This window comes from Lithobates pipiens, unplaced genomic scaffold (genome assembly GCF_037356315.1).
Source record: "Lithobates pipiens isolate NorthernLeopardFrog02 unplaced genomic scaffold, aLitPip1_a1.2 Scaffold_17, whole genome shotgun sequence".
Lineage (NCBI taxonomy): Eukaryota > Metazoa > Chordata > Amphibia > Anura > Ranidae > Lithobates > Lithobates pipiens.
In genome coordinates, this window is record NW_027507755.1 from 9,016,632 (window position 1) to 9,132,532 (window position 115,901).

The 115,901-nt window shown below is 44.7% G+C and overlaps 1 protein-coding gene and 1 long non-coding RNA gene across 2 annotated transcripts; both read left to right on the forward strand.

Annotated features, from left to right (window-relative positions):
* Positions 1 to 8,950: 8,950 nt before the first annotated feature.
* Positions 8,951 to 27,473, forward strand: LOC143986583 (uncharacterized). The gene is made up of 3 exons (XM_077484988.1): positions 8,951 to 12,355; positions 13,065 to 13,166; positions 15,932 to 27,473. The coding sequence occupies exons 1-3, from the start codon at positions 9,050 to 9,052 to the stop codon at positions 16,628 to 16,630; spliced, it is 4,107 nt and encodes a 1,368-aa protein (XP_077341114.1). The 5' UTR covers positions 8,951 to 9,049; the 3' UTR covers positions 16,631 to 27,473.
* A 17,678-nt stretch (positions 27,474 to 45,151) lies between these two features.
* Positions 45,152 to 110,793, forward strand: LOC143986584 (uncharacterized). Its single transcript, XR_013276547.1, has 3 exons — positions 45,152 to 45,330; positions 92,786 to 92,843; positions 110,693 to 110,793. It is a non-coding gene; the product is annotated as an uncharacterized LOC143986584 (long non-coding RNA).
* The last annotated feature ends 5,108 nt before the right edge of the window (positions 110,794 to 115,901 follow it).

Sequence of the window (115,901 nt, forward strand, 5' to 3'; positions counted from 1 at the left end):
TATGTTCTAGAGGAAGTTCCTGGTAAATGATGAGCCAATGCCAACTGGCCCTGAAGAGGGATCTGTGAGGGTCGCTTTTTACCAGAAGAGTTTGGAAAGTGCCCCACACAGAACCCGCCCTGAAGGTCACTTCCAGCCTATCCCTGCCATGGACTCACTCTTGTGCCCGCCCCCTGCTGGAGGTCGGTAACTGGAGCTCCTCCCCATGGCTGTGATTGGCTGAGGTCAGAGCGTACCTTAACCCCTTCCTGACAGACGGACGTCTATAAACGTTCCCTATTGGGGAGCCGATATTACAGCCAGAATCTCCCTCTCATTATCTCAGCCGGAGATCACAGAAACATATAGAAGTGATCCCAGATAGGAAGAGGATGGAGGAGAACCCCAGGAAAAAAACTTCTCTTCTCATCCAGGGTTGTCACCCCTGGCAGGGGTTTTCTGTCATCTGTGTCCCTGTTGGGGAGATTTCCCTTCACTTCCTGTCCCATAGCCACAACAGGAAGTGAGAGCAAATCCCTCCACAGTGAGGGAATCCAGAATTAGTGACCCTATTGGAGAGATTTCTCATCTGTGTCCCCATCCGGGAGATTTCCCTCCACTTCTTGTCCCATAACCACAACAGGAAGTGAGAGAAAATCTTTCCAAAGTGAGGGAAATTCAAAACTTCTGTCTTCATTGTAAGTGTTTTCTTCCATTCCTTTTTCTGGTAACTTTCTTTATGTCATCTGTGTCCCCATTGGAGAGATTTCCCTACACTTCCTGTCATGTAGCCAAAACAGGAAGTGAAAAGAAATCCCTCCAAAGTGAGAAAAACCCGGAATTAATGTCCCCATTAGAAGATCTCACCTCTAATCCTGTTCTGGTAACTTTTTTCCATGTGTGTCCCCCATTGGGGGAGATTTCCCTTCACTTCGTCAGGACAGGAAGTGAGAGGGAGTCCCCGGTTGTCATACATATAAATGGTGCAGTGCTGGTAGTCAGACTCCTCTAATGTGACCGTCACTGACATCTCTTCATCCTCGGTGTCCTAAAGGAGAACTAGAGGCAAAACGTTTTCTTCTCATCTTAGATGGAGTAAGGGGAGGTGCTATCACCCCTGGCAGGTGTTTTCTGTTATCGTGTGTCCCCGATGGGGAGATTACTTCACTTCCTGTCCCATAGAGGAAGTGAGAGGAAATACCTGCAAAGTGGGAGAAACCCACAACTAGTGTCCCCATTAAACGTTTTCCCCTCTATTACTGTTACGTTAAGATTTTTTTTTTTGCCATCTGTGTCCCCATTGGAGATATTTACCTTCACTTCCTGTCCCATAACCACACCAGGAAGTGAGAGGAAATCCTTCAGAACCAGTGTCCCCATTGGAAGATTTCTCCTCTATTCCTATTTTGATGACAACCCAACATTTGGGACTTTATGTCACTCTCTGTGATAACGATACTCAGGAGACAGAGAGGGAGAATCTCCCTAATGGGGACACAGACAGAAATGATAATCTGACACCCCTATCATATCCACCCCCTACACACACCATACAATCAGATTGTACAATCATATCCACCCCTCACACACCATACAATCAGATTGTACAATCATATCCACCCCCTACACACACCATACAATCAGATTGTACAATCCTATCCACCCCCCACACACCATGCAATCAGATTTTACAATCCTACCCACCCCCCACACAACATACAATCAGATTATATAATCCTATCCACTCCACACACCATACAATTAGATTGTACAATCCTATCCATCCCCACACATCGTACAATCAGATTGTACAATCATATCCACACCCCACACACCATACAATCAAATTGTACAATCATATCCACTCCCCCACACACATACAATCAGATTGTAAAATCTCCTATAGCTCGCCATACGCCATACAATCATATTTTACAATACTCTATATATGTAATATGAATGTGAGAGATCCGTATGAAATCCGTCCGATTCTTCTACTACATAGCTGACGGCAGATCTATAGATTGTACAACCAGATTGTATTGTGTATAGGAGATCCTACAATGAGATTGTATGCTCTATAGAGCATACAATCAGATTGCATGGTGTATAGTATATCATACAATCAGATTGTATGGTGTATAGGAGATCATACAATCAGATTGCATGGTGTATAGGAGAATACAATCAGATTGCATGGTGTATAGTATATCATACAATCAGATTGCATGGTGTATAGTATATCATACAATCAGATTGTATGGTGTATAGGAGATCATACAATCAGATTGTATGGTGTATAGTAGATCATACAATCAGATTATATGGTGTATAGGAGAATACAATCAGATTGCATGGTGTATAGTATATCATACAATCAGATTGTATGGTGTATAGGAGATCATACAATCGTCTATGGCGGTCCAGGATACCCCCTTATTATACGCATTAGGAGGGAAGATATGATTGGACGATCATCTATAACAGCTGGAATGGATGTACAGTAGTAAGATGGAGGGGGAGATATGATCGCTATAGTGTATATTAGTTACGACTCTCCATAAAAAGCCTCAGATCCATCATCCAATAAGAGGAGAAGCTATTTCACTAACTCCTCCCCCTCCCGGCTAAGACCCCTCCCCTCCCTCCTATCATGAATGACAAGGGGGAGGGCTGTATTTAGGGTGGGCGGGGACAGAGAGGCGATATGTGAATATATTGTTTGTGGGCGGTGTTTAAGGATGGACCCGCCCCCTCCCCTCCACGCTGACAGGTCCCATGGCCAAGGATTGGAAGGAGAGGGTGGAGCCTGATGGTGGTAAACAGAGACTAGTTCCCAAACAGGTCCGCTCCGCATGGTCACGTGACTAACGGTCGCTCTAAAAATAGCATGCCCATATATGGGAGATCCCTGGCGGTTGATTTCTATGGTGACGTCACAGTGGCGTTAGCCGTTTATAAGCAGTGCAGAGCTGTGCCCGTGTCATTATTGTTTGGAGAGTGGTAGTGAGAGGTACGGGTTTATGTTACTCTGTGTTACACAGACAATCATCCATAGAATGTTCTTCACTCATGGAGAATCATTCACTGACATGACATACATATAGAAATACATAGAAGATAATATAGAGAGCGGAGGTGTAGTAAGTGGTGGAACCATATGGGTCGCTGCAGTCGCACTTTCGATTGGACCCTGCCGTTCTGCCACTGTAGAGGGGGGGGGCCAAGACTAGGCATCTCCCCCCTGCACCTCTGGCTGTCCATTTAGAATGCAGTGGGGGGAGGTGATCGGCAGCCCTGTTGCCCATGGGTGGTGGGATCTCCCTGGGGCTTGTAGTTCTCTTCCCCAGTGTACACAGTGGAGAGGGGAGGAGCCTCTGACCCGGGTATCTATCAGTTTCACTCTTCAGTGTACAAGTGAGTCGGCTCTGTACTCTGTTACTGATAGGTGCCCGGATCAGAGGCTCCTCCCCTCTCCACTCAACTGATTAAAAACCCCACAAAATGCATTTTATTTTTTTAAGGTCATGTTATCATGTGACCTTAGAAAAGTGCACCACTAGCGCCTAACAAAACGACCGGCGTTTTATTGGCAGTTTTTGCAGCACACCGTCAGTGTGAAAGGGGTCTAAAAAGCTTGTTTTTTTGGTCTCAGGAAAAAAAAAAGGCAAGTATATTTGGCTACAGTGTGGCATGACTGAGGGGTTGCCATTCAAATTATAGTGACTCTTAACGCTTAAAAACCGCCTGGGCAGGAAGGGGTTAGGAGTTGGCTGTTTGCCAAATAGCTTGTGTGACGTCACAGTTCAGTCACAGTACAATAAATAGGGCCAGGCAGGCAGGTGCCGGTCATTCGTTCTCGGAGCTTTGAAGAGTGAGCAGGGTAAGTTAGAAGCTCTGTATATAAAACATATATACACTCCAGATGTATTGAAAAGAAAGGTCTCTTGCTGTTAGCACAGTAAGCTCCGCCTACAGACGTCATGATAGGTTTTTACTTAGCGAAAATAACACTTGGGGGCTGACTCCTCCTCTTCCTGTCCAACCGGGACTGCTGATTGGAGATCCGACCGGGTCTCCTGCTCTAATAACCCGGAAGTAATGGTGTACAGATCATACAATCAGATTGTATGGTGTATAGGAGATCGTATAATCAGATTGTATAGTGTATAGGAGAATACAATCAGATTGCATGGTGTATAGTATATCATACAATCAGATTGTATGGTGTATAGGAGATCATACAATCAGATTGCATGGTGTATAGTATATCATACAAAAAGATTGTATGGTGTATAGGAGATCATACAATCGTCTATGGCGGTCCAGGATACCCCCTTATTATACGCATTAGGAGGGAAGATATGATTGGACGATCATCTATAACAGCTGGAATGGATGTACAGTAGTAAGAGGGAGGGGGAGATATGATCGCTATAGTGTATATTGGTTACGAATCTCCATAAAAAGCCTCAGATCCATCATCCAATAAGAGGAGAAGCTATTTCGCTAACTCCTCCCCCTCCCGGCTAAGACACCTCCCCTCCTCCCTCCTATCATGAATGACAAGGGGGAGGGCTGTAGGGTGGGCGGGGACAGAGAGGCGATATGTGAATATATTGTTTGTGGGCGGTGTTAAAGGATGGACCCGCCCCCTCCCCTCCACGCTGACAGGTCCCATGGCTAAGGATTGGAAGGAGAGGGCGGAGCCTGATGGTGGTAAACAGAGACTAGTTCCCAAACAGGTCCGCTCCGCATGGTCACGTGACTAACGGTCGCTCACAAAATAGCATGCCCATATATGGGAGATCCCTGGCGGTTGATTTCTATGGTGACGTCACAGTGCCGTTAGCCGTTTATAAGCAGTGCAGAGCTGTGCCCGTGTCATTATTGTTTGGAGAGTGGTAGTGAGAGGTACGGGTTTATGTTACTCTGTGTTACACAGACAATCATCCATAGAATGTTCTTCACTGATGGAGAATCATTCACTGACATGACATACATATAGAAATACATAGAAGATAATATAGAGAGCGGAGGTGTAGTAAGTGGTGGAACCATATGGGTCGCTGCAGTCGCACTTTCGATTGGACCCTGCCGTTCTGCCACTGTAGAGGGGGGGGGGGGGCCCAAGACTAGGCATCTCCCCCCTGCACCTCTGGCTGTCCATTTAGAATGCAGTGGGGGGAGGTGATCGGCAGCTCTGTTGCCCATGGGTGGTGGGATCTCCCTGGGGCTTGTAGTTCTCTTCCCCAGTGTACACAGTGGAGAGGGGAGGAGCCTCTGACCCGGGTATCTATTAGTTTCACTCTTCAGTGTACAAGTGAGTCGGCTCTGTACTCTGTTACTGATAGGTGCCCGGATCAGAGGCTCCTCCCCTCTCCACTCAACTGATTAAAAACCCCACAAAATGCATTTTATTTTTTTAAGGTCATGTTATCATGTGACCCGCGTTTTATTGGCAGTTTTTGCAGCACGCCGTCAGTGTGAAAGGGGTCTAAAAAGCTTGTTTTTTTGGTCTCAGGAAAAAAAAAAGTAAAAAAAAAAAGTAAATTGCGCTACAGTGTGGCATGACTGAGGGGTTGCCATTCAAATTATAGCGACTCTTAACACTTAAAAAAACGCCTGGGCAGGAAGGGGTTAAGAGTTGGCTGTTTGCCAAGTAGCTTGTGTGACATCACAGTGCAGTCACAGTACAGTAAATAGGGCCAGGCAGGCAGGTGCTGTTTATTCGTTCTCAGAGCTTTGAAGAGTGAGCAGGGTAAGTTAGAAGCTCTGTATATAAAACAGGCATGTCCAAAGTCCGGCCTGCGGCCCGGTTTTGAACGGCCCCTCTTGTTATTTGGACATACATATCTTTTGCGGCCCCCGACGATTTCCCAGCGTCAGGGCCACAAAAGATATATATGCTTCGGAAGGTACAGGGAGGACAGGACCGAGCGCCGTACACAGGAGAATTTCCTGTTTACGGACGGCCTCTGTAATAGGAAGTCCTTCTCCTGCACTGCCATTGGACGACTGTTCTGTCCATCAAAGGAGGCGGACTTTCTATTAAAGAAGCCGCCGTGTAAACAGGAGATTATCCTTTGGAGCTCGTCAGTGCATTCCTGGCAATGGTGCTGTGTTCCTGGCAATGGTGCTGCATTCCTGGCAATGGTGGTGCTGCATTCCTGGCAATGGTGGTGCTGCATTCCTGGCAATGGTGGTGCTGCATTCCTGGCAATGGTGGTGCTGCATTCCTGGCAATGGTGGTGCTGCATTCCTGGCAATGGTGGTGCTGCATTTCTGGCAATGGTGGTGCTGCATTCCTGGCAATGGTGGTGCTGCATTCCTGGCAATGGTGGTGCTGCATTCCTGGCAATGGTGGTGCTGCATTCCTGGCAATGGTGGGTGTGTTCCTGGCAATGGTGGGTCTGCAGATGTGCACTGATTAGGCTGCATTGGTGGGCACTGACCATTATTTTGCTTCACAGTTCTTTATTTAAACATTTTTTTTTCCCCTGAAACTTCCCTCTTAAAGTGAAGGTGCGTGTTATACGCCAATTAATACAGTATGTACAAATACGCCCAAGCTCATCTCTTCCCACACACAGCCACAAAGGCAAGAGAATTCTTGTTGGGCAGTGTATTAGCGCTTGAACGAACACACTTAGACCGAATTTTAACGGTTCAAAGAATGTCAGGCAAAATGGTCGGCCCTCGCGCATGTTCACTTCATCAAATCCGGCCCTCTTTGAAAAAATTTTGGACACCCCTGCCCTAGAGAATGAAATGGCGGTCATTGAATTACTTTTTTTCACACCATATTTGCGCAGCGGTCTTACAAGCGCACTTTTTTTTGGAAAAAATTCACATTTTGAATACAAAATTAAGACAACAGTAAAATTAGCCCAATTTTTTTTTTATATTGTGAAAGAAAATGGTACGCCGAGTAAATTGATACCAATATGTCACGCTTCAAAATTGCGCCCGCTCGTGGAATGGCGTCAAACTTTTAGCCTCAAAAATCTCCATAAGCGACATTTAAAAAATTCTACAGGTTGCATTTTTTGCGTTACAGAGGAGGTCTAGGGCTAGAATTATTGCTCTCGCTCTACTGATCGCAGCAATACCTCACATGTGTGGTTTGACCACAGTTTTAATATGCGGGCGCTACTCACGTATGCGCTCGCTTCTGTGCGCAAGCTCGTCATGACGAGGTGTTTTTAAATACTTTTTTTTTCTTATTTATTTTAATTGATTTTATTTATTTTTACACTGTTTTTTTCTTTTTTTTTTTTTTTTTTTTTTTTTTTAAATGGATCACTTTTATTCCTATTACAAGGAATTTAAACATCCCTTGTAATAGAAAAAAACATGACAGGTCCTCTTAAATATGAGATCCGGGGTCAAAAAGACCTCTGATCTCATATTTGGACTAAAATGCAAAAAAAAAAAAAAAAGAAAAAAATAGAAAAAATGACATTTAAAAAAAATATACCTTTAAGAGGTATGGGCGGAAGTGATGTTTTGACGTCGCTTCCGCCCTCCTATGGTATAGAGACGAGTGGGGGCCATCTTAGCCTCACTCGTCTCCATACCCAGCTAGGAAAAGGACCCGATCGCCTCCGCCGCTACCGCTACAGAGCAGTTTATTTAGTGTATGCCGGGAATCACAGCAAGGTTTGTGGTGAACCCTTTACCCTTGGACCCCATCATAAGGCTCCAGGGGCTGCTATTTTAGTTGTCCTATACCTCTGTAAACCCAATCCAGCAGTAGACAAAGTCACCAAAAGGCCCCATTTTCCCAATTCCCAAACACAAACCTTTCTAGGCAAGGTCTTGCTATAAACAAAAAAAGAAAAAACGACAATTAAAAAAAAATGTATCGTTTTACGTTCTGCTATAAAAAAATGTAAAATATCACATTTCTGCATCAATTTAGACCAAAATGTATTCTGCTACATATTTTGCTAAAAAAAAAATCAGAATAAGCGTATATTGATTGGTTTGCAGAAAAGTCATAGCGTCTACAAACTATAGGATATATTTATGGATTTTTTTTTTTACTAGTAGTGGCGTAGATCAGCGACTTAGCGGGATTGTAGCGAACAAATTGGACATTTTTGACACTTTTTTTGTGAACCGGTGACACTAATAAAATAATCAGTGCTAAAAACATTCACTGTCACTGTACTAATGACACTGGCTGAGAAGGGGTTAACGTTAGGGGTGATCAAGGGGTTAACTGTTTGCCTAGCTGGTGTCTCAGTGTACTGCGGGAGATGCTTTTACTAGGGGAAGGCATGGATCCATGTCTCTGCTTTGCAGGGACACAGGATCCTTGCCTTCCTTCCTGACAGAAAGGTGATCTGCCTTGTTTACATAGGCAGATCGCTGTTCTGCCTGTGTATCAAACGATCAGCGGGTGCCGGTGGACATCGAGTCCACTGGACCAGTTGATCAGCTCCCACTGTGTACAATCACAGCAGAAGTGAGTCGCCGGCGGCCCACACTCACGCCTGACACCAGGAAGTGTAGAATCTCATATATTTACGTGATCTTGTGCAGAGCAGCTGCAGGAAAACTGCTATAGGGCGGTCGGGAACCGGTTAAATAACACCAAACATTAAAACATGATAAAAATGTCATGAGTACAGTGTTGTGTGACCGCACAATTGTCATTCAAAGTGCAACAGCGCTGAAAGCTGAAATTTGGCCTGGGCAGGAAAGGGGTAAAAGTGCCTGGAGTTGAAGAACTGATTATAAAATGCTTTTAAAGGAGTTTAATATAATTAATAAAGCTGAATTTCAACCACGACAGTTTTAATTGGAAAGGGTTAGCACCTCAGTTGGGTTTTTGCTGCCTGTGACCCAACTGGAAAGATTTTGCTCACTTCCTCTCCTGCTGAGATGACAGGAAGTGAGGAGAAACATTCCTAGTCAGGACATAAAAAAAAACATTGATACCTTGGAAACATTTGAATCCTCTCCCCACTCCATCCAAATCTAAAAGAAAACATTTTGAACAGAGTTCCACTTAAAAATGTGTACTTAAACTTACCATCTTTATTTTTATTTATAGGTTAAAATGGACAAGAAGCCACAAAATAACAAGAAAATTAATCTTAAACTGTGGAAAGCCGAGCAGGCCACAGTTTTAGAACAAAAAAAAATGGCCATCATAAAAGCAAGAGAGAAAGCTCTTGCAAAGAAGACCGAGATTGAGAGGGCAAAAGAAATCAAGCGACAAAATATCATAGCAGGGAGCCAATGGCAAAAATCAGTTGGCCAAAAACTGAAAGCCCTGCATTATGGAGAAGAGGAGGAGAGGCGATTAAAAGAAGAGAGATACCGACAGGAAATAGCAAGGGTAGGGGCAGAGAACAGAGCTATTCTCAGGGAAAAAGAGAAGAGGGAGGCAGAGAAGAGACGAGAGAAAGAGGAGCAGATTTTGAGAGAATTTAAGATCAAAGAAAAGAAAAGACACGAAGAATGTAGAAAGAAAATCGCTGAATTCAGATCTCATAAAAAAGGAAAGCGACAAATGTCTATCGCTTCTGCTAAAGAAATGCTGATTTGCATCAAAGCATTAACAGAGAGCAAGACAACGGCAGAGATGGAATTGGAGCAGGAGCTTGAGAAGAGGGTTAGAGAAGAGAGTACATCAGGGGAACAAGATGGTGAAGAGGTCTCTGCTATGAAGACAGAGACAAGTACTCCACCATCAGTCCCTGATGACTTGGCAGAAGAGAGTGTCATGGAGGAAGCAGAAGAGCAGGAGCTTGAGAAGAGGGTTAGAGAAGAGAGTACATCAGGGGAACAAGATGGTGAAGAGGTCTCTGCTATGAAGACAGAGACAAGTACTCCACCATCAGTCCCTGATGACTTGGGAGAAGAGAGTGTCATGGAGGAAGCAGAAGAGCAGGAGCTTGAGAAGAGGGTTAGAGAAGAGAGTACATCAGGGAAACAAGATGGGGAAGAGGTCTCTGCTATGAAGACAGAGACAAGTACTCCACCATCAGTCCCTGATGACTTGGGAGAAGAGAGTGTCATGGAGGAAGCAGGAGAGCAGGAGCTTGAGAAGAGGGTTAGAGAAGAGAGTACATCAAGAGAACAAGATGGTGAAGAGGTCTCTGCTATGAAGACAGAGACAAGTACTCCACCATCAGTCCCTGATGACTTGGGAGAAGAGAGTGTCATGGAGGAAGCAGAAGAGCAGGAGCTTGAGAAGAGGGTTAGAGAAGAGAGAGAAGAGAGTACATCAGGGGAACAAGATGGTGAAGAGGTCTCTGCTATGAAGACAGAGACAAGTACCCCACCATCAGTCCCTGATGACTTGGCAGAAGTGAGTGTCATGGAGGAAGCAGGAGAGCAGGAGCTTGAGAAGAGGGTTAGGGAAGAGAGAGAAGAGAGTACATCAGGGGAACAAGATGGTGAAGAGGTCTCTGCTATGAAGACAGAGACAACTACTCCACCATCAGTCCCTGATGGCTTGGGAGAAGAGAGTGTCATGGAGGAAGCAGGAGAGCAGGAGCTTGAGAAGAGGGTTAGAGAAGAGAGAGAAGAGAGTACATCAGGGGAACAAGATGGTGAAGAGGTCTCTGCTATGAAGACAGAGACAAGTACTCCACCATCAGTCCCTGGTGACTTGGCAGAAGTGAGTGTCATGGAGGAAGCAGGAGAGCAGGAGCTTGAGAAGAGGGTTAGGGAAGAGAGAGAAGAGAGTACATCAGGGGAACAAGATGGTGAAGAGGTCTCTGCTATGAAGACAGAGACAAGTACTCCACCATCAGTCCCTGATGACTTGGGAGAAGAGAGTGTCATGGAGGAAGCAGGAGAGCAGGAGCTTGAGAAGAGGGTTAGAGAAGAGAGAGAAGAGAGTACATCAGGGGAACAAGATGGTGAAGAGGTCTCTGCTATGAAGACAGAGACAAGTACTCCACCATCAGTCCCTGATGACTTGGGAGAAGAGAGTGTCATGGAGGAAGCAGGAGAGCAGGAGCTTGAGAAGAGGGTTAGAGAAGAGAGTACATCAGGGGAACAAGATGGTGAAGAGGTCTCTGCTATGAAGACAGAGACAAGTACTCCACCATCAGTCCCTGATGACTTGGGAGAAGAGAGTGTCATGGAGGAAGCAGGAGAGCAGGAGCTTGAGAAGAGGGTTAGAGAAGAGAGTACATCAGGGGAACAAGATGGTGAAGAGGTCTCTGCTATGAAGACAGAGACAAGTACTCCACCATCAGTCCCTGATGACTTGGGAGAAGAGAGTGTCATGGAGGAAGCAGGAGAGCAGGAGCTTGAGAAGAGGGTTAGAGAAGAGAGTACATCAGGGGAACAAGATGGTGAAGAGGTCTCTGCTATGAAGACAGAGACAAGTACTCCACCATCAGTCCCTGATGACTTGGGAGAAGAGAGTGTCATGGAGGAAGCAGGAGAGCAGGAGCTTGAGAAGAGGGTTAGAGAAGAGAGTACATCAGGGGAACAAGATGGTGAAGAGGTCTCTGCTATGAAGACAGAGACAAGTACTCCACCATCAGTCCCTGATGACTTGGGAGAAGAGAGTGTCATGGAGGAAGCAGGAGAGCAGGAGCTTGAGAAGAGGGTTAGAGAAGAGAGAGAAGAGAGTACATCAGGGGAACAAGATGGTGAAGAGGTCTCTGCTATGAAGACAGAGACAAGTACTCCACCATCAGTCCCAGATGACTTGGGAGAAGAGAGTGTCATGGAGGAAGAAGGAGAGCAGGAGCTTGAGAAGAGGGTTAGAGAAGAGAGAGAAGAGAGTACATCAGGGGAACAAGATGGTGAAGAGGTCTCTGCTATGAAGACAGAGACCAGTACTCCACCATCAGTCCCAGATGACTTGGGAGAAGAGAGTGTCATGGAGGAAGCAGGAGAGCAGGAGCTTGAGAAGAGGGTTAGAGAAGAGAGAGAAGAGAGTACATCAGGGGAACAAGATGGTGAAGAGGTCTCTGCTATGAAGACAGAGACAAGTACTCCACCATCAGTCCCTGATGACTTGGGAGAAGAGAGTGTCATGGAGGAAGCAGGAGAGCAGGAGCTTGAGAAGAGGGTTAGAGAAGAGAGTACATCAGGGGAACAAGATGGTGAAGAGGTCTCTGCTATGAAGACAGAGACAAGTACTCCACCATCAGTCCCTGATGGCTTGGGAGAAGAGAGTGTCATGGAGGAAGCAGGAGAGCAGGAGCTTGAGAAGAGGGTTAGAGAAGAGAGTACATCAGGGGAACAAGATGGTGAAGAGGTCTCTGCTATGAAGACAGAGACAAGTACTCCACCATCAGTCCCTGATGACTTGGGAGAAGAGAGTGTCATGGAGGAAGCAGTAGAAGACATGGCAAGGGAAGAAAAGACCAAGCCCCTCATGGTAGCCAACGTGGTAAGTATCCTGTAATGTTATATTGATTAGTTAGTTATAGTTAAATAGGTTGAAGAAAACCCCATGTCTATAAAGTACAGGCTTTCGCAAACTACAGCAGAGGAAGGAAGAATAAAACCCTCTGAATAGCTGGAAGCCATGTTTCCTCATTGTGGGGTGATTACATTTAACACAAAATTGCCCATTGCCTACCGTTCTTTAATAATTGTTCCTTTCTTGGAGAACTGGGGATGAGCGGTGATGGCAGAATCTGATTCTAGCACTTATTCCGGGGGATGAGGATATATGTATAGATAGTATAGATGAGCCTCTAAGCCCCAGGGGGGTCTTATGCAGCTGCATATTTGGGACCTTCAGATCTTTACTTTTCCAAATACTGTCTGATTAGTAACTCTTTGTAAACATGCTTTAAAAATCTAAGGATATTAAAGCAGAAGACCAAGCAAGACACGGATTTCAGATAGAATGGGGGCAGGGTTACAACCTCAGTTGGATTTTTATTGCTGTCTGCAATCCCTATGGGAGGATTCCACTTCTCTTCCTAGGATAATGTAAAGGGAAGCTTTCCAAGTCAGAGCACAGACAACAATATAAATCATGAACAAGGTTGAACCCTTTCCCCACTTCATTCACATCTAAAATAAAATGTAGAGTTCCATTTTAGAACCTGTCCTAATATTTTCCTTCTTGTTTTGTTTCTTTCTTATAGTGGTGTGGCGAAACCATGCTTGTTATCAAGATGCAGGTACTAGGGCGGGAACCAATGATAACAACGTTTCAGTGCTTAACAACGGGCCCAGAAAAGAAAACAGTAAGTATCTTATAAAATTATACTGCTTAGGTAGTTCCATAGATAAGTAGCAGTTTCTCACAAACAAGCAGTTTAGTAATAGAGGAAGAACAAAGCCCTCTGATTAGCTGGAGAACATTCTTTCTCATGGTGGGGGGGCCACAATTCTAATTGAATAAGAAATCACCCAGTGTTAAGTTACAGATCTTTAATGAATGTTCCTTTCCTAGTGAATTGGTGATGGCGGGGTTTGGATTGTCGATGGCAGAATCTGCTTTTATCACTTATTCCAGAGGGAAGAATAGTCATTAGGAAATATTTTCTAGCTTTCTCAATAGTGGTCATTCAGCCTGGTCAGGCCATTAGGGGCCCTCCAAGTTCCCTTGTGGATTCCTAGTAAAGTAATATCCGCTTCTTTGGCATTTATTTTCCTAAAAGTACTTAAAGCAGAGTTCCACCCAAAAGTGGAAGCTCTGCTTATCTGCTTCCTTTGCTGCCACATTTGGCACCTTTCGGGGGAGGGGGGAGCCGGTACCTGTAAGTAGGGTGACCACATTTCCAAACTGCCATTCGGGGACATCCCCCACCCCCCTCCCAGCATGCATCAGTCGGTGATGTCACAAGGGGGTGGTGACATCACCTGGTGGCCCTGCTCCTTACTTATTTAAGAAATGTCACTCGCAGTCGGCGGGTAACCGCGCCTGAGAGTGGAGCAGGGTTTATGTGCTACTTAGTGCCTTAGATAGAACAAGTTGCATATAAAAAAAAAACTGTACTTTACACTACAAAAGGAATATACATGACCTGAGGGATCTGGAGTTAACATTGGACATACACCAACCCACCTGTCCACTACACTGCCCCCGCCTGTCCACTACACTGCCCCCGCCTGTCCACTACACTGCCCCCCGCCTGTCCACTACACTGCCCCCGCCTGTCCACTACACTGCCCCCGCCTGTCCACTACACTGCCCCCCGCCTGTCCACTACACTGCCCCCCGCCTGTCCACTACACTGCCCCCCGCCTGTCCACTACACTGCCCCCCGCCTGTCCACTACACTGCCCCCCGCCTGTCCACTACACTGCCCCCCGCCTGTCCACTACACTGCCCAACCTGAGCCCTACACTGACATACATGTCCACTACACTGCCCTACCTACCTTTCTAAACTGCCCCACCTGTCCACTACACCAACCTACCTGACCACTACACTGACATATATGTCAACTACACTGACCTTCCTACCTGACCCACTACACTCCTTCCTGCACTACTCCCCCACACATGTACAATCCAGGTAGATTGGTGGATTTTGCTTACCTGTCTCCAGGGCCTCCCTCCACGATGATCACGCATCAGATGAGTGCACTCCCCCAGCTGTTCGTCTGTATCCCACGCTGCACACTCATCTGCACTAAGCACAGCACAGCACCGCTCCCTCACGCACACACCGGCCGCCTGAGTTCCGCACCTGAGGAATCATGGGGAACAGGCTGTACCACAGGAGTGCCTTGCCCGGGATATGCCTAATTGAATGAAATTGTAAGGTGGTGGGTGGGGCTGGAGGAAACACTTTCACAGTTGGGTCACTCTTGGGACAGCAGTAATCATGGCAGCACAGAAATGATGTTGCACTCCGGAGAGAGCAATGCCCCCACGCTACACCACTGGGGCTCCCTGGGCCAGATGACATCATCGGCGGATGCAGAATAGCTGATGGGCTGCATCAGTTTCATTGCGGGACACTGTATTGTCCTGGAATGAAGGTGCCCGGGACCCGGTACAGACCTGCTAATTGCGGGAATGTCCCGGGCAATCCAGGACGCGTGGGCACCCTACCTGTAAGGGCCCCGCAGCGACCTACATTATTTGCAGCCCCTCCTCCTCTCCCCCCTCGCTGCCTTCTAGAAGACACACTTTACTTCCTGTTTCCCTTAGGCCCCTTTCACACTGGGGCGGTGCGGGCGTCGGCGGTAAAGCAGCGATATTTTTAGCGCCGCTTTACCATCATTTTAGCGGAGGTATTCGGTTGCATAGTGGGGCGGTTTTAACCCCCGCTAGTGGCTTAAAAAGGATTCAAAGCGCCGCAGCAGTGCTTTGCCGGCGGTATAGCCACGCTGCCCCATTGATTTCCATGGGTAGGAGGGGTTTAGGAGCGGTGAATACTCCTTCACCGCTCCAAAGATGCTGCTAGCTGGACTTTTTACTCCAGCTTTCACACTGAAAGTGCTCCGGCTTTCACACTGGAGTGAAAGGAGCCGCTTTTTTCAGGAGCTATACAGTCACTATTTTTTGTCATTTGCTGGCTTCTTCCTTTCCTGAATGAACACAGTGAGAGATCAGTACCAGTCACTCCTGTGTCCATTCATCACTGCAGCATAGTAAACTATGTTTACTATGCTTCAGTTTGTAAATGAACAGGAAGCCTCGAAGCACTTCCTATTCATTCATCTGTGCAGCTGAGGCTACAGAGAAAAGTACTGATACATCTATGATCTCAGTCACTTTCAGCAGGGGACCGTGTCAGGTAGGCTGTATGGGGCCCAGTGATTCTAACAGCAGCCCTGCCTATACTGTACCCCAAATTCTCAGCCACCTATGAGGCTGACCTCTTCTATGGAAACAACTAACTGATGATAAAAATTGGCTTTTTTGGGGAAACACATAAATCATATATGACAAAGTCCTAAACTGATAACTATTGTAGAAGTGACAGGCTGTCTGATGTAGCCGAAGGTGAAACGCCTGTGTTCTATTCACTAATAAATCCTTTTCTTTTCCACAGTGCCCTGTCCTATGCAAATGCCATGGCTTCTACTGTAAAAACGAAAAGGAGAAGGAAGACAGTCTGAGGGAGAAAATGAAAGAAAAGAGGGAAGAGGAAAAAAAGGAAGAGATAGAGAAGCAGGCAAGAGAAGATAAAGAGAAAGAAATGGTGAAACAAGACCAAGTGAGAGAGAAGAGAAAGGAGAAAGAGGAGCAAATGAGAGAGAGGGAAAGACAGGAGAGAGGAAGAGAAAAAAGAGAAAGAGAAGAGGAAGAGATAGAGAAGCGGGCAAGAGAAGATAAAGAGAAAGAAGACCAAGTGAGAGAGGAGAAGAGAAAGGAGAAAGAGGAGCGAATGAGAGAGAGGGAAAGACAGGAGAGAGAAAGAGAAAAAAGAGGAAGAGAAGAGGAAAAGGCCAGGGAAGAGCGGGTTAGGGCATGGAGGGTGAGACAAGAGCGGGCAAAAGACCGTATACGAGAGAGGGAAGAAAAGGAGAGAAAGAGAGAAAAAAGGGCAAGAGAAGAGGAAAAGGCCAGGGAAGAGAGAGTGAGAGCAAAGAGAGCAAGAGAGAGAGAGTTAGAGATAGCAAAGGCAGAGAGAGCAGTGAAAGTACTAGTACAAAAATTGAATTATAAGGAATATGAATATGGCATATGGAATAGAGTAGGGGCAGATGGGGTTTTTCTAGAAGGAGCAATTTGGCCAGTTTCTGTCTAAAAGGGGGTTATGGGGAGGTTGTGCTAGGAGTGGGGCTTATACATATAAATGTATAATAATAGTGTGTGACTGTGGGGGGGGGGGGGGGCATTAGAGTGTAAGCTCCTTTGGTATAGACAGGCATGTACTGGCCATCGGGACTACAGGGAGTTTCCCGGTGGGCCGATGGCTCAGTGGGCCACTCTGATGTAAGGGGGCTGGTGATGGGACACTGATGTAAGGGGGCTGCTGATGGGACACTCTGATGTAAGGGGGCTGCTGATGGGACACTCTGATGTAAGGGGGGGCTGGTAATGGGACACTCTGATGTAAGGGGGGGCTGGTAATGGGACACTCTGATGTAAGGGGGCTGGTAATGGGACACTCTGATGTAAGGAGGCTGCTGATGGGACACTCTGATGTAAGGGGGCTGCTGAATATTGTTCTGCTCTTTTTTACGGAGGTGATTTCACCACCACAGTTAAAAAAAAAAAAAAAACCATGGGGGCAGGGGCGGAGGAGCAATTTGCTCCTAACATTAGGGGTGGATGCCCCCATGCTTTGGCATATACTTTTTAGGCACATATTGTGTTAAAGAATGTTTCAGTTTTACTATGTTTTATTGTATTCTTTTCAGGTGTGTTAAGTCTTACTGTAACAGCCTTTGTTCCCATGATATGTAAAGCTGTGACTCCAGCACTGTTGGAGGTGATTTCACCACCACAGTTAAAAAAAAAAAAAAGATAATATATGTCGAAGCACTGGGGCAGGGGTGGAGGAGCAATTTGCTCCTAACAGGGGTGGATGCCCCCATGCTTCGGCATTTATTTTTTAGGCACATATTGCAGTAATTCTTACTGTTATACTGTAATGTTACTTTGTTTTTGTTGTTAACCATTATTTGCTTAGCAGGTACGCCATTCAGGTGCAGCACCGATTAGAATGTAAGCTCCTTTGGTATAGAGACTGTTGCGACTGGCTCAGTGATCTCTGTACAGCACTGCAGTATATACGTCAGAGTTATAAAAATATATAATAATAGTGTGTGACTGTGGGGGGGAGCCCTGCTTAGGGAGACACAGAGTGGACCCCTCTGTGTATAAAGGACCATATAAGAGAGGGGAAAAAAAAAAAAATTGTTGTTGTTTTTTTGTCCTCTCTCTTTCTCTCTCGCTCTATTGTTCTGCTCTTTTTTACGGAGGTGATTTCACCACCACAGTTAAAAAAAAGCATGGGGGCAGGGGCGGAGGAGCAATTTGCTCCTATTAGGGGTGGATGCCCCCATGCTTTGGTATATATTTTTTAGGCACATATTGTGTTAAAAAATGTTTCAGTTTTACTATGTTTTATTGTATTTGCTTTGCAGGTGCAGTAATTCTTACTGTTATACTGTAATGTTAAGCAAGTTGGTGGGTGGGGGCAGTGGGGGGTGAAGTAAGGAATTAAGGGTAGAAAGAGTTGACGAGGTTTGGATGAGAGGGTTTTGATGAGAGTGTTGTAATAGTTTTTTTTTTTAGCAGTGTGGAGGCAGGAGTTGTATTTGAGAAGGGCAGATTTGTATGAGGGTAAAGTCTTGCAGGGACTTAGATTTACGCCACGCTCGCTCAAGAGCACGGTCGTGTCTCTTAAGACTTCTGGTGTCGTCTGTTTGCCAGGGTTGTGGCAGACAGGGCCTTGTTCTGCATGTAGAAAGAGGAGCAAGTATGTCTAGGGAGGATGACAGCATGTTGTTGTAGATGGAAATGGTTAGGTCTGGGCAGGACAGGGGTGCGATTTTGTCATAAAGGCCATCAGTAGCAGAATGAAAAAGGGAAGGGTTGAGGTTGCGAAGGTTTCTGCGGGTAGTGGTTTGTAGGTTGGCAGCATGGGATGTAGGAGACAAGGAGAGTGAAAAGGATAAGGTTGTGATCAGAGAGAGAAAAGGGTGTGTTAGAGAAATTGCAGCGATGTGTTACCGTTGGAGTGAGGGGTGGTTTGTGTCCATTGTGTTAGGTCAAAAGAGGAGGTTAGGTTGAGTAGTTTAGAATAGAAGTGGTAGCAGTATTAACATTGATTGGAATGTTGAAGTCACCTAGGATGATAGCAGGTACTTCAGATGAGAGAAAATAGGGTAGCCATGCAGAGAAGTCATCCAGAAAGCGTGACACTGGTCCAGGAGGTCGATAAATAACTGCGACCCTCAGACAAACTGGACAGAAAAGACGAATGCAGTGCATTTGAAAAGAGCAGGGGGAAAGGGAGGGAGGTGTAGGAAGTACCTGAAAGGTGCATTGTGGGGAGAGGAGAAGTCCAACGCCACCTCCTTTTTGTCCACTGGGTCTGGTGGATTGAGTCCAAAGGAGGCCATTGTGGGACAGGGCAGCTGGAGAGGTAGTGTCAGATTCCTGGAGCCAGGTTTCAGTTATAGCAAATAGATTAAGGGACTTAGAGAGGAAAAGGTCATTGATAGAGGCTAGTTTGTTGAAGGCTGAGCGGGCATTCCAGAGGGCACATGAAAGAGGGGGGCCGACTTGTGGAATTTGGGGAATTGGGATAAGGAGGGGGTTACGACTGTTGGAGGTAGACAGCATATTTTTGGGGTGGGAATTGGGTGTGGGGGGGGCCGGGGTTTGGTGCAATGTCACCAAACATTAGGAGTAGTAGGAGGGTGAGGGTGGTAAGGCGGGAGTGGGATTTATAGGGGGGCAGATGCTGTGGTGGAATGGACGTGGTGATACTGCGTGGGCTTAGAATGAGCAGGAGGTGGTAAGTGGAGTGATATTGAATGGGAAGAGAGGGAGATATGTAAAGGTTGGGGGCTGGAGAGGGGGATAAAGAAATGAGAGTTTGAGGAGAGAGGACGTTATAACAAAGATTAGTGTGAGCATGTTGGAGGGTGGGGAGAAGAGAATAGAAGGAAGGCTGAGGTTAGTTAGAGTGTTAAAGCGGAGGTCCACCCTAAAGTGGACCTTCCGCTCATCGGAACCCTCCCCCCCCTCCGGCGCCACAATTGGCACCTTTCAGGGGGAGGGGGGGTGCAGATACCTGTACAGTACAGGTATCTGCACCCACTTCCGGGATAGCTCTCTGCGGAAAGGGGCGTAGATTACGCCCCTTTCCGCAAGTGCCCCGCTGCCTGCTGGGAAACACACAGATCCCAGAGGCAGCGGGGACCGTCCTTATTGCGCAGCGGGACTCGCGCATGCGCAGTAGGGAACCGGGAAATTAAGCCGAAAGGCTCCATTTCCTGATTCCCATACCCAAGATGGCGGCGGCAGCACCCGAGAGACGATCTAGAGATCGGCTTCGGGTGCCGACATCGCGGGCGCGCTGGACAGGTAAGTGTCACTATTTTAAGTCAGCAGCTGCAGTATTTGTAGCTGCTGGCTTTTAAAAAAAAAAAAAAAACGTGGAGTCCCGGCGGACTCCCGCTTTAAGAGGAACTTCCTGCCAAATAGCAGTGGATCAATGTCTGTACTTACTTTTTGTAATAGTGCCTTAGTCAAAGTGCCCATGTATTGTTATATGTTATATTGTTATATTATATATATGTATTATTGTTAACCATCATTTGCTTATCAGGTACTCCATTCAGCTGCAGCACGGGTTTATCTTGACAGCAACAGCCTTTGTTCCCACGATATGTCGTGACTCCAGCACTGTCGGAGGTGATTTTCACCACCACAGTTAAAAAAAAAAAAGAGAATATATGCTGAAGCATGGGGGCAGGGGTGGAGGAGCGATTTGCTCCTAACATTAGGGGCGGATGCCCCCATGCTTCGGCATATATTTTTTGGGCACAGATTGTGTTAAAAAATGTTTTATTTTTACTATGTTTTTATTGTATTTGCTTTGCAGGTGCAGTAATTCTTACTGTTATACTGTAATGTTACTTTGTTTTTGTTGTTAACCATTATTTGCTTAGCAGGTACGCCATTCAGGTGCAGCACTGATTTATTTATCTTGACAGCAACAGCGTTTGCTCCCACGATTTGTAAATCTGTGACTCCAGCGCTGTCAGAGGGGATTTCACCACCACAGTTAAAAAAAAAAAGAGAATATATGCTGAAGCATGGGGGCAGGGGTGGAGGAGCGATTTGCTCCTAACATTAGGGGCGGATGCCCCCATGCTTCGGCATATATTTTTTAGGCACAGATTGCATTAAAAAATGTTTAATTTTTACTATGTTTTATTGTATTTTCTTTGCAGGTGTGGTAAGTCTTAGCCCTTGTACACACGGTCGGAGATTCCGACGGAATGTGTACTATCGGACAATTTTGTCAGATATTCCGACTGTGTGTGCTCTGCATCGGACTGTTTCCGTCGGAATATCCGACGGACCAACTTTTACCTTGCCGGTAAAATTTTCGGACAAAATGCTCCGATTGGACTTACTCCAATCGTGTGTAGCCTACTCCGACGGACAAAGTGCCACGCGTGCTTAGATCAAATTCCTAGACCAAAGCTATTGGCTACTAGCCTGAACGTAGTCCTGTCGTAACTAAATAACGTCATCACGTTATGTACAATCAGATTTTCCGACAACTTAGTCTGCCCGTGTGTATGCAACATCACTTCTGGACCTCTTCCGGAATTTATCTGTTGGAATAACTCCGATGGATTTGGTTGTCGGAATCTCCGACCGTGTGTATGGGGGCTTAGTGTTACATTGTAATCTTACTTTGTTTTATTATTAACCATCATTTGCTTAGCAGGTACGCCATTCAGCTGCAGCAGGGGTTTATCTTGACAGAAACAGCTTTTATTCCCATGATATGTAAAGCAGTGACTCTAGCGCTGTCGGAGGTGATTTCACCACCACAGTTAAAAAAAGAGAATATATGCCGAAACATGGGGGCAGGGGTGGAGGAGCGATTTGATCCTAACATTAGGGTAGGATGCCCCCATGCTTTGGCATATATTTTTTAGGCACATATTGAGTTTAAAAAAAATCATTTTTACAATGTTTTATTGTATTTTATTTGCAGGTGTGGTAAGTCTTACTGTTATACTGTAATGTTACTTTGTTTTATTGTTAACCATCATTTGCTTAGCAGGTATGCCATTCAGCTGTAGCACTGATTTATTTATCTTGACAGCAACAGCATTTGCACTCACGATATGTTAAGCCGTGACTCCAGCGCTGTCGGAGGTGATTTCACCACTACAGTTAAAAGAAAATGGTGCATGTATGACCATCATTAGAAGTGGGTGGATGAAGGGCGGTATTCTAATGGTGGGCATACCCACTGATCTCTTTTTCGTTCAGCCCACAGGCTACTTGAAGGAAAGCATATTACAATGTATGCCCAACAATGACCAGCAACGTACTGGTATGTTGCTGGACTTTGAGTGGTTATACCAGAATGATGCCTGCAGGTTTAGGTAACATCTTGGTATCATTCCTTTCAGCCAGCGGTCGGCTTTCATGTAAAAGCAATCCTAGGGGCTAATTAGCCTCTAGACTGCTTTTATAAGCAGTGGGAGGGAACTCCCCCCCCCCCCCCTCCATCTTCCATGGTTTTCTCAGGCTCTGCTGTCCCAACAGGGGACACGAGAATGCAGCCAGTGGTTCCGCCAGCTGACCATAGAGCTGATCAGAGACTAGAATGGCTCCAATCATCTCTATGGCCTAAGAAACCGGAAGCTACGAGCATTTCGTGACTTTTTTGCCGGATATAAACAACACCATTGGGAAATTGGCAAAGCATTTTATCACACCGATCTTGGTCACTACCTATTGCTATCATAAGGGATGCCAATAGACACAGCAGTAAGACACAGTGGAGTGTCCGCACGGGTGTCCTGAAGGAGAGCGCTTCTCCGACGGGGCACTCGTGAAGAGGAGGCCACGAGAGCCACTTAGGGACCCCAGAAGAGGAGGATTGGGGTCACCCTGTGCAAAAACAACTGAACAATGGAGGTAAGTATGACATATTTGTTTTGTTTTTTAAAACTAGGGTTTGATAACCCTTTAAAGTAGAACTATAGGCAAAGGGCGGCACAGTGGTAAAGGGCAGCACAGTGGTATAGTGGTTAGCACTCTCACCTAGCAGTAAAAAGGGTCACTGGTTTGAATCCTAACTACGACACTACCTGCCTGGAGTTTGCATGTTCTCCCTGTGCCTGCGTGGGTTTCCTCCGGGTACTCCGGTTTCCTCCCACACTCCAAAGACATGCAGGTAGGTTAATTGGCTTCTGTCCCAAATTGGCCCTAGTATATGAATGGGGACCTTAGATTGTGGGCTCCTTGAGGGTAGGGACCAATGTGAGTGTGCAATGTACAGGGATAGGGACAATTGTAGACATTCACTCAGGTTGAACTGGATGGACTGGTGTCTTTATTCAACCTTACTAACTATGTAACTATGTAAAACGTTTTGTTTTTCTTTTTGGACAGGTGTTCTAATCCCTTTCCATTGTATCCAACATTTTTAAAAAAGTTATGCCTTTAGCTATACTTTAATCCTTGACCTTAACCCAATACAAAAAAAAAAAAAAAAAAAAAAAAAAATGAATACCTAAAGAATAAAAGTGAATGAAAAATATACCCAATAATGATGAAACAGATGATAGTCTTCTCTATTGGCTAATTAAAAAATGGCAATGTTGAAAAACGCTTTAACCATTTACTTACTGGGCACTCAAGAAGTTTTCATAGTTTGTAATAAAATTTAGCAAACCGGTAATTTTTATCCTTCATTGATGTGCACTGATGGGCACTGATAGTTGGCACTGATAGCTGCCACTGAGGGTCACTGATAGGTGACACTAATGGGCACGGATAGGCGGCATTGATGATGAGGCACTGATGGGCTTGGATAGTTGGCACTGATTGGCAGCACTGAGCATTGATAGGTGGCACTGGTGGGCACTGCTTAATAGTGCTAATATGCACTGATAGGGAGGCACTGCTTAGCAGTGCTGATATGCACCGGTGGGCATTTGGAGGCACTGGTGGGCACTGCTTAGCAGTGCTGATATGCACTGGTAGGTTGCACTGGTGGGCAATTGTAGGTGGCACTGTTGGACACTACTTAGCAGCAGTGGGTCTGGATTGTGCGGGACCGTGGTCCCGTTTACACCAACGGTAATCAGCTTTTTATTTTCTCACCAGGCTGTCAGTGTGAGGGGAGAAAAAAAAGCAGATTATCAGCTCTGTTTACATTACATGATCAGCTGTCATTGGCTTATAGCTGATTACGAGGTAAGGGGCCAGAATCGGCCTCTTACCCTGATCTGTGATCAGCTGAGTCTCATGGACTCGCTAATCACAGAGTGAGCTGCAGGGGGTACGCAGGCATCACATGCATGGGAGGACGTACATGGACACCCTCCCGCCAGTTTAGACAGCAAGAGATTAAAAAATCTGTACCTAAATGCTCAAAACAAAGTGACACTCGGGTGTGAATGCAGCCTAAGTAGCTGCATAGGACTCCATTCACACCTGCTTTTTGTGGAACACACAACACAGTGCACAGAAATCATGTACTTTGCTGCACATTTCTGAAACGAGCTGCCAATGTGCTTCAAACACGCACCGTGCTCTATGGTGCCATTAATTGCCAATGGCAAGGCAGCAGACGAGTGCTTAAGCCGCGCATTCTAAATCATGTGGCAATTGCTGCACAAAGCAATTGAACCACTTTCTGACCGCCTCCATAGCACATTTACTGCTACAGGATGACAGGATCCGGTACCTGATACATCAGGATCAGGATACATGATCCCGTACGTCTGGGTATTGGGTGCCGCTGGTGCCTTGCTCCTGCTGTGATTCTACACAGCAGGTCCCACTGACCCGATGTCCACCTGCACCCGCTGATTATTCGGTACACAGGCAGAACGGCAATCTACCTATGTAAAAAAGGCAGATTTCTGTTCTGTCAGTAAGGAAGGCATGGATCCTGTGTTCCTGCCAAGCAGAGACATGGATCCATGCATTCCCCCAGTAAAAGCATCTCCCACATTACACTGAAACACCGGATAGGCACACAGTTAACCCTTTGATCGCCCCTGATGTTACCTCTTTCCCAGCCAGTTACATTAGTACAGTGACAGTGCATACTTTTAGTAATAATCACTGTATTAGTGTCACTGGTCCCAAAAAAATTGTCAGTGTCTGCTGCAATATCGCAGTCCCACTATATGTCGCTGATCACTACCATTACTAGTAAAAGGAAAATAAATACAATTTCCATAAATATATCAAGGGCTTTTTTCCCCTCAGAGAGTAGGTGCAGATACTCCCCCCCTTCTGAGTCATCCCTTGTCTCCCTCCCCTACCCACCTCTGAGCAACGTCCCTTGGTCCCACCCCGTACCCAACTCCCAGTATCACCCCTTTAAAAACCCTCTTACAGTGAAGTGGTTTTCAGACATTTTAGCACTAGAAATAGTCTCTAAATAGCTCCTGAAAACCGCATCCCATTCATTTTAGTGTGTCTTTTCAGACTTGGGAGGTGCGCTTGAGGAACATTAGGAAAAGTTCTGCAAGCATCTTTGGGGCGGTTTGGGAGCACTGTATACATCACTCCCAAAATGCTCTGTCCATTAAAATGAATGAGCAGCGCTTCCAAAGTGCCTGAAAAGCGCTTCAGAGGTACCAGAACATGGGCACTCTTAACACAGACAGGAGGAATTGATGTCCTCTCTCCTTGTGGGGTCTTTTCCGTTCCAGACCAAGGTGGACTGAAACCCGGACACATGATTCAAAATCCAAACTGTCCGGGTGAATCCTGGAAAGGTGGCAACCCTACGTATAGAGCAGAGAGCCAGTACTAGTGCCGCTCATCCTTCTGGTGAACTGGCAAGCACCAGCGGCCTAGTACATCCTGGTCATAGTCAAACCAGCACTGCAGTATTACATGGTGACGTGGCGAGTCCCATAAGTGCAGATCAAGCTGGTGAGGTGGCTAGCACAACTAGTGTCCTGCAGCCACCAAGAAGAAGACAAACACAGGCCCGTCGAGCCCATAGTGCCCTTCCTGCTGCATTTGATAGTCCTAATTGGGAGCCCACCACTTCTGCAGCACCCATAGTCCCCATTAACTAGCCAACCCAGAATTCAGGTGGAAACAGTTGATTTCACGTCACTTGATTTTTATTTCCTGTTTTTCACAGAAGAGCTCTATAGATCCATTGTGGACTAAAGCAATTTGTATGCTGGTCAATTCATCACCGTTAATCCCCATTTGACCTTGCCAGAGAATGGAAACCTATTACGGTTTCTGAATTTAAGACCTTTCTGGGCCTATCCCTCCTCATGGGCATAACTAAAAAGTGAGTTGCGGTCATATTGGTCCACTAACCCAATTCACCATATGCCCGTTTTCTCTGCCTCCGTGACCAGGGAACGATACAAGCAGATCTTGCAGTTCATGCACTTTCATGACAATGTCGTCCTCGGGGTTACCCTGGATACGATCGGCTCTACAAAATTCGGCCCCTCGTAAACCACTTCAACCAACATTTTGCAGACTTGTTTACTCCCGATCAAGTTGTCTGTATTGATGGGTCCCTGATTACGTTTTCTGGCCGCTTGTCTTTCAAACAGTATCTTCCCAGCAAGAGTCCCAGATATAGGGTCAAGCTGTATAAGCTCTGTGACAGGGCAACAGGCTATACATATCGTTTTATGGTTTACGAGGGAAGAGATAGTCACGTAGAGCCGGATAACTGTCCAGATTACATAGGAAGCGCTGGTAAGATTGTGTGGGGCTTGGGGTCACCCTTATTCAGGAAAGGGGTACCACTTGTATGTGGACAATTATTACATATGCGTGCCACTTTTTAGTCACTTGTTTGATCATAGAATTGGCGTATGTGGCACTGTGCGATCTAATCGCCGGGGCTAGCCCTGGCGCCTAGTAGGTTCCTGTCTTAGGCTGGGTTCACACCGGAGTGATGCGGGAACGGCGCGAATCCGCAGCGTTTTCCCGCATCGCATGCCTCCCGCCGGCAGTTCACACTGCCCTATGCGGACTGCTGGGAGTGTCAGTGAAACGTTAATGACACCCCCAGATCAGTCCGCATATCGCAGTGCGATCTGCAAACTCGGACAGGAATCGGATCGCATGGTGTGAACACCCATGCGATCCGATTCTGCTGCGGACCAAAAAAAAAGGTCCCGTGCGAGTTTGCGGCGGGTGCGATGTGAATTCAGCCATACTATCTGTATGGCTGAACTCGCATCGCACAGAGATCGGATGTGATTTGCAGTGCGGTGTGAATCACATCCGGTTCTCGCTGCCGCAGCGGTGTGAACCCAGCCTTAGATTGGGGGAGAGAGCCTGCTTGAAGTGTAATAATTTGCTCGCTGTGGAGGGATAATCAGAATGTTTTAGTTCTGTCCTCCATTCACCCAGACACGCCGGTCCAAATTCCTACAGCGACTGGTGTTGTGGCGAAAAATAACATATTTGGGGGGGCACACCATAATACGTTTAAATTCAAGATGGTGCTGCTATAAGACCAACAACAATAGTGAACATATTACAGCGCACACATTCAAGAATGACATTTCCAGTAGGCTAGTTAAAAACACCTGAACATATTAAAAAAATACAGGGGTTTGGTCACACTATATGGTTATATCGTGCTAAGCCCACTTATTGCGTCAAAGTACCCCGAATTAGTGGGTCCCATCCTAGTAATAGAATGAAATATCCTGCGTCTCAACCATGGGAGCCACACTCTTCTATGTGGGAGAACTGAAGGCATTCCTCCTATGCACTGGTGGCCACTAAATAAGAGGTAATGGAGAGGGGGGGGGGGGGGTGCTCCATCCCCAAAAAACCTGGTCGGGGTCTATTACAATATACAGATAACATATTTGGGGGGCAGTACATGGGCCTAGCACTATATAACCATATAGTGTGACCAAACCCCCGTATTTTTCTAATATGTTCAGGTGTTTTTAACTAGCCTGCTGGAAATGTCATTCTTGAATGTGTGTGCTCTAATATGTTGTCCACAAATATAACCTTAATCTGGGAGGGGTGGACCTCAAGTTGTTGGCGCCTTATATAGTTGCCCGTAAGGTCAGACAATGGTACAAAAAAGTGTCTGTATACTTATTTCAATTGGCTCTGTTGAATGCTTATGTGCTATATAAAGCTTCGGGATGAACTGGATCCTTCCTTAAATTCCAGGAAGAGATCATCACAGCCCTTCTGTTTCCAGACGGTGCTGTAGCCCAACTTCTCAATCCAAATGCAGTAAGCCGGCTGCATGAGGCATTTTCTGTATGTCCTCCCTTGTACCCCTACTCAACGAGCCCCCCAAACAAAATGTGTCTGTAGAAAGCGGATATAGGCATGACATCCGCTAATATTGTCCCTCCTGTCCTGACCATCCTGGTCTTTGCATTGGTGGATGTTTTGAACGCTACCACACACTAGCGGAGTATTAGCACTTTCACAGGGTCTCCAAAGCACACTCAGCACACTTTCACAGGGTCTCCAAAGATGCCATCGCATTTTGGGAGACCCAAACCTGGAACAGAACGTTTACAATTACTCAATTGACCTTCAACCTGGTGCCATACCCCCTCATGGCCGGGTTTACCCTTTGTCGGTCTTGGAGGATAAGGCCATGGAGGAGTATGTTGCAGACTAATTTTCTTGAGGTTTCATCCGCAAATCCTCATCTCCTGCTGCTGCTGGTTTCTTCTTTGTGAAGAACAAGAGTGGGGAACTGAGACCCTGTGTTGATTATAGGGGTCTCAGTTGTTTCACGATTAAGAATGCCTATCCGATTCCGTTGATTTGACCTCCTTAAGGGAGCAATGGTTTTCATGAAGCTTGATTTGATAGGGGCATACAATCTCATCAGGATTAAGGAGGACGACGAGTGGAAAACTGCGTTTAATACCAGAACAGGCCATTATGAGTACCTCGTAATGCCTTTTGGCTTTTTAACGCCCCGGCAGGTTTCCAGGAATTTATCAACGATGTCCTCCGAGATTTGTTGCAGTTTTGCGTGGTGGTTTATCTCAATGATATCCTCATATTTTCCAAGTCCCCGGAGAGCCACCACACAGATGTCTGCTGTGTGCTTTAAAAACGAAGAAAGCACAATCTCTATTGTAAACTGGAGAAGTGTGAATTCCAAGTGTGAATTCCATCGTGAACAGGTTAAATTCCTGGGTTATGTCATTTCCACTGCTGGTTTTTTGATGGACCCAGAGAAAATTTCGCCAGTTCTACAGTGTCCCGACCCGTGGGTTTATGTCCTCTGCAGTGTTTTCTGGGCTTTGCCAACTATTATCGGAAGTTTATTCGTAACTTTTCGTCTCTGGTCAAGCCTCTGACTGATATGACCAGAAAGGATGGTAACCTACAGAGTTGGTCTCCGGGGGCCATTAAGGCCTTTAAGAGTCTCAAGGCTGCCTTTGTTTCTGCTCCTGTGTTGACACATCCTGATCCTATGTTACCTTTTATCCTTGAGGTTGATGCTTCTGTTGGCACCCTTCTGTCTCAACATCCTACCTCTGAGAGTGCTATGCATCCTTGTGGCTACTTTTTCAAGAAATTGTCACATGCAGTGTGCAATTACGAGATTGGTGACAGAGACCTGTTGGCGATCATTTTATCCCTGAAAGAATGGAGATATCTCCTTGAAAGTACCACTGAGCCGGTTCTCATTCTTACTGACCATAAGAATCTCACATTCTTATCTGAGGCTAAACGCTTCTCGCCGGGAAGGGAGCGATCGGCTCTTTTCTTAAATTTCAATTACATTGTCTCATTCTTACCCGGTACTAAAAATGTAAAGGCTGACGCCCTGTCACAAAAATTTTCCTCCACTTCCAAGTTGGAGTCGGTTACGGATCCTGTGATTACTCCTGATTGTATTCTGGCTACACGTCATACCAGTCTCCCTTCTCCTTTGGGTTAAAAAAATCTTGCTGCACAGGTCCATGCTCCTCCTGAGAAACCTTGTCACTGCTGCTTTGTCCCAGAGAGTCTCCATACTGCCGTGCTCCAGACTTACCATTCTCCCAAGACTGCTGGTCACCCTGGGAAGAATCAATTATTTTGGGCCATTCCCCAACAATTCTGGTGGCCTAGTCTACGTGCTGATGTAAGACTCCACGACACCTTCCAGTGGGCCTCCTACAACCCATACCCAATGGAGAGAGGCCATGGACCCACCTGTCTATGGATTTCATTGTGGAGTTACCCAACTCCCAGGGCAACACAGTTATCCTTATGGGGGTTGACCGGTTCTGGAAAATGTCTCAATGTATTCCACTTAAGAAGTTGCCCACTTCCAAGGAACTGGCTTCCATTTTGCTCAGGAGATCTTTTGTTACATGGGCTACCCAAGGTGGTTGTCTCAGATAGGGGTAGTCAGTTTGTGTCCCAATTCTGTCGAGCTTTTTGTGCACAGTTGGGAATTCAGCTTGCTTTCTCCTCTGCGTATCACTCGTAGTCTAATGGGGACGCAGAACGAGGCAATCAGTTCCTGGAGCAATTTCTACCTTGCTATATTTCTGACCATTATAACTGGTCAGACCTATTACCGTGGGCAGAGTTTGCTCACAACAATGTCTTGAATTCTGCTTCCCGATTGTCCACGTTTATTGCGAATTATGGTTTCCGACCTTCCATGTTGCCTGACTCGTTTGTTCCGCAGAGAATTCCTGCGTTAGAGGAGCATCTCCGTGGTCTTCGTTCCACTTGGGCACAAGTCTAGGAGGCTTTGCGACATGTTAATGATAGGTACAGGCTCCATGCTGACTGCAGACGCCTGCCTGTGCCTTCCTACCAGGTTGGGGATAGGGTATGGCTGTCATCTCGCAACCTCTGACTTCGTGTTCCCTCACTGAAGTTCACACCTTGGTTTATTGGGTATTTCCATATTCTTTGCAGGATTAACCCAGTGGCTTACGCATTAGGCTTTCCTTCTAATATGTCTATTTCGGATGTATTTCATGTCTCCATATTAAAACCTTTGGTCTGCAACTGCTTTACCACCTCGGTGCCATGTCCTCACCCTGTACAGGTTGAGAACCATGAGGAATATGAACTACAGTCCATTGTTGACTCCTATAGGTTCCGTGGGTGCATATACAGTACCTGGTGCATTGGAAAGGGCACGGTCCGGAGCAACGCTCTTGGGTCTCATCCCCGGATGTACATGCCCATGTCCCCTGTGATTACCATAGACATATACCCCTTAAGCCTGGTGGTCCACCAAGGGGGAGAGATCGTTGAGGAGGGGGTACTGTCAGGGCTGGGCTCAGCCCTTCCTTCTCTGAGCTGGCCGCTCAACTGTCAGCTATTTCCCAGCTCCTATCTCTCCACGGTTACTCAGCTGTTGATAGCCTGCTCGTCAGTCCTGCCTACTTAAGCCGTCCAGTCCAGATGATCTCTGCCTCGCCTTTGTCGACATCACAGAAACTCCTGCGATCCTGTTCAAGACTTGCTTTGCTGACATTCCTTCTGGCTCCAGATCCTGCTGGCTGTTCCACTACATTGATCCCTGATTTCTGGCTTGTCTGACTATCAGTTCTGGTTACTGAACTTTGACTATGTTTTGACTATGTTTGTTCTTTTTACTTTTATTATTAAACAAGTGTGATTTAACTGTACTTCTGTCTTGACCTGATTTCATAGTTTCTGACAATTATTTAGTCTTTAGGAAAGTCCTAGAATCCACAAACTATGGGATATATCTGAAAATTGATTACCGTATTTATAGTTGTATAACACACACTTAAATCAGGGGGAAATCGGGGGTGCGTGTTATACGTCGATCCCCCTCCTAACCTTCTGTGCCTCTCTCGGCGGCATTCGGGTATTTTCGGCCGTTCTCTGCTATTTTTGGCCGCATTCGGCCGTTCTCGGCAGCTTTCGGAAAGCCGTTCTCGGCGGCTTTCCGAAAGCTGCCGAGAACGGCCGAGTGCGGCCAACAATAGGCGAGAAGAGCCGAGAATGGCCGAGTGCGGCCGACAATACCCGAAAGCCGCCGAGAACGAGCGCCACCGAGATACACAGGACATCCGCTCTGTATCTCGGCGGCGTCATTTTTAAAATGACACTGACAAGCCTGCAAACGACTGACAAGGTTTGCAATGCAAGGCTGCAATGGAAGGCTGCAAATGTCTGACAAGGCTGCAATAAATGTAAGTTTTTTTCCTTAAACTTCCCTCCTAAAAGTTTTTTTTCCTTTTAAATTCCCTACTAAACTTGGGGTGAGCGTTATACACCGATAAATACGGTAATCCTGATGTACTGATGGCTTATCTCATTTCTTGAGGCTCAAAAATGCCAGGACAGATGAAATGCTCCCAAATGACCCTTTTTTTTAAAGTAGACTGTCCAAGGTATTTAGCAAGGGGCAGTTTTTTTGAAGTTCTAAATTTTTGTCTCACATTTTTTGGAAGATGATGAGATGATAAAAAAATTCCACCTTTTTAAAAATATTTTATTACATACTGTCACCAGTGCAGTACAGTGTCCTCATATCATGTGTGTGGTGACCAGGGACACCGATTGGTGACGGTATGTAAAATATAAAAATGTATGTTCCTTTTTTTTTTAACACACTGTGACCAGAACAATAAAATGTTACCATAGTAACATTGTACAACTCTGGGCAAGTGGTCATGATTTTTATTTATTTTTTCTAACATTATTATTGCTTGTAGCAGTAAATTTCACTGCTATAGGCAACTTTCCTGATGCCAAACATGGCAGCATACTTATCATACATATTGTATAGCTCTGCCCCTATATCCCCCCACAGGACCTGTTTAGCTCTATAAAATTCTGAGAGCAACCTCCCCCAGTCTCCGTATAAGTTTGCAGCATTAAACCCTCCCTCTCAAAAGCTCATTATGTATCTTTTGTATGCTGGCATGTTTGGCATCAGGAAAATGGAAAATTGTATAAAATACTATACCGTAATATTGTAATTTTCCTTTCCTAACGCCAAGACATGTCAGCATACGAACCCTCCCTTTGATCTTTGTGCTTTATATGGAGACTGGGGGAGGTAGCTCTCAGTCAGATTTTTATAGAGCTAATCAGGTCCTGTGGGTGGATATAGGGGCGGAGCTATATCATATGTATGCTGCCAGTTATTGTTGTCAGGAAAGGAAAATTACGTTATGTATTTGATACAATTTTCCATTATTTTTACTGAAGGAAGCTGATTCCTTCAGTGAGTATTGCTGTAAGTGGCCACATCTAATCCCATAGTACAGAAGGGCTGTGATTGGCCCTGTCTGCACCAAATGACTACAGCTAGAAACACAATTGTACACAACAAATGGCATGGAAGGAAGCCATCCATGCGTCTTCTGTATGGGGTGGTATAAGTGAACCCTGGTTTCAGCGTTTCTAATTTGCGGGGAGCAGGTTGCTGTTTCCATAATTGCCTCTGATCCAGCAATGCTAGAAGCTGGCCGAATGCTGATCACTGTTTTTTTTATTTTACTTCCACTGCACATAAAAACCCCACCGGCTGTCAAGATACCTGAACCAAGGCTGCAACTGATTGGCCAACAATTTTCTGGTAGCCTCCTTTCAACATCAGTCAGTTCAGTGTCTTTGGTAATGAATAGGTGCACCTGTTACACTTGGAATGTTCGTTATTAACCACTTAAGGACCAGGCCTCTTTTTCAGACTTGGTGTTTACATGTTTAAAACAGTTTTTTTTGCTAGAAAATTACTTAGAACCCCCAAACATTTTATATTGTTTTTTTTCTAACACCCTAGAGAATAAAATGGTGGTCATTGAAATACTTTTTTTCACACCGTATTTGCGCAGCGGTCTTACAAGCGCACTTTTTTTGGAAAAAATTCACTTTTTTGAATAAAAAAATAAGACAAAAGTAAAATTAGCCAATTTTTTTTTTATATTGTGAAAGAAAATGGTACGCCGAGTAAATTGATACCAATATGTCACGCTTCAAAATTGCGCCCGCTCGTGGAATGGCGTCAAACTTTTAGCCTCAAAAATCTCCATAAGCGACATTTAAAAAATTCTACAGGTTGCATTTTTTGCGTTACAGAGGAGGTCTAGGGCTAGAATTATTGCTTTGGCTCTACCGATCGCGGCGATACCTCACATGTGTGGTTTGACCACCGTTTTCATATGCGGGCGCTACTCAGGTATGCGCTCGCTTCTGTGCGCAAGCTCGTCGTGACGGGGTGTTTTTAAAAAAAAAAAAAAATTTTTCTTATTTATTTTAATTGATTTTATTTATTTTTACACTGTTTTTAACCACTTTCAGACCGGACCAATTTGCTGGTCAAAGACCAGACCACTTTTTGCGATTCGGCACTGCGTCTCTTTAACTGACAATTGCGCGGTCGTGCGACGTGGCTCCCAAACAAAATTGACGTCCTTTTTTTTCCCACTAATAGAGCTTTCTTTTGGTGGTATTTGATCACCTCTGCGGTTTTTATTTTTTGCGCTATAAACAAAAATAGAGCGACAATTTTGAAAAAAAACGCATTATTTTTTACTTTTTGTGTTATAATAAATATCCCCCAAAAATATATAAAAAAAAACATTTTTTTCCCTCAGTTTAGGCTGATACGTATTCTTCTACATATTTTTGGTAAAAAAAAAAAATCGCAATAAGCGATTATTGATTGGTTTGCGCAAAAGTTATAGCGTTTACAAAATAGGGGATAGTTTTATGGCATTTTTATTAATCATTTTTTATTTTATTTTTTTACTAGTAATGACGGCGATCAGCGATTTTTATTGTGACTGCGACATTAAGGCGGACACATCGGACATTTTTGACACATTTTTGGGACCATTGTCATTTATACAGTAATCACTGCTATATAAATGCAGTGATTCCTGTGTAAATGACACTGGCAGTGAAGGGGTTAACCAGTGGGTGGCAGTGTAGGGGTTAAGTGTTCCTAGGGGTGTGTTACTAACTGTGGGGGGGGCTGGGCTTTCATTTAGTGAACACTGATCTCTGCTCCAATCACATGGAGCAGAGATCAGCGTCACTAGTTGCTAGGCAGAATGGAGAAATGTTGTTTACAACGGCACTTCTCCATTCGGCCGCTCCGTGAGACGATCGCGGGCGGCGCGCTTCCGATGGCAGGGCGGCAAATTTAAAGGGACGTATATGTATGCCCATGTAAACATCCCTTGTAATAGAAAAAAGCATGACAGGTCCTCTTAAATATGAGATCTGGGGTCAAAAAGTCCTCAGATCTCATATTTGGGCTAAAATGCAAAAAAAAAATGCAAAAAAAAAAAAGAAAAGAAAATCTGACATTTAAAAAATATATACCTTTAAGAGGTATGGGCGGAAGTGACGTTTTGACGTCGCTTCTGCCCTCCTATGGTATAGAGACGAGTGGGGGCCATCTTAGCCTCACTTGTCTCTATGCCCAGCAGATGAAAGGACCCGATCGCCTCCGCCGCTAGCGACGGCTCCGGTAAGCGGCGGACGGTGCGCGAGGGCGGCGGGAGGGGGGGTGGCACCTCTCCCGCCGCCGATAGCGGAGACCACCGTTATCGTACAGCCGACCGCCACCTGAAGAGATGGATATCTCGGTTGTGGCAGCAGCTGCTGCCGTTACCGAGATATCCCTCTTCAAAAATAGGACGTACATCGTCGTGCGGCGGTCGGCAAGTGGTTAAATAAGAATTTTGATGGATCTTGGAGTGCAGACATTTCTTCAGTGTTGACCGTATGTGGAGGCGAGCCGAGGCGGGCACCTGAGATATCATTAGGCTTCCTGTCTCACCTGGAGCAGCGAGTTCTTTTGTTTGGAAGTTCAATGTCTTTACCAGGCATTTGTAATAGAATGACACACCTAATCAATCCAATTTGTATCCAATCAGGCAAGAGCGGGGGGCTGACAGGACCACCCACTCAGTGGACAATTCTATTCATGTATGTATTTCTTACTCCTAAAACCTTCTATTTCTCCCATGGCTACGTTCGTTCTCTATGGTCCTACTGTATGTAGGAATGTAGCCACCCTCTTTGTTCACTCCCAAGATGGACTCATGTCAAACACCTCTGAAAGACAATCCACAGAGGAGGATCACTTTTCCATGGGTCTGCAGTGTAGCTGCACATGTGAATGAGCCCTTATAGCTCAGATGGAGGAATCACAACCTGTTGGCTCTTGTATTCTACCAGTCAGTTGCTGCCACTGTCAGAATACCCCAACAGTTACTGCATCTGATTGGATAGTTGCTGGTTGATGATTTACCACCAAGTGCCTTCAAAAAAGTCAACTGAGCAATCTATTTTTGCCGACCTGGGTGGCGCTTAGGGCTACCTGTTGCTCAGATTTCACCTGGTTTGGTGTGGATGGGTCGACATTGGAGAAGTGTATGGCAGCCTTTAGAAGATCTTGGGCTTCTGCTGTCATTATTATTATTATTATTATTATTATTATTATTATAATACAGTATTTATATAGTTCCAACAGTTTACGTAGCGCTTTACAACTTGAGAGTAGACAGTAGGGATGAGCCGAACACCCCCCGGTTCGGTTCGCACCAGAACTTTCGATTGGACCCCAAATTCGTACGAACGTTAGAACCTCATTGAAGTCTATGGGACTCGAACGTTCGAAATTAAAAAAGTGCTAATTTTAACGGCTAATATGCAAGATACTGCCTAAAAAGGGTTTGGGGACCTGGCTCCTGCCCCAGGGGACATGGGTCAATGCAAAAAAAAGTTTTAAAAACGGCTGTTTTGACGGGAGCACTGATTTTAATGACGATTAAAGTGAAAAAAAAAAGTTAAATATTCCTTTAAATATGGTGCCTGGGGGGTGTCTGTAGTATGCCTGTGAAGTGCCACGTGTTTCCCGTGTTTAGAACAGTCCCTGCACAAAATGACATTTAACGGAAATAACGTCATTTAAAACTGCTTGCGGTTTTAATGTTATATCTGGTTCCTGCAATATGGTTGAATTACCAGCCCCTTTGGGTCTTGTACGCATATTAAGGGGAACCCCGTACCCATATTAAAAAAAGGAAATACATGTGGCCCCCAGGCCCTATATGCTCAGAACAGCAGTATACAGGCAATGCAAACAAGACAGGACTATGTAGATTTGTTGTGTTAAGTTGAATCTGTTTGTAATTTTCAACTGGTACATTTTTAAAGTGTAGCTCCATTCCAAAAAACTATTTTTAAGCTTTTTGGAAAACATAGGGAAGGGTTATCACCCCTGTATAATTTGTTTTGTCGTCCATCTTTTTTCTTCTCACTTGCTGTTGTCTCCTTCCGTTTGCAAGTAGGAGATGTTTGTAAATTGGATGTTTGAAAGTAGGGGCCTGCCCTATATGCTCTGCAGAAATGGCGGAACAAGGTGTTGGTTTTGCCACAACATTATAAGCCCTCAAAGTGACTCTTGGTGGGCGCTGGAGCGCCCTGCTGTGAACGATTATATCAAGAATTGTAATTACATGCCATTGTTGAACAGTGGTAGAAAAATTGACCTTTGGTGGTTGTGGTGCTGGTGCCCAAACACTATAAGTCCTCACAGTTACTCTGGGTGGGCACAGGAACGGGCCCTCCTGTGAAATATTATATCAAGAATTGTAATTACATGTCCCTGTTAAACAGGGGCAGATAAATTGGGCCTTAGGCACTGGTGCTGGTGCCACGACACTGCAACCTCTCCCATATACTCTAGTTTTATAGAAAGGGGGCGGTCTGGATACTGCCTCCTAAGGTGATACAACTCCATCCTGAATTATATATAGAAAAAAAGGGAAAAATGGCCCATGGGACTTTAAATGAGTAGATCACTGAGGTCAAAATGATTGAGTAGAGTAAATTTAATTAGAATTTATTACAGTTCCAAAGACATAATCATAAAGGAGCGTAAAATCATCATCAGTCATAATACATCTTGATACAATTTGAAAAGTACATTAATATACATAAACATCTTTTGTACTCGACTCGCGTTTCACGAGCTCTGCTCGCTTCCTCAGGAGTAGATGTATGCATGGTTATCTAAAAAATAGTAGAAATCAGTAAGTATAAGATTCAGTGATTGCTAGAGGTTGGAGAAGAAGCATGTGACCTCAAAAGAGGTACCCCATGCTTACATTATGGTTGGTTAGTCCAAAAAAGCTGATCCCAAATGGAGACCATGGAGACTGATCTGTCCGGGAGCTGAAGAGGCGTAACCCACACACCCCAATCAGACAGATCAGTCTCCATGGTCTCCATTTGGGATCAGCTTTTTTGGACTAACCAACCATAATGTAAGTATGGGGTACCTCTTTTGAGGTCACATGCTTCTTATCCAACCTCTAGCAATCACTGAATCTTATACTTACTGATTTCTACTATTTTTTACATAACCATGCATACATCTACTCCTGAGGAAGCGAGCAGAGCTTGCGAAACGCGTTGAGTGCAAAAGATGTTTATGTATATTAATGTACTTTTCAAATTGTATCAATATGTATTATGACTGATGATGATTTTACGCTCCTTTATGATTATGTCTTTGGAACTGTAATAAATTCTAATTAAATTTACTCTACTCAATCATTTTGACCTCAGTGATCTACTCATTTAAAGTCCCATGGGCCATTTTTCCCTTTTTTCTATATATATTCTAGTTTTAGTGCAGGAATTAGCCCTGCTGCAAAGCATTGCATCAAAAATTGTAATTAAACGCCCCTGTTAAACAGGGGCAGAAAAATTGGGCTGATGGCATCACCCAGAACCAAAAATGTTCTTCCAACATATCAGCGGAGGAGGAAGAGGATAGACAATCAACATAACAGGACAGTCACTCAGCATCAGCATAGGCAGTCTTGAAGTGATGTGATATTTCAAAAACAATTATTCGGTTACATCAGCTTCAGGTGCTTGGTAGCTGTGGGTGATCCAAGACTGATTCATCTTGATGAAGGTCAGTCGATCAACTGATTCGGTGGACAGGCGCACCCTATGATCGGTAACAAAGCCACCAGCAGCACTGAAGGTGCGTTCCGAAAGAACGCTGAATGCAGGACAGGCCAGTAGCTCAATTGCATACTGTGCAAGCTCTGGCCAGTGATCCATCCTCAAGACCCAGTAAGCCAGAGGATTTTCGGTGGGAAAGGTGTCCAAGTCTGACCTTGCCCCTAGGTATTTCTGCACCATGTAAATCAGACGCTGGCGATGGTTGCTGGAACCGATCATACCTTGGGGCTGCGGACTAAAAAATTGGCTGAAAGCATCGGTCAGACGCCACCTTCTCCACCGCTCCTTCTGACCGATGCCTCAGCAACACGTTGTCCAGGACCAGGAGTTTGTAACCTCCCAGTCTCTGGGAACGCGTTGCACAGAGCTTTCTGCAAGGCCTCCCGGAGATGTCTCATCCTCTGCTCCCTCTGCGATGGCAAGATAAGGTCGGCAACCTTACCCTTGTACCGTGGATCAAGGAGAGTGGCCAGCCAGTAATGGTCCCTCTCCTTGATCCGAAGAATACGAGGATCCTTCCGCAGGCTTTGCAGGATCAGGGAGGCCATGCAGCGTAGGTTAGCTGAGGCATTCGGTCCGGAGTCCTCTGGGTCACTAAGGGCAACATGATCCGCAGCTACCTCCTCCCAGCCACGTACAAGTCCACGGGTTTCTTGGGACTGTAAATCATCCCTACAAGACTGCTGCTGCTGCTGATGCTGAGTGCCAGCCTCCACCTCCATGCTGACACAATCATCCTCCTCCTCTTCCTGTGTGATGGGTGGCACAGCAAGAACACTGTCTGGATAAAGGGGGCCTTGAGAGGCAAGGAAGTCCTCCTCTTCCTGCGTCTGTTCTGCCTCAAGTGCCCTGTCCATTATTCCACGCAGCGTATGCTCCAAGAGGTGGACAAGAGGTACATTGTCACTGATGCATGCACTGTCACTGCTCACCATCCTTGTGGCCTCCTCAAACGGTGACAGGACAGTGCATGCATCCCTGATCATGCCCCACTGGCGTGGTGGGAAAAAAACCGAGCTCCCCTGACCCTGTCCTGGTGCCGTAGTCGCACAGGTACTCATTGATGGCCCTCTGCTGCGTGTGCAGCCGCTGCAGCATGGCCAACATTGAGTTCCACCTGGTGGGCATGTCACATATAAGGCGGTTCTTGGGCAGGTTCAACTCCTTTTGGAGCTCAGCCAGCTGAGCACAGGCATTAAATGATCGGCGGAAATGCACACAGACTTTCCTGGCCTGCTTCAGGACATCCTGTAAGCCCGGGTACCTGCCCAAGAACCGCTGAACCACCAGGTTAAGGACGTGAGCCACACAGGGCACATGGGTCAGTTGTCCCTGTCGGAGGGCGGAGAGGAGGTTGGTGCGATTGTCGCAAACCATCATTCCTGGCTTAAGCTTAAGCTTAAGCCGCCCCAGTGTGGCTCCTGTCCCCCAAACAAACCAGCGCAAGCACAGCATGCCATTGTTTGCCTGCGTATTTGCGTAGCCCCTGGAACGCCTACGGAGCACCGCTGGTTCTGAGGACAGAGCACTGGAAGAGGCCATGGAGGAAGAAGAAGAGGAGGGGGTGGAGGAGAGAGGTGTGTCACAACCAATAGCAGCATTTGGGAGGCGTGGTGGTGCAACAGCCTCCAACACTACTGCACCTTGTCCTGCATCCTTCCCAGCTGCCAGAAGAGTGACCCAATGGGCCGTGAAAGACAGGTAACGTCCCTGTCCATGCCTGCTGGACCATGAGTCAGTGGTAATATGCACCTTACCGCTGACCGCCCTGTCCAGCGAGGCAAGGACATTGCCTTCCACATGCCGGTAGAGAGCCGGAATCGCCTTCCATGAGAAAAAGTGGCATTTGGGGACCTGCCACTGAGGAACCGCACATTGTACAAACTCATGGAAGGGGGCCGAGTCTACCAACTGAAAAGGCAGCAGTTGAAGTGCTAGCAATTTAGCCAAGCTAGCATTCAACCGCTGGGCATGTGGATGGCTGGGAGTGAACTTCTTTCACCGGTCCAGCAGCTGGGGCAGGGACATTTGCCTGCTATAATCGGACTTGGGTGTACTGCTAGCAGAGTGCCCGGAAGCACTTGGCTGTGACACACCTAATTGTACACCTTCATTCCTCTCAGAGCAGGTTTCAGAGAGGACTGAAGGTCTAGTGGGGTTGGAGATCCCAGCTGATGAGGAGCAAGGAGAGGTCCGCTTTGTTCTTTGGTGTGGGTCTTTGAGGTACGCTTGCCAACGAGCTGCATGGCAGGTCAACATATGTCTGGTCAAGCATGTGGTGCCCAAGCGGCTGATGTTTTGGCCACGCGAGATACGCTTGAGACATATGTTGCAAATAGCAGCGGTGCGATCTGATGCACTTGTCTCAAAAAAGGCCCACACCAAAGAACTTTTAGAATAACGCGCAGAGGCAGCGCCCTGCACAGGCGGAGTTCTGCGGTATGATTCAGTAGGTGTGCTGCCCCTAAGCTGGCCCCCGAAGGGCATCCTGCCTCGTTGTACATGTGCCTCCTCCTCCTCTCTCCTACCAGGCACCCACGTGGAGTCAGTGCCCTCATCATCCCCTCCCTCTTCATCGCTGGAGCAAACCTGGCAGTATGCTGCAGCTTGTGGAACATGACTGCCAGATTGCTGTCCTTCTTGAGCATCCCCTCTCTCTGCATTCACGCTACTGCCTTCCTCTAGCTGAGTATCATCATCAGAGCCTACAAAACACTGGACATCCTCCTGAAGCATGTACCCAACACTGTGCTCAAAGAGTTCAGGAGACTCCTCAGGAGGACGTGGTGGGTCTAGGGAAGGAGTCACTGATGATGACATTGAGAGGAGGGAAGACGATGCGCTGGCAGCTGCTTTGCTAGTACCCTGAGCCTGGGTGAGAGAGGATGAGGAGGATGAAGAGGGCTTGGTCATCCACTCTACCAAGTCGTTGGCATGTTGCGGCTCAACATGTCCAGCTGCCGAAAAGAAGGACAAGCATGTCCCATGGCCACGTGCTGATGATGACGATGCACCGCGTCCATGACCAGCACTGTTGTCTCTAGACACAGAGCCTGCTTTCCCTCTTTTATCGGCTTGCGCCTGTCTGCCTCTCCTTGCTGGCCTTCTAGACATGGTAATGGCTTGAAGGGAGTTGGGAAAACCAGCAATTGGGTAGTGTATATTGTGCTGGAGGCACACACAACATCCACTAACTCCTGCAGATGGCAGATGGCTCAATTAGAGAAGAGCTATGTAGGTGGATATAACAGTGTATACTGGGTTCAGAGCACGCACAATCTCCTACCACTGACTGCAAGCTCTATTTAAAACGAGCAAGATAGCTAGCTATATAGATGGATATAGCGGTGTATACTGGGTTCTGAGCACACAGACAGCACGCACAATCTCCTACCACTGACTGCAAGCTCTATTAAAAAAGAGAAATATAGCTAGCTATATAGGTGAATATAGCGGTGTATACTGCGGTCAGGGGACGCAGACAATAACCACTACAGAAGAGCAAGAATGAAAAATCAGCCGATAACGAACGGTGTATACTGTGTTGAAGGTACACAGAACACCCACTAACACAGTGGCCGATCATGGCTCTCCTCGCTGCCGGCGCTGTGATTGGCCAAGCATGCGGGGTCACAGTGCATGCTTGGCCAATCATGAGCCAGCAATTGCATTGTGGGCCGTGAGCGCCACACAAATTTGGCGCGAACGGCCCAGAACATTCGGAATTCGCAAACGGGCGAACAGCCGATGTTCGAGTCGAACGTATGTTCGACTAGAAAACGAAGCTCATCCCTAGTAGACAGTACAAGTATAATACACTTTAATACAGTAGGAATCACAGGGCTACTTAGAGCTTACAATCTAAGAGGGAAGGTCAAGAGATACAAGAGGTAATAACTGTGGGTGATGTGCTGATTGAGAAGATGCATGTATAGTTGTTAGGTGGGGGCCAGATGGGCTTCTCTGAAGAGATGAGTTTTCAGTGATTGTCTGAAAGTGGATAAAGTAGGAGAAAATCGGAGGGATTGGGGTAGAGGATTCCAGAGGATGGGAGAGGCTCTGGAGAGGTCCTATAGGCGAGAATGGGTTGAGGTGGCAAGGGAGTTTAAGAGTAGGAGATCTTGGAAGGAGTGAAGAGAACGATTAGGTTGGTTATCTTCTTCTGCATCATTTTGATCCTTTGGCTTTAGTAGGTAGATCAGACTTCACTTGCTGCATGCTAGCTCAGTGATTTCTGCAGTATTCAGACTTGGCTGTAATACTGACCCATGTCTTCATTTCTATTTGATATATAGAGCCTGAAGCAGTGTGTAGATCAGCTTCTTACTTCACTGGCCACATGCTTGTTCAGTGACTTAGACTAGCAGTCCTGTGCATGAGGTCTAATTCCCCTTTAACATGGCAAGCCCACTTGGATCCGCCTGTCCATTTTTCAGGTGGATCCGAGCGGGCCATCCATTGACTCCTATGGGGAGATGGATGTCAGGTGAGATGTGTCCCTGACACCCGTCTGCCATCCGATCCGCTAAAATCAGACGTGTGATGAAAACCGATAAGCTGTCCGATCTCTCCATAGGAATCAGCGGCGCTCTGACAGGCCCCTCCCCGCTCAGTGACCAAAGATGGACCTGTCATCCGCCGGCTCAGCGGAGATCAACAGAGCCATCCCCTGCTGAGCTGGTGGACTCCGCTGAGCGGATCCGCCTCGTGTGAATGGGGCCTAATACCTGCCTACTTCTCTCTGGCAGGATTCCTCCATGCAGTGCCTCTTGTCCCCCTAAGCCTCTTCTCTCTGGCCTTCCAGCTGGCGGTGGCACGCTGACATCAAATACAATTCAGTATCGGTAGTCCTGCACTTGTGCAAAGAGCCATGACACACTGTAAGTAGCTGCTGACTTTTATTTTATTTTCACCCAGGCTGGAACTCCGCTTTACCCAATTTACTCAAAATCCTAAGAACCACACTTACCAAAACTGACCGTAATGCAGGAAGGGACCTTCCAAAATGTGCCAAGTATACAAAGGTGTCGCAATTGTTGTTGCGGTGTCAGACTGACACACCGCAACTCCGATCTAGGTAAAGAGTCTCTGATGGAGACTACCACGTAATCAGCAGCTGTGTCCAATCATGGCTGATCACCATGTAAAGAGGAAGAGCTGTTGATCGGGTTTTCCTCACTTGCGTCTGTCAGACACGAGTAGAGGAGAGCCGATCGGCTTAGGGTTGCCAACTTTTCTTTAAGCCAAACCCCAACACTTTTGTGGCACAGAGCAATTTTTTTTTGTAGTAAACACTATAGGATTATAAAAGACCTGGGACACATTTGGGTGCCCCAAGGAGAGTAGTAATGTAAGGAACAGAGTGCGCCAGTGGGTGTGGCCAAATTGCTCTGGCTGACATCATCACCCCACCGTTCAGTGATGCCAAACCTGCCCACAGCGGCAACAGATTTGTGTATGACTATCTCGGTTAGTTACTTGGGGAGCCACAGCCTGGTCTGAATAATGTGTCCAGGTTTCAGGTGGGCTGAAATCCGGACACATGATTCAAAACCCGAACTGTCCGGGTGAATCCTGGACAGGTGGCAACCCTAGATCGGCTGCTCCTCTGACAGGGGTCTGTGCTGATTGATTATTAGCGCAGCCCCCCCAAGGATGCTCACACTGGACCACCAGGGACGCCACCAGGACCACCAGGGATGTCACCACCAGGTATGCCACCCTAGACCACCAGGGATGCCAATCAGTGTCCACAATGGATGCCAATCAGTGCCTACAATGGGCATCACTGATTGGCAGGCATTACTGTTTGGCACTGATTGGCATCCATCAGTACCATACATTACAGTACATCGGTGTCACCTTTCAGTGCTCATCTGCGCCACCTATGTGTACCCATCAGTGCCGCATATTAGTGCCTATCGTCAGTGCCCATCGATGCCACCTCATCAGTGCCCATCAGTGCCACCTTATCAGTGCCTGTCAGTACAGCCCCATCAGTGAAGGAGAAAACATAATTATTTACAAAGTTTTGTAACTGAAACAAAAAAAAACTTTTTTTTTTTTTAATTCTGTCTTTTTTTTATTTGTTTAGCAGAAAATAAAAATCTCAGAGGTGATCAAATACGACCAAAAGAAAGCTTTATTTGTGGGAACAAAATTATAAAAATTTAGTTTGAGTACAGAGTAGCATGACAGCGCAATTGTCATTCAAAGTGCAACAGCGCTGAAAGCTGAAATGGACAGGCCGTCACTGCTTTGAGCTTGGGGTGCACACCCTAATGCAAATGTCTGCGCACACCTATGGGGCTGGCCCCTATACAATGCACAAAATAAACACATGAGAATTGCGCTTTGAAAAACGCGTATGAGGGACGCTTGTTCCCGCTCTGCAATATGTGAATGAGGCCTCAGTGATTAAATCAGCTGCTGAAGGGGGGGTAATCATGTGAGAGTTGAATGTGAGTTTTTATTACAACGTTTCCTATGAGATGAATGAGATGTATACGTAATGGTGGGACTGTCCATGCTATACAATGCTTCGTGCTGAGTGTCCAGTGAGCACACAACAGGTTAAGCTGCAGGGATGAGTAAAAGTAGGCGGTGCCTCCCCTAACGCAGCCACGTCAGCCATGGCTTGTGTGTCATGAATAAAGTTTAAACACTTTGAACGGCGCGCTGCGCTTGCTGGGAGTTGTAGTCGGCGGCGGATCCGCTCACGGGCTGCAGGCTGGCACCGAGCTGAGCACAGGAGGAGGAGGGTAGCCATCCAGCCGGGGACAGACGGAGCTGTGGGAGGTAATGCCGATACACGGTAGTCATGTGTGCACACAGACGGCGGGGATCGTGGCATGTGATCGGTATAGAGGGGAGGAGGAGGGGGCTCGTACAGGAACGGTGTGTTGGGTCCGGTGTAGTTGGGGGAAAGTTATTAGGAGTCACACTCGGTACCCCCTCCCCTCCCCCCCACTATATCCTACATAGGAGAAGTTTAGGGAGAACTTTTCTGCGCTCTGATTGGCTGGTAGGATTTAGTAGCCTCCAGGGCTCTTCCTTAACTTTTTTTTTTTTTTTTTTTATCATTCTGTATAATGCAGAATCTTCCTATTCGATAGTCTACATTGATGTGATGTTATAAATGACTCGCTCACGCCCCTGTGCGCTTATTGGCACAGGTTGGGCACAAAAAAAAAATCTTGTGCGTTGGAATAGCGTAGGTGCGCATCAACGCTTTGGGCTGTTTTGGAGGATTGCGCGGGAAATTATGCACAAAAAAAAAAAAAAAAAATGCGCTCCCCTTACAGACACACAGTCCTGGGGGGGGGGGTGCATTGGTGTGCGGTCAGGAATAATGTAGGCGCGTGTCAACGTTATGTACTTCAGGTGGTTTTGGAGGAAATTGCGCACAAAAAAAAGTGCGCTCATCTTACAGATGCATGGTGCTGGGGGGGATTCTGGTGCGTTTCAAGAACAGCATAGGCGTGCGTCAATGCAAGCGCTACCAATACAATTGTGCAATTAGTAAATTAGTTAGGGGAGCGCATTGGCTATATATATATATATATATATATATATATATATATATATATATATATATATATATATAAAAATTGCGAGTTGTCAAGCATAGAGCAGCCCGTTGAGGTTAATAGATGTAAGCCCAAGTGGTGTGTGTGTTTTTTTTTTTTTTATTCAGGATTTATATAGTGCCAAGAGTTTGCACAGCGCTTTACAACATGAAGGCAGACAGTACAGTTACAATTCAATAGAGGAGGAATCGGAGGGCCCTGATTTGGCTCTTGATGTGGCCGGTAAATGGGGGGGGGGGGGAGATCCCTTTCTGCCAAACTCTCAGGAGAGAGCTGTGCATGATGTCATACGCCTAGGCTTTTTACCAGACAAGAAATGGGAAGTGGGCTGTATAAGGTATTTACTGGCAGGAAAAAAGTTTTACTATCCATACTTAAAACAACAACAAGGGCAGAAGATGTAAAATTGAAAGAAATGACCGAAGGCTAATTTAGCCACTTCAGTATCCGGTACGTTCACCCCCCTTCCTACCCAAAACCGTTTTCCATGATTTCTATGACAATTGCACGGTCATGCAACACTTCACCTAAATGACATTTTTATTATATTTTTGCACACAAATGCAGCGATCTTTTGGTGGTATTTAAACGGGAAGTATGGGATTTATTTTATTTTCAGATTCGTACTTGCCTAGGTGGATGCTGCATCTGTCCCCTGTCGGCTCTAAGACTGAGAACAGAGTGATCAAACAATGCTGATCGCTCAGTTCTCAGAGCTCCCTGAGCAGAAAGCTGGTGACTGTCAGTCTCCACTGTCTGCTCTGCCCCCACCCCCTCCGGGGCTGTGGAGGGGGTGGTAATGGCCGGCTCAGTTTAGGCATGTGGATGGATCCCGATTCCATTGTCGCCATCTTGCCCGAGCCTAAGCTGTGACATCAGCCAACAGCAAATTTAAGCCCGATGTCTGCTGAAAATGGGTCACTAGAGTGTAGAACGGTCTGTACTCCTGTAACCCATAGAAGTACAGCCACACAAGCTTATTTCTCCTTTAATCACTACTAGGGGTTTTTATATTTTGCTAAATAATAAATTAAAAAAAGACTAAAAATGTTGGGGGGAAAAAAATGCAGTTTTCGTTGAATTCTCTTTCTTCATAAATTTGGGCCATTGAGTATTGTTGCGTTTCTTTGGTGAAATTAACCCAAATCTGTGTCTATTATTTAGTCTGTAGGCTAGATCTATCTGAGAATGTATTATTCCTGATGTACGGGGCAGCCTGTCTCATTTCTTGAGGCTCAAAAATGCAAGAACAAGAGTTACACCCCCCCCCCCCCCCATGACCCCTTTTTTTAAAGTAGATAGTCCAAGGTGTCTAGTAAGAGGCATGGTGAGTTGTGCGTGCGTGCGTGTTGTTGTAATCCTTTGTAAAATTATGAGCGGAAACAAATCATTTTGCCTTTAAAAAAATAAAAATAAAAAATTACATACTGTCGCCAGTGCAGTACAGCATTGTCCTATAATTATCAGGGACACTGACTGGTGACAGTATGTAAAAAAAATAAATAATTTTCCTTTTTTTTTTTTTTACCACTTCACTACAGGACACTTGTACACCTTCCTGCCCAGGACAATTTGAGCTTTCAGCAGTGTCGCACTTTAAATGAAAATTGCGCGGTTATGCTACCCTGTACCCAAACTACATTTTTTATAATTTTGTTCCCACAAATAGAGCTTTATTTTGGTGGAATTTGATCACTTCTGTGGTTTTTTATTTTTTGCTAAACAAGAAAAAAAAAGACTTATTTTTTTTTTTTTACTTTTTTGGTTCTGTTTCTGTTATAAAATTTTTAGAGGTGTGTGGTGTTTTTTTTTTTTTTTTTTTTTTTTTTTTTCTTTCACTGATGGACACTGATAAGGCAGCACTGATAGTATTGATAGGCAGCACAGGTGGGCACTGAAAGGATGAAAAGATAGGTACTTATGGGTGGCACTGATGGGCAGCACTGGGCATTGATACATGGCACTGATGGGCATCCCTACTGGCAGTGGTAGGCATTGTCAGTGGGCATGGATTGGCAGCTGCCTGTGCACAGATGTGCATTTCCCTGGGGGGACAGTCCTGGTGGTCCAGTATGGCGGCATCCTTGTTTTTCCTGGGCGGCGTTATGTTGGTCCTGGGTGGGATCCGAGGGGGGGGGGGGGCTGTGCTGATAAACAATCAGCACAGACCCCCTCCTGTCAGGTGAGCCGTCGATCAGCTTTTCCTCACTCTCACGTCAGACAGATGAGAGCTGGCTCTTCCTATTTACATTGTGATTGGACATGGCTGATCGCATGGTAAAGAGTCTCCGTCCGAGACTCTTTACCTAGATCGGTGTTACGGGGTGTCGGACTGACGCACCGCCAAAAAACGGTCGCCTTGATGCGCACCCCCAGGGTCGTTGCAGCGGCTTAATATTCTGAGGACGTCATATGGCGCCCAGTCAGGATATTGAAACCACTTTGCTGCTGTTATTCTGCTATATGGCGGGTGGCAAGTGGTTAAACACACAGTGACCAGAACAATAATGGTGTTACCATAGTAACATTGTACTACTCTGGGGAAGTGGTCATGAATTTTATTCTCACATTATTGATGCTTATACCAGTGAATGTCACCGCTGTAAGCAACCATTAAAACTGAATGAAACTCATTCTTTGGCCAACAATTTTCCAGTAGCCTCATTTCGACATCAGTCAGTTCAATGTCTTTACCAGAACTTTGTAATAGAATGACACACCTAATCAATCCAATTTGTATCCAATCGGGCAAGAGCGGGGGGGCTGACAGGACCACCCACTCTGGAATATGTACAGGAATAGAATTGTTCACCAACTCCTAAAACCTTCTATTTCTCCCACCCTCCTCCAAATCTCCACATCCCTTTTATTTTGCTGCTACCTGACCTCCCATTAGAGGGTGGATCACGTTTCCATGGGTCTGCAGTGTAGCTGCACATGTGAATGAGCCCTTATAGCTCCGATGGAGGAATCTCTCCCTGTTGGCTCTTGTATTCTACCAGTCAGTTTCTGCCATTGTCAGAATACCCCAACAGTCACGGGTTGATGAATTAACACCCAATGCCTTGTCAATTAACCACTTGTTGACCGGCTCTCGCTGATATACGTCGTCAGAATGGCACGTCCAGGCATATTAACTTACATGTATGTTGCCCTTTAAGAAGTGGCACCGTGGGCACATGCCCGCTGCAAAATCCGTACGTGTGATTGCGTGTCCCGTGGATGTCTGCGGGGATACCCGCGATCGTCTCATGGAGAGGGAGAGCAGAGAAATGCTGATGTAAACAAACATTTCCCCATTCTTCCTAGTGACAGGACACTGATCTGTAATCGGGAGCAGTGATCAGTGTCGTGTCACACACAGCCCACAGTTAACACATCCCTAGGACATGCTTAACCCCTGCAGTGCTCCCTCCTGGTTAACCCCTTTATTACCAGTCACATTTACACAGTAATTGGTGTGTTTTTAATCGCACCGATCGCTGTGTAAATGTGAGTGGTCCCAAAATGGTGCCAAAAGTGTCCGAGGTGTCTGTCATAATGTCGCAGTCATAATAAAAATCGCTGATTGCTGCTATTACTATTAAAAAAAAAAATATTTATTATAGCAGAAAGTAAAAAAACATTTTTTTTTCTCAAAGTTGTCGCTCCTATTATGTTGTTTATAGTGCAAAAAATAAAAAGCACAGAGGTGTTTAAATGCCACCAAAAGAAAGCTCTATTTGTGGGGAAAAAAAGAATGTCAATTTTGTTTGGGAGTCACGTCGCACGACCGCACAGTTGTCAGTTAAAGCAACGCAGTGCCGACTCGCAAAAGGTGCTCTCGTCTTTGGCCAGCCAAATGGTCCGGGGGCTGAAGTGGTTAATTTTTTACTAAGCTGGGTGGTGCTGAGGGGGTGCCCGTTTCTCGGATTTTGCCTGGTTTGGTGTGAAGTGGCTGTGTATGGCAGCCATTAAAAGAAGGTCTTGGGCTTCTGCTGTCACCTTTTTTTTTTTTTTTTTTTTTTTCCTTTTGCATAATTTTGATAGGTAGATCAGACTTCACTTGCTGCATGCTAGCTCAGTGATTTCTGCAATGTGCAATCTTGGCTGTCATACTGACCCATGTCTTCATTTCTGTCTGATATACAGAGCCAGAAGCAGTGTGTAGATCAGCTTCTTACTTCACTGACCATGAGGCCTAATACCTACCTACTCCTCTCTGGCAGGATTCCTCAATGCAGTGCCACCCGTCCCCTCCTAAGCCTCTTTTCTCAGTCCTGTGCGTCCCTCAGAGATAGATAGAGATATATATATATATATATATATATATATCTCTATCTATGTATATATGTATGTTATTATCAAACAGTTTTTTGTGATCTGATCAGCGTGCACCACTATGGTTGGCTCAGGATGTGGTGTAACCCTTTTCCAGATAATTTTCATTGGTCTATCGGCTTCGGGCGGCTGGTGGCTGTTATCTGTGCGGTCTGGTGACAGAATAATGCAGAGCCCCTCGCTACATGGAACTAAATAAATAGATAAAAAGTACCCATAGGGGAGGATGGCTGTCCTTCTTCTTTTTTAAAGGTTGCTTGATGTATGTAACTTCTTTAGGCCCCTTCCACACGGGGCTGTTCATTTTTCCCTCCAATCAACAGAGCGATCCCCGCTGAGCCAGCAGATGACAAGTCGGAGAGTCCGCTCTTCCCTATGGGGGCGGGGATTGGATGATTACGGACCACCTGTCCGTTTTTCATCCAATCCGCCAGACGGATGAAAAATTAGGGTTTGCATCCATCTGGATTTTGCGGGGCGGATCGGATGTCAGCGGACATGTCACCGCTGACATCCGACACTCTATACAGGTGCATGGAGCGCCCGTTCAGATCCACCTGAAAAAAACTGACGGGCGGTTATGAGCGGTCCGCACATGTGAAATGGGTCTTAGTCTCAAAACATGCATCTCTTTAGGCTTTGTTTTAGACATGCAGCCAAGGGGAGGTACATATAGGTGATTGGCCCTCTTTTTACCATCTTAATGTGATACAAAAAAAATTTCTTTCAGTTAACAAACATGTTCTACTTACCTACTCTGTGTAATGGTCTTGCACAGAGCAGCCCTGAGTCTCCTCTTCTAGGGTCCCCTGTAGGCGCCCATGGCTCCTCTCCACCCCTGCCAAGTGCACGTCATAGCAAGAGCTATGGGAATCACCGTTCTGCTACGGTCGGTAGCATAAACTGCTTTTTTTTTTTATTTTATTTTTTTTTGATCTTAGGCTTTCCTGCTTGAAGGAGATATGTGGGGACTTATAGACCCCAGATCTTTCTGTAAAGAGGACCTGTTCTATTACAAGGAATGTTTACATTCCTTGTTAAATGGAATAAAAGTAATAAAAAAAAAAAGTAAATTAAAGAAGAAATGAACAATAAAAAAAAAAAAAAAAAAAAACATTTTTTTTTAAGCGCCCCAGTCTCCTCGTGCTCAAGCGCATAAGCAAATGTAAATGGCATTCAAAACACACGTGAGGTATCACTGCAAATGTTAGAGTGACAGCAATAATTGTAGCAGGAGACCTCCTCTAACTGATAAACTGTAAAAATGTTTAAAGACTAGCATATGGAGATGTTTAAGTACTAAGTTTGGCGCCAATCCACGAGCGTGTGTAATGTTAGGTGACTATTTACTCGCCATAATATCATGTATAATAGGCCCGGATGGCAAGTGGTTAATTAAAATAATTACAATGCCATCATCCACATACAGAAATAGAAGGGATAATGTAATTTGAACCATGTGTGTTTAGTGTCACTTAAACTGGCACTGCATTACTTTAACTGAAAAAGATAAAAAAAAAAAAAAAAAAAAAAAAATATGATGTCATAAGCCTAGGCTAATGACCAGATAAGAAAGAGGAAGTGGGGTCTATAAGGTATTTACTGGCAGAAAAAAAAAAAGTTTTACTATCCAAAGTTAAAACAAGAAAGGCAGAAGATTTAATAGATGGAAAGTTGAAAACAATGACTGAAGGTCCGCTTTAATTAAAATTCCTGCAGAGGTCCAAATAGCATGCTTGATAACTTAAGGCACCTCTGTGCATCGGTAAACGGCGTGTTTTCCCAAGTACCAAACCGCATATTGCAGTAACACCAAGCAGCTCGCCTTGGTGCAATTTAACCACTTCAATACCGGGCACTTAAACACCTTCCTGCCCAGACCAATTTTGAGCTTTCAGCGCTGTCGCACTTTGAATGACAATTGCGCGGTCATGCTACACTGTACCCAAATGAAATTTTTATCATTTTTTTTCCCACAAATAGAGATTTCTTTTGGTGGTATTTGATCACCTCTACGGTTTTTATTTTTTGCGCTACAAATAAAAAAAAATACCAAAAATTTTGAAAAAAAATGTTTTTTTTTTGTTTCAGTTTCAAAACTTTGTAAATTAAGTACGTTTTCTCCTTCACTGATGGGCACTGATGGGGCTACACTGATGGGCACTGATGGGGCTACACTGATGGGCACTGATGAGGCGGCACTGATGGGCGCCACAGGTGGGCACTGATAGGCGGCACAGGTGGGCACTCATAACAGGTGGGCACTCATAGGCGGCATTGATGTTATACTGTACTAATGCATGCCAATCAGTGATGCCCATTGTGGGCACTGATTGGCATCCATTATGGGCAGTGATTGGCATCCATTGTGCTGACCATTGGCATCCCTGGTGGTCTAGGGAGGATTACCTTTTCCCTGGTGGTCTGGTGGCGTGCCTGGTGGTCCAGTGTGGGCATCCTCGGGGGGGGGCGGGCTGTGCTGATAATCGATCAGCACAGACCCCCCCGTCAGAGGAGCAGCCGATCGGCTCTCCTCTACTCGTGTCTGACAGACGCGAGTGAGGAAAAGCCGATCACCGGCTCTTCCCATTTACACTGTGATCAGCCGTGAGTGGACACGGCTGATCACGTGGTAAAGAGTCTCCGTCGGAGACTCTTTACCGAGATCGTAGTTGCCGGGTGTCAGACTGACACCCCGCAACAACGATCGCCGCGATGCGCGCCCCCGGGGGCGCGCAGCGGCTCATAATCCTGAGGACGTCATATGACGTCCGGTCAGGATTATCAAACCACTTTGCCGCCGTCTTTTTGTAATAGGGCGGGCGGCAAGTGGTTAAAATGGGGCTAGGAACTTCTTTTCCTATGTATCTGCATGCAAGGCAGCTCATTGCAAAGAATGGGCTGCCTACTCACACAACGCAGGTTGCGATTTATCTATTATCACATTTAGGCCTCATGTACACAGCTGCTGGTAAACGGACGTTTAGGAGCAGTTGGGATTTTTTTTGTTTTGTTTTTTTCAGCTGCCCCTGAACTCTCCTCTGTTATCTTATCAATACATCTACACAGTGTCGTTTCTAGGTAGTTGAGTTTAGAGGCTTTTTTTTGGAACCCAAAAAAATGCATTCAGAAACTGAGTTTAGAGGTATTTCAAGCGCTAAACGTGGCTACCCACGTTTTTCGTCTAGAAGCATTTTTAAAGGGAAACCTTTTATTGCTTTTGAGCCTGGCAAATGCTAAAAACACACCAAAAACTCAAATATCACCGTCTGTAAGCTTGCTATATCATGTGATATTTCCCTCATCAGCCAATTGTAGTAAAACTTTGGTTTGAGAGCGTTTTGCAAGACCATCTCAATTTTTAAATAAATGTTGACTTGATATACAAGTGATGTCTTGATATACAAGTAGCGTCATGTCGCAACTCAGTATAAAAGAGAGGCGCCTCTAAGTGTAGCAATATGGTTGCATTTAATGAAGGTATAAGATTTGGCAACATATTTCTACACTTAGAGGCGCCTCTCTTCTTTTATACTCTGTAGCTCCTGCTGGATTTTGCTTCTAATGCCCTTCTGGAGGCTTCCATTTGTGGATGGACATTTTTTTATGGTTGCATTTTTATGGTTTTATGGTTGCACAACCTGGTCACATTGCTACTTTTGTTTATTATTTTTTTTTTATATGGAATATAAACTGAAGGACCTATGAATAAATGGTTGTGGAATGAACCAATTGAGTTTCAATTATTTCTTATGGGGAAATTTCACTTTGATATACAAGTGCTTTGGATTACAAGCATGTTTCTGGAACGAATTCTGCTCGCAATCCCAAGGTTTCACTGTATGCTGTACAATACATGACTTTCATTTACTTGATGCTGAAGTTTCGTCACCAACAGATGTTCCTCTGGTGACAAGCTTTTCCACATGTTGGTGTCCATGCAAACTAGACGGGGTCTAACCTTTTGCAAGAGAAGGTCAAAGATGGCAATTGACATACGTGTAAAATAAAATAAAAATAAAAAAAATTCTCTGGGTGATTACGCAGCTGAACATAGATATTAGAAAGTATGCTGTGGACATGCGTTGAGCCATCAGTGGATGTGTCCAGTAGCGACAAACTTTGGTCCTCTCATGCAATTTTCTACATCTTTGGAGCCTCGGCAAAAGCAACATCAGGAGCATTTCCTCACACACGCTCATCATGGGATCCATATTAACAACCCTGTATAAACGTGGGTTACTGGCTGTGATGTTCCAGCGTTCAGGAGAGGTTGAGAAACGTTGCGTGTACATAAAGCCTAAAGGAGCTTCTACAGACTGATGGGTTCATTGGATCTCTCCCTCTTCCTCGTTGGTATATTTGCATTTATCGCACCTGATTGGCTTATATTCCCCCCCCCCGTCTTGGCGCTGCTGTACAGGAACTGATATCAAGCCAAATTCAGGTATTTAAGCCCTGTACACGCGACCGGTTTTGCTGTCGGAATAAACTCTGAAGGTGTCTCTCAATGGAGTTCGGAAGGAATTGCGCTGACACTGTCTTGCGCACACATAATCGCACCTAAGTCCAACAGTCTAGAACGTGGTGACGTACAACACGTACGAAGGGACTAGAAAAACAAGTTCAATAGCTAGTAGCCAATAGCTTCTCTCGTACTTGCTTCAGAGCATGGATTAGTTGGAACAGCATACAGATGAGCGGTTTTCCTGATAGGAATTGGATCTGTCGAAAATATTTAGAACATGTTCCATTTCTAGGTCCGTCAGAATTTTCGGAAAAAAAAAAAGCCAATGAGGCATAGACAATAAAAAGCTTCCGTCTGACTTTTTCTGTTGGACATTCCACTCGTGTGTACGCGGCATTAGAATACTTGCATTTAAAATGGTATAAAAGAAAATTATAGTATATATGTGTGTCGAGAGAGAGAGAGAGAGAGAGAGAGAGAATGCGTATAAATGCCCCTTGCCTTTTGAAGCCCGATCTGTGGTCAAAACGATTCAGAGGCTGACGGGCATTAAGGAAGCGATGCGGCACTTCCTCACTGCCTGTTTTGACCCCCACGTTTACCAACAAATGTTCCGGAACTTTGTGCGTTGCAGCATGGTGCATCTGTTGGCCGTTTTTATGGGCTCCTCCCAACCGCAAGTCCTGCCTGGAATTCGGGGTTAACTTTATCCTCCTCCCCGTTTTTTTTTTTTTTTTTTTTTTTTTGTCCTGTTGCAGTCCTTCCCATACCGTACAGATTCTGCCAGCGGTCTGTTGCGGCTTCAAATGGTCAGAATTGGATTTAGATGTTTAAATGGAATATTTCCAGAATATATGGGAGTAACTTAGCATAAGAACGGTATTTATACAGTTCCAGCGTATTATGCGGTAATACCCAGAGTACGTTGCAGTCAGTTTTTATCTGAAGCTAAATAAAGGGGGATTCAACATTGACAAACATTATGTTCAATGATTTGCTTACCATCTACCTAAGGCTGGCTATACACTATTCGATTTCTCATGTTCAGCCACGTTAACAGCGTGGATGGAAGAATCTCCCACTGCTGGCTATTGTTTTCTGACAGTCTGCATCCATGGCTTTCCCTGTCCTTGTGAGCAAGCCAATAGTGGTGAAACGTGTCAAGTAAGGGGATTTCAGGTGGATACGTTTGTGTGCAGTTTTCATGTTTCAACAAATTAAAGTGGCACTTTTAGTCAGAAAATTGAGCCCTGCTAGATCACTTCAAGCTGGCTCCTTTTTACATAACTATACCTTCAAAACATTGAAAATAAGTGTCTGCGCTGTTTAAAGGGATAGTTCACCTTTACTACAAGACTGCCTATGCAGATAAAGGGGGTCTGTAAATAAAAACAAACTGTGCACCTCTGACTAAAGTTGAATATAACCCTTCTAAAGGTGTAGGCTATTTACATACCTTATGAAGTCTGACTGGAATACTCCCAGGATGCTGCTAAGTGGGGCCTAGTCATTAATGCTCGCCACCACCATCACAGGAGTGAGCTCTTTCTGATTCAGACCCCCCTCACATACTTTCTCTCCTCAGCATTTGATAGCTTTCTTCTGTGATGGTGAGCATTGCTGGCTAGGCCTCACTTAACAACACTTAGCAACATCCTGGAATTATTCCAGTCAGGCTTCATATAGTGTATATAGTATGTAACTGACCTACACCTAATAGAGGGGCTTTATTCAACTTTAGTCAGAACGGCGTCATTTTGTGGTAAAAGAGCTTGTGGGGGTGTTATTAGTAAATGTGACAGTAAAGAGATTTTTCTATCATATATAATCTCTTTACTGTCACATTTACTATTAATGCCCCCACAAGCTAATCTTTTACCACAAAACGACGCTCCTCTGACTAAAGTTGAATAAAGCCCCTCTATTAGGTGTAGGTCAGTTATGTACTATATACATATCTATATCTCTCTTTACTGTCACATTTATTTACTATTGGCACCCCCATCCCCCACAAGCTCATCTTTTACCACAAAACAACGCCGCGCTGACTAAAGTTGAATAAAGCCCCTTTATTAGGTGTAGGTCAGTTACATACTATATGAAGCCTGACTGTAATTCTTCCAGGATGTTGCTAAGTGAGGCCTAGTCAGCACTGCTCACATCAGAGAAGAAAGCTATCAAATGTGAATAGAATGTATGCATCAGTAAACAGCCAGCAAATATATTGTGCTCCTAGCAGACATATCGCACACCTGCCTGCAAATATATCAAACCAAGCATCCACAAATTGTGTGACGTTTTCTGAACCTCTGTACCATCATATGCATCATTGTTAAACATAAACGATTAAAAAGTGCAGTGTGCCAAAACAACGTCCATAAACTATGTGAAGTTTTCTGATCTTTTTTTATACCATCGCCAAAAGGCGATTTTTGGATACAGTGACACTCGGTGACTAAAGGTAAGTATCCTACTTTACTTAAAGATAGGTCAGGTGGGGCTTTGTGTGATAGTGGTCTGTAATCTTTTAGAACCCTTTCACACCGAGGGCGTTTTGCAGGCGCTATAGCATTAGAAATGGCGCCTGCATCCACCCTCAAACTGCTGCACCATTGTCACCAGTGTGAAAGCTCAAGGGCTTTCATACCGACACCATTGTCTCCATTTCTCACTGGAGCGGTGCGCTGGCAGGACGTCCGGAAAAGTCCTGCCAGCAGCTTCTTTGGAGCAGTGTATTTACCGCTCCTTCACCGCTGCTCCCCATTGAAAGCGATGGGACAGCGCTGCAAAACGCCGCTATTGCGGGTGGTTTTAACCCTTTCTCAGCCACTAGCGGGGGTGAAAGTGCCCCGCTAGCGGCCGAAATGCGCTGCAAATCCAACGGTAAAACACTGCTAAAAATAGCAGCGTTTTACCACCGACGCTATGGGCACGGCAGTGTGAAAGCCCTCTTACTGGTGCCAAGTGGATAATCCAGGAGAAGCTCCGCCAGAATGATAATTTTTAGAAAAAAAAGGTGGAAAAGGCAATATCATACCGTGTTTCTGTGTATTTAAAAGAAAAATATAAAAACAGACCAAGTGGCCGCTTACTTTAAAAGTGCCTTTCCTTGGCACTGGAGGTAACGGGCTCAGCAATGTCAGGTGACGTGTGAAGCAGCCGCCTCGCTTCACACTTTCCCAGCCTTAAGTTCTGCTTCAGAGGCAGCTTCAGCTACAGAGAGGCACTCAGTTTTTGAAAATGCAGTGCTCCTTTTCTGTTCTTGCAGTGTTTTTGTAAAGGGATAAAACGAGAGGCAATGTGAATGTATGTATTACAGGGATGTAACCCCCGGGATAAACGGATATTGTCAAAACACAAGAGTCATGTGTATTGTTAATCAAATCTTGGTGTACTTTGTGTATTTCTTCCAGATCTGTGCAGTAATCCAGCGTGACGCTTTCCCTCTGGGCAGGAGCTTCCTGTAGTAAAGACCACTCACTGCTGCGCTCTCTTTCCTTGTGCAGGGTGACTGGTCTTGTCTCTGCCCCCTCCTGTAGTTTTCTGCAGACAGCCTGTAGTGGGTGGAGCCTGTTGGTCTCCTCCCACAACTGTCTGCACAGGTTATGTACAGCAGTGGTCATCAACCCTGTCCTCAGGGCCCATTAACAGGCCAGGTTTTATGTATTACCCTGGGGAGATGCAGATTAGAATACTGCAATCGCTGAGCAGCATATTATATCACCTGTGATGTATTTCAGTTATCTTGCAAACCTGGCCTGTTGGTGGGCCCTGAGGACAGGGTTGATGACCACCGATGTACAGCACTGTGATGTCGCTGCTACTTTTGGACTGTTGCATCCCCCCAATACATTAATTTAAGTTTAGCTTGTTAAATCAAAGTGGAGTTCCACTCGTGTTTATTTAGTCAGCAGCTACAAAAAGTGTAGCTGCTGGCTTTTTAATAAACGCACTCACCTGTCCCATGATGTGGCTACCCGAACCCTCAGTTATCTCCCTGGCGCCACTATTACAAGTGTGGGCACCTGGCTGTGACAGCTTGCAGCTTGAGCTGGGTGCGCACTGTGCATGCACGAGTCGCGCTGTACTGCCTCAATGGTGGGGCAATCTTCTGGGGCCTGTGACATGTCGCCGAAGATTGCAGGGAGGGGGAGAGGAGAAGTTCCGCTTGAGTCACCTAGGTGGCCCAAGTGAAAGTGGAAACCTGTCAAAAGTAGGTACCTACTACCGCCCCCCCCCCCCCCCCCGAAAAAAGTGGCATGCAAAGACCTACACCAGATTGGCACTCTATGTATTGCTGGTCTTAAATATCGCAAGGGCGAAGTTTGTTAGGAAAGCTTCTGGGTTTTTCAGATGTGACAGACCATAAATAAGAGACTTCGCTGACTTGCTGCTTTGTGGATTTGTTCTATAAAAAAGGATAACTCACAAAGATAGACTTATCCTTCAAGCAAAGCCAGATTAGTGTCCCATAATAGTGTTGTGCATGCTTTCTTAACTACGGCAAGAAGTGATGTGTAATAATGTCATTTACTCAGACATGAACGTTTTTATTGTGCGCAGTCAGAAGCCAGGAACGGCGGAACAGCTAAATTTATTTTTTGCTTTCTCAGATTTTAATGGAGTTTAACCGCCTTAATAAACTCCTGTGCAAGCGCTGCCGTTGCTGGTCCCTTCAGCACTTACAGCTAAATAGAATTTTGTATTTTGTTTGAAATCTGCAGTATCTGCCTCTAACAGCTGTCTGTGGCTTGCTGAAGCAGTAAATTACTTTTGAACTCCGTTTCAATTTAACCTTGATTTTCTCTTTTCCCCTTTTTGTTTATTGTCTCTGGGCTTCTGTCCCTAGACTTTTATAAAATGATCTCTGCCTCTGATAACTACAAAGTTTTTATTTTTTTTTTATTTTTTTTAATCCCCTATCAGCCACTCAATATTGGTTAAAATAGTGTAAGAATTAAGGGCTTGTTCACACCAGTGTTAAATTTCAAATTTTTTTTTTTTTTTTTCCCCATTTCACTTTTGCATGTTATTCATTCCAGCCTGTTGGAATGTGCTGCATAAAAATGCAACAAGTCCCGTTGCTTTTACCAAATACGCAAAGCAGCTCATTGCAGTGAACTGGAAGACCTTCTTGCCTTGTCTGTGTTGGGCAGCGCTGCCCATCGAGGCTGTTGTGAATGAGCCCTAAAGGGTAAATTGTGTTTGAAGCATACTGAAATTGTAATACATGAAGTGGATCTAACATTTTTAAAATGTACAAAAATCATAGCGAAAGAGACAGCATGCCAAATGGTGTGATTATTTTGAGTCAAAAAAATAATCTTGTGGGGTGTTTATTTATTTTTTTGATCTGCACCAGCTCCCAATTTAGGCAGCCATGGCATGGCTAAAGCTGGCCATTCACATATATAAATTAAGAGACGTATGGGTTTTTAAAATGACAAACGCCTAAATCGTCTAGGTGGATGTTGCTACTGTCCCCCCCCCCCCCCCCCGCCACCTCTAAGACCGAGAACTGCGTGATCAAAGACAGTTGATCGCTCAGTCCTCGGTCTTCCGTAAACAGAGAGCTGGTGAATGTCAGTCGCCGGTGCTGTGCTCCTCCAGCGCGCACCGAGCTGTGAAGGGGGTGGGAGCAGCTGGCTCAGGCTCTCGGCAGCCAGCTTCTAGTCTGGGATCTGGGTGAATCCCTGACAAAGTCAGGGGCCCTCCAGACAGGGCTGAATGATGCCAGCCATCTGCAGACTTTAGCCCACTGTCTTCCAAATACAGGTCACAGGAGTGCAGAACTAAGTGCACTTCTGTGTTCCACAGAAGTAGGGCCAAAAGAGCTTTTGGCCCTACTTCTGCTATTATTATTATAATTATTATTAATAATAATTATTTATTACTGTGAAACGGTGAAAGTAATTTTTCACACCCAAAAGTAGGATATATGGCTAGCAGTCAGACATGAAGCTATATGAAAATCTATTATTTAGTAAAGGCTGAGACTTTTTTATTTTTATTTTTTTTAAATAGAATGCACAATACTTGTAAACTTTTTTACTTAAAGTTTTTATTTTTTATTTATTTATTTTTTATAATTTTTTTTTTCAAACAAATATATTATCCTTACCTGCTCTGTGTAATGGTTTTGCACCGAGCAGCCCCAATCCTCCTCTTCTGAGGTCCCCACACTGACGGTTCTGACTCCTCCTGCCTTCAGAGTGCCCCAATAGCAATCTGCAAAGTATAGTATAGAGTGCCCCTATAGCAAGGTAAAAAAAAACAAAAAACTTCTGATCTTGGAACCACTCACTTCATGCCCAGGACTACATGTCCCATGAGACATTGCTCCTCACACAAGTTCTCAGGCACTTACTGACATGTATGGATGGTGTACTGAGCTGTATGTGTGCTGCACTGTATTTCCCAATATGTAAACAAATATTCTGTATGCTGGCCGATTAATCGATTATATGAAAATAGTTGTCAAATATTTTCATAATCGATTAATTGTTTCGGCCCTGAATAAAACTTTAGGTTGCTCTTTCTACCCCCTTCCCAGCTCTGCACATCCAAGCCTCTATGTAGTTGTGCGTACATTGATCTCCTCTCTCAGCAGTACAGCATTCCTGGGATTTCAATTTTCGGATGACATTGTAAAAGCATCTTGTACAAATGTCCTTGCTCCTTGAGGCCATTAACAATTTTATTCATGTGTCTGTTGGGATTAATTTACTTGAGTGTTAAACCAGGGATTACAGAAATCTGTGTCAGATGGCACATGAATCTAAAGAGAACATGCATCTCCTTTATGCGCACTCATTTAGTGGATAGCACGGCACTGGCAAAGTGATTTAACACACTGTTGTCTTACCTGTAGGATTTAAAGGAGACCTATGGGCCAAATGCAGTTTGTGAACAGGAAAAAATTTGTTTACAGCTGAAGTTTTAGGTATGGTAACTTTTATAATCAAATATTAAAAAAAAAATTACATTTTACAAAAAACACATACAGATAAACTAATTGAAAGAAAATGCCATAAAATGGTCAGGTATGTTAACTTTTACATAGTTCCATTTGGCCCAGCTTTGACCATTGTATGTGTTGTGTGTGTGTGTGTATATACCATACATTTGGGATCCCCATTAAAGCTGCAAATCACTGTAGGTTGCCCTGCACAGAAATGGTCACCCTGGATTGAAAATTGCCCCCGAGGAAAAAAAATAAGTACTGGGTACCCCGGAACTTTAAGTGGAATTCCAGGTGTGATGGACCATCCAGCACCCAGCTTGGGTGCCTCTGTCAAGATCCAGCTTCCTCCAGTCTGAACTAAGGAACCAGGTATTATCCCTGCACATTGTTGCACCTAAGAACTAGGCAACACTAGCTTAAGTGCAAACTGGAACTTACTTTATTGTAAACGCACACAAAATCAGCTAAAGGGGTTGTAAAGACAGAAAAGGTTTTTCATCTTCTTGCATTCTATGCATTAAGATAAAAAAAACTTGTGTGCGGCAGCCCCCCCTAGCACTTAGCTGAGGTCTCTCTCTGTCCAGTGGTGTCCACGAATCCCTCGGCCATCCAAGATTCTCCTCCCTGATTGGCTGAGACACAGTAGAGGCACCATTGGCTCCTGCTGCTGTCAGCCAGCCAATCGGGGAGAGAGGGGGCTGGGCCGGATCAGGGCTCCGTGTCTGAATGGACACGGAGCTGTGACTCGGCCCGGGTGCCCCATAGCAAGCTGATTGCTGTGGGGGTACTGAACAGGAAGGGCCAGGAGCGCAGAAGAGGGACCTGAGAAGAGGAGGATCAGGGCTGCTCTGTGCAAATCCACTGCACAGTGCAGGTAAGTATAACCTGTTTATTATTTTTGTGGGGGAAAAAAAGAGACTTTGCCATCACTATAAGAGCTTGATTATGTAATGCAAACAGTAAAATAATTAACATGGCTAAGGAACAGACAACAGTAAGCCAACTAGTCATGTAGACAAGCCTAGGTGCCTCCGTGCCCACCCAGACCATTCGGCACCAGTTCCCCAGTAGCTAAGACCTAGGGCTGTCCAAATCTCAGTCTAAAGGATTAGTAGACACAAAACGTCGGTGATTCAATGTAATAATTAGAATTTACACCAAGGAGGCACACAATGGGGAAATGATACCATGGGAGAAAGACACCTTTTTGTAAACGGATTATAGCAGGAGACCCCCAGCACCAGGTTGTTTAGAGCTGATTGTATTAGACGCGAGTGAGGAAAAGCCGATCACCGGCTCTTCCTATTTACACTGTGATCAGCCGTGATTGGACATGTGGTAAAGAGTCTCCATCGGAGACTCTTTACCGAGATCGTAGTTGCAGGGTGTCAGACTGGCACCCCGCAACAACGATCGCCGTGGTGCGTGCCCCCCGGGGCTCAAAATCCTGATCACGTCATATGACGTCCGGTCAGGATTTTGAAACCACTATGCCGCCGTGTTTCAGTTATAGGGCGGGCGGCAAGTGGTTAAAGGGCAATAGGAGAGTTGATGTTGCTCCAAAGTGGACAAGACCACCTTAAATGTTAGAGTAGATGCGAACAGAGCCAATAGGGTTAGTCAGCTGTATTGCCTATGCTCTCTCTGCAGTCAACCTTTTTTCCTGGTAGAGTGTCTATGCGGTGTTGGCCATCATGGTAGAGGCAGGACCCCAAAGTCAGAATTGTCCTCCTGATGACTGGTGGTGGAATAAGCGCTCCAGCAGAAAAGGACATCTACATAAAGGAATGAAGCAGAAGTGGGGAGATCCCTACACAGGGGCTTCCATTCTAGAAAGATGAACAGTGAGTAGCACAGTAGTTACATCACAAAACCTCACTCCAAATATCCTGAGACTAACAGTCATGGGCAGCAGTGCCTTAGATCTCACACTGGAGATATACAGTTATGAGTCTGAAGACAAAGGAGTGACTAGACATACTCCCTTAGCAAGAAATGCACTACTTTTTTTCAGGAGGAAATCCAGTGGGCTAGTAAATCTTTTTGGATTAGTTTGCAGGAACAATAAACCTTACTAGAATTTCCCTACAAACTGCCAAATCTTTACTTTTTTTTTTTTTGTTCACTGGAGAACCTTCTATGTGAATAGATGTTAAAGCGGAGGTCCACCCTAAAGTGGACCTCCGCTCATCGGAACCCTCCCCCCCCTCCGGCGCCACAATTGGCACCTTTCAGGGGGGAGGGGGGTGCAGATACCTGTACAGTACAGGTATTCTGCACCCACTTCCGGGATAGCTCTCTGCGGAAAGGGGCGTAAATTACGCTCCTTTCCGCAAGTGCCCACACAGATCCCAGAGGCAGCGGGGACCGTCCTTATTGCGCAGCGCGATTCGCGCATGCGCAGTAGGGAACCGGGAAATGAAGCCGAAAGGCTCCATTTCCTGATTCCCATACCCAAGATGGCGTCGGCAGCACCCGACAGACGATCTAGAGATCGGCTTCGGGTGCCGACATCGCGGGCGCGCTGGACAGGTAAGTGTCACTATTTTAAAAGTCAGCAGCTGCAGTATTTGTAGCTGCTGGCTTTAAAAAAAAAAAAAAAAAAAAAAAAAAAAACGCGGAGTCCCGGCAGACTCCCGCTTTAAATTAATCTTAATATCTTGCACAATGAGTGAGTATATGGAACCTTTTTATATTCGTCTTTTGATATGCCTGCATAAATAATTGGCATTGCTGTGCTGTCCTGCAGTTGTTACAGATCCAAAAGTCCCAGTGTGCCCTGCAAACCCACTTGACGGCAGGTTGCTCCTTGAGTAAACATTAATTGATGCAAGTCCACGCCAAGCTACTTGAAGATTCAGCTTTGATCAATTGACGTCAGGTACTCAAGTCCAGTCTGGTATAAGCTTAAAGTGCTACTTTTCTGATTTGCTCCCATTTCCTCTATTAACTTTACTATTGAAGATATATTGTTATATCTGTTTTGATAATTGCAAGGCATACTTGGTAATCCCACCAGAAATCCAGTGCTCTCCTTTTCATGCTCTGCCCAGTTCACTTTTGTAGGCTATAAGCACCCCTTTCCATATTATGGAGTGCGTGAGATGTTCTGTTGTCCTAATGCACTTGCTTTCTTAGGGTGGCACTGTCTAGGTAGTATCTGCCCAATGCACTGCCACAAAGGATCAATAAAAAGTACTAGAGGCAGTCACTGGTCTTTAAGGAGTAAGAATCAACTCCTCTTAGTTGGACCAATCGAACGTTGAGGCCGGGTTCATGCTGGAACTGGCTGCAGATCGCATAGGAGTGCTGTGCATCCCTGCTCCCTGTTTCAGGGCTGAATCTATGCCAGAATTCGGCCCTGAAACAGAGCCAAAGACTCAGTGTTTCTGTGCAGTGTGCTTCACAGCCGCAACGGAGATATGTAAACCGGCTCCATAGGGAGCCAGTCATATTCTCCTGCTATACGAATTGCATGCAGAAAAACCCACATCTAATTTGCATAGGTATGATCCCGGCCTGAAGGTTTAGGAGATATTCATAGTACCTACACGTAAGCTTTATTATAGGCTTACCTGTAGGTAAAAGTCTACAGAATGGCTTTACTACCTCTTTAAGGTTGTATACCCCCGCTTTCACATTTTTACCTACAGGTAAGCCTATAATGAGGCTTACCTGTAGGTAAAATAAATATCTCCTAAACCTGTAAGGTTTAGGAGATATTCCCCTTGCGTTCAGCTGCTGACATCAACAGTGCATGTGCTCTGTAATAATGTGCCAGTAATGCGGAGCTCCTTGCCGGAATGGGGACTCCCACGCGCAAACACGGGAGTAATGTCACTCTGGCCACTCGAGCCGCAAACCCGGAAGACATGCATAGGAAACATGCCGGCTCCAGCAGCGGTGACTGGGAGGTGGTGCCGGCGCTTGGTTGTAAGGCCTTTCATAATGAGCCAGTATGCAGTGCATACTAGCTTATTATGCCTTTGCCCTTCAGGGTTTGTTTTTATTTTATTTCAGAGCATACAACCACTTTAAGATGTTACCCAGGGTTCTTTCTTATACAAGTTGAGGGGGCTTCGGGATGTCTGAGTGGAGAGACTTTTTGTAGAGACTTAGGAAAGATGAATCCTATAACGCTAGGGCCATGTTTTACTGTACACTTGCATCCTATAGTTCAGGGCTCATTCCCTGGACACAAACTGCTGCATGAGTTGTGTGTGAAAAGACGATGGGAGAGTGAAACGTGCTTCACTGGCTGGACTGAAATTCCTGAAAGGCACTACACTTGAGTGAGTCCCTGCACAAAGTCAATGTATCATATAGAGTACAGTGTTTATTATTATTATTATTATTATTATTCATTATCAGTATTGGTTATTTACACTCTCTGATTTGAAAGAGCATATGATGAACTTCAGCTTGAGCTTTTGAGATCTGTATACAACCCTCTTCCAGCAGAAAAAAATCAATATAAACAAGCAAAAAAGGAGGTACCGTAATATCTCCACCAGCTGGCTGGATGAATAAGCTAAACAAAATGGTAAAAATCATTATACATTTCCTTTAGTTAAACTTCACCGAAAAGCACCCATGCAGGGGTGAAGTGTACGTTGTCTTAAACTCTGAGCTTTAAAACTGAACTCCAAGCACATATAAAAAAACAAACCGATGCAGCTACTCCTAAAAAAAAAAAAATTTTTATTTTTAGATGCAACTACCTAAATTTAACAGGTAGGTGAGCTGGTTATATTGCTAAACTGCAATAGATGGTGGTTTTTAAACTGAATCTGCTTGGTAGTGCTGTGTAATGGAATGACTGGTTAAATTATAAAATACCCATCCTTTGGCAGGGTAAAGAGCTTTTATAGATGGATCTGCCTTACCTTTTATGACCACGGACCGGTTAAATGAATAACATTAATTCTTGTTACAATGCTCTGAAAGTCAGTGTGATTTATTAGACAGCAAGGAAACATGTTGTCTTTGAAGTTGATGTGTTAAAAGCAGAAAAAATGGACAACCCCAGTTTGTGTACAGCAGGGCTCAAAATTTCAAGACCTGAACTACTAGACAGGCCTCCACAGTCACTCGCCACCAGTTTCCCCACCCAACCCCTGGCCCTAATTCTGCCCCTAAACACTCCCTCATAAATGATCTCATGAAATTACACTTAAATGTTTTATGCTGAATTAAGTTAAAAAAATTACAACAATTTTATCAGTGCCCCTCAGCCTCAGCTGTGCCCACCATTGCAGCCTCGCCTGGGCAGAGGAAGAGTGGCCGGATCATGAGTGGAGGAAGAGGAGAGCCGCAGGATCACAGGGCAGGATAGCGTGCTGGAACAGCTTACATTACAATTACCTCCGCTCTGCTCCGTTATACACATCCCCGTCTCATCCTGGGCCCCACACCTGTGATGTACCAAATGCATCCTAGCATTGGACTGACATTCTGTCCATCACAGGCTCTGGGTCAGGATAAGGCAGGCCCGTGTATGACTGAGAGCAGAGTGGAGGAAATTGTAATGTAAGCTGTAACAGCGGGCTATCCGCATTCTATAATCCAGCGGCACTCCTCTTCCCCCCCCCCCCGGGCGATCGCTGGAAGAACGGCTGCTGATCAACCCCATCCGTGGGCAGTGCTCACCCCCCGCTCCCAGGCAGCCCAGCTCCTCGCCAGCCCTCAAAATCCACTCGCAAAATGCGAGTAGCCGAGTGGAAAATGTGAGGGCTGGTGTACATTATAGGGTTGCATAGTCGCAGACCAGCCGGGTGCCCATGCTGATCCGTGTCCACAGCTAAAAGTGCCCACAATGGGCACAAAGGCATCAGCACTGGACAAAGGAACAATGTCAGAACGTGGCCCGATTAGATGAATCCCATCTTCTTTTACATCATGTGGATGGCCGTTTGTGTGCGCATCATTTACCTGGAGAAGCGATGACACCAGATGCAGTATGGGGGGGAAAAGGCAAGCTGGTGGAGCCAGGGTGACTTTGTGCACAATTCTGCTGGGAAACCTTGGGTCCTGCTATTCATGTGGATGTTCCTTTTGACATGTACCACCTACCTAAACATTGTTGCTGCTCAAGTACACCTCTTCATGGAAATGGTATTCCCTGAAGACTTTCTTTCAGCAGGATAATGCACACTGCAAAATGGATTCAACAATGGTTTGTGGAACACAACAAGTTTGAAGTAATATATAATACTCTACTTTGTATATAGCAATTTTTTTTTTTTTTTTTTTTTACCTGGAGTCCAGCTTTAGTTTGCGTGATTGTGTTATAAGCATGTGCCGCCAAATCTATGATTCCATACGTGGTTCGCTTTGGATGTCTGAACACTTACAGATTTACACATCAAAGCAGTTCAAAGATCAATGGTGATATGCAGGAGTGAATGGTTGCTATAGAATTCACTTTATCCTCCGCCTCTTTGCTGCCATACTGAACAAGCAGGCTGATGAACGCCACCAGAGTATGCTGGGTTGTGCTGTTGCAGCATCACAGAGAAAAACTGCTTGTGCAGATGGGTTGATGTTTGCCAACTTCTCTCTGCAATGTTCACTTAATAAACCTACAACATGTTGCTGATGAGAGAACCTTTTTTTTTTATTTTTTTTTATTTATTTTTTTTCCCATGCATTTTTTACAGCTTCTGCATATTTTACAGCTATTTCATCCTTAAAACCAGGGGTGCCCAACCAGTGGCCCATGGAGCCCTCTGATGTGGCCCACGACCTCCTTCTGTGGGATGGCAGATTGGCAAACCCAGATCATGGGTTGCAGACCCGCCATCCCAGAGCATCTGTGTTGTTAATGAAGCCGGCAAAGCAAGCAGCTGTGGAGCAGAGCTGTATAAGCTGATGCTTCCTGTATAGCGCCGTCTCTTGCCACAGGCGGAGTGGTACCAATTGTACTCTGCCATGGACAGCAACAGCAGGTGATTCCTGAATAGGAGACAGTTATTAAAGGTCAGTTTATTACAAAAATTGCAGTGTATATATTGGCATATCTGCGCAGTGGTTACTGGGCTGCTTTCAAACTGACCCACAGGTGCAATGCACCTTCAGGTTAGCTGCACTGTGGAGGCATAGACTTCTGTTATTACCTGCCGGTTTGGTGAGCTTTCAGACAGTGCACCACACCTGCAGGATATAATAGAAGTCTATGGCAAAGTGTAGCTAAGACACTGGTGCAATGCGCTGCATTAGTGTGAAAGGCCCCTTTAACACAATTGTGTTAGATGCCTGTGTGTGTCCTTTTTAGTTTTGTTCCTCTGGACCCTCATCCCATGCCTGACTACCGGTTGCTGCAGGGTTCCAAAATGTATTTCTATGTTATGCAATAAAGAAGAGCTTTGCACTTTGAAACAAACTTCTTGGTGTACTGACAACATATCTTATCCATGTTATACACTGTGAATGGTCTGGAGTTGTTGGAGCATTACAGCACCTTTACAGCACCTTCCATTCCAGTATGGTGTGTGAAGGGAATATGTTTTGTCATTACAGGACACGGTAGTGGCACAGGGTCTTGTAAAAAGTGGCGCTCTGTGGTTATTCCCACAAGTATTTACCTCCCTGGTTCGAATGTTCTGCCAAAGTTTCCCATGGTGTGTCTATTGTGACATTAGATCCTGTGGAAAGAACCCCAGAGCTCCTCTTTTTACTGATTTTTTACCTTCCAGGTTCCCGTGCTCTCTAAAAGTGTTCCCTAGCGAGGCTCCCCTTGTTGGATTTGGGTCTGGTGGGAAGAACAGCATAGTTGCGTAGTAGGTGAGGTTGAAAAAAGACACAAGTCCATCAAGTCCAACCTATGTGTGTGATTATATGTCAGCATTACCTTGTATATCCCTGTATGTTGTGGTCGTTCAGGTGCTTCCCCGCTGAGACCACCACCTGTGGAAGGGAATTTCACATCCTTGCCACTCTTACAATAAAGAACCCTCTAGGTAGTTTAAGGTTAAACCTCTTCTTTTATTTTTTTCTAATTTTAATGAGTGGCCACAAGTCTTGTTAAACTCCCATGTAAAAAGTGTTATCCCTATTTTAGGGTCACCAGTACCGTATCTGTATATTGAAACTCTATCCCCTCTCAAGTGTCTCTTCTCCAGAGAGAATACGTTCAGTGCTCGCAACCTTTCCTCGTAATTAATATCCTCCAGATCATTTATTGGCTTTGTTGCCCTTCTCTGTACTCGCTCCATTTCCAGCCCATCCTTCCTGAGAACTGGTGCCCAGAACTGGACAGCATACTCTAGGTGCAGCCAGACCAGAGTCTTGTAGAGCAGGATAATTATAGTTTTATCTCTGGAATTCTCTTTTTAATGCATTTCAATATTTTGTTTGCTTTGTTAGCAGCAGCTTGGCATTGCATGCCATTGCTGAGCCTATCATCTACTAGGACCCCCCAGGTCCTTTTCCATCCTAGATTCACCCAGAGGTTTCCCCCCAGTGTATAGATTGCATTCATATTTTTGCCACCCAAATGCATCATTTTACGTTTTTCTACGTTGAACCTCATTTGCCATGTAGTTGCCCACTCCATTAACTTGATCAGATCTTTTTACAAGGTTTCCACATCCTGTGGAGAAGTTATTGCCCTGCTTAGCATAGTATCGTCTGCAAATACAGAGATAGAACTGTTTACCCATCCTCCAGATCGTTTATGAACAAATTAAACAGGATTGGTCCCAGCACAGAACCCTGAGGGACCCCATTACCCACCCTGGACCATTCCGAGTACTCCCCATTTATCACTACCTCTGAACTCACCCTTGTAGCCAGTTTTCAATCCATGTACTCACCCTATGGTCCATGCCAACGGACTTTATTTTGTACAGTAAATGTTTATGGGGAACTGTGTCAAATGCTTTTGCAAAATCCAGATACACCACGTCTATGGGCCTTCCTTTATCTAGATGGCAACTCTCCTCATAGAAGGTTACTAGATTGGTTTGGCAAGAATGATTCTTAATGAATTCATGTTGATTACTGCTAATGATACCGTTCTCATTACTAAAATCTTGTGTATAGTTCCTTATCCCAGATCCAGATCAGATTTTACTAAGGCCCCTTTCACGTGTGCCGACCCTTCAGATCTGCCTGACGGTTTTTTCAGGCAGATCTGAACGGTTGCTCCATTAACTCTGGCACGTCGGATGTCAGCGGTGACATGTCCGCTGACATCCTATCTGCAAAATCCAGACGGATGAATGTCCTATTTTCCATCCGTCTATCGGTTCAAATGAAAACAGACAGGCGGTCCGCAATCGTCCAGTCCTCCCCATCGGGGAGAGTGGACTCTGACAGGTCCATCCCTGCACAGAGTGCAGAGACGGACTTGTCATCCGCCGGCTCAGCGGGGATCAGCGGCAGACAAATTGGACACCTTGCACTTGTAAGTTTGCTCAATGGAGCCGACCTGTCGCAGTACATCTGTGGTAGGCAGTCAGGAAGTGGTTAAATGATACACTATCAACCAAAAATACTGGAAAAAAAAAAACCTAAAACAAATACTATGACTTAAGTTTCAGTTCAGTGAGTAAAATAAGTATTTGATCCCCAAGAAAAACATGACTTGGTACTTAGTGGAGAAACCCTTGTGGGCAAGTGGAGAGGTAAGACGTTTCTTGCAGTTGGTTACCAGGTTTGCACACATCTCAGGAGGGATTTTGGTCCACTGTTCGTTACAGTTCTTTACTTCTCTAAATCCTTAAGGTTTCTTGGCTGTCCCTTGGCATCTCGAAGTTTCATCTCCCTCCATACATTTTGGATAGGATTACGTTCTGGTGACTGACTAGGCCACTCTATGACCTTTTAATGTGCTGCTTCTTTGTTGCCTTGGCAGTATGTTTTTAGTCAGTCATACTGGAAGACACATCCACAACTCCTCTTCAGTGTTCTTGCTGAGGCAAAAAGGTTCTCATCCAAGATTTTACAATACATGGTCCCGTCCATTGGCCCCCTCAATGCGCCAAAGTTGTACCTTTTTTAGCAGAAAAATTGCCCCAAAGCATCATGTTTCCATCTCCATGCTTGACTGTAGGGATGGTGTTCTTAGGGTCATGTCAGCATTTTTCTTCCTCCAAACATGGTAAGTTGAGTTAATGTCTCAGAACTCCATTTTGGTTTCATCTGACCACAGCATTTTCTCCCAGTACTTCTCTGAATCATTTAGCTGTTCATTGGCATGACTGTACATGTGCTTTCTTGAGGAAGGGGACTTTCCATGTTTGAGTGAAGAAAAATGCTGACTTTGACCCTAATAACACCATTCCTACAGTCAAGCACAGAGGTGGAAACCGTATCCTTTGGGGCTGTTTCTTTGCTAAAGGTACAAACTGACTTCGCTGCATTGAGGGGCCAATGAATGGGACCATGTATTGTAAAACTTTGAAGGAGAACCTCCTTCCCTAAGCCAGAACACTGAGGATGGCTCTTCCAGTGTGACAATGACCCAAAACATACCACCAAGACAACAAAGGAGTGGCTCAAGAAGAAGCACTATAAGGTCACGAAGTGGCCTAGTCAGTCTCCAGACCTTAATCCTATAGAAAATTTTATGGAGGGAGCTGAAACTTCGAGTTGCCAAGAAACCTTTAAGGATTTAGAAAAGCTCTGTAAAGAAGAGTGCACTAAAATCCCTCCTGAGATGTGTGCAAACCTGGTCACCAATTACAAGAAATGTCTTACCCTTGTGCTTGCCAACAAGGATTTCTCCACCAAGTACTAAGTCATGCTTTGTTTGGGGATCAAATAGTTATTTTACTTGCTGAACTGCAACTCAATTTTTATAAAGTTTTTATCATATGTTTGTTTTTTTTCTGTATTTTTGGTAGACTGTCTATCATTTAAAATACGCCTATGATAAAAAATTATAGACACTTCATTTCTTTGTAAGTGGGTAAACTTACTGTAGCTCATCCTCAAGTCCGCTGGGAAATCCTTGAAGCTGAGGAAGTTCTAACTTATCCACGGCCACCTTTTACCCCCTCAGACCCTACTTAACCCAGTTTACTTATTCAGACCTCAGTAGACATTCTGTCTCCACCTCTCCTGGAATGCCCATTCTAGGTTCCAGAGTTCCTGGCCATCAACATCAGTGTAACAGGGACTAGATCAGTGATATGCAATTAGCGGACCTCCAGCTGTTGCAAAACTACAAGTCCCATCATGCCTCTGCTTCTGGGTGTCATGCTTGTGGCTCTCAGAGTCTTGCTATGCCTCATGGGACTTGTAGTTTTGCAACAGCTGGAGGTCCGCTAATTGCATATCCCTGGACTAGATCTTTATATTTCGCTACACATACAAAATCTGCAGGGGATCAAATAATTTCCCCCCACTGTACTTGCCTATATTTAGATTAAACCCTAATATGGCCAGTGATTTCACAAGAAATTCTAGTAGACTCCTCCCCCATCCCGCTATTGGGATCCAACACATTGTTCAGCTAGGACAGGGGTCTCCAAACTTTCTAAACAAAGGGCCAATTTACTATCCTTCAGACTTAGAAGGGCATGACTGTGGCCAGTGAGAGTAGAAAATGTCCTTGTGTTGATGACGATGCCTCTTCATTAGTGTCTGTGATAAGAATGGCGCCCGGTTCTTGGTGTCGGTAGGAGGGATATTGTCCCATCATTTGTCTCAGTGGGAGGAATAGTTTCTCATTGTTGGGTCAGTGGGAAGCACAGTTCCCCACTGGTGTCATTGGCAGGAATTCTGCCCCATTGTTAATGTCAGTGGGAGAAGTAGCACCCCAAGGGCTGGATAAAGGCAGGCAAAGGGCCGCAATTTGCAAAACCACTGAATTAGGAGTTTGAGAGTCCAAAGGCCTAGGTTTCGACACTTGTCGGCATTATGCATAGGTGCTTTGGCAGTACCCATCCCTTTATGAAGGACCTATAACCTGGTAACATGGCAGGGAGGTACGCACACTTGCTGCTCCCTTGCTATGAGGATATCAGCCGCCATGTCTGGTGTGCCAGGCTGTTAAAGAGGAAGATACTTGGGGACATGTTGGGGAAATTGTTCATCGACTTGTTCATAAATAATACTTTTGGCCACTTCTCTTTTTTTTATTTTTATTTTTTTTTTAAATCTTTCTGCTTGCTTTTAAAACTGCTTGGTGCAGCATTCAGTGTTTTCTGATGATACGGATTACCAACTTTCCCGCCTTTTTTTGTCCTTTCCCTAGTTTGCTTGAAAATCCATTCTAGTGACATAACCTCAACTTGAAGCCTTCCATTTATGTCGAGTGGGAGGCCTGAGCATGGTACTTGCTGTCTGGCAGTAATTTTAGACGAGTGCGGCTTTGTATTTTGGAATCGGCAGCGTGATGCCTGCAAAGAGACCGGATGATTATTATTTGTAATTTAAGGCATTCTGTGAATCATTTCTTTTGATTGTGTGCATCATGGACAGGCGTGGTGTGCGTCATTTTCTGAAGCCTTCCACCAACTATGAATACTGTGTATTGGGTTTTTTATTTATATATTTTTTTAAATCGAACTGGAAAAATCACTTGCACAGGTGGTTATTTTTTTTTAAATTTTTGCTACAGACTATTTTCTAAAAAGCCAAATTGATCGCGGCACACAAGTTTTGAAATCTGACAGATGTGATGTGCCAAACCAAAAGCAGTGAAACGTGATGGTATATTTTAATTGTTCAATTGTATCTAAAATCCTAATTTGACTTTCCGTTATTGTAACCAAGAGGACTCCCTCTCCCTGCTAGGTCTGTAATATAAAAGTTTGGCTGCGCTGCCACTTGCTGTTGAAATTGGTGTTTATGGTATGGCCCTCAAACACACAGGTCCAAAGTTATACATAGTTACATAGTTAGTCAGATTGAAAAAAGATACAAGTCCGTCTAGTTAAACCACAAAAAAAATAAAAAAATATCATACAATCCCATATACCCAATTCTATACTCAGTTGATCCAGAGGAAGGCAAAAAACCCCAGCAGAGCATGATCCAATTTGCTAAAGCAGGGAAAAAAATTCCTTCCCCCCACCCCCCCGAGAGGCAATCGGATTTTCTCCGGATCAACTTTACCTATAAATGTTAGTACCCAGGTAAATTATGTACACTTAGGAAATAATCCAGGCCTTTCTTAAAGCAATCTACTGAGCTAACCAGAACCACCTCTGCAGGGAGTCTATTCCACATTTTCACAGCTCTTACTGTGAAGAAACCTTTCCGTATTTGGAGATGAAATCTGCCCCCTTGTCCTCTTTGACTGTAAAGTGAATAACTCGACAACAAGTTCACTATATGGACCCCTTTATATATTTGTACATGTTGATCTTATCGCCCCTTAATCTCCTCTTCTTCAAGAGTGAATGAATAAATTCAGTTCCTGTAATCTTTTCTCATAGCTGAGATCCTCCATGCCTCTTATCAGTTTGGTTGCCCTTCTCTGGACTTTCTCCAGTTCCCCGATATCCTTTTTGAGAACTGGTGCCCAAAACTGAACTGCATATTCCAGATGAGGTCTTACTAATGATTTGTACAGGGGCACAATGATTCTCGCTCTCTCGCTCTCTCGCTCGCTCTTTCTTTTTCTCTTTTTTTCTCTTTCTCTCTCTCCCCCTAAAATGTATGATGCATGCATATTCTTAGCCCCCAAGTGCATAACTTTACATTTCTCAACATTAAACCTCATCTGCCACAACCTCGTCGCCCAATTAGACAGAGCATTGAGGTCGGCTTGTAAATTGGAGACATCCTGTAAGGACGTTATTCCACTGCATATCTTGGTGTCATCTGCAAAGACGGAAATGTTACTTTTGATCCCAGACCCAATATCATTTATAAAGGTATTAAAAAGTAAGGGTCCCAACACTGAACCTTGGGGTACACCACTGATAACCTTAGACCATTCAGAGTAAGAATCATTAACCACTACTCTCTGAATTCTCTTTTAGACAGTTTTCTATCCATTTACAAACTGATATTTCCAAACCTGTAGACTTTACTTTACACATGAGCCGTGTGTGCGGAACTGTATCAAACGCTTTCGCAAAATCCAAGTATACCACGTCCACCGCCACCCCTCTGTCCAAGGTTTTACTTACCACATCATAAAAAAATCAGGTTTGTCTGACAACTTCTGCATAGTTGACAACTGTCCCGAATTTCACGGGACATTCCCGGGATTAGGACATTTGTCCTGAATTATGTCTGCGGGAAATTCAGTTTGTCCCGGGAAATTGAATTTCCAGTTTTTTTGCTGCCGGCCGCTAGAGGTCGGCGGCCGGTGGAGACAATGTCTCCGCCGGCCGCCATTTTTAAGAAGACCAGAAGTTGGTCTACACCTGTGGCGCCGCCCACCCCAACTGCTAGTGTGTGTTTGTGTCAGTGTAAAGGGCAGTGGGCGGCGCCACAGTTAAATGTCTGCCGGTGGCAACGGAGGCATGTCGGGGGCCTGTCTGTCAATGTGGATGTCGGGGCGGGGCCAGTCGGATGTCGGGGGCCAGTGACAGTCGTGGTCTGTTTGGGGGGGGCCAGTCTGTGGATGTCGGGGGGGCACCAGATGTAAGCAGGGGCTCCGCTGATGGACACAGATGTGAGGAAGGTACCTCTGATGGGGCACTTGATGTAAGGACAGACTCCGGTTGGGACACCTGATGGCATCTGGTGGCAGGCAACGTGGCTAGTGACCCGCGCATGGCTACCACTGATTCTGCATTATGGTGAGTTGAATGATTTCATTTTATATTACAATGTAATAATAGAAATAATGTGCTTCAATCATCCTGACACCATAGCAATCATGGCGCCGGGATGATTGAAGCGCCAACACCAGGTATTTGGAGTATCTTTATCTGCTGATTTGTCAAACTCTGGAAAACACATATCGCTATTGTAGTGTAGGATCGGGGGGCTACTGTCCCCCCCTTTCCCTCTCTCTACCCCCCCCCTTTCCCTCTCTCTACCCCCCCCCTTTCCCTCTCTCTACCCCCCCCCCCCCTTTCCCTCTCTCTACCCCCCCCCCCTTTCCCTCTCTCTACCCCCCCCCCTTTCCCTCTCTCTACCCCCCCCCCCCTTTTCCCTCTCTCCATCCCCCTCCTTTTCCCTCTCTCCATCCCGCATTCATCTCAGACTCTAACCACACCCCTTTGAGCCACGCCCCATGTAAGCCACGCCCACTATTTAACGTAAACCATGCCCATTTTTCGCCGCGACGCGCTCCGCATTTTTACCTTTTCCTATGCCACACCTATAAACGCATGCCCCACCCCCTAATTATACCACGACCCCCCCCCCTGCCAAAAAAGTGTCCTGATTTTTTTTTTTTTTTTTTTTTTTTTTTCCAATGTTGGTAACTATGCTTCTGTCTTTCATGAATTCATGCTGTACCTTCTATGTGTTCATTTATTACTGTTTGCTATGAGAGTTCGATTTCCATACATAGTAATACCTTACTAGATTTACAGATGCCAATGTCACAATTATGGGTGTATTTATAAAAAAAAAGTCCCATAACAATTCACCCAGTGACAGCCTATGTACATGGTTTATTTTTTATTTTTTTTGCTAGTAGTCTATATTTCTGTGCTGTTCAAATGTTTTCCCTTGATTTAAAAGGAAAACTACTGTGTTTGGCCGATGGATGGCATAAAGTACCTGATAAAATTTCTGTAATACTTTATGCCATCTAGAGGCCAAATAAGGTGTGTGTTTGTTTTTTTTTGTATTTATTTATTTATTTATTTATTTTGGTGTGCTCTGTGTATTTCTTCCACATCCTTGCAGTAATCCAGTGTGAAACTATTACAGGAAGCTCCTGCAGGCTAGGTCCACACATGTCCGGCTGTGGCTTGCGGTCAGTTTTTAAAAGCTTTGTTCATCGGTTCAGGTGCAATTTTTTTTTTTTTTTCAATTTGAATTCACACCTGAACTGGAATTAAAATTTGCACAGGTCTATTTTCAAAAATGGACCGCGCCTGCCCCGGACATGTGTGAACTGGCTCCATTGCAAGCCTGTCCAGTTAGAAACGTATCTGAGTCGCATATGCGTTTCATCATTTATTTAAATGAAGGTCATTGTGCCAGAACATAATCCAGGCAATGCTTTTAGTAAATCGTCCCAAAAGTGATATTGTAGTTACAGGTGGCTCCTAATGGGGTGAGTCACCCCCTGGCTTCATATACTGTATATCTTGGGAACTTCACTGCCAAGATCTGCCCAACATAACTCTCTGCTTCTCTCCGGTGTACCTGGGAGTTTTTTGTTTTCTCTATCTTTGTGTTCCATCTCCTCCGGGTTATTTTATCCATTTAAAGATTCCAGCAGGTCAGGGGACCCGGTGTCAAAAGTTGGGCTGTATGGCATTTCATTTGAAGGAGACCTCTTGTTTGGACAAGATCTAGAGAAAATGCTAGACTATACTGCTGACAAGAAGGATTTTCCTATTTTAAAATTGCCCCAGGGATGCGTTTTTATTTTATTTTTTCACCCCCCAAAGACAAGGGACGTCACAGGGACAGACCCCTAAAGGGTCAACCTATAAGAAACAATGGGGAAGGGGGAAGCAGAAAGGTATCCTGTTTTCCTCTCCTAAGAAAACCACCAAGTCCAAATAACTTGGTCCCCGTGGGAGGGAGATTGGGTGACTTCTTCAAACAGTGCAAAATTACTACTCCAAATGCATTTATTCTGAGGATAAGGGAAGGCTACTGAATCTAGTTCAAGGACACTCTGCCCGTGAGGAAGTTCATAACCACGCCTCCCAGGGATCCTCAGACGACAGCCTTGTTGTCACAAATTGGTGACTTGATAGACCAGCGGGTTCTTATTCCAGTGCCACAGCAAGAAATAAACCATGGTTTCTACTCTCGCATTTTTCATGGTAAGGAAGCAATTGTGCAAATTCCGCTTAATATGGATCTTGAAGTCGCTGAACAAATGGAAACAATCTTTACGGTGAAGTCAGTTCTTCCCCCAGATTGCTTCATTTCCAATCGTGTGTACGTTACATAAGAGGAATCTCGGTCATCCCATACTTGGACGAACTTTTTTATTTTTTAATTACTTTTTAGTTACAAGGAGATCTGCGAGTGGCCATTTCCTTTTTTGGAAGATCTGGGGTGGTTGATAAACGGGGAGAAATCTAACATATCCCTGGCACAGGCCTTGCAATACCTAGGGTTCTTGGTGAACTCGTTGACGCAGAAGATTTATCTCAGGAGAAAGTGGGGGGAAAAAAAAAAAGTAATGGCAACAGCAGCCTTTTTTCAAAACAATCTTATAGCATCCATCTGTTTGGCCGTGTCGGGTCTAGGCCTTCTGTCAGCAACAATCCCAGCAGTACCCAGGGCAAAGGCCCATTTTAGGTGTCTCCAGGTCAAGATTCTGAGCAGCTGGGATGGGGTGCAGGAATCGGTGGACACGATCTTCCCCCTATCTCCAAAGACCAAGGTGTCTCTGTGGTGGTGGAGGAACAAAGAACTTTGTGCAGGGTCTACTATGTTCTCTTCCGGTGTCTGCTTGTATTACCACAGATGCCAGTGCCTGGGATGGCCCACTGGGGGGTCAAGCGTAGCCCAACGGCACTGGTAGAAGACGCAGTCCCAACGATCAGCCAACTTAACCTCCCTGGCGATATGATTATTTAGGATTTTAGGTGCTGAAAGCGGTACCATTATTTTGCATGGAAATTTGGCGTTTTTATATTGTGGTCTTGTAATTCTTAGGAATAACTCACTTAAATCTGTCCAAACCAGAGTCTAGAAGACATCCCGGGTATGATAAAGTTTGAAAAATGAAATCCTAAATTATAATGTATAAATAATTATAAATATACCTAATAAAAATGATTCAATGTAATCCAATCAAAAACACAGAAATTTGCTCAATTGCAGAATTTTCACTGTCATTACTTTTCAGTATTTGACACTGTAGAAACCACTAAGGACAAAGGGGATGTGAAATAATTACATACAGACACACACATTACATACAGACACACACATTACGTACAGATTACATTATACTGTACGTAATGTTTGTGTGTGTTTTTTACTTTTTGAATTTGGCTCCGTTCTCCGTCCCCGTGCGTCGCAACGCTCGCAGAGAACGGAGCCCGGCGATGTGATGATTCGAGCAGAGCACGAGCTGCTCGCAGTGCGGGGACACATCGCTGGATCTAGGGGACAAGGTAAGTAAACTCATCCTGGATCCAGCGATGCGATCCAGAGTCTGGCTCGGGGTTGCCGCTTTTGGTTCTGAATTTTCACCCTGAGCCAGATTCGGGAATACCGCCAGGGGGTTAAAGGAGTTTCAAGCAATCTGGGAGGCACTAAGAGCATTTGCGAAAGAGCTGAAAGGTCACCAAGTACAAGTCCTCTCGGACAGTGTGGTAGCCGTCTGTTATGTAAACAAACAAGGGGGAACACGGTGTCCATCCTTAATCAGGCTGGCAAGCGCTATCTTTTCTTGGGAAGAGAGGAGCATGAGGTCGGTATTCGCGGTCCATCTAAAGGGAGCGGACAATTCTCTGGCGGACTTTCTGAACATACACCAAGTGTATGAGTCAGAATGGGCACTGAACAGGGAAGTCTTTCATCTAGTGGCAGAAGTGGGGCCTCCCACAGGTGGACTTGTTCACCAACAAGTCAAATGCCAAGGTTCTAATGTACTTCTCGTTGGAAAGGGGGGCCAAGGGGATAGACGCCCTTGCCTAGAAGTGGGCCGAGGCACCTATGCTACGCCCCGCCCCCTTTTTTCAAACTCCTTCCGCTGGTCCTGAGGAAGTTTATTCAGGAGCGCACCACAATGATCCTGGTGGTCCCTTTTTATAGGCCTTCCTTTGTTTCCCACATTGCTGCGCCTGGCCAGGAGAGCCTCTCCTCATGCTGCCCGAGAGGGAGGATCTGCTGTCCCAAGGCCCAGTCCTTTTGCCAAAGATACAGAGCCTGAAATTGTCGGCTTGGTGTCTGAGGAAAGCCTGAGATCTAATGGGCTCTCAGACAGGGTGGTAAATGCAATTCTTTCCAGTAGAAAGAAAGTAACCCAAGAAATTTATGTTAAATTTTGGCAAGTTTTCTGTTCATGGCTAGACACCAAGAAGGTGTCTGCAGATATTCCAGCCATCATGGAGTTTTTAAAAGACTGCATGGACCAAGGACTGTCCATTAGTACATTGAAAGTTCAGGTATTAGCCTTGTCTGTGTGGTGTTGTGTAGGAACTACAACTGTCTTTTTAGGCTCAGTTCACACAGGGGGCGACACGACTTGCCGCGACCTCAGCGGCGACTTGCAAACGACTTCTGTATAGAAGTCAATGCAAGTCGCCCGAGGTCGCCCAAAAGTAGTACAGGAACCTTTTTTCTAAGTCGGAGCGACTCGAGTCGCTCCTCTTAGAACGGTTCCGTAGTACAGAACTGGGGCGACTTGTCAGGTCGCGGCGCGGCAAGTCGTGTCGCCCCCCCTGTGTGAACCGAGCCTTATTCTCTAGGGTGTCTGCTTTCAGAAAATGTGTGGGGGTTTTATGTAATCGTCAGGCCTAAAATTATCTTTTATTAAACTTGTGCAAAAAAAAACTGCTCTGGCTGTGAAAGGGTTAAAGGAGAAATTCACCTTCGGGAACATGTTCCATGTTCCACCCGTAATTTTTGTTTTAAAAAACTGGCTCCTAGACTCAAAGCAAATTTCAAGCCCTGGTTATGGTAGCATGCCTTAGCAGGAAGCACATGCTGCATATTTATCAAATATGGCTGCCCGTGTGCACAAAAAGAACTTGAAGTGGAACTTTTCAATGGCTTTACAAGTATGCATGAAAACATTCCTAATTTTATTACAATATGCAGACACACACTGAAGGTTTTTTTTTACAAAAAGATTAAACACTCTATGGCCTAGGAATAAATCCTTGTTGAATAGACTAGCTTGTGAATTTTTTAACATGACAATGTAATACAAATCGTGACTCACTGCTAAACAAAGCATTTTGTATGTTCTTTAAAGTGGTTGTAAAGGTTTGTTTGTTGTGTTTAAAAATAAAAAATAAAAAAATTGTCCTCCTGCTGTTCAGTTGTTTTTGCGGAGTGGCCTCGATCCTCCTTCTGGGGTTCCTCCGCGGCGCTTCTGGCTCCTTCTCTTCTCGAGTGTCCGCCAGAGAAGCGCTCTCCAATGGGACACAATGGGACAAACTTACGGGCATGATCCCATGTCCTGCTGTATGCTATGTGTGTATGTATGGATAGAGATTTTTTTTTTTTTTTTTAATCTCTACATAAGGATTAAAAAACAATTGGAGAGGGAGAATCAAGTTCGGCTTTAATAATGGGTTCCTTGAAGTTTTGGCACCTGCATGGATGGCTAATGCTGCATAATTATAGCCAATTATTTTAAGCTTTGCTGATTTTTGCACTTCTGGCAATGTAAACGTAATGGGATTCTTTTCTGCCGGTTTATTATAGATATGTCTTTAATTAGGATGCTGTAGTGGATCATGTGAACGGCTAAACATGCTGAACCTTTTCTTTCTAATGCATTTCACTTTAATGGGAAGACTGGTGCCAATTTGGGCATTTTAAATCTCCCTGCTTCTGTCCAAAAAAAGCTCTGATATGTTAAGTCTGGACGCAAGCCAGACGCTAAGTTTAATCAAACTGCATAATTAACCGCACTGTCCTCTACTAGTGTTCTTCTACTCCCCCCCCCCCCCTTTTTTTTATTTTATTTTTTTTTTTATTTTTTTTTATTTTTATTTTTTTTTATGTAAAGGGACATCATAAAGCTTGTATTGGCTACTGAAATTTTCATTCATCTATAGTAAAATGCAAACTTTGATGCTAATGGACAATATAGGGTGGGATCAATTCACCAAGATATACAGGTGATTTGGACTGCATTTGAAATCCTAAGCTCATAATTCCTTTTCCATCAAAATTATCAATTCTGTTTAAAATGCTATATAAATGTGCAGCAGTTATTTCGTTTTTGTGAAATTGTAATTTCAAAGGGTTCTCAAGTATTTCCCTAAAGTGACCTCAAACCTCCTTTTTTTTTTATTTTTATTTTTTTATTTTTTTCCCCCACGGGATGCATTCCAGCCTTGCTTGCTCCTCTAATGAGAAAACCATTCTATTAGATTTAGGTTTACTTTCCCTCCCTGTGATTTCTTGTTTCAGAAATGAGGGGAACAACTGTCACTGGGATAAGAAGGCTTGGACTACAATAAATATATTGTCAGAAGTTGTCTCCACTTTACACACGCTTCCATTACTGTTTGGAGAGATTTCCCATACCTTTCAGGACAAAGGTTCCAGGTTCTTATGAAAGCCTCCGCTCATTGATGCTCTCCTTCCCAACGTTCCTCTGTCCTTCTGTTGGTCTACAGGAGTTGTGGCCTCCAAAGTTTTGTTCGCTGATGTCCTCTGCATTCCATTTATATCTAACAAACCTACGGATTAACAAAGAACTATGTGCACCTATTGGTTTGGAGATGTTAGACTGCGTGGTCCCAAATTGCACAGTTTCTTGTCCTCTTGGGTATACAGAGATGGTTCCCTTGGGGTAACAAGGATTTTTCAGGTTTTTTTTTTTTTTTTTTTGTATAGCTGTGGGTCCAAGCCTTGTGTAGACTTTGTGTTGGAGCTTACACAGGGTTAAGGAGCCCCTTCCTTCCCCACATGACTGCATTTTGGGTCTGTTGATTGGCTGCTCAGGCCAGAGAACTGCTTCCTGAGGTTTCAACAGAACTGGTTACTTTGTCCTGAATGAAAGGGAAAGCCTAAAACTTTTAATCGGTGCTTATTGCTGTATGTGTCCCAAGGTAATGAGGAAGTCTCCACCCCAGAGGAGTCTTTGTTGAAAAGAAAACTCCTCCACGGTGCTAGTGATTCCTTCTAACCTGAAAACGGAGAACAGAGCCATATGTATGCCACTTAAAGTGGAGCTCCACCCAACCGGTCAATTTTTGCTTGTCCCCCTGATCTGGCCTGACCTGGTCCCCCACGCTCCCCCCCATCTACTGCCACATTTGCTCTTTTTGGATAAAAAGTAGGGCGGAGCTCCTCTTTAAATCCCAAATTGTGGATTACATAAAGTAAGGTGTGTGGTGTGACACGACCTATTTTGTCACAATGATGGGGTGGGTGTAAAGCTGAAATTCTGGGTGGGATGGACATTTTTTTATTTTTTATTTTTTTTTTATATTTGTAGGCACTTCCTGATTAAAAATAAAGGTGAAATTTTTATTTGTCAGTGCCTCTAGCTCCCTTCCCCTATACCAGATGTATACTGCAACTGAGGCCTAACATCAGTTCAAACTCTACACTGTGCCCAGCCCCTGATATAACAAGTCCAATGAACGTACCATTTTTGGTCTACAATGGGATTTTTTTTTTTTTGGTGCAAAGAATTGAATTTAATTTTAACTTGTTTTTGCTCTTTAGGTAGGAAGTTAAACGTCCCCTTTTTAAACTTCAGCCTGTTAAATGAGATTGCTCATATATAATCTGTAATGTCACCTTGTTTACAACCTGAGTGAATAACCTCTAGAAATCACATCTCTATCAAGCTGGCATGTTGAGCGCTTTTTCTATACTTAACAACCACAAGACATCCTCGATGGTAAGCATGAGAGGCAATGCTATTATCCAGAGCTTTATAGCCATTTAATAGATAGCCACTTATGAGAAATTTAAAATCAATTTACAAAGCGTAAATGGGATTCAAGCTGCATCTGTGTAGTATATCTGCCAAGCTCCAGTAAATACAAATGTCAATAAATAGAGCTATTATTGGTTGGAATCCAGAGTGAGAATGGCGCAATGATTAGGGTCCTGATTCATCAACCTGTTATTTCATGTACCTATGCCAAGCAATAATGACACACACATTTGCAGGTATTTAAGGGTATACGTAGCTTGAAATGGAGATGCCTTAACCATTTACTCCCACACTTGACAGTGGTGATTGGCCCGGTGCTGTCATGTAGGTCCGTCACACTCCATACCTGTAAGTAGTGTTTATTATCGTTTATTCCAGTGATGTGCTGTCTGCAGGCTCCTTTGCCAGCACTGATCATTTCTTCTGGGATTCACATCTCGCATGCATCAAAATGAATTTATCCCAGCACCAAAGCATGTTGACCATGCTGAGCTGCGCATACAGTGTACTACAGTGAGCATAAAGTTAAAGGGCTTGTAAACCCTCGTGTTTTTACACCTTAATGCGTCCTATGCATTAAGGTGAAAAAAAACCTGGCAGTCACCAGCTCCATTTTATTTGCCTGAGCCCCCTTCATCGCCTCGGCGAGGACGGGCTGTCCCTCTCTCCACAGGGTCCCAGCTCTTGATTGGATAGAGTGAAAGCAGTGCAGCCATTGGCACCCGCTGCTGTCAATCAAATCCAACGACATGGAGGGGCGGGGCTCATTCCGACATTCGTGTCTGGCTGCAAATGCTGGACTCGAATGCACCTGCAAGGTAACTCTCCCCAAACCCCCCCCCCCCCGTTTCCTGGGGGGTTATCTGATGTGGGGAAGAGCTGTCAGGAGACCCCAGAGCAGTATGTTCGGGGGCCACTCTGCAAAACGAGCTGCACAGTGGAGGCAAGTATAATACGCTTATTTAAAAAAAACGATCCTTTACAATCACTTTACGAGAGGTTTTTATAGCAAAAATACCATAGTACGGATATGTCTCTTCTGCACTAAAAAAATAAAATCCTTCCTGCTCACGTTCCACTTTTTTTAAGCAAATCTGTTGCTTTTGCCCTAAATGGCTTTGAAAATGCATTCAGGGAATGCCCCCTACTCCAAGCATGTTGCTGAAGCGTGCCAGGTCACCTCACCTTTTAAAGAAAGCTTGAATATGCCTCTGACGGGACCACCTGGGTCAAGATACTGCTTCCTCCATTTTAGAACCAGGTATTATAGCTGAATATTGCACCCAAGAAGTAGACAACACTAACTTAGGTGCAAACTGGAACTTTATTGTAAATATTCTCTTGTGGTGTAGGATCGGGGGTCTCTCCCTCTCTCCCTCTCTCCCTCTCTCCCTCTCTCCCTCTCTCCCTCTCTCCCTCTCTCCCTCTCTCCCTCTCTCCCTCTCTCCCTCTCTCCCTCTCTCCCTCTCTCCCTCTCTCCCTCTCTCCCTCTCTCCCTCTCTCCCTCTCTCCCTCTCTCCCTCTCTCCCTCTCTCCCTCTCTCCCTCTCTCCCTCTCTCCCTCTCTCCCTCTCTCCCTCTCTCCCTCTCTCCCTCTCTCCCTCTCTCCCTCTCTCCCTCTCTCCCTCTCTCCCTCTCTCCCTCTCTCCCTCTCTCCCTCTCTCCCTCTCTCCCTCTCTCCCTCTCTCCCTCTCTCCCTCTCTCCATTTAGGGTAAAGCAACAGCCTCTTTTAATGGCATGCAGTCTCTTCTGTGGATACTTACCCATAAGAGCAAAATTAACCTCTTGACATCCGCACTATAGCTGAATGACGGCCGCAGCGTGGACCTGGATTCCCAGGAGGGGGCGTCATATGACGACCTCCCCTGAGCGCGCTGTGATCACCGAGTCAATGAGACTCTGGTGATCACCTATCCAGGTAAGGGGCAGGTCCTGGGTCCTTACCATGTGATCAGCCATCGGCTCTTTTTTTTTTTTTTTTTTTTTTTTTTTTTTTTAGGCTTTGACCTCAGACAACCTCTTTGGGGGGGGGGGGGCTCTTCCTAACCTCAGGTACCATAGCAGCCACATGGGCTGCTATGATTATAGTTGCCCAACTGGATGCTTGGTTTATCCCCTGACATGTCTAAAGCAGATGCATGTCTTTTCTTTGCATCATCGCTGTTCAGCCAATCGGAAAATGAAGCAAAATTCCGAAGCGGCATTGGGGGTTCTGGGCAAGTTGTCTTTCCTCCTTTTTGCTTGGTTTTTCCCTTGGTCCTCACATATATAAAGTTAAAGCTTGCTATGCTTCTACATCATTGCCTATTTAGAGTAAGTTCCTGTTATGTTACCTTTCTTCCATTTCTATTTAGTGATTTTTTTTATTTTTATTTTTTTAACTACAGCTTTAGATAAGGATTTAATGAGGAAAATAATTGGCAATCTTAGGAAAATTAGCTTTGCGCAGTGTCTTCAGATGATTATGAATAAATCTGTAGTAATGAGGATCACACAGGTCTTGTTTAGAAAATTTATTTTTGGTGTGCTTTGTTGGCCAAATTATTTTGAAAATGAGTAATAAACCTGTGATTTTGTATCTGTCTGTCAGCAGCTTTTTTTTTAAAAGGGTATACACCCATGCAAGTGCGATTGGTGTGCATGTATCTGTAGGTGCTTTTGTCTTGAGCAACCCAGGCATTTTAGCGGACAGCCTTATGTGTGAAAATTGCAGTAAATGCATGCCCCCCCTCCTTCTTCTTCTTTTCTTCTTTCTTTTTCTTTTATTTTTATTTTTAACGGGGATGTGTGTTTTTACGCACTGCGGGAACACATGCGGATTTTGCACACTTTACCACAATGCACAGAAGCTAACCTAGCGATAATCCATGCTTTTGGACCAGGTTTCATGGTGCACCCATTTTAGGACCCTAAACCTAATCTCCCACCTACTACCCTGAATCGCAGGGTGCTTCCTTCCGTATGTGGTAGTTAAATTAATTGTGGCTGTATGTGGCTTTGCCCACACAGTGGCATCATCTATTCATAGGGATCAATCACTGCAGAGGGATAAATATGGTGTCTGCCACCAGTGCTGGTATCCTAGTGACACAGTTTATATGGGTTCTATAGATGATTGGGACAGGTGGTGCCACTGAGACGCTGCAAAGGTTTTGATGTAGGTAAACTCGCTGCCTTTTTAAAAATTATATTTTTATAAAGTGCATCTTAACCCAAATAATAAAATGTATTCATGCCATTAAAGCGGGAGTCCGCGTTTTTTTTTTTTTTTTTTTTTTTAAAAGCCAGCAGCTACAAATACTGCAGCTGCTGACTTTTAAAATAATGACACTTACCCGCCCAGCACGCCCGTGATGTCAGCACCCGAAGCCGATCTCTCGATCGTCTCTCGGGTGCCGCTGCCGCCATCTTGGGTATGGGAATCAGGAAGTGGAGCCTTCGGCTTCATTTCCCGGTTCCCTACTGCGCATGCACAAGTCGTGCTGCGCAATAAGGATGGTCCCCGCTGTCTCTGGGATCCGTGTGTTTCCCAGCAGGCAGCGGGGGACCTTCAGAAAGGGGCGTAGATTCTGCAGAATCTACGCCGGAAGTGGGTGCATATACCTGTAACTGTACAGGTACCTGCACCCCCTCCCCCCTGAAAGGTGCCTATTGTGGCGTCGGAGGGGGGGGGTTCCAATGAGCGGAAGGTCCACTTTAGGGTGGACCTCTGCTTTTAATGCACTTCCTGTGCTTGGGTAGCTACATTCGCTCCTCCAGTGTGTCTATAGAAAGAGCCATTGTTGTGAAATCAGGCTGTCTGCCTTCAGAAGCTAAATGTAGAGATTACCAAAGTTACAAAAATTCCCATACATCGGAATAAAAAAATCGGAAGTCCTGTCATGTGTTGTAGTGTATTTGTATTGTGCTTTCAGGCAACATTACTGATTAAACGAAAATCGCAAATCTGGTATTGTGCGAGAATTTTTGTGTTTGTCCGATCGGATAATATCAGATGGCCTGTCATGATCTGCGCTTGGAAGCTCTGTACTAACAATCCGATCGCTTCGAAATTGGTATTTTTCATTTGATTTTTGGATGGTGTGTATGAGCCATAAGACACACACACACACACACACACACACACACACAGAAAATCGGGCGAACCTTTTTGTCCAAAGAATTTTCGGAATAGTGTACACGTGACTTTCGACAGCCGATTTTCAGGAATTTTCACAGAAAAATTCGGAAGGACAAACTCCAAAATGTTTTTCGTACGGAAACAGAACGAACCATTTTCGTTTTTAAATGTGTACCTTTTTCGAACAGGGTGAATAAAAATTTGTTTTGGATTTAAATTAAGTTTTAATAAAATGCTTTTGGAGTAAAGATTTATCTAAAGATATTTTTTTTTTTTTTTTCTATTTTTTTTTTTTTCTATTTTGAGATGCACTAATAATTTTAGTTTATTCAGCATGAAATGGAGCACAAGGCTGTAGATTCTGCAATATTTACATTTTTGGATAACTCATTCGATGAATCCAAGCTATGTAAACAAGGCATTTCCTGTTCTGCCTAGTGACATGACGGGAATCTACTGCTCCCTGTCATCAAAAGCGGTGATCCTGTAATGTCAATGGTAGCTTAGAAAAAACTTACATTTAAATGCCTATCAATGCAGCCTTATCAGTGTCCATCTGCAGCCTTGTTCAGTGTTGTTGCAGCCTTGTTAGTGTAGCCTTGTCATTTGCAGCCTTGCCCTAGTGTCATTTGCAGTCTTGATGTTTAAAAATGGCGATGCTGAGATAGAGTCCTGTGTATCTCGGCGGCTCTCGGGTCCTCTTGCAGTCCCAAGCGGAGCAGGGAGTAGCCAAGTGTACTCGGATCGTCTCGGTCACACCCAGTCCCTGTGTTATGTCCATCATAGGGTGGAACTGGGTGTGACTGTGAGCCGAGACGAGTACACTCGGCTATGTATCTCGGCGTGGCCCATGGGCTTGAGCCCAGTCAAGCCCAATAGTAAGTCCAGCCCTGTGTGTGACCCAACATTGGGCAGAAGGACTCATATTGTTGTAGGGTCAGTTCACATCAGAAAGGGGTGGGGGGGTGAACAATGACAGAACTGAAGTTGGTCTACATGTGGAAAGAGGAAATGTAACGTGTGTGTGTGTGTGTGTGTAAAATTATATATAATAAAATATATAAATATAATATCCATCAATTTTTATTTTATTTTTTTTAGCCTTGACCTGAGGGAAAAATGTTTTCTCTTTATATTCACCGACCGACACAGCTCCTCTTAGCCATTGGGTTGTTACGCCACCTTTAGGAGAATACTAGGCATTACATGTTACCCTGACTGGCCCATCGTTTTTTTTTTTTTTTTTTTTTTTTTCCTGCAGAAGCTTGGCTTTTTGCGCAAGATGATCCTGTGATCTGCTATCAACAGCCGGCTGGGTGACGGGCTAGATACCCTTATCCTTGTAGTCTCCCCAGCCTGGCCATTGAGCGTGTGCAGGTCGCAGCTCCGCGCTAGGCCGGCCACTATGAAACCTCAGCTCCAGAGGTAGTTGGGGAGCTTTAATGCTCCGGGTCACCCATCTGACCGGGATACTGATCTCTGCGTCAGTGTGCCGGGCCAGCAGCCACCCTGTACTGATCAGAGAGTGGGTCTGTAATGGAATGCCTCTCAGCTCTTTAGGACTGGTAAGTACAGCTCTCCCTGCCTCGGTGGGGCTGGGCATTCCCAGGGAGGTCTGCATGCGAGTCCTGGGACTCATGGTTGCCTCCTTCGAGGCAGTACCATATGCCCAGTTACACACCAGAGTTCTGCAGAAGGAGATTTTGACAAAGTGGGACAGCTCCGTTGTTCCTGGATCGGCATATCCAGGTTAGTCAGAGATTCACTGATCTGGTGGCTGAGGTCCCCGGTGCTTCAGTCCGGGAAGTCGTTTCTACCTCTAAAATGGACCGTGATAACGGACACCTTATCCAGCTGGGTTGGAGTGATGGAGTTTCAGTCAGCTCAGGGCCTCTGGTCGACAGAGGAATCCAAAATGCCAATCGATCTGCTTGAGCTGAGAGTGATCGGGCTATGCCTCTCCACATGATCGATGAGACTGCAAGGGCCTCCGATCAGGATCCAGTCAGACAACGCCACTACGGTGGCATATGTCAATCACCAAGGAGGAACAAAAAGCTCAGCCGCCGCACGGTAGGTCGCTCGCTTCGCTTCGGTGTTCTGGCCCTGTCGGCCATTTACATCCCGGGAGTGGAGAACTGGCAGGCGGACTATCTTGAGTCGCCAGATGCTGGACCTAGGAGAATGGGCGTTGCATCTAGAGGTATTCAGGCTGCTGTGCCTGCGGGGGGGCACACCAGACGTGGATCTTCTGGCCCTCCCGTCTTAATTTTCCGAAAGTGCCGAGATTCTTGTCCAGGACAAGAGATCCTTGGGCAGACGTGTCAGATGCACTGGTGGCTCCCTGGGATCAGTATCAGCTGATCTACGCCTTTCCTCCTCTAAAGCTGTTACCACATCTGCTCCTTAGAGTGGAAGTCGAGGGGATCCCAGTATTTCTGGTCACCCCAGATTGGCCTTAGCGGCCTTGGTATGCAGACCTAGTGCAGCTGGTGGCAGACGCCCCCTGGCGACAGCCGCTACGAGAGGACCTTCTGTCTCGAGGTCCGATTCTCCATCCTGCTTTAACGGCATGGCCATTGAGCGCCAGGTGTTGAACTGGGGTCTGTCGGTCTCGATCCCAACTATGTTGAGAGCACGGAAATCCTCTTCTAGGAAGATTTATCATCGTACCTGGAAGGCTTAAATCTCCATGTGTGAGGATAAAGGATGGCCCCCGCGCTCCTTTTCTATATCCAGAACCCTGCTGTTTCTCCAGCAAGGATTAGACCGAAAATTGGCATTAAGCAACATTAAAGGACAAATCGGCCTTGGCTGTCTTTTTTTTTTTTGGCGTCTCACTCACTGGCGAGTGGGGGTGCGACATGTAGTCCCTCTGGTGCGTCCACAGTTACCCCTGTGTGATCTGAACCTGGTGTTATCGGCACTTCAGAAGTCGCCATTTGAAAATATCAGGTGATTCACCTGTTGACTCTTTCCCAGAAAGTGTTCTTGCTAGTGTCCATCACGTCGGCCAGGAGGATTTCGGAACTGGCGGCCTTGTCCTGCAAGTTGCCCTATCTGGTTATACACAAGGATAAGGTGGTGTTGCGTCTGCAACCGTCTTTTCTGCCAAAGGTGGTATCGGCGTTTCACATCAATGAGGACATTGTATTGCCATCTGTGTCCTAAGCCGACACATCCTAAGGAGCTCTGGATGTGATTCGGGCTCTGAAGGTGTATTTGTCTGCCACGGCTCCCTTTCGGAAGTCAGACTCGCTATTTGTTTCGTGGCTGGTCCAAAGAAGGGCATGGCGGTCTCGTCGGCCACCATTTCCAGGTGGATCAGACCGATTGTAGTACAAGCCTAAGCCTTGAAAGGGCAGGTGTCCCCCTTTCCAGTCACGGCCCACTCCACAAGGGCAATCGGAACATCTTGGGCCTTCCGACACTAGGCGTCTGTCGCTCAAGTGTGTAAAGCGGCGACCTGATCGTCTGTCCACACGTTTACAGAGTTCTACAAGCTAGACGTCAGTGCACCGGCTGATGCCTGTTTTTGGCCGCAAAGTTTTGCAGGCGGCCATATAGTTGCAATTGGGTATGCAATATTTGCAGTTTTTCCTGTTTTTTGGGTAAAAACGCATGAACCTTAAAGTGGTTGTAAACCCTTACAAACCACTTTGACCTACAGGTAAGCCTAGATTAAGGTTTACCTGTAGGTCCAAGAAATATCTCCTAAACCTATACGGTTTAGGAGATATTTACCCGGTATTTTTTAAAAAATTTGTTTAGCAGAAAATAAAAATCCCAGATGCGATCAAATACCACCAAAAGAAAGCTCTATTTGTGGGAACAAAATGATCAAAATTTTGTTTGGGTACATTATAGCATAACTGCGAATTGTCATTCAGAGTGCGATGGCGCTGAAAGCTGAAAATTGGTTTGGGCAGGAAGGTGTATAAGTGCCCGGTATTCCACCCTTAGAGGTGGAAATCCCAGAAAATAAAGCAGTAATTTTGTTTATATTTATAAATGAGAGAGGGGGGGGAGAGAGAGATGATATCTAATTATATCTTCTTTTATTATTGGATATTTTTTGTTGCAGAAAGTAAAAAAAAAAAAGTGAGCTGTCTGTCTAATTCCTTTTTTTTTATTTTTTTATTTTTTTTTTTCATTATAGGCAACAAGAAGAAAATTTGGGGAAGCTAGCAGGACAGCTAACACCCAAACAATCTGAGGTATGGATAATAGACTTCCTCAAACGTGGAAATGTTGCTTTTTAAATGTATGTAAATCCGAACAAAATCCACAGCCCGGGGATCAATCACTGTCTTCACCCAGGCCGGTTCTGTGCTGGTCTTTTGGTCCCCGGTCCCTGGCTTTCCATTGCGCATGTCGGCCGCACACAGCCCACAACGGATAACGGGGTGGGAGGGGGCAAAAGTGGAAGCAGGGAACAGTCAAAACTCGGTACCCACTCCAGGGAAAAGTACCCAGAAGTGGTAGTAGAGGGTGGGAGGAGGTGGGAAAATGTAACTTTCCTTTTTTGTGTGAAGTTCAAATTAAATATGCTAAAAGTGTTTTGTTAAACCTGTCAAGTTAAATAAAATAAAAATAAAAACTAAAGACCTTTTTAATCCTGCTAGAGATCTTGCGAGATGCTAGCGATCACAGGAAGTTATCAATCACATTGTTCTTGGCTTCCTCTGAAGACTACAGGACCACATACTCGCTCAGGGGCAAAGTGGTTAGCACTTATGAATTGCAGCACTGGGGTCCCTGGTTTGCATCTTGGTCAGAACTTTATCTATCTGGAGTTTCTCCTTGTACTTGCATGGAATTCCTCCAGGTACTCTGGTTTTCTCACACACATTGGCTTCTGTCCATACTGGACCCAGTATGTATGCATGTCAGGTAGGGACCTTAGATTATACGCCCCTAGGGGATATATACATATATATATATATACATATACATATATATATACATACATACTAGCACATTATGAAATGCTCACCTTTGGAATGAAGAGCTGTAAAGTTACCCCGTCTGTCTTCTGGGTTCACACGCTCCGGGTATGTGATTGATTGGTGGGAGCCGCGATGACGTCACTCCTGTGCATATATATTTAACTTTTTGGGGTTTGGAAATGCTTTAAAACCTTATGGCTACTTCCACACTGATCTACATAGATCGCATATGCGTTTTTGCTGCAATGTTGCGGTGTGGTTCAAACTGCACACAAAACGAATTGTGGGTTTTTACCATTGCTTTCAATGGGGCTGTGTGTGTGTGCCAAACGTGCTCCAAGCAGAATTTTTTACATCGCAGCGAAAGCGCAATGTCCCTGTGTGAACATCGTATTTAAAGGGAAGCATTTTTCTTGAGTGTTACTTTGACCTGTTTAACGCAAAAGTGCTTCAAAAAAGTGTGAAACCGTGAACTATTTTTATTATATCCTGGTAACCCAGAGCAAAAATCCCAATTTTAAGTTGTCGCTGTAAAAGAATCGAGGGGAAATCTTCAATGGGGACACTATTTGCTGTGATAACGGTTTAAGAGGGGACTTTTGAGAGATTTTCTCCCGCTTTCTGTTATTATTCAAGAAGTGAAGGGAAATAGTCCCAATGGGACATGGGTGGTAAAAAATATATAACCTTCCCTTAGGCCCCTGTCACACATTCTGTCTTTTTTTTTTTTTTTTTTTTTTTTTTCTCATCAATTTGATGGATGAAAATAACATTAATGCATCTCTATGGGGAAAAATGGATGATCATCCATTTACATTAGTTTACATCCACATGTTTTTAAAAAAAAAATAAATAAAAAAAAATGATCAAAGCTCTATTTTTCTTCAGTTTAAAAAAAAAAAAAAAAAAAAAAATTGGACGAAAAATGGATGTAAACTTGACAAATGGTCAGTTTTTCATCCATTTTTGCATTGGCAGTGTATGTATAAAAAAAACAGATAAAATGATGAGCACTGATGACAAACGGATGAAAACTTCATCCAATTTGATGCAACTGAACTGATAAAATGAAAGGTTGTCGTGTGAAAGGGGCCTTACTTTTTCTAAAACTTCATCAGGGTGTGTATTTAAATTGCACAGTGTAGGAGTGACTGTTTATTAAACCTATATTTTCAGTAAAAATAAATTCAAATGATATTTAAATACCAATTTTAGTGGTAAAATATAAAAGATGAGGTTACATACCGTATATACTCGAGTATAAGCCGAGATTTTCAGCCTCTTTTTTGAGGCTGAAAGTGCCCCCCTCGGCTTATACTCGAGTCATCGCTGTCTGCCCGCTCGATCAGCGTGTCGAGCAGACAGACAGCGGCCATTCTATAATTCAAAAGCCGCGCCTCCGGCTCCGCCTTCGCCTGTGATAGGCGGAACACTGAATTTCCCAGCAGCCTGTGTTCCGCCTATCACGGACATCGTCTCATCCTCGTACTACGGACGAGGATGAGACGATGTCCGTGATAGGCGGAACACAGGCTGCTGGGAAATTCAGTGTTCCGCCTATCACAGGCGAAGGCGGAGGCGCGGCTTTTGAATTTTACAATGGCCGCCGAGGCGCCGACGAAGAGGGCACGGCACGGGACGGAGGCAAGGCACGGCACGGCACGGGACGGAGGCAAGGCACGGCACGGGACGGAGGCAAGGCACGACACGGGACGGAGGCAAGGCACGGCACGGGACGGAGGCAAGGAGGCAAGGCACGGGACGGAGGCTCGGGACAAAGGCTCGGGACACAGGTAGGCTGGACACACACACACACACACACACACACACACACGGACACACACACACACACGGACACACACACACACACGGACACACACACACACACGGACACACACACACACACACACACACACACACACACGGACACACACACACACACACGGACACACACACACAGGGATGGATGGATGGAGACACACACACAGGGATGGATGGATACACACACACACAGGGATGGATGGATGGATGGATGGAGACACACACACACAGGGATGGATGGATGGATGGAGACACACACACACAGGGATGGATGGATGGATGGAGACACACACACACACAGGGATGGATGGATGGACGGACACACACACAGGGATGGATGGATGGATGGACACACACACACACAGGGATGGATGGATGGATGGACACACACACACACAGGGATGGATGGACGGACACACAGGGATGGACGGACACACAGGGATGGACGGACACACAGGGATGGACGGACACACAGGGATGGACGGACACACACACAGGGATGGACAGGCATGTCTCACCCTCGGCTTATACACGAGTCAATAAGTTTGCCAGTTTTTTTGGGGGTAAATTGGGGGCCTCGGCTTATATTCGGGTCGGCCTATACTCGAGTATATACGGTAGTTAGTCTGACACGTTAGGCCTTTGACATTCCATGGGCATGTGCATTTTAAACTACAGTACCCAAAACTGTCCGTAGGTATTACAGAATTATTCTCACAGCAATGATAACAAGACAGTCCAAGGGACAAAATCCATCACTAGTGGATATTAACTATTTGGTAAATTTGAATACAAGGCGTTCTCTGATATAGACTTTGTGGTTTATAAACCTAATACAAGACCATTTTTATGGTCCAGGTCATGGAGGCCCCGACTAGCAATGATGCTCTGTTGGACCCAGTAATCTCAAATGTTCATATGAATCAGCATTTGGGTAGCAGCGACCAGAAACAGATTTCATTTAATGTTGGCTGTAAGCAACAAACACATACAGGAAAAATAAAAAAACTTAACTTTAAGAGTGCAAATTTTCCAAGGATGAGGGCTGCTCTCCGACACTTAGCCTGGGAGGGAATATTGGCTTCTTCTTCTTCTCCTTCTTCTTCTCCTCCTCCTTCTCCTTCTTCTCCTCCTTCTTCTCCTTCTCCTTCTCCTTCTCCTTCTCCTTCTCCTTCTCCTTCTCCTTCTCCTTCTTCTTCTCCTTCTCCTTCTCCTTCTCCTTCTCCTTCTCCTTCTCCTTCTTCTTCTCCCCCCCCCCCCCCCCAAGGGAGAATATGATCAACATGTTTAAATACATAAGTGGTCCATATAGTGAACTTGATGTTGAGTTATTCACTTTAATGTCATCACAGAGGACAAGGGGGCACTTTTTACGTTTGAAAGAAAATAGATTTCATCTCCAAATATGGAAAGAGCTGTGTAATAGTCTCCCTCAAGAACTGTTTCTGGCTAGCTCGGTAGATTTAAAAAATAAAAATAAGCCTTGATTATTTCCTAAATGTACATAATATAACTGGATACTGACATTTTATAGGAAAAGTTTCATCTAGGGAATATCTGATTTACCTGTTGGGGGATCAGGAAGGATTTTTTTTTCCCCTGGTGTAGCAAATTGGTTCATGGTTTGCTGTGTTTTGTTTAACCACTTGCCGACCGCCGCACGACGATGTACGTCGACAGAATGGCACGGGCAGGCATATGGGCATACCTGTACGTCCCTGCCTTCCCGCGGGTGGGGGGCCCGAACGGGCCCCCCCCCCCCCCCCGGTGCCAGCGGCGGTCGGTATCCGTTCAGGAGAGATCCGGGATGAGGGGGCGGCCATTCGTTCATGGCCACCCCCTCGCGATCGCTCCTGACGAATGGAAGTGAAGCGTGACATCACTTCCTCTCCTGTAATGTAAACACAGGCAGAGGAAGTGATGTAATCTCTCCTCCGTGTCAGTATTTTTCGTTCCGGCACCGAGGAGAGAGGATCGGTGAGTTGCACCAACACTACACAATACAGTAGAACATGCCAGGCACACTCTCACCCCCCCTGCACCCCCAGTCACAGTGACACCAATTGCATTTTTTTTTTTTTTGCATTGGTGTCATTTGTGACTGTAATAACTGTTAGGGCAGTTAGGGTTAGCCCCCTTTAGTTCTAAGGTACCCCCCAACCCCCCCCAATAAAGGTTTAACCCCGTGATCACCCCCCGTCGCCAGTGTCACTAAGGCTGGGTTCACATTGCAGCGGTTTATGAGAACGGATGTGATTCGCACCGCACTGCAGTGCAAATCACATCTGATCTCTGTGCGATTCGAGTTCAGCCATACAGATAGTATGGCTGAATTCGCGTCGCACCCGCCGCACTGCGATATGCGAACTGATCTGGGGGTGTCATTAACATTTCACTGACACTCCCAGCAGTTCGCATAGGGCAGTGTGATGCGGGAACCCACCGCAGATTTGTGGTGTTCCCGCATCGCTCCAGTGTGAACCCAGCCTAATAAGCAATCGTTTTTCTGATCGCTGTATTAGTGTCACAGGTGACGCTAGTTAGGCAGGTAGGTATTTTAGGTTCGCCGCAGCTTTTTATAGCGCCAGGGACCCCTATACTACCGCATAAAGCCCCCTGATTGCCCCCTAGTTAACCCTTTCACCAGTGATCACCATATAACTGTTACAGGTGACGCTGGTTGGTTAGTTATTTTTTCATAGTTTCAGGGCACCCGCCATTATTACCTAATAATAAAGGTTTAACCCCTGATCACCCGGCGGGTGATATAAGTTTGAGGGTCAGATAGGGTCTGCGTCGCCCCAGGCAGCGTCAGGTTAGTGCCAGTACCGCTAACACCCACGCGCAAAGCATACACCTCCCTTAGTAATATAGTATCTGATCAGATCTATATTAGCGTCGCCAGCAGTTTAGGTTTCCCAAAACGCATTGTTAGCGGGATCAGATACCTGCTAGCACCTGTGTTTAGCCCCTCCGCCAAGCCCAGTCCAGCCCACCCAAGTGCAGTATCGATCGATCACTGTCACTTACAAAACACAACACACATAACTGCAGCGTTCGCAGAGTCAGGCCTGATCCCTGCGATCGCTAACAGTTTTTTTTTTTTTTTTTGTAGCGTTTTGATACAGTCGCTGACAGCCTAGGTGCTTTTTTTACCTGTGAGTCTCACTAGTGTACCCCTAAATTTAGGGGTGTCTACTTTCCAAAATGGGGTCCTTTGGGGGGGGGGGTTGTGCCATCTTGGCATTTTATGGCCTTCAAAACTGTAATAGGTAGTGAGGAGTGAAGTCAAAAATTTACGCCCTTAGAAAGCCTGAAGGCGGTGCTTGGTTTTCGGGACCCCGTACGCGGCTAGGCTTCCAAAAAGTCGACCACATGTGGTATCCCCGTACTCAGGAGAAGCAGCAGAATGTATTGTGGGGTACAATTCCACATATAACCATGGCATGTGTGAGCAATATATCATTTAGTGACAACTTTGTGTAATAAAATAACATTTTTGTCATTATTCAATCGCTTGAGGCAAAAAAAATTAAATATTCAATGGGCTCAACATGCCTCTTATCAATTTCCTTAGGGGGTCTACTTTCCAAAATGGGGTTATTTGGGGGGGTTTGTACTGCCCTGCCATTTTAGCACCTCAAGAAATGAGATAGGCAGTCATAAACTAAAAGCTGCGTAAATTCCAGAAAACGTACCTTAGTTTGTAGATGTGACAACTTTTGCGCAAACCAATAAATATACAGTTATTGATTTTTTTTTTTTTTTTTTTTACCAAAGACATGTGGCTGAATACATTTTGCCTAAATGTATGACTAAAATTGAGTTTATTGGATTTTTCTAATAACAAAAAGTAGAAAATATCATTTTTTTTCAAAATTTTTACGTTTATATCGCAAAAAATAAAAATCGCAGTCAGTCAAATACCTTTTAAAAGAAATCTCTATTTGTGGGAAAAAAAGGACGCAAATTTTGTTTGGGTACAACATTGCATGACTGCGCAATTACCAGTTAAAGCAGCGCAGTGCCAAATTGTAAAAAGACCTCTGGTCATTGACCAGCAAAATGGTCCGGTCTGAAAGTGGTTAATTATTTATTTTTAACCTTCCTCTGGATCAGCTGTGGGTATAGGATTGTGTGTGTGTGTGTAGATATAGATATAGATATATATAGATTTGTATAATTTTTATTTTATACATTTTTTTTCCCTTTTTGTTGGTTGAACTAGATGGAGGTCTGTCTTTTTTTTTCAACCAGACTAACTATGTAACTATGAAGAGTGTGATGTCACCTCCCCTCCTTTCCGCCTCCTCCAGTCAGAGAACAGCTTGTATTCATTGAAAAACTACAAGGCATTCTATCAATGGCAGCAGCTCCAAGTGAGTGTTACCCCTCAACCCCCAACAGCAATGCCGGCTTCTCCTTTTCCGGCTCATTCGTTTTCTGACTCACTGCAGTGTTCATTCATAAGGGAAGCATAGTAAACTGTTCAAATTATATATTAAATGTTTTTTCTTTGGATTTAAGTACTCTTTAAAGCAGAACTAAACATTCTTATCTGTTGCTACCAAGGAGGCTGCCATCTAATCCTCTGTTTGGTCTGCAGTTGCAATGGTGCTACACATGGGACCAGCAATGACACCAGGCATTTGATGACTTGACAGTTCAGTTATAGGATTAGTTCACCTTTACCAAAAAAAAAAACCTGCCAATGCAGTTAAAGGGTGTCTGTAAGAAAATCAAACTCTGCAGCTTTGGCTAATAGTAACCCCTTCGTGCCTGAGGGTTAAACCAATCTTAACTCCTAAGTCCAATTTTGCAACTTTGACATGTTCGTAAAACTATACATATCATTACAACTGTTTTGTGCATCCAGGTGGATTATACCTTGCGTTTTTTTTTCTCTGAAAATAACTGTCCCAAAATAGTAAAAAAAAAAATTCCCCGAAACTTTTTTTCAGGACAGCACCTGAGCTCCTCCTCCCAACAGGAAACCTGTCATCATTCCAAGCTTTAACTGGAGGCCTCCACGCAGCTTCAGTTAATTATTTTTTTTTTTTTTGTGTTTCTTCCAGCCGGAGGAACACTTCTGGTGGGAGGCATGCTCTCCTATGCCGCATACACACGGTCGGTGAATCCGTCGGAATGCGTCTTATTGGACCGTGTCGTCAGATAATCCGACTGTGTGTGGTATGCATCGGACTGATTCCGTCCAAATCTCTGTCGGGCCCAATTTTCCAACATGTTGGAAATCTTTCCCGACCAACTGGGCCAGTCGGACCTAATCCGATCATGTGTAGCGAAATTTGATCGGACCAAGTGCCATGCATGCTCAGATCAAATTCCTACATCAAAGCTATTGGCTACTAGCCTGAATGTAGTCCCATCGTAACGAAATTACGTCACCGCGTTCTTGGCAACCGCTAAATCAGACAACTTGGCCTGACCGTGTGTATGCAACAGTTTCGGACACAATCTGTCGGATTAAATCCGACAGACAAAATCCGAAGGATTTGGTTGGCAAAATCTCCGACCGTGTGTACGTGGGCTTAGGGCTTTCCTGAGAGACAAAGGTTCTCGTCTGTCAGTTTTTCATTTTTTTTTCTTTTTAGAAGAGTGATCCTCCCACTTGTCTCTTGCTGAATATTCCTGTGGGCTCCCTCTCACCCTTCCTTGCTCAGGTAGAGCCTGTGCTGCCCGGTTTTTTGTTTGTTTTGTTTTTTCCCTCCTGATGGGCAGTTGCGGTGGTTGCCTGCATCGCGGGATGGTGGCGGGGCAAAGCTGTGCAGCCGCCATTGTTCTGGTGGAGAGCTTCGGCCATGTCCTGTGTAATATATAGGAAGAGGCAGCACTTCCGGGTCAGCTGCGCAGGATCATTTCCTGTCGTAAAATACAGGGGATGGGGGCAGGGTCACCTGGTACTCTTAAACTTCCAGTTCTGGGTCGGCGCAGAGGCGCTACCACAGTACGCTCTGCAAAGGAGGATGCAGCAGGTAGGGGGCAAGCCGAGGCACCAGCAAGGCCAAGATAAGGGACTCTGTTCCTGCTTACTGTGGGCCATTTTCGCCTACTGTACTGCACCCTTTAACTCCCCCCCCCCCCCCCCCCCCCCCCCAGTGGTAGTGGGTTGGCTCTTATGCCTAGCATAAGGGACTCCACAGAGTAGTGGTGGTTTGCTTGGGCAGAGGGAAGTGAGATGTTCTTTCATTTTGTGCAGATTGTATTGCAGATTTAGTCAGGGAGGAGTCTCCATCCATTTGTGGAGATCTGGTTACAACCATTAAGGATGAGCTCTGCGCTACCTTTCAAGCTTTCAGGTCAAATCTGAGAGAAGAGCCAGGTTCCTCAAAGGAGCCTAGGCCTCCGCAGCCATCTGCAGAGTCCCAAGGGGTTTCTTTGATGCAAGCGGGTGGTCCGATCTCCCAGGATACTTCTCAAGATCCTGCTTCCCCCTCTTCAGATGGAACAGATTCAGAAGAGGAGGAAAATGAAGCAGATGCTGCCTCCAAGTATGTTGTCACTAGGTAGGAGGACTCTTGAAAGTAATCCACACTACCTTCGGGATAGAGAAAAAGGAGGAGCTCACTGCACAACTGCATGTACGCTGGTCTGGGAGACTAAAAAGGTCGTACGTTTTTATGGTCCATTCGATAATCATAGACACGATTTAAAAAAAAAATGTTCCAGAGAAGCCTTTTTTTTTTTTTTTTTTTTCCTCTGGCTTACAAGAGAAGATCCGTTTGAGGAAAATCCTGACTATCTTGAACAAGGTTCCAAAACTGGATTCAGCTTTCTCGCAGGTCTCAAAGTCAACTGACCTTGCCTTTGAATATATGGGCATGCTAAAGGAGCCCGTGGATAAGGGAATGCCTCTACTCTTCAAAAAAGCCTGGCAATCGCAATGGCAACAACATGTGTTGCCAGGAATTTAGAGCACTGGATTAACCAGACGAAGGCCCATGCTGCTTCCAGATTGCAGCAGTGTCATATATTGCAGATGCCTTGGCAGAGTCCATACGCATGCTGGCTAGGTCCGCAGCATTAACATTCAGCTAGGAGGGCTTTATGGCTAAAAACCTGGCCCAGGGACGTAGCATCAAAAGAACAGGCTGTGTGGCATTCCCTTTTGCAGGGGATTTGAGGTTTGGTTAAGATCTAGAATACATTCTTGACCGAACGGCCGATAAAAAGAAATGGATTCCAGTCAAGGAGAAGCAGGTGCAGATCCGTATGATTTTTCTTTATTTTCTTTTTTCTTTTTTTTGGACTCAGAACAGCCCGAATGTAAAACGTAGGGATAAGGGACGCAATCGTTCCTTCCAGGAGCCCAAAGATAGGAGTAGAGTGCTCTTCAATCCTCGTGCATCTTCCGGAAAGTCTCAGTGATCCCCTTCCACCCAGTTGGAGGAATGCTCCAGGAGTTTCTTCCACAGTGGAGAGGCATTACACCAAATCAATTTATTCTAAACATGCTCTCCCAGGGATATGTGATCAAATTCAGAGAAGAACCTCCAAAAAGATTCTTGGTGACAGACGCACCAAGATATCCAGCCAAGGCTTTGTTCTGCACACAGAGATAGATGCATCGTTACTTATAGTATTGTATTATTGGTCTGCTTCACATCCATGACATTTTTTTTACCCAGTCAGGTTTGCTCTTGATATAGTTATTAGTAAATCCAAAAGCCTATTCAGATTGTAACATGTGCGAACCAACATTGGGCAAATTGACTTTTTGTTGTAGGGTCAGTTCACACCAGAAAGCAGTGCGGGAAAGGGGTAGGGGGTGAACATTGGCAGAACTGAGGTTGGTCTACGTGTGGAAAGAGAAGAAATGTAATGGCAGGTTGTGTATATATAAATAGAGAAAATGATATTCTAAAATTTATAGAGAGAGAATTATATTCTAAATATATATATATATATATATATATATATATATATATATATATATATATATATATATATATATATATATATATATATATATAATTTTATTTTTTATGTCACAATTTTTTGGAAGACATACACTTTTATGAAATGGGAGGGGGGGGGGAACCAAAAGAGTAAAGTTGGCCCAATATTTTTGGATAATGTGAAAGGTGATGTTACGCTGAGTAAATGGATACCAAACGTGTAATGCATTAAAATTGCACACTTGTGTAATGGCGAAAAACTACGGTACTTAAAACATCTCCATAGGTGACGCTTTAAAAATCTCCTACGGGTTACCAGTTTAGAGTTAAGGAGGTCTAGTGACTGATTGCTCTTGCTCTAACAATCGTGCCAATACCTCACATGTGGTGTTTAAACACTGTTTACATTTGCCGGCACGACTTGCATATGCGCTTGCTTCTGCATGCAAATGCAGAGGGATAGGGCGCTTTAAAAAAAAAAAAAATATATATATGTATAATATATATATATATATATATATATATATATATATATATATATATATATATATATATATATATATATATATTACATTTTTTTTTTTTTTATTTTTTTTTTCTTTCCATTGATTACTTATTGCTTTCACAAGGAATGTAAACACCCATTGTGACAGTAATAGTTGGTGACTGGTAGTCTTTATGGAGTATTTCAAAAGGGAAGGTGCTTTTTTGTTTTGACCAAATTTGCACCAATAAGGTAACAAGCAGGATTTTTAACACCGCTTCAAAAAAGGTGCCAATAATGGCCGACAATAAATGCATGATATTAAAAAAAAATATATTTAATGTTGGGGTGATGCGTGCAGCTGCAGGCATCACCCCGCTATCTTTTTTGGCTCTAAAAAAAAACTGGGTGATACCTGCAGCTGCACGCATCGCCCCCATACAACTCCTTCAAGCCGAAGGCCACATATTTGTTACGTCGGGCATGAAGGGGTTGAGCAGCCTGTTCATTGTGAATGCGGTGTCATGTTAAAAATAAAAATAAAAAAATGCCCCTCCTTTCGTTTTCATCTGATCCGCCAGACGGACGGAAAATGGGGTCTCTATCTATCCTGGATTTCTCAGATCGGATAGCAGCGGATGTCAGAGGTCATGTCACCGCTGACATCCATTCATCCATAGTTGTGAATGGAGGGTCCGTCCAGGTCCACTTGAAAAACTGACAGGTGGACCTGATCAAAAAGCCTGTGTGAAAGGGACCTTGCTGGCTGCCATCAGTGGGGCAGAAAATCTTTTTTTTTTTTTCTTTTTTTACTTGAAGAGAACCTGTCATGGGCCTTTTGTGAGAATCGAAATCTTCACTTTTTTAAGTTTTTTTAAACTTCTTCCTTTTTTATTTTTTTTACTCCTCCTCCCAAGAAATAGTGTGTGTGCTGCTAACCACTTGTACTGTCTCCCTGTCAGAGCACAAATATATTAAGCTGGCCATACATGAATGAAAATATGGCCAGTCGAATTTTAATTCATGTAGGGGCAGGCTGGTTGTACCCACATTGATCCATGGCTGCTAGCAGTAATCCTTGTATGTTGCCGACCACGCACCCTGTTGGCAGAATACAATAGCACTACGGGAGGCATTTCCCCATTAACACAGTCACACCCCTGGTGGAAGGAAAGCTTCTGTCGGTGCCGCTGTTCTAACTTCGCAGATTTATTACAGCGAATTCCCCTGCTGAGCTATTGTGTTATAACAGGGGGTTTGTTTTAATCGCCAAGTGTCTCCTGACATTTGGCCTGTATGTACCCGGCTTTAGCCTGTGCTGTTAACCACTTGTATTCTCTCTCTGTCAGAGCAGAAATTATAGCCTCCCTGTCAGAGCAGAAATGATAGCCTGGTATTGAATTGTTTGTATTTTACAGCTGCTGTTTGTTTTGGGGTTTTTTGTGGGAATAAAAAAAAAAAAAAAAAAAAAAAAAAAAAGTTGAACTATACTCAAAAGAAATGGCCAAAAAAGACTCAATGGAGCAGAACGATAAAAAAAAATTGGTAGTAGTTTAAGTTTTATGGCAAGAGATAATCTGTGGGGATCATTTACCAAAACTGGAGCGTGCAAAATCTGGTGCAGCTCTGCATGGTAATCAGTCATATTCTAGGTTTTTTGGCCAAGCTTAATTGAACAAGCTAAAGTAAGAAGCTGGTTACCATGCACAGTTGTACCTGATTTTGCACTCTCCAGTTTTAGTAACTCAACCCCTGTGTGTTTGTTTTGTGTATGTTCAGTGCAATGCACAGCCTGTAAGATGCCAGGTACCAGGACAGTGTAATCTGTGCACAGGCGCAGAGGTTCATTGGCCCTCCAAATGGCTGAATACAGAAAATTGAAGACCGGAAGAACACCAGGAGGAGATGGCAGTGGCAACGATGGAGTGTTGAGTGAGCGCAGACCTCACATGGAAAAGGCAACAGAGGGCGGGTCCACATGCATATTCAGTTTTACTTTAAGGTGGACGAAGGGTTAAGTTGGTACAGTTCTTAATATATAAAAATATATAATTTTTTTTTGATATTACATAAACTGACTTTCACTGCTGGGCCTCTTTCAGAAGATGTGGAATCCGTCGAGCAAATACGCCTGCTCAGCAGGGGATCTCTCTAAAACGGACAGTGAAGTTGACCGGGCCATGTCCATGTCCATATCTCTATACAGAGCAGACATGGACACAGCCCACTGTTCTCTATGGGGCGGTCGGATGGAAACGGACTGCCTGTCCATTTCCATCGACTGTCTTCCAGTGCGCCGGACTGATGACGAACATATCCCCACCTGTCTGTTTAGTGGACTGGATCAGATGCCGGCAGATGTGACGTGTCCGCTGACTTCTGGCGCTCTATAGAGCACAATAGGTGGTCCGATCGGGTCCGCCAGAAAAATGGACAGGCGGACCCGATCGGTCGGCTGCTGTGAAAGGGGCCTTAAGATCAGATGACACTCCTTTTGAATAGAAGAAAAAGAAGCAAATCTTTCTATAAAGTATTTATGAATGCAACCTTCAGTCCGCCTCTTATTGATCAGAGCAGCCGTGGCAAGAAAGGAAGCACAGGGCACAGGTGATTGGTTGACACTTTTTTTTTTTTTTGGAGTAGGATCTTGCATGCTCAAGTACTTCAGCTGGTTATAGTGAATGTTTATTCTTTATTATAGCTAATGCAATACGGTATGAGGAATTATATATTACACACACTGCCTTGCGAAAGTATTCGGCCCACTTGAACCTGAACTTTTCAACCTTTTTCCACATTTCAGGCTTCAGACATAAAGATATAAAATTTAAATTTTTTGTGAAGAATCACCAACAAGTGGGACACAATTGTGAAGTGGAACGAAATCTATTGGATAATTTAAACTTTTTTTAGCAAATAAAAAAACTGAAAAGTGGTGCGTGCAAAATTATTCGGCCCCTTTTACTTTCAGTGCAGCAAACTCACTCCAGAAGTTCAGCGAGGATCTCTGAATGATCCAATGTTGTCCTAAATGACTGATGGTGATAAATAGAATCCACCTGTGTGTAATCAAGTCTCTGTATAAATGCACCTGCTCTGTGATAGTCTCAGGGTTCTGTTGAAAGCGCAGAGAGCATCCTGAAGACCAAGGAACACACCAGGCAGGTCCGTAATACTGTTGTGGAGAAGTTTAAAGCCGGATTTGGATACAAAAAGATTTCCCAAGCTTTAAACATCCCAAGGAGCACTGTGCAAGCGATCATTTTGAAATGGAAGGAGTATCAGACCACTGCAAATCTACCAAGACCTGGCCGTCCCTCTAAACTTTCAGCTCAGACAAGGAGAAGACTGATCAGAGATGCAGCCAAGAGGCCCATGATCACTCTGGATGAACTGCAGAGAACTACAGCTGAGGTGGGAGAATCTGTCCATAGGACAACAATCAGTTGTACACTGCACAAATCTGGCCTTTATGGAAGAGTGGCAAGAAGAAAGCCATTTCTCAAAGATATCCATAAAAAGTCTCGTCTAAAGTTTGCCACAAGCCACCTGGGAGACACACCAAACATGTGGAAGAAGGTGCTCTGGTCAGATGAAACCAAAATCAAACTTTTTGACCACAATGCAAAACGATATGTTTGGCGTAAAAGCAACACAGCTCATCACCCTCAACACACCATCCCCACTGTCAAACGTGGTGGCCGCATCATGGTTTGGGCCTGCTTTTCTTCAGCAGGGACAGAGAAGATGGTTAAAATTGAGGGGAAGGTGGATGCAGCCAAATACAGGACCATTCTGGATGAAAACCTGTTTGAGTCTGCAAAAGACCTGAAACTGGGACGGAGATTTATCTTCCAACAAGACAATGATCCCAAACATATAGCAAAATCTACAAAGGAATGGTTCACAAACATATCCAGGTGTTAGAATGGCCAAGTCAAAGTCCAGACCTGAATCCAATTGAGAATCTGTGAAAAGAGCTGAAAACTACTGTTCACAAACACTCTCCATCCAACCTCACTGAGCTCGAGCTGTTTTGCAAGGAAGAATGGGCAAGAATTTCAGTCTCTTGATGTGCAAAACTGATAGAGACATACCCCATCGACTTGCAGCTGTAATCGCAGCAAAAGGTAGCTCTACAAAGTATTAACGCAAGGGGGGCGAATAATTTTGCACGCCCCACTTTTTTCATTTTTTTATTGGTTAAAGTTTAAAAAATCCAATAGATTTCGTTCCACTTCACAATTGTGTCCTACTTGTTGGTGATTCTTCACAAAAAATAAAAATTTTATATCTTTGTTTGAAGCCTGAAATGTGGCAAAAGGTTGAAAAGTTCAAGGGGGCCGAATACTTTCGCAAGGCACTGTGTGTGTGTGTGTGTGTGTGTATATATATTATGCTTTATTTTAAAATGCAAAAATTGGGCTGCAAGTGACTGACGTACTATCTCTGCTATGCTTGTTGGGTATCTAGATGAGGAATAGTGGCTGATGAACCTTGTTCTTGGCCTGCTGTGGCGCTTAAGTGAATGCAATCTACTCCCCCTTACGTCTGTATGTGAATACAGATGATGAATCGGGTGTTGCCCTATGAAAATAATCAAATAAAGTGTGGGATACATGGTGCTCTTCTACTTTCGCTAATACTTGAGATGTCTGCTAAATATACACTGCTCAAAAAAAAAAAAAAAATGAAAGGAACGCTTTAAAAATACATCAGAGCTCAATAGGCAAAAATATCATGCTGGGTATCTATAAAGATATGGACTGGGTAATGTGTTGGGAATGAAAGGATGCCACATCGTTTGATGGAGAAGAATATATAACCCTACAGACAGCGGAATTCAAAGACACCCTGAAAATCTTAGTGAAAAAATGATGCAGCAGGCTAGTCTGCTCAGAATGGTACTCAGTAGTTTGTATGACTCCCACGTGCTTGTATGCATGCCTGACCATGTCGGGGCGAACGCCTAATGAGGAGACGGATGGTGTCCTGGGGTATTTCCTCACAGATCTGGACCAGGGCATCACTGAGCTCCTGAACAGACTGAGGTGCAACTTGGCGGTGTCAGATGGACCGAAACCTAATGTCCCAGAGGTGTTCAATTGGATTTAGGTCAGGCAAGCATGGGGGCCATTCAATGGTATCAAATCCTTCATCCTCCAGTAACTGGCTGCAATCTCTCTTCACATGGGGCTGGCCATTGTCATGCACCAGGAGGAACCCAGGACTCAATGCACCAGCATAGGGTCTGACAATGGGTCCGATTTCATCCTGATACCCAATGGCAGTCAGGGTACCATTGTCTAGCCTGTAGACATCTATGCGTCCCTCCATGGATATGCCACCCCAGACCATCACAGACCCACCCCCAAACTGGTCATGCTGGACAATATTACAGGCAGCATAACTTTCTACACAGCTTCTCCAGACCCTTTCACGTCTCTCATGTGCTCGGCGTGAATTTGCTCTCATCTGTGAAAAGCACAGTGGCAGACGCGCCAATTCTGGTGTTCAATGGTAAATGCCAATCAAGCTCCACGGTGCCGGGCAGTGGGCACAGGGCCCACTAGAGGATGTTGGGCCCTCAGGCCACGCTCATAAAGTCTTTCTGATAGTTTTGGTTAGAGACATTCACACCAATGGCTTGCTGGAGGTCATTTTGTAGGGCTCTGGTAGTGCTCATCCTGTTCCTCCTTGCACAAAGGAGCAGATACTGGCACTGCTGATCCTTCTACAGCCCTGTCCAGCTCTCTTATGCCACATACACACAATCAGACTTTCCAGCAAAAAAGGTCTGGGATCATTTCATTGGATATTCTGATTGTGTGTGGGCTTCAGCAGACTTTTTTCAAAAAGTCTGACGGACCTAGAAATAGAACATGTTTTAAATCTTTCCGACAGAATCGATTCCTATCAGGAAATCCGTTCGTCTGTATGCTAGTCTGACAGACTAAATATGACACAAGGGCAGCTATTGGCTACTGGCTATTGAACTTCCTTTTCTAGTCCCGTCATACGTCATTGCGCTCAAAACTAACGGACTTTGGTGTGATTGTGTGTAGGCAAGTCCGTTTTTGGTCGGAATTCCGTCGGAAAGACCTTCAGCGTTTTATTCTGACGGAAAGTGCGGTCTTGTGTACGTGACATTAGAGTAATTGTCTGTCTCCTGGAACCTTCTTCTTGCTCTTGAGACTCTGCTGGGAGACACAGCAAACCTGACAATGGAAGGTATTGATGTGCCATCCTGGAAGAGTTGGACTGCCTGTGCAGCGTCTATAGGGTCCAGGTATCCTCTCATGATACCAGTAGTGACACTGACCCTAGCCAAGTGCAAAACTAGTGAAAATCAGTCTGAAAAGACTAGGGAAAAGAAATGTCCGTGGCCTCCACCTGTAAAACCATTCCTGTTTTGGAGGTAGTCTCATTGTTGCCAATCTAGTGCACCTGTTAATTTCATTAACACCAAAGCAGCTGAAACTGATTAACAACCCCCTCTGTTGCTGACCAGATCAATATCCCAGGGGTTTAATTGACTTGATGCTATACTTTGATTAAAGTGTTCCTTTAATTTTTTTTTTTTTTTTTGCGCAGTGTACTTGGCAATTGAGCCTGTGGGAGTGTATCTTTAATTATTTGTGGCCATTATTTGTCTGTGTTTTTTAGCCTTAATTCCAAGAGAGTACTTGGTCAATGACCTTCATCAGGGCTGTTATGGCATTAAACTCTTGTTTAAAGAACTTTATATCTCCTTATGCTCATGTTGACCGTTTTGGTTATTGTACCATTCTATTGTAAGAATAAAATAAAATTAAAATGAATGTAGAATATTATCCATTATAGAATTAAAGTTAAACCTTGCGTAAATTAACTAACAGCTCCTCCCTTATGCCTAGGTCTCCATCCCATCTGCAAACTTTCTTATCAGAGATTCCTCATCTACAGTCTTTTGAAACGAGCTAGTCCTGTGACTTGAGGTCACCACAATGCGGCACCTAAAAGGAAAACCCAAGAAAGAGTCCTCCAAAGACAAGAAGGAGAGGAAGCAAGCCATGCAGGAAGCTCGTCAGCAAATCACCACTGTAGTGCTTCCCACGCTGGCCATCGTGGTGGTATTAATCGTTGTGTTTGTCTATGTGGCGACTCGTCCAAGCGCAATCGAGTGACTTGTTTTTTTTTCTTTTTTTTTTTTTTTTTCTTATGGGTACAAAATGCCTTGTGCCAAAAAAGAACCAAATATCAATTTTTCTACCTTCAGCATTGATGGTTTATAAGAAGAATTCTGTCCACTCACTTCAGTGTTTTTATCAGATTGTCCATTTATCGAATGTTTAAAAAAAGAAATGTGCCAATCATTGTGTGTCAAACAATGCTACAGTTGTGCCTTTAAAAAAAAAAAAAGTTAAACAAAAAAACAGCTGAAACAGAATCTGGGAATTGTAAATCTGGGAGTGGGAAGATATGTCTGTTGTTCTGATGTATAACACTGTTGCTGTATACTGTCACATTTACCAAAGGACTGTACTTTCTGGTAATGTCAGTCTAATATATTGTACCGCACACCCCCAGTATTTATTTTTTAAATAAAGTATGGAACAATCCTGTGTGTGTGTGTTTTGCTTGGACAAATCTCTGCAGCCAGGTAGCCAAAGCCTACAAATCACAATACCCTTAAAGTGGTTGTCACCCTATAGAAAAAAGACATGATCTATAGCACAGTGCTTGTGCTGTGTTATTTATCCATCTCAATGTTCTAAATAAAAAAAAAACAAAAAAAAAAAACCTGCTTGATCCTGCCAGTTTTGTGTCCTTCTGTCTGTGCTGACCACGGTAATCATGGCTGCTGATCCATGATACTGTGGTCCGGTTACGTGCCTCCCTCATCCCGCTTCTCTGCTTTGAAGTCTCTCCCCTCTCCTCCCCGCTATTTGCAGAAAATATACCACTACAGCCCTCCGGATTATGCTGCCCTTAACTACTGTGTGTGTTTTTTGTTTTTTTTTAAATATATGAAAAGGCTAAGTACCTTTTTCCCACACTGCCGCTGTGCAGTCACGTGATCCCCCTCTGGCTGAGGCCACAGGGGAATCTTGGCCCCCCTCCTGCTTCTCTCCGTAGATCGGGGGAAGAAGAGCGGAGGGGGATTATGTGACCGCATAGCTGCAGTGTGGGAAAAGGTATCTAGCCCTTTCATAAAAACAAAAAACACATGTGCAGTAGTTATTGGCAGCATAATCCGGAGGGGATGCATGTAAAGTCACTTTATGACTGCATCATACGCAGAACACAGAGTGTGAGCGGCGCTCAGCCATTTATAAAATGCAATGTATTCTAGCAATGAATACAAAGTTTCCTCTGGCATCCAGAGGTTGTGACGTCATCAGCTCGCCTCTCTTGATTTGGCCAATCAGAAGACACTTTGTAGTCATTGCTAGAATATGTCGCTTTTTATGAATGAATAGCTGAATGGTGCTCAGACTCTATTGTGTTCTGGGTATAAGACAGGAAGGTATCTGCTTGCACTCAGAAAACAGTGCTGTACGTTGCCCCAACTACATACAGTTTATACCGCACATCCAATGGCCTCACGTTGGTGAGGGACAAAGTATAACATAAGCTGGAGTTCAACTTTAAGCTGGCCATAGACCGTTTGAATCTTGGCCAGGTTCAAACCATGTATGGGCAGGCTGATAGTACCTAATGTTGATAGATCGATCAGCATTAACCTTTGTATTCTGCCAGCTGGGAATTCTCCCTGCTGGCAGAATGCAATAGTGCAGCAGAAAGGCATTCCCCATCAACACGGTCAGGAATCTAACATTTTGTCTTTTCTATCCTTTTATTCATATACACTTTGGCCATTCATTTATTTTAATTTCCTCTTTGACCAGCCTTCTAATTGAAGTGCAGCATATAGAAAGTTCCATATCTCACGGCATTGTTTTTTGTTTCCCCCATCAGCAATCTAGCTTTTGCAGCCTTACACCTTTTTATCCTGCTGAGGATGATGCCCAGATGCTCCTTCCCCAAGATCGTTCCTTGTTAGAACTTGCATAGGCTAAAACTGGCCATATGCCAGTAAAGTTTTTGTTTGAAATGTTGTGCTTTTGGAATATTCTTTCAATTTTCTAATAGTTAGTGGGGTAAAATTTGAGGTGTTTTCTCAATTGTAGTGATAAGAAATTTCAAAGCCGCAGGATGGAAAAAAAAAATTCTCATTAAACTAAATTCTAACTGAGGTTATTTGGGAAAAAATCCTACATATTGTACTGAAGCAAGTTTTAATGGGATTCCATTCAAATTGCAGTTCTGGATGAAGGCTTTTAAACAAAATTAGTTGACTCAATGATGGCACGAAAGAATGTTCTGATTGATTTCTCTACGAACTTTCAAATTCAAATCTTAAACTTTAGGCTTTCCCTCTGTGACCTTGCTTGTTCTCTCTGATGGGCCACTCCAGTATATGTGAAGGAGGGGTGGTCATACCCACTAACCTATTAAAAGTTGGGGTATTTCTTGAGGCTTTTTGATTGCTACAGACCTTTCTGACCACCAATCTTCTACGTTTTAGTAAACTTGTACAGGGAGAATGTTCCTTAGATTATCTTCTCATTTTGAAGATTCTAGTTACCTGGCTGATATGCAAATGTATGTCTTAATGTTCTCCGTCACTGAAAACATATGCAGATCAGTAGCAATAAAAAAAAAGATTTTTTATTTTTATTTTTTTCCCTCTAAAGCTGTTGCAAGTTTCCTTTTGCGCCCTCTCTCTTGTAACCACTCTAGTAATCCCTAGACATCAGCTGTGACAATTATGTGTAAAAATTGACTTTACCTTAGAAAATCTGAAATCCATGAATTGTGCCTGGTGCCAGTGACATTATCCTGCCATTCCCAATTGGCTATATATAAAATCTATCTCCATATCCATTGGTTGTACTGTTAGTCATGAGAAAAAAATAATTTCAGCCAATCAGGAAAGATGTCATTGTATCTCAGTTAACTTCACTTTCCAGCTACAGCCAGCTCACTCTTAAGTTTACAGTCTCCCTTTTAAAAGGGGAATTCTGATCATATGAAAAGCTCCATGATACCCATCCTTCCATATTACGGTAAAGTCATAAAAAGTAACAGAAGTCCTAAAATGCTTTGCTACGAGTTCCCATGGTAGTCCCTCAGATGACCAGATGTCTAGGCATTAATGCTAAAGGGGAAGAACATAAATTGATGGCTTATTGCTGGGCCATATTTCCCATTGCTTTGCTAACACCTGCATTGGTATAATGTTTCTCCTATTATAGAAGGACTGACCCTTGAAACACTACTAAGCACAACAGTTGGCATTCTTGACATAGCCACCATTTGTAACATTAGCATTGCTCCTGATTATGACATTACCCCTCCATCTCCCATTGGCTTTAACTTATTGGTTGTGCTGTCACCCAAGAGGAAATAATAAATCCAGCCAATACGGAAAGGAGGAATGATGTAATTGTATCTCAGTAGGCTTCACTTTCCAGTATGGATAGCTCACGGTATCACTTTAAAAGAGGGATTTTGATCATGTAATCACCCCTTTCTACCTATCCTACACTTTACATAAAAGTGGTACTAAAGCCTATGCATCCACAGTAAAAATGTCCCCAGTGTTGGTACAAACCTCCCCCCACGTCCCCAAACGCTTATCTGATGTCCTTATCAGCATTGCTGGGTCCTCCATGATCCGTACCACTTCATGGTTGTAAAATGAATCCGAGAGGGAACAGGCTTGGGATTGGACCCTGCTGCTGCCTGGATGGAGAGAGCAGGGGTATGTCTTGCCAGGGCTGTGTTTGACCCAGGAACAAGCATGCAAGGATGTCTGGAGTGGTGTAGAAATGGTGCTAAACCTCTGATGGGTAAAGGTATGTCATTTGCTGGGTGATGTACTTGGTATAAATAATAGAAGCCTAATGGCTGTGACAGGTTTCCTGACGGGATCTTCTTATAAAAAAAATAAAGAATTATCCACTGTGGACAGCGAGGTGATGTTATGCACACATGGTGGGCTTGCCCAAGGTTGGTGGGGTTCTGGTCTAGGGTTTTTGGCTTACTGCAGACACTCTTTCATCTAACGATCCGAAGGGACGCTAAGCTAGCTCTCCTATATTGCCCGGTTCCTGGCTTGCGCGGCCCTCAACAGAAGCTGGCTACCTATCTATTTATAGCGGCCAAGCGGGCCATTGCCCAAGCCTGGAAGTCACAACGGGTAGATTTTCAAGGGGTTAAGACACGCATGACTGCTATGTTACTTCAGGAACGTATGTCCAGTATTGTCCATGATTCTCATGCTAAATTTCTAAAAATCTGGGAGCCGTGGATCTCCTATGAGTTCCCCGCGCTCCAAGCGGCATGCCTGTGTTTGGTCTAAATTCTCCTGGCGGGGCGTCCGAGCCCGAGCTCCCCCCCCCTCCTTTCCTCCCCCTTTCTTCTCTTTACCCTTCCTTCTTCTGTTCCCTATCTCCCTTCACTCTCCTTAGTAATCTCTCCCATTGCTAATAAGAACTGCTGCCACCCATGGACAGGGGTAGTAGGAAAAGGGCTTACCCTCAGGAAACAACAAGGGAACGAGTTGTTTGGTACTGAACCAGTCTCGATTACATCCCTTGCTCATTTCCCTTCCTTATCTCGAGTTTATTATAAGTATACTGTGATGGTTTGCCCTTTGGGTTTGTATTCATGATTAGTGGCCCCTGTGAGGGCTCACAAGGAGTAGATTGTAATCTCTTGTTTATTACTGTTTATTCAAAAATTCTCAATAAACATATTGAAACAGAAAAAATAAAGAATTATCCAAAATGATAAGAATCAAGAAATCAATAAATAACCAAAAATCAAAACTGTTTTGTTAGACCCCTTTGTCTAGTATGTGAAAATTGAGACTGAAAAAAGGGGGATATTAATGTGCTGAAAAATACCTTTTTGTCTTTATTTTTTTTTTTTATAAGAAGATCCCCTCAGGAAACCTTTGTCGCAGCCATTAGGTTTCTATTATTTATATGAATTATGTCACCCAGCAAATGACATACTTTACCCATCAGAGGTTTAGCGCCGTTTCTACACCAG

Excerpts from the sequence above, each read along its gene's own strand:
- LOC143986583 (XM_077484988.1), top strand. The coding sequence starts at position 9,050 with ATGGACAAGAAGCCACAAAATAACAAGAAAATTAATCTTAAACTGTGG. Across the intron at positions 12,356-13,064 it reads CCCTCATGGTAGCCAACGTG|TGGTGTGGCGAAACCATGCT; the intron begins GTAAGTATCCTG and ends TCTTTCTTATAG. Across the intron at positions 13,167-15,931 it reads CGGGCCCAGAAAAGAAAACA|TGCCCTGTCCTATGCAAATG; the intron begins GTAAGTATCTTA and ends TCTTTTCCACAG.